Source organism: Hypomesus nipponensis, chromosome 11 (assembly GCF_054491055.1).
Source record: "Hypomesus nipponensis isolate SF chromosome 11, ASM5449105v1, whole genome shotgun sequence".
In the NCBI taxonomy this organism is placed as follows: domain Eukaryota; kingdom Metazoa; phylum Chordata; class Actinopteri; order Osmeriformes; family Osmeridae; genus Hypomesus; species Hypomesus nipponensis.
In genome coordinates this window covers 22,186,737-22,325,390 of record NC_140371.1, presented here as the reverse complement: position 1 = coordinate 22,325,390, position 138,654 = coordinate 22,186,737, and the positions used below count along the sequence as shown (strand labels likewise).

Here is a 138,654-nt window from a genome sequence, read left to right as displayed (position 1 = left end):
TCGGGTGTCTGTTACAGAGGGCCACTCTCCCAGCAGAACCCTTCATCGTCCACAATCCAAAACAAAGAGAGTCTGTTAGTAGTGACACCAAGCACTGTTTTCCTGCCGTCACATTTTCAGCTCACAGGACACATCTTAAAAAAGGCAGAAGCAGAGAAACTAACAAGCGTCTTTGTGCTAAAACAAGATGCCTTTGTGTTTCCTCCCTGGGCTGTTACGTCGACGTCATGGTTCCTACTCTCTCTGACCTCTGAGGTGATCTCTGAGACACAGTTTCTCTTTTACTTTTCTCAGCAATTTCTTTCCTTCTCCCTTTCTCTCCTCTCTCTCTCTCTCTCTCTCTCTCTCTCTCTCTCTCTCTCTCTCTCTCTTTCTCTTTCTCTTTCTCTTTCTCTTTCTCTCTCTTCTTTCTCTTTCTCTCTCTCCTAACTCAGTATCCATGTTCCTGGTGTCCAGGCCAGAGAGCGTGGAGAGGGGCAGGGCTATCCTTGTGTTGTCATGGTGGGTGTGTCGTACAGGGGTCAGGTCATTGTCATGCCGTCCTCTGTTCCTCTCCGGCCAGCAGACAGGCTCAGACCAAACAGCTCTCCTCATAGGAGAGGCTGTGGATACACAACACAAAATGGACACCCTGTTGTGATTTAAAAAAAGTATCTCAGTGGATTCTCTTGTCAGAGCTTAATAATTCAGCATTTCTCTGTAAAAGCCTTAGTGACAGAAGTCCCTCGGCTTTGTTAGACAGGAAATACACCTCTGCTTATCCGTGAACTAGTCAGCATAGTCGTGATGATGACGGTGACCATGTGTCGTGTTTGGCCTGGGCATCCTCTGAGCATGCTACTCCAGAAGGCACCAGGGTACAGTAAATGAGCACAAGTACTCCAGTATAACAGTGACAGTGTTGCCAATTTAGCAACTTTTCACCTTCCCTAGCAACCAAAAATCTTTTCTTGGGACAAATCTGGGAACTTGATGCTACTTTGGCATGTCTGTTTTCGTTGATGAGCAGAACTTCCGTGTTGTTGTAGAATGTTGCATCCGCAAGCATACACATGTGTGGATGAGAGACACAATTGGCTTTGGATTTACATCATCACGTAATCTAGCAATTTTTCAGAGAGCCACTAGCGACTTCTGGTGAGATTTTATTGGCAACACTGCTCACGAACACTGGAGGAACTGTGTCACCACTCACACAGTCATCCGTCTTGGCTGAGTAGCAAACCAGCCTGACATATCAAAATACAAAACTACTTAGCTCATTACTGTAATTGAGGGCAGATGTTAATTTTGCTAAGCTGCTATCGAACTAATCAGCCCGTTTTCTCAGTTTAGATCGACCCACCCCAGCACCCTTACCTTTGATTAAACCCCAGCAGCGTAATGCGATGAAGAAGGAGCCATTAGTTTGCTACCACAAAGGTGTGTTGGAAATCTCTTATTTAAAATGGGTGTTGACTTGAGTTTCAAAATGCAAAGCAATGTGCTCAATGTACCAAGAAAACCCTTGTTAAACAGGCTCCACAATGAAACCTTTTTAATTGAGCCAAGACTGCATACCAAAACTGGCTTGGTTACCAACAGAGCAAATGGAAAAACCCAGTAGGAAAGAACCACCCACAAAAAACTCTACTGTTCTCTTCTGTTCTCTACTGTTCTCTACTGTTCTCTACTGTTCTCTACTGTTCTCCCAGCCTGAGGTCGAGTGGTTGCTAGACCTGTCTGATGGTTCTGGCTAAGCACAGTTATCACAGCAGTGTTGGCAATTTACTGATTCTGTTGCTAGGTTTAATGACTTTTCACCTTCCCTAGCAACATTTTTTTTTTCATCTGGCAACTAGTGACAAATCTGTCGGTTTGTTGTTCAAAACTACCATCAGTTACAAAGCAATCCAATTACATTTATTGCCCAAATTGATACATAGGGTACTACATGTTTGATCACTGTATGTTTTTCACTCAAATAGAGCCAGAGAGTTCTATAATGTCAGATGTTTTTTTAATGAGATATCTTGATGACACATGTTTGCACAAGTAGCATAAAGCAATGTAGCTGTACGTGAACCAAGTGCACATAACATCGCTGCCAAGATGTGACTCAGATAGAATCAAAGTGTCAGAGCAGGTAGAGAGAGAGAGGTAGAGAGAGAGAGAGCAGGGTAGAGAGAGAGAGAGGTAGAGAGAGAGCGGGGTAGAGAGAGAGCAGAGTAGAGGGAGAGAGAGCGGGGTAGAGAGAGAGAGAGGTAAAGAGAGAGAGCGGGGTAGAGAGAGAGAGAGGTAGAGAGGCATAGAGAGAGAGGCTGTTACGGACCCCTAACTTAGGAAAGGTTGACTTGTAAATGAGTGTGTGGTAACATACATTTGACTGCCATAATTACAACAATACAGTGAATGAAGCTGATACCCTGTCGTGACAGGAGCAGCACTGGCACGTTATCCTCACAGTAAAAGGCTCTCCATCATAGGACACAGTGAAGTGTGTGAAGTTCATGTTTTATCATAGATTTTTCTTGAATACGACAGGACCAGACACAGAGACATGCTGATGAAAGCTGTACAGACAGATGTCTTTTAGTGCTTCCATGTTCTCTAAACAGGCACAGCCAGGGGTGTATGGATGGAGGGATAGATGAAGAGATATGGATGGAGGGAGGGATGGCTGTAGGGATGGAGGGAGGGATGGATGGTTGGAGGGATGGATAGAGGTAGAGAGGGATGGAAGGGGGGATGAGGAGGGGAGGGTGAGGAGGGGGTATGAGGAGGGGAGGGTGAGGAGGGGAGGGAGAGGAGGGGGTATGAGAAGGGGAGGGTGAGGAGGGGAGGGTGAGGAGGGGAGGGTGAGGAAGGCGGATGAGGAGGAGAGGGTGAGGAGGGGAGGGTGAGGAAGGTAGATGAGGAGGGGAGGGTGAGGAGGAGAGGGTGAGGAAGGCGGATGAGGAGGAGAGGGTGAGGAGGGGAGGGTGAGGAAGGTATATGAGGAGGGGAGGGTGAGGAGGAGAGGGTGAGGAAGGCGGATGAGGAGGAGAGGGTGAGGAGGGGAGGGTGAGGAAGGTGGAGGGGAGGGTGAGGAGGAGAGGGTGAGGAAGGCGGATGAGGAGGAGAGGGTGAGGAGGGGAGGGTGAGGAAGGCGGATGAGGAGGGGAGGGTGAGGAAGGGAGGGTGAGGAAGGCAGATGAGGAGGGGAGGGTGAGGAGGGGAGGGTGAGGAAGGCGGATGAGGAGGGGAGGGTGAGGAAGGGAGGGTGAGGAAGGCGGATGAGGAGGGGAGGGTGAGGAGGGGAGGGTGAGGAGGGGAGGGTGAGGAAGGCGGATGAGGAGGGGAGGGTGAGGAGGGGAGGGTGAGGAGGGGAGGGTGAGGAGGGTGGTTTCAGGCGTTACCTGAGGCATGGATGTGAACGTCATTATTCACAGCAGCTCTTTGATGTGCTGCTCTGTGTGGATGTTGGGGAGCAGGCCAAGTACGTCTCTAATTAAAACAGCAACAATAGACCCAGCCTTAGTCCCAGCCTTAGTCGCTCTGAAGACACACGGCTTTGAAGAGACACTGAATGCCCCATTTAGAGAGACTGGTTGTAGATTAGGGAACATGACTTGGGCTCTGCCTTTCCATCTCTGAGACATCCTGTCAGTCACCTTTTAAACAGCGGTTATTTAGTCTGTTTTCCCGATAATTCAACTACTGTCACTGTCACTGTGTGAAGGTATTCATTCATGTGCGACAGCACTTGTTTTTCACATGGTGTATCTGCTGTCTGTTTAGCTGTTTAGTCTGATTAGCTGGCCTAGTTTCAGGTGGTGATGCAGTCGACTGTCTGAGTGGGATGTGTTAAATAAAAGAAGAGAGGATCTGGACTGAGACTGGAAATATTACACCACCTTACTATTGAGTTTCATTGAATTTACTGATTGCATATATAATCTTTCAGGAAATGCAAAAGTGATTGGTGTCAAAGGGAGATTCATTATAGCAAGGCTGCTTTTGACAAACTCAGGTTTTTGTGTGAAGAACAAAGACATTTCATGTCTCCATCACGGTCGTCTTTCGGAGAGACAAGCAGCAGGGACGGGAGGACAGGCTGAGTGATATGGTCCAATAGCAGTGTTTAAGAAGTCCGTCTCCACAGAGATGTGGTCTGAAGTCAAGAGACAGAGGAGCTCTTGAAGAAGCTGTTGGCTTGGCTACAACTCAATTATTTATCACCGAGTCTTCAGACGTAAAAAGAAAACTGACATCCCCAGCTTTCTCTATGCTGTTTCATACAGACACACCGCCCACACACACACACACACACACACACACACACACATACACCAAAGCCAACTCCCTTCCCTGTCTACAAATACATACGTTTATTTATTTAATACTTATGTGTCACTGTCAAGAGATGTTTTCTCTGATAAAGATGTCTGTGGCTGGATGAAGATGCTGATGGGATGTGAAGCCATCTTAAAGCATCTTGAGACGCTGGAGCGTTGTGCGGGGTTGCTGAGAGATGCTGGAGCGTTGTGCTGGGTTGCTTAGAGACGCTGGAGCGTTGTACGGGGTTGCTTAGAGACGCTGGAGCGTTGTGCGGGATTGCTTAGAGACGCTGGAGCGTTGTGCGGGGTTGCTTAGAGACGCTGGAGCGTTGTGCTGGGTTGCTTAGAGTCGCTGGAGCGTTGTGCTGGGTTGCTTAGAGACGCTGGAGCGTTGTGCTGGGTTGCTTAGAGACGCTGGAGCGTTGTGCTGGGTTGCTTAGAGACGCTGGAGCGTTGTGCTGGGTTGCTTAGAGACGCTGGAGCGTTGTGCTGGGTTGCTTAGAGACGCTGGAGCGTTGTGCTGGGTTGCTTAGAGACGCTGGAGCGTTGTGCTGGGTTGCTTAGAGACGCTGGAGCGTTGTGCTGGGTTGCTTAGAGACGCTGGAGCGTTGTGCTGGGTTGCTTAGAGACGCTGGAGCGTTGTGCTGGGTTGCTTAGAGACGCTGGAGCGTTGTGCTGGGTTGCTTAGAGACGCTGGAGCGTTGTGCGGGGTTGCGTGGCCATTGTGCTTCTGAATATCAACAAGTTATGATGAAACCACTCAGAGCCCAGAACTCAAGCTTGCTGCCTTTCCCACAAGCTGCTTATTGTCAGAATTTAATGAAAGCCTAATACAAAGCCTTGTTAAAAGTTAACGTTTATCCTACATGCGTGAAACATGCATTTAATTACTGGATGACAGAGTAAAGAGATCCTGATGATTCCTGTCAAGAATATTCTTCCTTGCAAGAAGTATTTTTCCTTGCATTCTTTGGATTGCTAAACGGCCTGTGTTCAACAGGGCTGTGACCAAGGAGGAAGTGGGAAACAAACTCACACTAGCGTTAGTCTGCCCTCCCCCCACCCCCAGGTCAGGGCTCTGTGTCCCTCACCTTATGAGAAGCAGGATGAAGCATGACTAACTCTTTCTATAATGAAGTAATGCAAACCACAGTGTGGCTTCTGCTCCGTGGTGTAGCATGTGACTGCAAATCAAGTGGTTCCAGGTTTAAATCCCCCTCTGCTCTATAGCTTTACCACTAACTTACTTTATTATTACTGAAGTGTGTGCTAAGTAAATATGTTAGCCAGAAAGAACTTGGACGACTGTTTGGCATTACCCATTGGCATTTAAATAAACACAACATCTGCAGACTTTATGACATGCAATGTAGCAGTTTATGTCGGTGGTTTTGTATTCTTCTCAGATAGGAGAGAAAGAAAACCTGTTGAACTACAGAGGTTTAGAATGAACGCCTCGGTCTGGTTCAATACCATTTTATTGAGTTACTACCCCACTAACACATAAATATGATGCTCATGTGTCAGTGAACAACCTTAATGCCGAACTCACAATTACTGTTCCTCAACGTGATTGCACAGGCTCAATAATTACAGCTGTGTTATTGACTGAGTTACAAGCTGTTTCTCAACCTGGTGTTTATCTTTGGTCTCTTCTGACCTGAATCAACGTCAAGACATCCTTCATTGGGAAAAGGGCTAGTCTGTTTCTGACAGGCCCTCGAGTACTGGGACTGGGTGGAGACAGCAAGGTGCCAGGGTCGAGGAGAGGAGCTAGCTTTTGAATTCTGTCTGGTTGCACTGACTAGGAAACACAAACAGAAAGAACTCAACACAGATGAAAGTCTAGCTTGGCTGTGACCACACTTCCTTCTCTAGAGATGTGTGTTGCTCTCACAAAAACACCTTGTGGGTGTCAAAGCCAAGACAATTTCATCAGACACACAGACCAGTCATACTGTAACCCCAAAAAGTACCAGACGATTGTGTTTTCTTGTGGTGGTGCAGTTCTGTCAATGGCGGACGGGGGATTGAATGGAAAGTCTGGAGGCAGGCCCATGGTTGGGTCATGGATAAAGTCCTTCCTGTCTGGCCTTGTCCTCATCATGGAGTCTGGGTAGGATGTTGTTCTCCTCAGTGGGATGTGATAAGTGGTGGGAAGGGTGACAAGGACAGGGCGCCAGGACCCCGAGGCCTCCTGGCAGCATGAAGACATGAGCACACCCTCTCCTCCCAGGACCCCATCTGCTGTGTGTCTGATCTGGTCAGGGTGGGAAAACATCCGTCACTGCATGGCAGGCCTCCCAGCCTCCTCCCACCAAATAATAACCAGTTTTTCTGAGAGGAGATAGACAGCTCACTGACGCTAATGATAAGATTCAACTCTGATGAGATAATGGTGTTTTCTCAGAATTTCACTACGTTACTTTGAGTCGTTCAGGGAGTATCCATAAGTTCAGCTAAAGGTAGGCTCATGTTACTTATTTTTTGCGTGCGGGGGAAGGGGGAGAAGGGGGGCGGAGGGGTGGTTTTGAAATCCTGTGTGACAATTTGGCAACTTCACAGAGGCATGCAACCTCCCTCAACTCAGAAGCCGAGAATGCTCCACAGCTAGCTAGCTACAAGACCCCAGGCTGTGTTGACAAGAAACTTATTTTGGCACAGTGAACACAGAAAACCCGAGATGGCATCAATTATTCAGCGCTCACTGTACGCAGTCTTCCATTTTGCTCATGACTAGCGGTGGTTTGAGGGTATGTTAAGACTGCAGAGTAGGCACGAGAAGAGTTCATGTTCTAATGTTTGCTACTAAGAAACATGGGCTGTAAGCCGCCTGTAGGCCATCCCTAGGAGCAATAATGCTCCTTTTGAAAGAGACGGTAGTTATCATGACCAAAAGGCAGGAGAATGTACAGTAACGACAGCAGTGGAAGTCTTCAACCTGATTGTAGCATGACACAGATGACTGTCATTCCTTGAAGTTTAAGTGGTATATCCAGAGTTAAGAAAATATTCAAGCATTACACATCTGCTCCCACACACACATATACACACATACACACACACACACACACACACGCACACACACGTGTGGCACAGGCATGCACATAGCTGACCTTCATGCAGGTGTGATATTATCCTTCATGACATGTTAAGAGATGAACAGGTTTGCCTTTATCTGTCAGAACAGTTTAGTATTTCTACTAGAACATGTAGCCTTCAACCCTCAGGCAGGATGATTTGAGAAGGTTACCTGGAAGGTAAGTATGTGTCTGTCTTTGTTTGTCAGGGCGGTTTGTGGCCCGCCCAGCACAAATGCACTGCTGTCCTGTTTATACTGGGAACATGCCATCGGACTGCAGTCACATATACAGAAGGCCTCTGTCGTATTGCGTAATGTCGGAAGGTGTGTTGCAACAGCTCTGACACAGCTACAGGCAAACACAGTTAACCCATTCACAGAACACTCTTGCTAACCCACAACACTTCACTGAATGATTCATGCTCTTCAGTCTTCAGAAGAAAATAAATGAAACTCCTGCCAGCCGGCCAGTTGTCCTCACCCAGCCTGCTTAGCTGGCTGGATAGCGTCATGTTCTGAAGGTTGTGTGTAAACAAGCCTACTTCCTGGTTGGTGCCTGGTTTTGACAGCCCTCCAACAGGACTGTCCAGGGCCTTCTGAGAAGGGACGGTTGAGCTGAAGTGTGGGGTGACTTGTCAGGCCGGGAACAGGAAGGAGGGGAACTGTGAGAACTGGCATGTTGACGTGTTCACACCACTGTCATGCTGCTCTCAAGGTGCCCTGCAGGAGTGTCACAACTCATTCTTCTCACTTAGTACGACCGCATGTCCCTGTCACGCTCCGGGTTGCCAGACTCACTGGGCGCCCCCACCGGGTGCTGCCTCTTCGCCTCGTTACATCAGCGTTACCAAGTTACCATCCGTCTACAAGATGTGACCCGGTATGACTATCTACGTGTCTAACATGGCTGAGTACTGTATTATACTAGCTACTGTGGTTTGGTGGAATTCCCCAATTGAAACAGTAGAATTCACACTGTCTGTTTTGAGGGCGTTGCAGCTTGTGAAAACGTGTGAGTCAGATGGGTGAAAGGAGAGTGAATGTTGAATCAAAGCTGTCGTTGGAATGTACTGTACACGTCTTCGTTTCCTCATAGGTCACACGGATCCTTCAAATAACCCTTCTGTTAGAACACACACACATTTCAGTCAGTATTTATTTAAAATATCCTAACATAAAATAAAAAAGATATATGTACACGACTGTAAAATTCTGTGTGTTGACGGCTCCGAGGTCCAGGGAAGTGGGGGCTTGTGGAAGGTCATGCAGGTGTAGATGAGGATGAGAGCATGAATCAGATGTGGAAAAAGACATCAAGCAGGCCAGACGAGATGGACACCCTGTCTACCTCCATTTGGAGTCCAGCCACTCAGGGCAATCTGATCTGAGTGTTTCTCTTTTGAAGGCGTCCATTAGTGGTGTGTGTGTGTGTGTGTGTGTGCGAACTGCTCACAGGCCCATAGAACACAGAGTTCCCCTTTCCATCTGGAAGTTTCCGTGCATTAAGGTCTCAGACAATCACATTAGATTCTAAAGAAAACAAGCCGTATTCCCCCTTCAGTAGCTGGGATGTGCAGTCCACACTTAGCCTGTTGTCTGAAGGACCAGTGAGTCGCCTGGCTCCTCAGAGCTCGTCGGATGACGCAGCCGTCTGGTTAATCCCTCAGCAGAGACCATGAGAAGCGGACCTGAGTGGTTTCAGGAAGGAAAAAAAGACGCAATCATTTTGATGTGTCACCTTGGAGATGGCATTTGACATCTGTTCTGTGCGCAGGCGGGGCTTGATTGGCGAGGAAATTAGGTTGACCTTGACTGTGGCTGCGGATCGCTGTTTGCTGCTTCCTGCCACTTGAAATGACATTGTTATCATTTTGGGCGACAGCGAACAAGCTCCTTTAGCATTAATTATGTGGAGGAATGTGCTTGGTGCAACAGACACACAAACACACACCCGCAAAACAAATACTTATGTAAGCCCTCAGATCTGTCACCATGGCAACCCCCAGCATTCTGGCACATACCTCCCCTCGCCCACCTCTCCTGAATCGGGCTGTTGCCATGGCGACGGGATGGAGTTGGAGTGGCTGCCTTTGATGATGGCTCCTGTGAAGTGACAATTGCTGATAGCAGCTCCTGGGAGAGAGAAAGGCGGGGGCAGAGGGGGGGGGAGCAAGTGTGTGTGTGTGTGTGTGAGAGATAGAATGAGGGGGTTTGTGTGAGACTGAGAAAGACAGGGGGGGGGGAATCTGAATCAGAACATGCTGAAATGTTACCGGTAAGCATGGCACATGCTGCACTCTGGTGCCTGCAGCTGCAGTACAGGACCCCCCCCCAGGTCAAACACAGCTGGCTGCAGTACAGGACCCCCCCCCCAGGTCAAACACAGCTGGCTGCAGCCACTGCCTTGTGTCCCTGTCAGAGCCTCTACTCTGAGAGTGGCAACGTGAACAAACAGTCATCAAGGATCATTCCCTTCACCCTCCCTGAGGCAGTACCCTTCACAAAGCACCACTGCTGTTTCTCTGTCTCAGTCAGCTGCCTGCCTCTCCTGCCTCTGCCTCTGCCTCTCTCCTGCCTTGGTGTTGTGAGGCACAACGTTTTCCTATGCTGTGTGTCTGTGTTGGACTGTTCAAAGAGAGATGAGGACAAATAAAGCAAACTTCTACAACACTTGAGTAATCCAGTTGCAGTTGCATGACCTCAGGACAGTTTGTGGTTATGGTCCACCATTGCCTCAGGACAGTTTGTGGTTATGGTCCACCATTGCCTCAGGACAGTTTGTGGTTATTGTCGACCTTGGCATACAACGGCAGTTTTTCATTACTGTTGTGCAACTTCCGTTAATGGCCGGATGCAGTGGTTTGCGGTCCTAACGGAACCTGCTTGTCAGATGTTGAAAATGTCTATCCTTCAGCAGAACAGTTGAAGTACAATAGATCAAATAGTACAGTACTGAAATACAGCAAGCTGGCTTATGAAGGACCTACTCCTGACACAGTTTGATTCTTGCCACTCGTTTTACCGTGCAATAGAATAATAGAGTGCTTGGGTCCAGTTGTTACCTTGATGATTGGCTCTGTGTTTTTCCCTCATTGATGCGAAGGGAACTTGACAGGCACCGTTGTTGAAGGTCGTTGTTTAAAACAAACGCCCCCGTCTTTGTAAAATGTGTATAACATGAGAACCAGGGTAAAACCATGTGGGATAAACCACATGCTCTCTGGTTCTGTTGGCTGGCTGTGGACCAGCAGTCTGCATATAAAACAGCCCTGGCACCAGTTAGCAGATCAAAGGGAGCAGATATGTAATCCCCCATGAGTCACTAGGCAACCAGCTGGGGGGGAGGAGGGGGGGGGGAATCCAGCTCCTCATTTCATCAGGCTGACTAACTAACTAACCTCATAAGGAGTTTGTGTTTCGGTGTGTGCATGTGTTTGTGCGTGCATGCATGTGTTTATGAGCTTTTGTGAGCGTGTGTGTGCATGTGTTTCTGACGGCGTGCGTGTGTGTGCATACTGTCAGTGATGCATGGCTGTGTCTCCACGCCGTTTCTCTCTTCCTCTGCGGTGGCTTTGAAGTGAAGCGCTGTTTCTGCTCTGACTGAACCAAAAATCACCTTGTTTGAGCTCACTTGGTACTTTCCCCGGGCCTACCGAGTCAAAGGGCAGCTGTGTCACAACATAACCCGCTCTTTGAATATTTAGTTTGTGTGACTCTGCTTTCACACAGGATGCTGGTGGGGTGAAATCTTCTGAAACTGAGACACTTTGCTGCTACTTTCACTAGCCCAATGATACAACCACACAGGGTTAACCCCTTCTGCAAGGCTAGACCTCAGCTGAGCTTCACATGCAGGTGGAGAGAGAGAGAGATAGCAGAAATGTTCTCATTCAGCTCAGCTTAAACGCTCTCAAAGACAGACTTCGCTTCGTAACATGTTTTGACCACCAAGTCCATTAACCTCTCTGTTCTAGCAGGTTTCATCAACAGTAGCACCTTCCACCCACCGTGTGGTCTCTGATGTCATCTCTGATGTCATCCAGCCTCCTCTGCCTCCAATGACATCTCCAAAACCTTTGAACTTAAGCAACCTGACAGAAAAAAAACATGGCAAAATCTCCCTGTGAAAACATTGCACTGGTGTGTGTGTCTGTGTGTGTGTGTGTGTGTGTGTGTGTGTGTGTGTGTGTGTGTGTGTGTGTGTGTGTGTGTGTGTGTGTGTGTGTGTGAGCCCGCAGGACTGAGCAGCCATCGTACAGACAGCCCCCTCACTGTGACGAGTCCCTTCTCGTTCCCACTGCTGCTCAGACCACACTCAGCCTTCTGATTAGGAGGGGTGATTCCTCTTACAGTTTGCTGCTGCTTGGGTACTTTCCTACCCCTGAGCTGTAAATATCATCTTCGACAAACTCGGCAGTCAACTCTTCAAGTGGATCCGGCGTTCAGAGATAGCTTCAGGGATTGGCCACGGTCGTAGAGTCCCTCCTTATCTGACTAGCCTGACTAATGTGAGACCAGAGGTAGGAGTTTAGATCAATTGATTCAGATGTTGTTCATGTGGTAAAAGCACAGTCACAGCCAACACTACATCCTTTCAGCTGGGTATTCATCATCAGTCAGCCTCTTTTGTCAAATCCCTTTTCAGGCTGATGTAATTGAGGCCTTTTTGCCAAAACAGTGCTTATAGAACTGACTCTGCCACTGGGAGTTTAAGTCTTTTGTTGCTGTAGATTCTCTGTACCGAGAGTTCAGATGATTTATTTAGGAAGCCTCAGGCGCTGCATCTAAACCTTCCGTTCCGGCACAAATTCACACAGATTAGAGGCTGCAAAGTCTGTTTCATCCATTTCTCAACAACTCTGAAGGCTCACAACCAGAAGGGCAGGTCCTTGTGGGCTAGCCAGTGAGTAGACTGCTACAGTTATTAGTCCTGAGAATGTTTGAGGAAGTTTTAGTTGATAATGCTGTGTTATCCAGTATATTATCCAATAATTTTGTTCCTTTAGATTAATGTCCATACATCACACAGTAATGGGATCTTTAAGGTACATATGTATGTGTCTCACACACACACACAGCAGAATCTAAGATCACCAAGAAGCATAGATGGTTCTCTTAGGACAGAGTCTCTTACTCTGTTTAAACAGCCCCCCCCCGGTTGTGTGTGTGAGAGCCAGTTGGGGCAGGTGGGCGGTGCCCGGTGGACCAGAGAGACACTAGCCACTGATGGACCAGAGAGACACTACTTTCTGATTACCCTGTTCCCTCATATGCTCCTAACCCTTCCTGCCCCTCCCTGCCCCTTTATGCCCCTCCCTGCCCCTCCCTGCCCCTTCATGCCCCTCCCTGCCCCTCCCTGCCCCTTCATGCCCCTCCCTGCCCCTCCCTGCCCCTCCCTGCCCCTCCCTGCCCCTCCCTGCCCCTTCATGCCCCTCCCTGCCCCTCCCTGCCCCTCCCTGCCCCTCCCTGCCCCTCCCTGCCCCTCCCTGCCCCTTCATGCCCCTCCCTGCCCCTCCCTGCCCCTCCCTGCCCCTCCCTGCCCCTCCCTGTCCCTCCCTGCCCCTTCATGCCCCTCCCTGCCCCTCCCTGCCCCTCCCTGCCCCTTCCTGCCCCTCCCTGCCCCTCCCTGCCCCTTCATGCCCCTCCCTGCCCCTCCCTGCCCCTCCCTGCCCCTTCATGCCCCTCCCTGCCCCTCCCTGCCCCTCCCTGTCCCTTCCTGCCCCTTCATGCCCCTCCCTGCCCCTTTATGCCCCTCCCTGCCCCTCCCTGTCCCTTCATGCCCCTCCCTGCCCCTCCCTGCCCCTCCCTGCCCCTTCCTGCCCCTCCCTGCCCCTTCATGCCCCTCCCTGCCCCTCCCTGCCCCTCCCTGCCCCTTCATGCCCCTCCCTGCCCCTCCCTGCCCCTCCCTGTCCCTTCCTGCCCCTTCATGCTCCTCCCTGCCCCTTCCTGCCCCTCCCTGCCCCTTCCTGCCCCTTCCTGCCCCTCCCTGTCCCTTCCTGCCCCTCCCTGCCCCTCCCTGCCCCTCCCTGTCCCTTCCTGCCCCTTCATGCCCCTCACTGCCCCTCCCTGCCCCTTCCTGCCACTTCATGCCCCTCCCTGCCCCTCCCTGCCCCTTCATGCCCCTTCATGCCCCTCCCTGCCACTTCATGCCCCTTCATGCCCCTCCCTGCCCCTCCCTGCCCCTTCATGCCCCTCCCTGCCCCTCCCTGCCCCTCCCTGCCCCTTCATGCCCCTCCCTGCCCCTCCCTGCCCCTTCCTGCCCCTCCCTGCCCCTCCCTGTCCCTTCCTGCCCCTCCCTTCCCCTCCCTGTCCCTTCCTGCCCCTCCCTGCCCCTCCCTGCCCCTCCCTGCCCCTTCATGCCCCTTCATGCCCCTCCCTGCCCCTCCCTGCCCCTTCATGCCCCTCCCTGCCCCTCCCTGCCCCTCCCTGCCCCTTCATGCCCCTCCCTGCCCCTCCCTGCCCCTTCCTGCCCCTCCCTGCCCCTCCCTGTCCCTTCCTGCCCCTCCCTTCCCCTCCCTGTCCCTTCCTGCCCCTCCCTGCCCCTCCCTGCCCCTCCCTGCCCCTTCCTGCCTCTTCCTGCCACTCCAACACTCCGGCCTGCTTCCCCTTGAATCACTCTTCTACTTTAACAAGCTAACCTTAAACTCTTCTACTTTAACAAGCTAACCTTATGTTCAGATGAAACTCTTCTACTTTAACAAGCTAACCTTAAACTCTTCTACTTTAACAAGCTAACCTTATGTTCAGATGAAACATCTAGACAATTGTTCATACTATTAATAAAGCTTTGTTCCCTAACTTCGGCCCTCTGCCCCTGCAGGCCCTGTGCCCCTGCAGGCCCTCTGCCCCTGCAGGCCCTGTGCCCCTGCAGGCCCTGTGCCCCTGCAGGCCCTGTGCCCCTGCAGGCCCTGTGCCCCTGCAGGCCCTGTGCCCCTGCAGGCCCTCTGCCCCTGCAGGCCCTGTGATGTCGAGTCGATGTAGAGGTTTAGCTCACATACAGAATGACGGCTTGTTAGGAGCGGAGATCTCGTCAAGGCAGTGTGCTAGTGAGCTAGTTAGCCTGCCCTTCGTCCCTGGGAAGCCTGTGATGAGGTTCAGGGAGGCTGTCTGCGTATGTGTTGTGACTCTGGGATCAACATAGCATGGGTGACTGTTAAACTGGGAGACAGAAGATCTAACATTGTTCGGAACAAGAACCCCCCACTTCTCCGGATATTAGTGCGACATCTTCAAGGAAAGGTGTCGCAAAGCCTGCCTAAAGCCTGTCTAAAATGTTAATGTTTGAAATGAAAATGAGTAATGTTGTGATCATTCCCACTCCATTGCTGGCTGAAGTGTGATGTGCAGAGGATGGCATGACGCAACCTTCAATTTAATTTCTGTGCAAGAGAGCGGTTTCAGTTGATTCAGGGGAAAATCCATTTTACAACATAAATAGCAAAGCCAAGATTCCAATTAGGGCTGTAAAAAGTATATATATTTTTTCTTCTCACTCACAGAGACAGAACTGCTGCGAAATACTGAGAATTCTGACATCGTCCTTGCCAAGGTCTGGCGCGAAGGAATCAATGACTTCACTGAAATATCAAACCGTGTCATAAATTATAGTGTTTCATTGGCTGCAACCTTGATCCTGCAGGATGAGACCATCCAGCCTCTTCAGCCCAGACTTGTTTCAACCGTCCTGCTGCAGATATTCAAATAATTGCCATCCCTTTTCTATGAGAGCCTGAATTTGAATAATGCATGGCGGTGAGAGTGAAGCCACAAGGCCTTGCAGGTTGTAAATCCTGCTACTTCATTGGCCCAGCCTGGAGGAGAGGCAGCCTAACAGGGTTATGAAATGCCCTTGGAAAAAACAAGCTTAACCCCCAGCCAGGCCGCATGGAAGGTGCTGGATAACCCACAAGCAGCAGGGTAATGAGAGGAACGAGGGGGAGGGAGGGGGGGGGGAATGCATTAATTTATTGGCTGCACGCTCTGATTGGCCGGGCTGTGTGAGACACAGTGGAGCCTGGGACTGTGAACTTCCTGTGTGATCAGGAGCAGGTCTGCTAGCTTTGCTTCCAGCCCAGACACCTCTCAGGTCTGCTAGCTTCCTGTCTACAGCAGCATCCTGTCTACAGCAGCTTCCTGTCTATTCAGCAGCAGCTTCCTGTCTCCACAGCAGCAGCTTCCTGTCTACTCAGCAGCAGCTTCCTGTCTCCACAGCAGCAGCTTCCTGTCTACATCAGCAGCTTCCTGTCTCCACAGCAGCAGCTTCCTGTCTACAGCAGCAGCTTCCTGTCCACCGTAGCAGCTTCTTGTCTACACAGCAGCAGCTTCCTGTCTACACAGCAGCAGCTTCCTGTCTACAGCAGCAGCTTCCTGTCCACCGCAGCAGCTTCTTGTCTACACAGCAGCAGCTTCCTGTCTACACAGCAGCAGCTTCCTGTCTACACAGCAGCACCTTCCTGTCTACACAGCAGCAGCTTCCTGTCTACAGCAGCAGCTTCCTGTCTACACAGCAGCAGCTTCCTGTCTACAGCAGCAGCTTCCTGTCTACAGCAGCACCTTCCTGTCTACAGCAGCAGCTTCCTGTCTACAGCAGCACCTTCCTGTCTACACAGCAGCAGCTTCCTGTCTACACAGCAGCTTCCTGTCTACAGCAGCAGCTTCCTGTCTACACAGCAGCAGCTTCCTGTCTACAGCAGCACCTTCCTGTCTACACAGCAGCTTCCTGTCTACACAGCAGCACCTTCCTGTCTACAGCAGCAGCTTCCTGTCTACAGCAGCACCTTCCTGTCAACTCAGCAGCAGCTTCCTGTCTCCACAGCAGCAGCTTCCTGTCTACACAGCAGCACCTTCCTGTCTACACAGCAGCAGCTTCCTGTCTACAGCAGCAGCTTCCTGTCTACAGCAGCAGCTTCCTGTCTACAGCAGCAGCTTCCTGTCTACAGCAGCAGCTTCCTGTCTACACAGCAGCAGCTTCCTGTCTACAGCAGCAGCTTCCTGTCTACACAGCAGCAGCTTCCTGTCTACAGCAGCAGCTTCCTGTCTATGCATCAGCAACTTCCTCTACTCTCTTATCCTTCCAAGAGTGATTCATCTCCACACGTGTGGCTGTACGCTCCCTGACAGAGCCCGGCTCCTCCCTCATTAGCAGCAGAGAGGCATGGCTCTGCCCCCCCGCCGGAGCAGGAAAGGGGGCTCGTCCACAGAGCAGGTGAGCCAAGTGGCTGCAGTGTTATTGGCTCCAAAAGGCTTCCTGTAAATGAGGCCTGCTGCCTGTCTTGAGTGTGTGCCCGCCCCAGCCCCCCAGCGCCCCCCCCCCAGCCCCCCAGCGCCCCCCCCCCCCAGCCCATAAACCCTGAGTGACGGAGCGGCTAATAAAGGCTGTGTGAACGCAATGACTCAGCACTTTAGCCTCCATTTAATTTCAGCCGAACGCCATTCCTCCCTCCCCTCCCTACCCCCCCTCCCCTCCGTCTGCTGTGAACTTAACCCTTCCCTCCCTCCTCCTGCAGGGTACAGGCTCTCTCTCTCTCTCTCTCTCTCTCTCTGTCTCTCTCTGTCTCTCTCTCTCTTCACACTAGCTGTCCCCTCGTCTCACAGACTCAGCAGTGTGTACTGTCTCCTCCAGGTCAAACAATCAGCATGAGCTCACTGCCCCTCAGGTCTGAGTCGTCTGTGTGCAGTGTTTAACTTCTCTCTGCTGACAGCTTTGTGTTGGAGGGGGAGAGAGAGAGGGCAGAAAGAGAGAGAGCGGAGAGAGAGCAGAGAGAGAGGGGGGAGAGAGCGGAGAGAGAGCGGAGAGAGAGCAGAGAGAGAGCGGAGAGAGAGGGGGGAGAGAGAGAAAATATATCATTTTGGCCACATTCCTGTCCTAGGAGCAGCTCGGCAAACACTGAGCAATCAGACCCGGATTTCCGGCATTCCACTGAGGGGGCCAGGGTGGGGGCCAGAAGGGGGCCCAGGGTGGGGGCCAGAAGGGGGCCCAGTGTGAGGGCCAGAAGGGGGCCCAGGGTGGGGGCCAGAAGGAGGGCCAGGGTGGGGGCCAGAAGGGGGCCCAGGGTGAGGGCCAGAAGGAGGGCCAGGGTGGGGGCCAGAGTGTCTGGAGCTGTATTGATGCTCGCTGATACAGTAGCTGCCTCCACACCCTCGCTGGAGACTGACCACATCTCCTCCTTCAGCCTGCTGTTCCAGCCCTCCTGTTCCAGCCCTCCTGTTCCAGCCTGGTGCCCCTGCTGTGCTCTCTCTCCTGGGGGGATGTTTACTCTGCTTCCTGGGAAGGGTGGGTGAAACTGTCCAAAACCTTTCTCTCTCTCCTTCTCTTACTCCCTCCCTCTCTCTCTCTCTCTCTCTCTCTCTCTCTCCTTCTCTTACTCCCTCTCTCTCTCTCTCTCTCTCTCTCTCTCTCTCTCTCTCCTTCTCCCTTTATCTCTTCCTCATTCTACCTTTCTCTCTGGCTGTGGGTGTCTCTCTCTCTCTCTCTCTCTTTCCTTCCTTCTCTATTCTTTTTCTCTCTTCCTCTCTTTCCTGACTAGTTTCCCATGCAGCTGCAGTACAATAACAGTGTTTGAGTGTGAGCCTTCAGACAGCCCCGGTTTAAATAAGCACCCCAGGGCCATGTAATAACCCCTCTCCCCCAACCCCTGGTCCTGCTCCTTTCCTTCCAGTCAGCCTGTCAGTTCTGGGGCCCAATCCATAACACATTCCTCTTGCTACTCCCTATCCACTTAGCTAAACAGCCAGAGGAAAAATACAGAGCTTGAAAGTGTGATTCACAGCCCTGATATAGAATACCATCTCCTCCCTCTCCTCTGTCTAACAGCTGGCTTCCTGGAATGAGGGCCCTGTGGTGGAGGAGGGAGGGGGGTGGAGGGAGGGAGGGAAGTGGAGGGAGGGGGGTTGTGGTGGTTGAGAGGGGAAAGGGTTATAGCTTTAGACATCTTCAAAGCTCTTTCTACCGCACATCTGCAACACTTGTGAGTCAGAGGCCAGCAGCTCTGTGTGTTTATGAGAAAGGTGTGTTGGAGGAACGAGCAGGCTCTGATGTCATGGCTTGGAGTGCGCTGAACTCAGAGGTCGTGGTTTTCACAAGCTTAAGGTCACTTCCTGTCAGGGGTGGAGATGTATAGATGAGGAAACATCCTTCCTCTTAACTTGAACTTAGATCACTTCCTGTGCAGAGCATGTGACTGGCCAGTGTGTTTTCAGTTTCAAGTCATGGGCACAATACTGCAGAAACCAAAAGTCCAAAAGCTTTCATCTCTTTTAAAACCAGCTGACAGACGGAACTCAAACCCGTCATGGGTAATCTCTCATTTACGGTAGTTCTTCCGTCGCCGGGCGATCTGCTGCAGGAGACAAGGACCCAGGGGAGCAGTCTTCCTGCTGGGTTCAGAAGCCCCACACGGCCCCAGGGGGACCAGCCAGCCGGGGAGAGCAGCTCTCAACACGCTCAGGACAAAATAGACTGTCCCGACCCCCTACACACTACACACACTACACACACACACACACACAGACTGTCCTGACCCCACTACACACACTACACACACACAGACCGTCCTGACCCCGCTACACACTACACACACAGATACATATAGACAGACACACATACACACACACACACTTGTGCACATACATTCACACAACCCTACTAATGTTCAGAGAGATTAAGAATGGCACTAGGCTAGCACGAGATCCTGCCTGCTGTGGCTCATTAAGTGCCTTTAACATGGCTGCATAAGGCATCTGTTCCCTCTAGCTGGTGCCAGAGAGGATGGGATCCGGGCCGCCATGCTGCTTCCTGTTTACTATTTTAAAGAGTGTTTTCATGAGATGGGTGGGGTGTGTGAAATGTGGAATTTCTCCTTGCAGAGGAGTCTTTGTAAGTGGCAAAAGAAAACTAATAATAACGTTTCCTGTGTCTACCTGCAGAGTAAATTGATTGTGTTTGTAAAAAAAACGTAAAGGACTTACTTACAATGTTTCAGTCAGGGTGTAGAGATATCTGCAGGTGTGCTCTCTCTTTTTCTTCCTGTCTTTCTCTCTTCCTGTCTGTCTCTCTGTCCTCTCTCTCTGTCTCTCTCTGTCCCTCTCTCTCTGTCTCTGTCCCTCTCTGTCTCTCTCTCTGTCTCTCTCTCTGTCCCTCTCTCTCTGTCTCTCTGTCTCTCTCTCTCTCTCTGTCTCTCTCTGTCTCTCTGTCTCTCTGTCTCTGTCTCTGTCTCTCTCTCTGTCCCTCTCTCTCTCTGTCCCTCTCTCTCTCTGTCTCTCTCTCTGTCCCTCTCTCTCTCTCTCTCTCTGTCTCTCTCTCTGTCTCTCTCTCTGTCTCTCTCTCTCTCTCTCTGTCTCTCTCTCTGTCCCTCTCTCTTTCTTTTCTTCCTACCTCAGGCTGAAAGGGCCTTGGGGGATTAACTTTCACTTCTCTGATCCACTTTTCCATCCAGCCAATAGCTGTGCAGCTCTGCATGTTATGTGGTTCACCCAAAAAAAGAAAAGAAAATCAGGTCCATTTCCCAGCTGAATGTTCGACTCCTCTCAAGGATATTTCTGTTGCTTACTTATACATTCCGGTCCCCCCCATCTCGATTAAGCAGTTCACTGTACAAAGAGAGATATTTATAAAATGCCAAAGAAAAGTAGGTTCTAGTAGGTTCTAGCGTTTTTGCTGTTCTGCACGCAGAGGGTCCTTTCTGAGTCTTCTGGCTTCTCACTTGGGTGTTGCGTAATCTTGTTTTTCATTTTTCCTTTTCAGATTTCTGTATTTCCTCTTCTCTCCAGATGACATGGACTGCACAAGAGAGATAATTGCTGGCACTTATGCCTTTTAAGTGATTACAAATAGCAGATGGAAAAGCTCCCACTGTCGCAGTTAGACCAGCACAGCTTGAAAAAACCCTTCTGTGTTATTTCACCTCTAGGACAGTGGGTTTGAAGCACTTTGGTGTGTGTGTGTTCCAAGAATCGCTGTTTGCCGCAAACGTGTGTGTCCTGCTGATAGACAAACAAACGTTTCATCTTCTAAGTTGAATCCACTGCAGCTCTTGCTGCCGTGTGTCTGGGATTCCGGAGGGCGTGAGGAGATTTGGTTTGTAAAAACTGCAGGATCTTTGAAGCAGAATAGTCTTCAGGGGGAGAGGGGCTGAAAGCCTCAATCTGTAGTTTAGTCAGAGACATGCCGGGGGGAGGGAGGGAGAGGGGGGGCAGGAAGGAGGGAGGGAGGGAGGGAGGGTGGGTGGGGCGTGAGGGAGGGAGGCAGAGGCATTCCTTTGAAGTGGGCGGCTCAGATATTAAATAATTGAGTTGTCGGAGATTAAAGTTTCAGGAGCTAATTTGACCCCGACCAAGCCTTGTCACTGCAGGACTGCTGCCGGCAGACGGCGGGTGAATAATGCGTGACTCACTTCCTATGCGGCCAGGCAGGAGAAACCCTATATCTGAGGCAGACTGAGGCAATCTGAGGCAGACTGAGGCAATCTGAGGCAGACTGAAACAGGAAGTTCATCCAGGGCACAGCCTCGTCTCTGACTCACAGTTGGGGTGACGCCATCTTTGATCTGCAAGCTTTCAGGAATCCTGGCTGCCCTGTGCTTAAAGACATACTCACTGCCATGTGCTTAAAGACACACACACACACAGATGACTGTGTTACTGTTTCATTCAGCGTGTAAACCCTGTAGGCGCCTAACTACTTGGAGAGACATGAAGACATGAATTTGCATGCGTGAGGGGAAATTTGTGAGCGTGACTTTGGGGCGGGGGTGGGGTGGGTAGAGTGGGGGGGGTTGAGTTTCAGTCCCAAAACCCTGATGAGGAGCTGAATGATGAGGACAGACTTGTTCTTTCTGTCAGTAGCGTCGAGGGCTCGTTTCAAACCACCTTTGTGGAACGAGTCGTGGAGTCATGGATACGAACGAGGGCACATGCCTGCTCGTCCTATCTGGGGACGGCGTCGGGATGTGGTGGATGACCTATTTCTCTCTCTCTCTCTCTCTCTCTCTCTCTCTCTCTCTCTCTTTCTCTGTCTCTCTCTGTCTCTCTCTCTGTCTCTCTGTCTGTCTCTCTGTCTCTCTCTCTGTCTCTGTGTCTCTCTCTGTCTCTCTCTCTCTCTGTCTCTCTCTCTGTCTCTCTGTCTGTCTGTCTCTCTGTCTCTCTGTCTGTCTCTCTGTCTGTCGCTCTCTGTCTGTCTGTCTCTCTGTCTCTCTGTCCGTCTGTCTGTCTCTCTCTCTGTCTCTCTCTGTCTCTCTCTGTCTCTCTGTCTCTCTCTCTGTCTCTCTGTCTGTCTCTCTCTCTGTCTCTCTCTGTCTCTCTCTGTCTCTCTCTGTCTCTCTCTCTGTCTCTCTCTCTGTCTCTCTCTGTCTCTCTCTGTCTCTCTGTCTCTCTCTCTGTCTCTCTGTCTGTCTGTCTCTCTCTCTGTCTCTCTCTGTCTCTCTCTGTCTCTCTCTCTCTCTCTGTCTCTCTGTCTCTCTCTCTCTCTCTCTCTCTCTCTCTCTCTCTCTGTCTCTCTCTCTGTCTCGCTATCTCTGTCTTGCTCTCTCTCTCTCACTTTCTCTTTCTCGCTTTCTCTCTTGCTTGCTCTCTCTCTTGCTCTCCAAGGGGAAGTTGTTGCTGCGGCGCCATGGTGGGTTAGCGGGCGCCGACAGTGACCAAACCTCCGTGGTCATGTTGTCGTGACAGAAAGCAACGTCTTCCCGGGGCTTTATGGTGAGTCGGGGCGGGGTGTGTTGGGCCGGAGTTTGTCTTTTGACGTCTGTCACCTCACCGGAGTGTGGAGATGAATCAGACGAGACAGACAGCCTGCTCTGAGATCCTGTTGTGCTTGTGGCAGAGATACCAGGTTCAAATGTGTGGCTCCTGTTTCCTTCATGCGCCCCCAAGACACTGCCTCAGCGTCACATGAGAAGCCCCCCCAGGCAGGGGAGGAGATGGGAACACAATCTCCTTTTGAAACTTTGTTCTGCTGAGGCTCATTTGAATGTGTGGCGTGCCTCTCCTGGGGTGTTGACTGGTGCGTTTGTGGAGAAGGTCTCACCTGGGGCTGTTTGTTTGGATTGTTGAGACCCAGGGTTGGCTATGGGTGACTGTTGCTACACTGCAGGAAAAACAGCCCTCCACTCCAAACAGCAGTTGTCATGTGGGCCCGAGAGGAAGGGGAAGAGGGGGAGGAGATCGGGGGAGAGAGAGGGAGATCCTCTGAGGTGGTTCACCTAGGAGGCTCGTGTTGAAGGCCCAGAGCGACCACAGTGTTTACAGCAAGCTGGGACAACAGGAGGGATCACATGACCTTTGACACACCATCACATGACCCCTCGCAACCACTCTGTCGCCTGGAGGAAACAGTGACAACCACCGTGACGAAGTGGAGATGAGTGGCCAATGGTGTGTCAGTCATCCACTGGGGTGGAGATGAGTGGCCAATGGTGTGTCAGTCATCCACTGGGGTGGAGATGAGTGGCCAATGGTGTGTCAGTCATCCACTGGGGTGGAGATGAGTGGCCAATGGTGTGTCAGTCATCCACTGGGGTGGAGATGAGTGGCCAATGGTGTGTCAGTCATCCACTGGGGTGGAGATGAGTGGCCAATGGTGTGTCAGTCATCCACTGGGGTGGAGATGAGTGGCCAATGGTGTGTCAGTCATCCACTGGGGTGGAGATGAGTGGCCAATGGTGTGTCAGTCATCCACTGGGGTGGAGATGCACACCGTGACAACTCAAAGTAAAACTAGAACGTTTGTAACTCTCATGCTTTATTGACAACGTCCATAACATTTACATTTGCCGTATTGACAAAACACTTAAAATGGCACATCACACAAGCATGAAATGGTTCACATGAACAAGGGGAAAGAGAACATCATCTCTAGGTAATCATACAGAAGAACGACCAAGATGACAGTGCAAACGACAAGCGTCTGGCTCCTCAGAGGAGATGTAGGGCTCCTCAGAGGAGATGTAGGGCTCCTTGCGTCTCTCCCTCTCCTGTTTATCATCCCACCTGCTGCGTTTAGTACACTTTACTACCAACCAAAAACAACATCGAAGTACAAACCACTCTCTCTATCTCTCTCTCTCTGGCTCTCTCTCTCTGCTTCTTCAGATAGTCTCTCTCCCGCCTTGGGGAGTGGATGCTAGAAGAAGCCCTGACTGTGAGAGGGAGTGGAGGCAGAGGTGGAGGCAGAGGTGGAGGCAGAGGTGGAGGCAGAGGTGGAGGCAGAGGTGGAAGTAGAGGTGGAAGTAGAGGTGGAAGTAGAGGTGGAAGTAGAGGTGGAAGTAGAGGTGGAAGTAGAGGTGGAGGCAGAGGTGGAGGCAGAGGTGGAGGCAGAGGTGGAGGCAGAGGTGGAGGCAGCGTAGAGGAGCAGCCAGGAGCTGGGAGGAGCAGAGAGTCACCAGCCTGCAGCAGGAAAAGATCAGCTCTGCTACACCGGTGCTGCAGGCTGGTGACGGGGGAGAGGGTGTGTCTGCCTGGGCCAGGTGGGCGGGCTGGGGTGAGGGAGGAGGGAGGAGGGAGGACGGAGGAGGGAGGAGGGAGGAGGGAGCAGGTGGTGTCTGTGACTCACCCCCCTGGGCCTGTTCCCTCAGGCTGTGATGTGGCTGATGCAATCACACAGGCATGAGCACACAGGAGATCACTCCCTCACCTGTTCAGGAGGGAGAGAGAGGGGAGGGAGGGAGGGAGAGAGAGGGGAGGGAGGAGGTAGGGAGGGAGGGAGGGAGGGAGGTAGGGAGGGAGGGAGGGAGGGAGGGAGAGGGGAGGGAGGAGGGAGGGAGGGAGGGAGGAGAGGGGAGGGAGGAGGGAGGGAGGGGAGGGAGAGAGAGGGGAGGGAGGGAGGAGAGGGGAGGAGGGAGGGAGGGAGGGGAGGGAGGGAGAGAGAGGGGAGGGAGGGAGGGAGGGAGGAGAGGGGAGGAGGGAGGGAGGGAGGGGAGGGAGGGAGGACAGGGGAGGGAGGAGGGAGGGAGGGGAGGGAGGGAGGGGAGGGAGGGAGGGAGGGAGAGAGAGGGGAGGGAGGGAGGGAGGGAGGGAGGGAGGGAGGGGAGGGAGGGAGAGAGAGGGGAGGGAGGGAGGGAGGGAGGGGAAGGGAAGGGAAGGGAAGAGAGGGGAAGGGAAGGGAAGAGAGGGGAGGGCAGACAGACGTTTTGTCTTTGTTCCTTTGTTAATGTGTTTTTTGATCAGACACAGGATGAACGAGGGATGAATGGAGGACCAGGAGGGTCCCTCTTCCTTCTACACTTTCAGAATATAATGTGTTTTGTGGCCACGATTCAGACGTTTCATGGTGTGAATGTATGCAGATGGGAACACCAGTGGTAGTAGAGAGGGTCACATCAGATCTCCCCTCAAGGTTGCCCCTTAATCACAACCCAACCTCACCTTTACCTGTCTGTCTACGCCCATACCTCTACTGGGGGAAAACACACCTTCACCTTTACAGCTTCAAGAAACTGCCTGTTCCCGTAGCAACGACAGAGAGTGACGTTCTGAAACGACCCTCATATTTAGGCTAGTTACTCTCCAGAGACTTTCCAGAAACCTCCCTGGCTAAATTCAGGCCCATCTCAATCCGCCAAAAAGAAGCAAAGAAAAGCTTCCTAATGAAGGGGTGGCTGTAGCGTGATACCTCAGTATCTCTAGTCCTATTCCGGGGGGCCGTGTCCTCGTCGCTGACCCCTATGTGCAGTGTCCTCCTGGTCGTTGGGCTCCTTCCTTCCTCCCTGTCCCAGATAGCAGGAGAGAGGGGCGATCTAGGGCAGCTGTCCCTGCAGAGGACAGAACACCAAACTAGTTCATGGTTTCCATGAACTCATTTCACCAGCTATATCACTGTATTCCCATCTCATGTGGACTTTAGAAAGGAAATGATCCAACGAGGGGGTTTATTATTAGCTTGAATGAAAGCCTGGGAAACAGCTTCCTCCAGGTAAACGTGTTCTCAGTCTCTGTAACGTTTTCAATATGAACGCTTTCGTGAGCAAACGTTCGTCCGTTATTTCAATTACGTTTGACTCATTTTTTTCTGAAAAATAAATGGCAGAGAACTGCAGAAGGGTTAGGACAGGCTGGTGAGATCAGGGGGGGGGGTGGTGGTGGGGTGACGCCTGTCAAAAAGCATCATATTCTAATAAGGCGTAACGTTGTCAGAGACGGCGAGGGAAGCCTGGTGTTTTGCTGCTATTTCCATTTATAGACCTCGTCAACGAGCCTCCTGGGAATGAACACCATGAGTCATGTCTCGAGTGCTCCTGTTCCAGACGGCTCTCTCCCCCCCTCTCTCTCTCTCTCTCTCTCTCTCTCCCCCCCCTCTTTCTCTCTCTCTCTATCTCTCTCTCTCTCTCTCTCCCCCCTCTCTCTCTCTCTCTCTCTCTCTCTCTCTCTCTCTCTCTCTCCCCCCCCTCTCTCTCTCTCTCTCTCTCTCTCTCTCTCTCTCTCTCTCTCTCTCTCTCTCCCCCCCTCTCTCTCTCTCTCTCTCTCTCTCTCTCTCTCTCTCTCCCCCCCCCTCTCTCTCTCTCTCTCTCTCTCTCTCTCTCTCTCTCTCTCTCTCTCTCCCCCCCCCCTCTCTCTCTCTCTCTCTCTCTCTCCCCCCTCTTTCTCCCCCCCTCCCCCCTCTCCCTCTCTCCCCCCCCTCTTTCTCCCCCCTCCCCCCGTTTCCCTCTCTCTCCCCCCCCCCTCTCTCTCTCTCTCTCTCTCTCCCCCCCCCTCTTTCTCCCCCCTCCCCCCTCTCTCCCTCTCTCCCCCCTCTCTCCCCCCTCTTTCTCTTTCTCCCTCTCCCCCCTGTCTATCTCTCGCCCCCTCTCTCCCCTTCAGCTCTCCTTCTCTCCCCCTTTATGTTTTCATCACTCATCCTCACCTTGTTTTTACTTCTCTGTTGACACAATGCTTTTTCTCTCTTTCTTTCTGTCTCGCATCGTTTCCCCCTTCAACCTCCACCCTCTCTTTGTGAGGTTTTACACACGGTGAGCTAAAGGTGGCTTTAAAACAGAAACAGAAAGAGAGAGAGAGAGAGAGAGACAGAGAGACAGAGAGAGAGAGAGAGAGAGAGAGAGAGAGAGAGAGGTTAAGAGGGTCACACTTGTTGTGGTTGATGATGAAAGTGATATAACAGGCAGATTCAGTCTCATGTAAATAGTACTGTAGGAACGGCAGCCATTTCCCAGAAATGTTGTTGTGCTAGAGCAGCAACGTCAGTGTGTGTGTGTGTGTGTGTGTGTGTGTGTGTGTGGAGGGCAGGGGGGAGGGGCTGCCTTTCCCAGCACACACGTGTACACACACACACACACACATTCACATGCAGCCTTGAAGCCTGGAGGCTTTTGAACATCACATGGTCACCTCCCCCTCCCTCACTCCCTCCCCCTCTGTTTGGTTTTATTCCAGTCACGGCACTCCCCCTCCTCCCCCTTCTCCCCCTCCTCCCCCTCCTCCCCCTCCTCCCCCAGCCCTTCTGTGCTCTGTCAGGTCACCCTCCTTGTTTGTTCAGATGGAACAGAGGAGGAAATGAAAGCTCTGAGCTCTGCGTTAACCCTTCACAGGAACACCCACCGTCTAGACTCTCCTGGCTGTGCTCTCAACAACCAGGAGAACTGCAGGGGCTGAAACAGGGCTTTGTTTACACAAAACCAGCTGGGCTTTTTCTTCTAATTAAATGGTAGTGGAGGATCACCTCCAGTGCATGTGAACTGTGAGATGTTGTACTGTGAGATAAATACTGGTTGAGCCTGATGTGGAAGTGGTCAGACTTGTTGTTAGCCCCCCAGGCGATGGTGACGGTGGGCCCAGCGTGAAGTGTGTTATACGTGGCTCTGGAACAGGACACGCTGCATGGTGACCTCGGGGGGAAAACATCTGCTGCAGCATTCTGGAGGGCACCACTTCTACACAGTGTGTGTGTGGGTGTGCTCTTCTGTGTATGTGTGTGTGTGTGTGTGTGTGTGGGCGTGTTCTTCTGTGTGTGTGTGTGTGTAGGCGCGGGCGTGTTTGTGTGTGCGTGCTGCAGAATTATTTAAATGTCTTTTGGCTGGTTAGTTACCATTGCAACATGGCTTCAGCAGTAGCAGAATATCCATTTTGGGTAAAAAGCGTTCGCAAAAATAAACAGCTTCTGGTAATGGGCAGATGTTGTTCTGCAGTAGATATTTGATCCCTGCCAAAATGAGGAATTAACTGCACTAGCATATATTCACTGTGGAAAAACATTAGCCTTCCAGACCAGCATACCTTTACAGCACTAGAACAGCCTGTAATATTCTACCAAATAAATGTCTCATATAAACATTCCAGGATCAGTTGTTGCCAAAGCCATGTTATGATTACATGACGATATTGTATTACTTCTAAAATAAACAAATTCCTCTCTTTTTTTCTCCTGAAGACCACATTGTTGTCCTGCGTGGGGCTCTTGTGTTTGCAGGAAGGGCTAAGATGTGAAGGGGCTCCACGAGGACAGTTGGCAGCAACAAGACTGTTCTCACAGACACAGAACAAAAGAAACACCCCGAGGTGTGCTTATTCTGGAGGGCGTCCAAAGGTGTTTCATTCGGCCGAGTTTGAAGAGCCCTCCTCCACTAACTCCCCCCAGAGAACAGGAGCAGGGAAACATCATGATTAGACTTAGACTACCAGAGATGATGGCGTTATCGTGGTATTTGTTTCCATATAAGGCCAGTTCCTCAGTTTGGCCCCTCCAGCCACTACAACTGGCCAAGCCAAGGAGACTCTTACTATGAACATAACCTTGAAATATCATGTGTGTTCGTCCATGCTCACTTCCAGTCTCTGAAAGGTTGCCGCTGTCATGGCTCCAAACCTGGCATCAGCGTGCTTCATGGTCTCCTTGCAGACAAAGACCTGGCATCAGCCCTGTTTACACAAAGCAGCTGGGGAGCTTGTTCTGTAACCGGAGCTCCTGAACAGGATCGGCGGGTTGGAGGAGGGTGTGTGTGACCTTTGACTCCTCTGAACTGGTCGCTCCTCTCTGTTCCCCTGGCTCAGGTCCAGGGGTCGACCGGTCCGTACATGCACGCAGGCTATCAGGTTTGTTTTGGGTCAACAAAACCCTTGCACGCTTCCTGGAAACGACTTCTGAGAAGTCACTGAAGGGAGTGAGACGTGGACCAGTGAGGTAGTGTGGTGCGGTTGGCTGCCAGTGAAACACACAGTCATATTTGCCAGCGTTGTGTCGAGAACAAAAACTGGAAGTTGGTAGTATCTCAAAACGTGCTTGTTCACAGAGACCCGGGAGGAGGTGGAACGCCTGGTGGGGGAGCCAACGCCCGGGGAAGCACTGAAGGTCACCTTTTGTGATTGGTGGATTAAAGATAATGCTATTGTGCCCTGGATATCGGCTACCCTTTCATCTCCAGCCCAAACCCCCCGCTCTGTAATCAGCATGACTGGGCTGTTTTGGCTGGCTGCCCCGGACAGGCAGGCCTGGATGGGGCCCCAGGCTGACAGGGTGCTCCTGTGTCTGGGACGCCTCTCTAGGCCAGGCTGGGGACGACGCCGGCCTACTGAAACACTCAGCTCTGTGGACAGCTCCTCTCCAGCCTCCTGGCACTTCCTGCGTCTGTCAGTCTAGCAGCAAACCTAGTCCCTGATCAAAGAGAGACAGAAAAACAGGGGAAGAGAGGAGGAGGAGGATGAGGGAAGAGGAAAGGAGGGGGGAGAGGAGGAGGAGAGGTGAAAGTGTGAGGGAGAATGATGTGCACGTTGGGCGAAAGGGAAGAAAATAACAAACGGCTCTTTATCTGAGGGGGGAAGAGGGAGGGAGGGAGCGAGGCTGACGAGGGCACCTGTGTGCCTGCTGCCTCTGAGGCAGAAGCCAAGCTCCGCCCCCGCGCTGGCTCACATGAAAGGTTGCCATGGCAATGTCCCCCGGCCCTCGTCTGAAATAAACAATCCACCGCCGGAGACAGCCAGAGCTGACGTTGTGTCTGCGTTGTTCACCAACACACGGAAAACAGGCTGTTTATATTCCAGCTGCCCGTTCTGGAGTGTATGTGGGGGCTGCTGACAAGCGGAAGCCTTGAGGTTATTAAACACTCGCTCTTTTCAGTCCTGCTCTCCTGATCTTAATGAGGTGACAGTTTGGAGTCTGACAAGATCCCCCCCTGATCTTGGAACAGAGACACAGTCTTGGTGTTTCTACAGCAGAACTTCAGGGATTCCTGTTTCAGGGCCATTACCCCGGCCAGATTAGGCCTCAGCCACCCCTGAACACAACCCTCGACTTTTGTAGCTCCGCTGACAGGAGACCTGATTACATCTGTCTGTGCATGTAGAGAACACTGCAGCACCAGCATGTAGAGAACACTGCAGCACTAGCATGAAGAGAACACTGCAGCACCAGCATGTAGAGAACACTGCAGCACTAGCATGTAGAGAACACTGCAGCACTAGCATGTAGAGAACACTGCAGCACTAGCATGTAGAGAACACTGCAGCACCAGCATGTAGAGAACACTGCAGCACCAGCATGTAGAGAACACTGCAGCACTAGCATGTAGAGAACACTGCAGCACTAGCATGTAGAGAACACTGCAGCACTAGCATGTAGAGAACACTGCAGCACTAGCATGTAGAGAACACTGCAGCACCAGCATGTAGAGAACACTGCAGCACTAGCATGTAGAGAACACTGCAGCACTAGCATGTAGAGAACACTGCAGCACTAGCATGTAGAGAACACTGCAGCACTAGCCCTGGATCAGATGTGTCCCACTTAGCGTCTGCACACACACACACACACTCACACACACACACACACACACACACACTCACACACACACACACACACACACTCACACACACACACACACACACACACACACACACACACACACACACTCACACACACACACACACACACACACACACACACTCACACTCTCATCCGCACACAAACGCACGGACTAAAACACATTCCCGCAAGCACATGGCAAACGCTTTAGAGGGCGAGTGGTCTGGATCTAAGCAGAAATGACACCCTGTTCATTAAAACTGGTCAGGGTCTGGTGTGTCCCATGTTCTCCTGATCTCCCAGCGCTGTGAGAGGAAGCAAGCCTGTGTCCAGCACCACAGAGAGAGAACCCGACCTGAGAACAGGACTCGTCAACCAGGCTTTTTTTATCAAAGCAAAATACACAGGGTTAAAACACACACAAAACAAAAATAACATAATCCCATGTGCGATGATGATAGGAATCGTGAAGAGGGATCTGGATGCAGTCACCATGGTGATCACAGGAGGAAGTGTGTCTTGAGTTGTGATAAACTTGCTGCTGCTGAACCTTAATGAACTCTTATTAGAAACAACATGTCTGGAAGGGAATACAAATGAACACCCGCCAGAGGTCTTTAAGAGTAAGTCACACATGCACACACACAGCACATGCACACACACAGCACAAGCACATGCACACACACAGCACATACACACACAGCACATACACACACAGCACATACACACACACAGCACATACACACACAGCACATACACACACACAGCACACACACAGCACACACACACACAGCACATACACACACAGCACACACACACAGCACATACACACACACAGCACATACACACACACAGCACACACACACACAGCACATACACACACACTCCCCCTCACACACAGACTCAGAGGACGGCCATCTTTTGCTCCTTGAATGAAAGACCTTGCGTGTCTGTGGAGAGGACATTCACCAGAGAGACGTGGGAGAGACAACTGAAGGAGATGCCTGGTGTGTGACGACTGAGGAGGAGCCGTACACACAACCCTGAAGAAACTCGCCTCCACCCTTTGTTGACAGGAAGAAAAATGATTTCCTGTGTTTCCACCAGCCGTCCGTGTCTCAGACATGCCGGTGTGTCCTCGTCTGTGTGTCTGCTCTCTGAAGGCTCCTCTCTTTCATCCTCCCCCTCTCCTACCCCCCGGCCCTGTGTCTCTGGCCGGGGCAGGTAGGAGGGAGATGATTGATACAGATTAGGTGATTTTGTTTTGGTGAAACCAAGTGCCAAAGCGCCCGCTCGTCATGGAAGGACAACAAAGGTGGGAGACGATAAACGATTAGTCGATGAAAACACCCTTCAGAGGAGAAACAATTTCTTTTCACCTCAAGGATTCATTATTTACGTTTTGTCCTGTTTCATCACAAAGGGCAAAAACTAGTTTCCCATGGCAACTGGGCCAGTGGAGGAAGAAGATTTGTAGTCCATTGCAGTGTGCATGTGTGGGGCTATTTATGGACACGTTTAGACAGAAACCCTTTTTGAGAAAAATGTTTACTTAAAAAGCCATGTCCTCAAAAGAGTACGAACCACAATATTCACTTCATCTTACAGTACTGACGGAAACAATCTTCCCCGATTCTCAACCTAGCAGATGGAGTGACAAACCAAAGGATTTGAACAGTCACTTTTATTGGGCTTGTTTGTCATTTATCTGGACTTGTCTCTAAGTGGGGTGATCCAACAGCAGTGCACATTTCATCCCTAACCCTTACTTCCTCTGGCTCGTAGCTGCTGAACTGACCTGAGGATCTGGCTCTGTTCAGCACCTTAATATTCCTGTCCTCTCCTGCTTCAGAGGGCGAGAGACAAGCGCCTCTTCATCTACCCAAACAGCAGCTGTGCAGACAAAGGCACGCGCCCACACACACACACACACACATGCCCACACACACAGACACACTCAGATATTCATATGCACAAGCAAACTTGTATAATTGAGGGGTTTCAAGGCGGCAGCATCAATTTTACACAGCACTCATGCATGATTTACCCTGCTTCCCGACTCCTACTGTGGAACTGTTTACCGGAAGCCTTCTTCAGAGTAGGACCCCAGCCCCCTTCCCTCACACACCCTCCACCACCCTTCCTCCACCTACCTACCCTCAATCTCTCTGCTGGTCCCCTCCTCTCTGAAGGGATTAGTCTCTCGGGCGCGGGGTGCATGAGGGGCTGCAGGCCTCAGATAGAGGCTGACACCCTCAAGGACGTGTTTGTGTTTGTTGTTTATGTGGAGGAGTGTGAGAGAGGTGCACCTGTGGGGTTGAGTCAGAGTGACTAACCAAGATGATTACATGTTACATGTTACACGCCATTCAGCCAGGCCTTTCTGTCCCCCCTTCCTTCTCCCTCTCTCCTCCCTCTCTCCCCCTCTCTCCTCCCTCTCTCCCCCTCTCTCCCTCCCTCCCTCCCTCTCTCCCCCTCTCTCCCCCCTCTCTCCCTCCCTCCCTCCCTCCCTCTCTCCCCCTCTCTCCCCCCTCTCTCCCTCCCTCTCTCCCTCCCTCTCTCCCTCCCTCTCTCCCCCTCTCTCCCTCCCTCTCTCCCCCCTCTCTCCCTCCCTCTCTCCACCCTCTCTCCCTCCCTCTCTCCCCCTCTCTCCCCCCTCTCTCCCTCCCTCTCTCCTCCCTCTCCCCCCCCTCTCTCCCTCCCTCTCTCCTCCCCCTCTCTCCCCCTCTCTCCCTCCCTCTCTCTCCCTCCCTCTCTCCCCCTCTCTCCCTCCCTCTCTCCCTCCCTCTCTCCCCCTCTCTCCTCCCTCCCTCTCTCCCCCTCTCTCCTCCCTCCCTCTCTCCTCCCTCCCTCTCTCCCTCCCTCTCTCCCCCCTCTCTCCTCCCTCCCTCCCTCCCTCTCTCTCTCTCCCTCCCTCTCTCCCCCCTCCCTCCCTCTCTCCACCCTCTCCCCCTCCCTCTCTCCCCCTCCCTCTCCCCCTCCCTCTCTCCCTCCCTCTCTCCCCCTCTCTCCCTCCCTCTCTCCTCCCTCTCTCCCTCCCTCTCTCCACCTTTCTTTCCAGTGATTCACCCTTCAGTTCACATGGTCACCATGCTCGCTCTCTCACTCATTGCCCCCACACACACGCTGGGTTAAATCAGTGACTCCAGAATCTGATCTGATCAGTTCAATCACAAATCAGACCTCATTAGTAACTCTCCCAGCCATGAGCATGCATGGAACAAAATACTTAGGTTGCTGAGCGATACCTTGTTACCCCGGAAACAACAAAATCCAAGTTTAAGAGCCTGGAAACCATAGCAACAGGTAACAAATGTTGCACGGCCGGACTGAAGGGTTGTTAATGTGTCATCAGAAGTAAAACAAGTACTGAGTGATGAACCCAACGCAGAACATGGTGGATTTAAACACGAGGCTCTGAGGCAGGAGTCAGAACATGGTGGATTTAAACACGAGGCTCTGAGGCAGGAGTCAGAACATGGTGGATTTAAACACGAGGCTCTGAGGCAGGAGTCAGAACATGGTGGATTTAAACACGATCCTTTGAGGCAGGAGTCAGAACATGGTGGATTTAAACACGAGGCTCTGAGGCAGGAGTCAGAACATGGTGGATTTAAACACGATCCTCTGAGGCAGGAGTCCTCGTGCTTGTTGACATCACTGATGATCACACTGATGAGACGAGCACACTGATGAGAAGGCCAGACCTCATTGTTTGGTGAGACCCACATGATCTTAAGTGGGACACAACATATTTTTCAGTTTTTAGATCCTGAATGTGCTTAAGTGAAGGAGATGAACCAGCACACTGTGACACACTGTTACACACTGTGACACACTGTGACACACTGTAACACACTGTCACACACTGTGACACACTGTTACACACTGTGACACACTGTAACACACTGTGACACACTGTAACACACTGTGACACACTGTTACACACTGTCACACACTGTGACACACTGTTACACACTGTGACACACTGTGACACACTGTTACACACTGTGACACACTGTAACACACTGTGACACACTGTGACACACTGTAACACACTGTGACACACTGTGACACACTGTAACACACTGTAACACACTGTGACACACTGTGATACACTGTAACACACTGTAACACACTGTGACACACTGTGACACACTGTGACACACTGTGACACACTGTAACACACTGTAACACACTGTGACACACTGTAACACACTGTTGCACACTGTCACACACTGTGCTTTGCACTCGCACTTCTGTGGATTCTCACATCAAAGGGCTCCTTCATCCTCCCGGTTGCCATGGCAATGTTCGGTTGGTGATTTGGGGGAGGACCCTGGACCAGAGAAGATTAGAAACCGTGGTTACCATCCAGCATCCTCAAGCGTGATCCTGGTGCCCCCGCAGGCTGCGTTGTTCCGGTGTTGGGCTAATGAGGTCACGTTTCATAAGGGAGCTGATTCACTCCTCCTGGCTCATGTGCTTTCTGCTGCCTGCCTGTTGCCTGGCAGAGGGGGGACAGGCTGTTGTGACTGACTCCACAGAGCTATATTTACCAGCTGGACAGTGGGCTGATGCAATCTTGCGATATAGAATGCGCCGGAGAGATTGGCTCTGAGTGCGGCGAGCCTGCCGTGAAATCGAGTCGATGCTCTACTTGATTGTATCCTCCTTGTGATTGGAATCAAGCCACCCCCTTCACCTCTACACCAGAGGGCTTCTTGTCTTGTGATTGGGCATGAGTGCCGCTCGTAACCATGGTGACGGCTGGCGCACCTTTCCTGGTCGGCAGGGGTGGTGGGCTGGGGGCGGGCACAGGAGGGTGTGTGTGTGTGTCTGTCTGGTGTGTGTGTGAGGGTTGGGTTGGGTTAGGGTTAGTGTGTCTGTCTGGTGTGTGTGTGAGGGTTGGGTTGGGTTAGGGTTAGGGTTAGGGTTAGGGTTAGGGTTAGGGTGTCTGTCTGGTGTGTGTGTGAGGGTTGGGTGTGTGTGTGTGTCTGTCTGGTGTGTGTGTGAGGGTTGGGTTGGGGTGTGTGTCTGTCTGGTGTGTGTGTGAGGGTTGGGTGTGTGTGTGTGTCTGTCTGGTGTGTGTGTGAGGGTTGGGTGTGTGTGTGTGTCTGTCTGGTGTGTGTGTGAGGGTTGGGTTGGGTTGCCAGCGATGACAAGGCTGTGCTGGGGGAGGGCCTTCTCACACAAAGACAGGTCTGTTCCTACTGACTCCCTGATCTAAGCAGAGCGACCGGAGGAGACTACAGCAGGCACACGGATCAGCCTACTGAGGCACCTATTAGCTTCAACCCTCCTACCCTCCACACCCTCCTACCCTCACACACCCTCCTACCCTCTCACACCCTCCTACCCTCCACACCCTCCTACTCTCCACACCCTCCTACCCTCCTACCCTCACACACCCTCCTACCCTCTCACACCCTCCTACTCTCCACACCCTCCTACCCTCCACACCCTCCTACCCTCCACACCCTCCTACCCTCCACACCCTCCTACTCTCCACACCCTCCTACCCTCCTACCCTCACACACCCTCCTACCCTCACACACCCTCCTACCCTCTCACACCCTCCTACTCTCCACACCCTCCTACCCTCCACACCCTCCTACTCTCCACACCCTCCTACCCTCCTACCCTCACACACCCTCCTACCCTCTCACACCCTCCTACCCTCCACACCCTCCTACCCTCACACACCCTCCTACCCTCTCACACCCTCCTACCCTCCTACCCTCCACACCCTCCTACCCTCCACACCTTCCTACCCTCACACACCCTCCTACCCTCCACACCCTCCTACCCTCACACACCCTCCTACCCTCTCACACCCTCCTACCCTCCTACTCTCCACACCCTCCACACCCTCCTACCCTCACACACCCCCCTACCCTACTAGAGAAGAACCATCTCTTACTGTAATAACGAACTCTGGCACAATCTCTCCCCAGCGTACCCCGTGTATAGCTGCCGTTCCTGCTCTACTGGTGTGTGTATTAGAGCACTGTGTTTCTGTTTGAACACAGATGTTATATGGAGCCAGTTGTTTGTCGGTCTCAGCAGGTGCCACCTTGTGATCTGTGGGATTTCAGTCTCCTGATTTACACATGTCATTACTGAACAAGGTTGTTTACACACAGAAGTATTAATGTCCAAGTATGGCTGGGCCTGTTGCTCCCATCTACATGAGTGAAGTTTAGTGTCAATCGATGGAAACGCTGCTAGATTGGTGTTAAATGCTGCAGAAGCTCTGATTAGAGATGTGTGTGGGTGCTTTGCTTCTCCAGCTGAACGTGAGGCCAACACACATGACCTCTTCTTCCACTGGAGAATTAAACACGGTGGAGTGTAAATCGTTTTTAATATTTCATGTCTACATCAGTTGTGTTTACGTGCAAAGAACAACAAAACAGGCACATTTCTGAACAGAAAAAAATACACACATACTGTCTGTTTCAGCGGCTGAATGAGGCCATTATGAATATTTCAGAGGTATGAAAACAGTGTCTGCTGGCAAAGCTCTATAAAGGAACGTTCCACGTTTTCCGTTGGCTTGACTTTCCCCTGGTGAGTGTGGACACAGAGTTAACACAGGAGAACTGTACACGCTCTTAGAGTGGACCAGCTGCACAAATGGCCCAAGGTTTCCAAGGTTTCCCCCAGAAACAAGCCAGCGCATTCCAGGGACGTATCAATGGGATCTGTTGTTGTCATGGAGGCTGCTGGGGGTGGTAGGTCGGCCAGTCCTGTTGCCGTGGCAACCCCTCAGCGATAGAGAGAGGCACGTACCAGCTGCAGACAGTCAGCTGGTGCCCTCGGGGTAAATCCTTTCAAACATTATTTATTTACTTCCCTATTTCTTTATTTATTTTCCTCTCAGTCAAACGAGAAATAGACTCCCAGAGCCTTATCCTCCCTGCTGCTGGCGCCATTTCCTGTCCTGTGAATGTGGAGCAGCCGTAAGACAGGAAAACGTAAACAAACAAAACAGGCTGACGTGGACCATCCCTGGTCGTGTCCCTGGATTATTCCCCCAGCGAGAGTCACATGCTGCCTGTGTCGGCCTGGAGTGAGCCCTGCAACAGACACATCTCTCAGCTGGCCTGAATCGGACCTCATTAAATAATGATAAACCAAAGTTGTCAGGGGAACATTGGGATCTTTCTGGTCCGGAAGGAACCATGTAACTGGATCTGCGATTTGAACAGAAGCAGACAAAGGGCAGGAGTATCTCACTGTATGCTCTGCCAGTGTTCTGTGAAAGGGTGGGTTTGGCATCATCTAGTTTCAGTTTTCTTTTTTTTGTGCAAGTCATGGATGAAATTCCAACCCCAGCTGCCACAGTAAGGAGAACATGGACTTTAACAGGATACACTGATAGTATACTTCAATAACATAGAATCATACTTTCCAACATTAACCACATCACCAACTTTCTATTAGACTAAAATACTTTCAACATTCAAACAGTCTGGAGTAAGGCTTGCCTTGTCACAGTAGAGAGCTATAATGCTGGTCAGGTTTGCCATTAGGAGGGTCAAATGGTACAGATGACCCCAGGTTCAGGGGCCCCCATGTATACAGGGTTACAATGCTCAGCTCACTGATTCCTGCCAGACCCAATTCTGTTAAGCTAAGTTGACCCCTGACCTCTGTTAAGCTAAGTTGACCCCTGCCACAATTGTGACTGAGGGGCCCAATTAGGAAAATGCTGACCCCTTGTCCATAGTTAGTAATGGCTGGCCTGATCCTGGTTTCTGCTCGAGGAGGTCTGGGATGTGCTGGACATGGTTTCAGCAAGTCCTGGGATCATGTTCAGGTAGAGCAGGTTCCTCGTCCAGGGGAACACCTGGGACAGGGAGGGTGTGACGTACTGCTCCTCTATGTTCTTTGTTTACCTGCTCAACAGCCTGGGGCAGGTGTGTGCAAGAGGAAACCTTTGCGTGGGCGTGTTTGTGTGTGTAGGTCTGTGTCTGTTTGTGTTTGCACTGAAAGAAACATGTTTGTAGTGTAACTAGACTCTTGCTTACGTTGCTCAGTCATTAACTGTGGGAAAGAATGCTTTCTCAACAGCGGTTGTTTTGTCTGCCAGGGGTGTGGTGAACAGGGGAGCGTTCGGCTTGACAGGCAGCACACCTTTGTCTCAGCTGGATACCTCCAGGCTGTCTGCTTCACCTGGCCAGGTGAATGTGTTGATCTCATGATGGGAAAGAACTGTTTCTGTTAACGTTCCCATCACCCCACCTGCCTCAGCAGGTTTACAGCGTACAGGCATGGTTTCAGTTTGAAGCACCACAACTGTTGAACTCACTGGCCTGAAAGATTGATGTGAGAGAGAATCTCTCTAATACTTAAAGCTAGTGTAGTTGCAATTTAGACCGATTTGTGCCCATTAATTCCAGTTTAAACCGATTGAAACCAATCACAGTTGTTATGACGAGCCTGTCCAAAGTTAGTCTGTCTCTCTAGCAGCCCGCCCTCTTCTGGCCTGGGGTGCTCACACCGCACCGCTTCCCAAATTCCTGCAGATGCTTTCCATCCAGTAGAGTTTTTTTTCTTGTCCAACCCCCAACCTTCCCCCATCCTCTCCCCCTCATTCTCCCCCCACCATTGTCCTCCTATCCCTCCACCCCTCCATTTTCCCATCCCTCCCTTCTTTATCCAAGTCAAAACTGGCAGGCAAGTTCACACTCAGGGTTTCAAAGCCGCCCTGTTCTCTGTCAAACGTTGCGCGGCAACATCTAACGCTTGGCCGGACAGAGCCCTCCTCGGGATTCCAGCGACGTGGGCGGATAATTGGAGGCAGGCCTCTGCCGATCTGGTGGACGTCTGATGAGTTTTACTGAAGAGGGGGTTTGGAAAAAAAGAAAGAAAGACCCTCTTTGTTGTTGATGCCCGGGTCCCTCCCTAAATCTGGCCACAGGGCTTTTGATTGGTCCAGCAACGAAGTGGTCCCTGGCAGTAAACATCGCAGACAGACACGATATCTAAACCCAACATGTGGAATTTCGTGTCTTTGGTCTGACTCAAGCTTCCAAACATTTCCACATGTCCCGTCCTCACTCTGCCTCGTTAGCCGCTCCTGGCCCAGCTTCTCTGAGACCTTCTCTGGGACCACCCTGCTAATGAGTGTGCACTGTCTGAGCTGCTCTGAGTTTGGACTGGCTAGAGGTCATCAGAGCTGTGGCTCCAGCCAGTGTGATTACAAAGACACAAAGGAATGCCCCTCCTCACCTCCTCTCTTCCCCCTGAACGAGCAAGAATGCTGAACCTGGATTCTTCCCAGTCATCCATCACTGAGCAAGCACAGCCCAGCCCAGACCCAGACCTGCTCTCCCCAGCCGGGCTGGGCTTCCCCCTGAGAGCAAGAGATCAGAGCTCGCTGGTGGGATGTGGAGAAGGGGACCAGACTCAGGAAACTGTTAGACAAGGAGGGAAACGAACAGAGAAAATGATTCGATGTAGACAGTCAGAGAGTGCCAAGTAAAAGAAAAGCATATCAGGCCTCCCATGTTTCAGCGAATACCCAGAGGCTTACACAGGCAGTATGAAGTTCTCAACGTTATGTTGTTCTTTTTTTAAAATCTTTTTTTTTTTACACAGGATGTTTCAGAGAGCAGACCTTCGGTTTCCCTGTTTTCCCTCTGCAAGTTCATTCCCGGCTCTCCGGTGTTGCCAAGGCGCTCCCTCTCACTCCTTCTCTCTGAGCTGTCCTCCTGCAGGAGGGTCATCTCTAGGCCAGCATATCTCTCTCTCTCTCTCTCTCTCTCTCTCTCTCTCTCTCTCTCTCTCTCTCTCTCTCTCTCTCTCTCTCTCTCTCTCTCTCTCTCTCTCTGTCTCTCTCCGTCTCTCTCTCTCTCTCTCTCTCTCTCTCTCTCTCTCTCTCTCTCTCTCTCTCTCTCTCTCCCTCTCTCTTTCTCTCTCAGTTCCAAATGAGAAATATTTGGCTGTGTGCCCTGGTGTCCGCTTAAATACGCCTTTTTGAACAGATGACTGCGCTGCTGCAGCCGCCACCTCCTGTAGGGCGCCTCCTGTAGGGCGCCTCCTGTAGGGCTCCTCCTGTAGGGCGCCTCCTGTAGGGCACCTCCTGTAGGGAGCCTCCTGTAGGGCTCCTCCTGTAGGGAGCCTCTTGTAGGGAGCCTCCTGTAGGGCTCCTCCTGTAGGGCGCCTCCTGTAGGGCTCCTCCTGTAGGGCGCCTCCTGTAGGGAGCCTCCTGTAGGGCACCTCCTGTAGGGAGCCTCCTGTAGGGCGCCTCCTTTAGGGAGCCTCTTGTAGGGCTCCTCCTGTAGGGCTCCTCCTGTAGGGCGCCTCCTGTAGGGAGCCTCTTGTAGGGCTCCTCCTGTAGGGCTCCTCCTGTAGGGAGCCTCCTGTAGGGAGCCTCCTGTAGGGCACCTCCTGTAGGGCTCCTCCTGTAGGGCGCCTCCTGTAGGGCTCCTCCTTTAGGGCTCCTCCTGTAGGGCATGCCAGATCTGCTGAGGGGAGAGGAATGTGCAGGAGGGCCAGGGCGGGGTGTGCGTGTGGCGGAGGTACATTTCATCTGCCCTTTTTTCTGGAAGTTTCCCTCATAATTGTTCTCCTCTCTCTCCTTCTCCTATCCTCTCCTGCTATCCTCCTCCTCCTCCTCTTGGACCAGGAACTGGACCAGGATAACATCTCCCAGGGCTCCTGTGCCCCCCCTGGAGGCCATGTGGCCCAAGTCAGCCTCCTCTCTCCCCTCCCCTCTCCTGGTTCTCTCTCCTTCCTTCCCCTGGTTCGCTTCTCCAGGCTTGGTGTTTCTCAGGGCCCGGTGATGAATGATGGATTGATAGTGTTGAGGCCCACTCTGTCTCAGCCTCAGGCTCTTTCTGCTAAGCTGCTTTACCTGATAGGCTGCTGACTCGGGACTCTCCCAAGCTGGAGTGGTAAGAGCTGATTTGTGAGGAGGCCCAGACGTGTTTATGCCTCCCCGGGCCTGTCACAGTCAACACCACCTCGCCCCGGCCAGGCCTCACCCTCTCCTGTGCACCCCCTTCCACATCAGGCATGGATACCGTTAGCTACAGCTACTAGGAACAATGGAAGACAGTTTTTTGTGTATCTTTCTTTCTTTCATTTTCTCTCTCTCTCGAGCAACTCTCTTTTTTTTAACAGGAGGATCGACTGTTCCACATTACTACAGATGAAGTGAACATAGAGGCATTGTTTGTCTGCAATGGCTCTCAGACTCCTATGTAATCTACCCGCTTCAACATTACATTCTAATTCCTATGATGTAACTTTCCCTACTTTCAGACAGGATTAACCTAGAAAAGAACCACTGAACAATTAAGGGGACATGCAAGGTTTAAGATAAAAAAGTATTGTAAATAAGGATCCTGTTCCCCCTCAATCAGCAGCCACTGTCTACCCTCTGTCTACTCTCTGTCTACCCTCTGTCTACCCTCCGTCTACTCTCTGTCTACCCTCTGTCTACTCTCTGTCTACCCTCTGTCTACCCTCTGTCTACCCTCTGTCTACTCTCTGTCTACTCTCTGTCTACCCTCTGTCTACCCTCTGTCTACTCTCTGTCTACCCTCTGTCTACTCTCTGTCTACCCTCTGTCTACCCTCTGTCTACTCTCTGTCTACCCTCTGTCTACCCTCCGTCTACTCTCCGTCTACCCTCTGTCTACTCTCTGTCTACCCTCTGTCTACCCTCTGTCTACCCTCTGTCTACTCTCTGTCTACTCTCTGTCTACCCTCTGTCTACCCTCTGTCTACTCTCTGTCTACTCTCTGTCTACCCTCTGTCTACCCTCTGTCTACTCTCTGTCTACCCTCTGTCTACTCTCTGTCTACCCTCTGTCTACCCTCTGTCTACTCTCTGTCTACCCTCTGTCTACCCTCTGTCTACTCTCTGTCTACCCTCTGTCTACCCTCTGTCTACCCTCTGTCTACCCTCTGTCTACCCTCTGTCTACTCTCTGTCTACTCTCTGTCTACTCTCTGTCTACCCGTTGCTGCGTAAGTTAAAACTATGACCGTTTCTTGATTGCTAAAAGCATCCTTCATATAAAAGGGAGGCCTGACTTATGGGTGGCTATTATCCAACAGGATGTTTTAATTTTATTTGGTTTGCCAGGACATTACTCTGTAGTGGAGTAAACACTTAGTCCTGACATCACGGCTGGAGGAAATCCCCCCTTCCCCCCTCTGGGATCATTAAGCTGCTGACGGATTTAGAATGATGCCTTCTCCGTGGGTGGTCCTTATCTGAGATCCAGGAAGCAGGGCAGGACCCAGACACACCCACTCACAAGAGAGGAAGTCCCCTTGTGCAGTAACTACACCTCAGATCAATCACACACCACCCAAACCCCGACAACACAATGACGTCTGCCTCATGTCGTTGAGACAGTTAGCCCGCAATCACCCAGCATGCATTTCTGCACGGCCATTTAGAGGAGTGTTTACCAGTAGCACATGTTTTATTATTAGCAGGGTTAAAAAAAATGTCCCAAATGATTCTTTTCATCATGTCTGAACTGTACTCTGACTCCTCTGAGCTATGCCTGCAGTCTTCCAGATTCACACGAAGAGCAAAACCCATTTAAATAGAAACTGAATTTTCTTTGCTGCATCAATGCCACTCTCTGCTTGCTGTGGCGTGCAAGGCAGAAATAGATGTTGTGTTGGAGTGTTAGTGTGCGAGTGTTAGTGTGTGTGTTTGTGTGTGTCGAGGCTGTGGGGCTGGCTGCGTGTGTGTGTGTGTGTGTTCCTGGGTCACATCGTCTGCTTAGTAACACACACACTGGGGAGGACAGGATGCTGCCGTGTGATTGGAGGAGACCAACACCCTCAGGATATCAGGCGCTAATTGCGAGCAGTTTTTCTCTCTCTCTCTTTCTGTTTTTTTTTTTAACAGATACAATATGCCAGCCCCAGAAAGTGGTTGCATAACATGATTTTTCAACAGATAGCTATCCCTCTCCCACATTCACTGCCCCAACTCTATCCTTTTCTCTCTCCCTGTCCCCCCCCTCTCCCGTCAATCCTCCATCCTTCTCTACATCCTCTCATAGCAACGGGAGCACTGCCAGATGGTTCAGCTGACTATTTTAAAGATTACAGAAAGAGAGAGGAGAGGGAGAGAGAGAGAGGAATGAATCATTTTTACTGCACAGAAAGAAAACATGTCCGTCGGTCCGACAGAAATAGCCAGCGTTTGTGGGGGAGGTTCTGCATGGATGAAAAGGGCTGGGGTGGTCTGGAGAGAGGGGGAGAGAGAGGGGGAGAGAGAAAGGAGAGAGAGGGGAGAGAGGGAGAGAGAGGGGGAGAGAGAGGGGAGAGAGAGGGGAGAGAGGGGGAGAGAGAGGGGAGAGAGGGGGAGAGGGGGAGAGAGAGGGAGAGAGAGGGAGAGAGGGAGAGAGAGAGGGAGAGAGAGGGGAGAGAGAGGGGAGAGAGGGGAGAGAGGAACATGGCCTGACTGTGTGTGTGGGCTGAGTAAAGTCGTTGTTGAAGGGATTTAAGGATGGCAGGTCTCACTACTGTTCTTTCCGACAGTCCTTATATGGCCGTTTAGCCGCATTAACAAAGAGGGCAGTGAGCGCTAAGCTAGGGAACAGGAAGACTTTTCCTCCATCTTGGAACAACATGCAGCTGGGACCTCTTGCTCTCCTGAGAACCAGCCTGGCTGAGCGCTACCACAGACCTGGCCATCATGAAACACACATTCATTCATACACCCACCATGTGCACAAGATCATCAACACTCCAGACAGAAATTACAAATGCAAGCATTTTGCCGTCTGAAGGAGGAGGGGCAGACATGGTTTGGAAGCTAAGAGTCTTAGGGGATTCGATACACACACACAGAGGCTGCTGGCAGTCGCACATGGGTCCTGGGGGAACGTGTGAACATGAAGTATTTATTGCTGGCCTGGCTAGGGTGTGTTACATGAGCAGGAGATGAGAGGCTTGGTGGGAAGAGGGGCGTGGCCCCAACACAACACCAATCACATAGCTCCTCATCTATGTGTGTCGTGGTGAAGCAGCACATGATAGCCTTTTTATTGTCGCTCCTCTCAAGACAGCACAAGTAGAACAATGCACAATGATGTTATCATTCAACATCCTTGGTTCCGTACACTGTACTGTACACATGCACACGTGTGACCTGTGTCCATGTCGTGTGTTTACGCCACTCTACACACTGGTGCACGGCTCACATGCTAACATGTTTGTATCTGGGGACAGACAATAACGCTCTACGTGATGTTGAATGTGTGAGATCTGGTGTTTGTGTTCCAGCTCTTCGGGTAAAGGAAGGACAGTCCAGAAATAGTCCGGTGGTTTTAATAAACCATCTCAGAGTAGCGTATCTTATCGCTGTGAAGTTGAGATGGAACGGTAGCCTGGGAGAGACTGAAGCTTGTCTCTTCCATTCCAGACCCTTTTCTCTGCCCTGATTCAGTTCTGCGAGCAGAATGTGTTTACCCCTCTCCCTGCTTTGCCCTCCCTCCTTCCCTCAATCCCTCCCTCCCTCAATCCCTCCCTCCCTCCCTGTCTAATCCTAACCCTGTCTAACCCTGTCTCCTGTACAGACCTTTTATTCCTGTTGGGAAATGTTTGGTACCAAATAGTCAAGTAATTTCTCTGCCTGAGGAATGATGTGACCAGTGGTGATAAGAGTTGTGTAAGCCTGCAACCCTCTCTGTTTTGACCTCCTGGGAGGGTGGTGGGGGTGGGGGGGTAGCATGATGTAGCATTACATAGTATAGTGTAATATTATGTAGCATTACGTAGTATGATGTAGCATTATGTAGCATTATCACATTATTATTGATTTGACCAGATGTGGCGTCAGGCAGGTGCAGGATTAAACACCAGAGATGAATGACTGAGACAGTCTTGAGTCAGAGACGCTCTTAAACACCACCTTCTAGACGGGGCGCACGCTAGGAATTACAAAACTTTACGGTGCATGCTGTGACGAGTCAAGCGCAAAATTGAATCTCATATTTCATAACATGAATGAACGCCAACCTGTTAAGATGAACACAGCATTTCACACACCTCTTAATTATTGTATGGGAAGCCAAAAAAAAAACAGAGGGTTGTCGTAGCAACCTAACATAATAACCTCTTAATCATAAACATATTGGACATGTAAACAAGCCCTTCCCCCACCACATCTGAAACACCTTTACTGAGCTTTAGCTCTTTAGAATCAACGTGTCTACATTGGCAACACAAACACACATACACTCGCACACACAGGCAATCCTCTCTTATTAATGAAATGGAAGATTCTGCATTTCAATGAGGACAGGGGTATCTATTTATCATTGACTTGGCATGTTCAGTCAGAGGGCTTCCTGTGTAGTCCATGTCCAAAACACTCAGCCATTTTCTCACACACACAAAGCGCCCCCCCTCAGCCTTCCCCCCTCAGCCTCCCCCCTCAGCCTCCCCCCTCAGCCTCCCCCCCTCAGCCTCCCCCCCTCAGCCTCCAGAGTGAGTGGAGGGGGATCAATACGTCTAGAGATCAATAAGCTTATTAGAGCTGCAGGAGAACAAAGCCGATTAGCCCAGTCTCTCCAGCCGTCTGGTCCCTCCCTCCCTCCCTCCCTCCCTCCCTCCCTCCCTCCCTCCCTCCCTCCCTCCCTCCCTCCCTCCCTCCCTCCCTCCCTCCCTCCCTCCCTCCCTCCCTCCCTCCCTCCCTCCCTCCCTCCCTCCCCCCCCCCCTTGGGTTGCCAGTACAGACAAGATGGGGGTCACAAAGTCAGACTAACCTTTTAACCTGTCGCAGCTCAGTAGATAGACGGACCTGGAACCCTGACCTCCTCAGGTGATTAATACTGGAGCTACGGGGAGGCATCGATCCACTGCCCCGTGGAGGAAAGATCCCCTCTGCATCTCCCAGCCATGCAGAACTCCCCTGAATCATTGATCTTTCATTATTTTCGCTTCCCATTAAAAAACCCAGAAGGTTTAGCCGTATAGATCAGTTGGATTACGTTGCTGGAACAGAGAATGGCTTTAGGATTACTCTTCTGCTTCGGCACACCAAAAAGCACTTTAGTAAAACATATTGTTTCCTGTGTCAGGGGTTTTAAAGAGACGGTGAGCATGTTAGCGACAGCAGATGGCCCTGGTGGTCAGGTGATGGTGGCGGAGAGCAGAGCTGGGAACTGACGAGGGTGTCTCTGCTAGTCAAAGGGAGCAGTGTTCTCTGGTCAAAAGCCTTGGTATGAATGGAGGGTTGAGGGCTGGGGGGGCAGAGATGGGAGGAGGGTGGGGGGGAGTAGAGATATGGGACTGGCGCAAAGCTGAAGGTCGTTTGGTAACCCTTCTCACCTGAGAGAAAACCAGAGAGACACAAGGGACTTTGTGAATCACGTCTCTTTCACTTGCTACAAGACTGCACACACGGAGGCAGTGAAAGAGGGTTATTCATGAGGGCTTCTTACTTCCTGTCAGACCAGAGCTGCCATGAGCTGTCAATCACTGGCCGGCTTGGCCCGGCAGTCTGGGACACGGAGCCTGACTCAATGGAGTCATTTGATTAGCTCGCATCAAACAAACCCATTGATGAAAGCAACCATGATGCTTTGAAGCATCAGAACCGCACTAATCCCTAAACTGTAGTTTAGTTTACTGTACATGGCGTGTTTACAATATCGTGAGGCTGAGAGAGATGCTGTTGATGGGGCTTGGGCCCGCTAGTCCATCCATCGAAACAATAACATGTAATGTGATCGGGGCCTCTCCTCGCCATGCAGGGAGGAAAACCACCACCCGGTCTCATGTGGAACAGCTGGGAAGCACGAGCGAGCCCCTCTTGTAAGCTAGGCCTTGTGTCTGCCATCCCTGTCCTGTGAATGCAAGGCCCCCCTCTCTGCCCTGTCAGTTTACATCCTGAAACCCAGTAAGGGGTGAGTGAGTGTGTGTGAGCTGTGTGGGTTAGGAGGGGATGGGGGGCTGTCCAGGGAAGCTTTGACCCCACACAAAGACCACCTTTGATGGGGAGCCCTGTGGCGAAGAGGGGGAGAGAGAGGAGCAGAAACCAAGGGAGTATCTGATGACTCTGGAGCTGCCACTGTGCTCCTCAGTCTGTACACCCAGAGCCCTGAGATCACAACCCGCTCTCACACGCCCCCTCCCCACAGAGCTGACCCACACCCTGAGGTACGGACGACCTTGGCGACATTCACTTAAACAGGAACCAAGAAGTTTGTTTTCAAATGTGGGTGGGACATATTTTTGACAGAACTGAAGACACCGTTACATATAATTTTCTTCTTAAAAAGTGTGTGTGTGTGGGGGGGGGATGTTTTCATGAAATAGATGGGACATGTACCTCCCATGTATAATGAAACTTACGCCCCTGACATGAACACTATTTTAAACGTGTAATTTCCAATGATCTCTCTTTAGCGAGTCTATAGTGTTGCAGCCGTGGGGGTGAAGTTGCGTTGTTCCATTGTTTGTGGAGGCTAATTTGAAGCCCAGACTGTGTGTGTTGGCTCAGAGTTGATTTGCAGCTGCTGTTACTGGAATCGGATCCCTGGAGCGATCTGGATTCAGCTGATCCAATTAAACGCTCTGAATAATTGATCTGACAGCGAAACCAAGCCCTGTCACATGGGAGCAGTGACATCACCGTTTAAGGGGGAAACTGAATTCGGCTGCGGCCGGATCGCCCCGGGTCATTTGTCCCACAGTCAGCCCCCGTGTATCTTATGACTGTTGCTAGAGGACACAGAGCAGACAGTGTTGCTAATTTAGCGACTTTGTCGCTAGGCTTAGCGACTTTTCACTTTCACTAGCGAATCGTATCTAGCGGCAAATATGTCAATCATCGTTTTCGTTATTAAAGAGCACTTCTTACTGATTTATGAATGATGTCACGTTTGCCTTTTTCAGTGTTCTAGCGTTCCCAATGTCAGGGTTAGGGTTAGGTTAGCTTAAGGTTAGGGTTAGGCTAGGTTAAGGTTAGGGTTAAGTTAGGGTTAGGCTAGGTTAAGGTTAGGGTTATTGCAAAATGAACCGTCTTAAACTAAACTTGACCTGTTACGAAATGTAAATTCTTGTGTTTTTGCATGTCGACATTCTGACATGGGTCTAGGTTATTTGCAACACTATAAGTCAAACTAAAATGTTTTGAAAGATTTGAAAAAAAAAAGCGTTTTCTGAAAAGTGTTGAAAAAAAGTTTTAAAAGGTTGAAAATATATTTGTGATGTATTTTTTAAAATTGGTTTGCATCATTGATGAGTACTTGATGAAGACTCTAAACTCCACTGTACTCTGCTTGGCTTTAATCTACTCTGTTTTATGCTTCTCTGTTCTCCTTTCACTCTGTGTGAAAAAAAGTTTCAAAAAATTGTTTTGAAAGGTTGAAAACATATTTTCGAAAAGGTTTTGAAAGGTTGAAAAATGTTTTTGAAAAAAAGTTTCTAATATATTCTAATATATTTGCGATTTCTTAAAAAAAAATTGGTTTGTATCATTGATGAAGTTCACAACACACCACTAAGTAGCTTTCTGTATCAGGCACCGTATTTGGAAGCAAACGAAGATGTATTAAAGTCTCTCTCGCTCTTAATCTCTCTCTCTCTTTATCTTGCCCTCCCTTTCTCACAAGCCGTAAATACAATTGCTGGTCCCATAATCTCTTCGTGTTTGTGTAAGGGGAAGCACAAGCGTAGAGGATCGAGGGCTGGGATCGAGGGGGCTGGGTCCTGTGGCTGCGTAGCGTGCCAGAGAAGGAAGACAACCTGATTAAACAAAACCTGCATGTGAACCAGATGGACTCGGCACGGGGCGATTATCTTCCTGGCCGTGAAATAAGGTGTAAATAGAAGCCATCTTTGACCCTGGCTTTGGAGGAAGCTCACACTGCAGCGTCTAACGAATCCCCTCTGGAAAGAGCTTCTCCTGCCCCCTTTTCTCAGCACCTCAAGCAGGTCTGTGGCACCAAGGGAACAGGATGCCAATGAGTGGCCACATCTTGTCCGCGTTAGGCCCAAGCCCCTGGGCCCGGCCTGGGCCACCATGTCTCGGAGGGAGGGAGGGAGGGAGGGAGGGAGGGAGGGAGGGAGGGAGGGAGGGAGGGAGGGAGGGAGGGAGGGAGGGAGGGGTGTGGGGTCCTGCCGTTAGCCCCAATCCTGGTCTTCCAGAGACAACGTCCCAGATGAGCTCACCCCCGATCGCCTCACCGCACACTGTTCCAGCACCAGCATGGTGTTGTGTGTGTCGTGGCCAGGGTTTGTCCTGAGAGTCTGTTGGAGGAGTTCAGGGCCTGAGAGTCTGTTGGAGGAGTTCAGGGCCTGAGAGTCTGTTGGAGGAGTTCAGGGTCCGCAGGGGCTCGTTAGCCTCGGTCCACAGTCTGACCTGAGACGTGACACGTGGCTGCAGGTGTGGAGTCCCAGGTCACTTACACTTTTCCTCTCTCTCTCTGTTTGTGTCTCTGAGTCATTGTCTCTCTCTCCTACTGTCTCTATTTATTAGTGCTGTCAGTTTAACGCGTTATTAACGGCGTTAACGCAAACCCATTTTAACGACATCAATTTTTTTATCGCGCGATAAACGTTCTTTTTGGCTAAGCAAACTTTGTAGTTTTTTCACATGATGTTGCAGCAACTACTGACGTTAGAAAAACTACAACACCATTCCGGATCTAGCTAGACCAGAAACAAAACAACAGACACGCCGCACACACTTATTTGGGCTTGCGAGCCGGCTAAAGTGTAGTAGGCTAATGTTATGTTTTGAGTGGATGGCGAGCGTGAGACACCGAAATGGATGCTAAAAAAATTCTGAATGGAACATTTGCTACATTTAAAAAGTTGCCAAATGGTTCCATTGACAAGACCAAAGTGATCTTTGTGAACTGAGCTATCATCGCAGCACATCCAGTCTGAAATACCACTTGATGGCCAAGCACACAGCTGATGCAAATTCTCCGCCCCCTTGTCAAAGCCAGGCGATTGCTGTTGTTTTCAATTAAAAAAAACATTTGCACTAAGCAATCCGATCCACTTTTTCTATATTATTTACGTTCATCATCACTGTCGGTTATTGAGCCCACGGTTGGTATTAGAATTACTAGTTAATAAAACTTTTTGTAATATAATAATAATAATTAGTAACTCAAGATACAAACGCAATCAAATCATTATACTTCAAGTCTTGTAATTAGAAAATAAATAAACAAGCTGCTTGACATGGTTGTTAATATTGTCCTAGAAATACAGAAAAAACGTTTCATCCATATCCACAGTGTTTGCTTAAACCTCAGCAGTTCACATCAAGAAGAAGAACTTCGATGCATTATACCATGAGAGATCCGGGCAGCAGAATTCAGATATTCAAAGCTCAACAATGCTTTGTTTACTCTATGAAAACACAAGGTGTCCTGTGTGAACAGCTTCCTGTAATGACTGACATCAATCTACCTGAAGTGTGAGGATCAACCTGATTTATCATGTCTTTCAAGGTAACCGTACCGTGTAACCTGATGTGACTGTGTACTCCAGAAGGCTCCGTGAAGGGACGCACTGGAGCTTGATCCAGGGCCTTCAGGAGAGACGTGAGGTAATCGGGGTGAGGGTGGTGACACCTGCATCCATCACCTCATGCTGTTCTTCACCAGAAGGCCAAGCCGAGTTGGAACGTTTTCCCCCTCGTCCGAAACACAAAGGCTTCCAGTGGAAGCCCGGAGCCGGAAGACCCTCCGCTGAAACCGAAACCCGCGAGCGTCGCTCTGACGGCACGCGGACCTCCCGTGGAAAAGGTCAGGCGTTGGCACGGAAACAGCGAGCATCACCAGAATACTAATGGTTGAGAGGCCGTCAGAGGGGACTCCACGGCAACCGGGGCTGAGGAATGTGGGGGTGGGGGCAGGGGGAGGGAGAGAGGGTGAGGGTTGAATACTGAGTAGATTTTATTTGGACATGGACATGACAATGTCATTGGACGAACCAGATGCATTGTTTACAGTGTGTTAGCATAAATGCTAGTTTACAACACCTGTCCACAGGAGGCTTTTTACAAACAACAAAATAAACAAAACAAAACAGAAACAAGATCAAATACTGATGAATACAAATACTAACGTGTTCTTTAAATGAGATCCCAGAAAGCACCACCTTCATTCATTACTCCCTGTCTCATGTCCTTTAAACATTAACAGCTGTTAGAGCTTAGTGCGAACCACAACCTACTCGACTCTCTGGACAGGGATGGTTGCTATGGAAACTTGCTCGTTAACGTGTGCGTTTTAATCAAGGGTCGTCTGTGGGGGGCCAGTGACCTTGCAGGTGGAGACTGATGATGGAGCACTCTGAAACCTGAGGAGAGAATCTGTATCGGGGGGGGGGGACTTGGATGTGAAGGGTCGTTCAACCAGACTTTTAGGACAATGATGTCAGGAAATACCTTGCAGTCAGGCTAAGTTCAAAAAGACCAAACACAAAGCTTCATTCATTAAGTGGCGCTCAAACTTCCTGATTACTGAATGGCTCAACACTGGGATCAATCATTGTTCGTTTCTCAAGCTGAGATCAACATTCCTGTAGTACTTGACTCATAATTCTTATGAGCCATTCAGTTGTTTGCAGACTGGCTGTAATTTATGATCCACGGCAGTATTGATTGAGGGGTTTCTCTCTCTTTGAGAACCATCCAATTATTCCACAAAGATGATGTATACACTCAAGTCCCTGTGTTCCACATTTGCTGTTGTGGTCATACAATTCAATTATAGGATTTTTATTTAATTTGCCAGGGGGGGGGAAGTGCTGTGTGCATTTCTATCATTTCCCCAGGTAAAGGTGAGATCTGAAAATGCCTTAAACTGCCACTGTTTTACAGACCGAACACAAGCAGATAGATGGAAAACAACCCAGCCATGTCCCTCTTCAGTCTCATCCTCCAATCAGGAGCCCGGTACAACAGTGCCCCCTGGAGTACGCTGACGGAATTACACTTCTTGATCTGCAGCGACGTCCTGAAGAGAAAATCTAAGAAGACGGTATGTTAATGTAACAAGTTCAATTTGATCGAGTAAAGCGGTCTTCACTTTGAAAACATAGCACCGTTTGAAACTGTAAACTCTCCGGACTTTAAATTATCTTAGACATGCTAAGTTCACTTATTTGTTGGTCTATCCTGTCAATAATGGGGCCCGAACCTTCAACATTTCGTCTCATCACATCACATTAGGGTGCTGACAAAAAGCACTTGGCTGGATTTTTCCACAATAAAAAAAATATAAAAAAATGGAGGGAGGGAGGGAGGGAGGGAGGGGGGAGGGAGGGAGGGAGGGAGGGAGGGAGGGAGGGAGGGAGGGAGGGAGGGAGGGAGGGAGGGAGGGAGGGAGGGAGGGAGGGAGGGAGGGAGGGAGGGAGGGAGGGAGGGAGGGAGGGAGGGAGGGAGGGGAATTCACTCATTTGCCCGAGCGCTCTTTGCTGCCATGCAATTAGCAGTGGAACAGTGCGTACACTAAATACCCTGGTGCCACCATAGACAGAGGCCAGCTTGGCTTGTTGCTCCCTATGGGTGTGTGTGTGTGTGTCCTGGCTGAACACCAAGCCATCTCCAAATCCAGCACACATTGATTGCCCACCAGCCGGTGTTTCACCTTCGAATGAATCAAAGTGGCCGACCGTTCCTTATCCTCACTGCCCTGCCTGTTAGTGAGGCCCCACTCTTTCCTGTTGTCTCTTTCTCTTTTGTGCATTCCAGGAAACGAAGAAGTAGAGATCGTGACTGATTTGAAGGTTGCCTGAATGTAAAACAAGCAGTGAAACACTGAGATGTGTAGAGGCAATGAAAGAGAGCCTGAATACTCTCTGTTTCATTGCCTCTACACATCTCAGTGTATCACTGCATATCTTTCTTTCCCGTAACTTTTAATCCGTCACGATCCCTCCTTCAACATTTCTCTGTCAGTGTTTTCCCTCTTTCCCTGACTACCATTCTAGGTTTCAGTTCTGGCCACACAGAAAGAGACCATTGCGTAACGACTACTGTATTCGCTTGGATGTATTGTTCATAGTAATAGTCAAGACAATTATTAAAAGTTTCTCATTTTGACACACAATAACGCTCACCTCACCAGTGGCAAGTTCACACACACTGTCACCAACAAGCAACAACCGTGTCTCATAGCAACGTTTGCGTGAGTTGTGGTGCGTTTACAGTAACCGAGTATTGGCCGGCGAGGCTGTGATTGGAATACGGGACTGGAGCTCTCCCCGACGGGACAAATCAAAATCACCCATCATTCGGGATGTCCCAGACAATTTGGTACGGTTGGCAACCCTAGTCCTGGGTGTGGTCGTGTCCTGGGTGTTGAGCCGAGAGTGTTATCACTGAGAGAAACACGTCCAGGAGGTGGCATGCATGGCCTACGTGATCCAGGCAGGGACGAAAGTTTGTTTTAAAATGTGGATGAGATAACGTTTTTTTTTTAAATAGCCTAACTGAATTAAAAAGTAGGGACAATAGAATTGCCGTTTTCAAAAATGAAACATGGATCCAGTCTGCACGAGGATGATTTCCAGGAGAGAAGCATCTTGGGCTGGCTGAAGCACAAACACAGATGGCTTCTTGCAGTGCAGAATCCCTTCCAACGCTTGACGGGCTTCCAGAAAGCCGTTTCTGAGATGGCCCAGTAATGCCGCTAATGTGGGTCCGATGAGCTGCATGACAGCTCTCTCAAAGTCCAGTATGCAAGGCAGTACAGTACAGTGAGTAGGTTCAAGAAAAATTGTGGATGAACACTTCTACATCAAAATGTCTAAATAGTTGATGGAAGTGCATATCAATCCCAGTTTTAGATGTGACTGTTGTTACAACCTCCCCTGGGGTGTGGCCTGTGATTAAACCACATCAATTATTTATGAATGCATCCACTCCACAAACAGAAAATGCCCAAACTTGCTCCGACATTGATCTTCACGTGGTGCCAGACTGACAGACAGCCTTCCTCTCTCTCAGCAACAATGGAGATCAATACTGCTGTCTGGGTCGGCTCTCTCTTCATGAAGACTGAGGGGGGATTCTCTGACCACAGCTGAGGCTGGGGCTAGGGAAAAGGCTGGGGAAGAGGCTAGGGAGGAGGCTGGGGAAGAGGCAGGGGCTGAGGCTGGGGATGAAGCTGGGGATGAGGCTGGGGATGAGGTTGGGGATGAGGCTGGGGCTGGGGATGAGGCTGGGGAAGAGGCAGAGGCTGGGGATGAGGCAGGGGCTGAGGTTGGGGCTGAGGCTGGGGCTGAGCACTGGAGAAGAAGTTTGCGTGCACTAAGCTTGCACGGGCAGTGGAGCAGAGGAGCAGAACCTATCGATCGGATGTGAGTTCATGTGATTGTCTGTCGGATCCTGATTGTTCTTCCCTTTCACCTCCACACCCACGGCTGGGACGACCTGAGAGCAGACAGAGAGCGACATGGACACGGTCGAGGGGATCTGATCAGAGGAGTCTGATTGGCTTGACGGGTAACAGACAGACAGCCCTTGTTGAATGGAATCATGTGCTCAAACAAGAGATACTCTCTCACACAAGGATATATTCTATAAAATCGGTTCTACAACCTTTTGGGTTGAGAGATGCGTTACCTGGAATGAAAACACACATAGGAAATGTGCTTTCACATGGTTGTGAAAGCAACCTGGCGTGGGGCTGATTACAGAGGGAGAGGAGGGGGGTGGGGAACAGGCCATCGCTCCGTGCCAGCCGGCGTTTAGCCAGACTGGACCCGTCTCATTTGGAGCCTGGGAGGGTGCGTGGGGGGGTTGGGGTGAGGGAGGGTGCGTGGGGGGGTTGGGGTGAGGGAGGGTTGGTGGGGGGGTTGGGGTGAGGGAGGGTTGGTGGGGCAGGACAGATAAAACAAATCCTAAAAAGCTCCTGGCAGCTGAATAAAACAACCCAAAGGCTGGCTGTCATGGCACGGTGTTCAAGAGCTGGCCTCGCTCTCTCTTCTGGGTTTGTTCACGTCCTGGTTTCACAGGCCTTTCATCTCCCTCCCCGCCTCGCCCTGAGGAGTCTGGGTAATTACTGTAGACTTTCTGAGACTGACTATACTCCTAACATGTGTAAACACAAAATAAATCCTGTCTGTTCAGCCTGTCTGTCGCATCACCTCGGTATCTGGATGAATGAGGGGTTTTTCTCCTAAAACTCCCTGCTAAATCATTCCAAAGCCTTCACATACTGTACATGTCTATTTATAGACGGAGTACATCAATTGCAATGTGAAGTGGTGTTGAGAAAAAAACGGATTGGCTTCTTCAAAGACCCACAAGCAGCTGTTGGGGGGTTTTCATGTCGAAGGATAAGTGCTCAGAAATTGAAATGCAATCGATTTCAGTCCTTTTTTTCAGGTTTGCAACATCAAGATAAGCTGCATGACCTGGCTATGTAACTTAGTCCAATACCAAAAAAATCTCTTTTTAGGATTCCAAAAAATGCAAAACCCAAATTGTAAACATGTAGTTCCAGTGAACCTCAGTTTGAATAGACAGCAATTTAAGGCTTCAGAGGCAAATACAAAAACAACAAACACAATGACCTCCACACTTGTTTTACACACTCAGCAGACTGTTCATTTGCAGACATTTGTCTCCATAACAGAGCAGCAGGCGATCCCTCCTCGCCTGCCCCCCCCCCACACACACTGAGGGCCAGTTGTGGAGCTTGTGGAAATAATTCATCAGAAGCCACATGGCGATGCACAGCTGACACGCGACCTCGCGGCGTGGGTGTGGTTAATGCTCGCGGTGTGGGTGTGGTTAATGCTCGCGGTGTGGGTGTGGTTAATGCTCGCGGTGTGGGTGTGGTTAATGCTCGCGGTGTGGGTGTGGTTAATGAATCATCTTCTTCACGTGCTGAATCACAGGTCTGTGTCGTCTCTTCTGTTACCTTGGAAACCCCGGATGGCGTCTCGTCTTCTGTCACTGCACACGTGTTTTTTATGGAGGCGTGACGTCACCAGCTCTAACATCGTTATCTCTCAAAACAAAAACAGGACTAAACTGACAGTAGAACCCACCTCTCCTCATCTGTTTCTTGTGAATAAGAACCGTAACGAAAACTGAGAGGGTTATAAAGCTCGTAAAGTATTGCCCACTGTGATTGGTATCTTGCTCTTGGAGGGTTTGAGCATTTTATTTTATTTTTGCAAGGAGGGTGGCTTTTCTCTCCTAATACTGATGTTGATGTTACGGTCAGTTCATAGTAGATGTCCTCCCCCTGAGTCAGCTTAACGGGATTAGAAATCAGAATCAATATTGTCATAAGTAGTGGGGAGGGTTTCTTCTCATCAATGTCAGAGACTCTTCTCAATGTTATGCAATATTATGCAACATAAATCCTAGTACTGAGAGATGTGTGTGATAGAGAGGCTCTATCATATAGTGAAAATGCTGTAGGGAGAAAGGCCTTCACTGTAAAAACAATGGAAACCGAACAGTGTATTATCTAGTATAGAAATAAATGATACCTCTCAATCAACCTGTCAATCAACCTGTCAATCCTACCCTTCACCGGTAGTGATTCTTGGAAGTCAGTTGTCTTTGGTTTATAAAGGGTAAAGAAGTAAACCAATTCTGAGGATTAATTCTCTACCCGCTGTTGAGAACAAACTCTCAAAAAGATAAAACAGTCTGCTGCTACCGCGACCCAATATCCACAAAGTAATCATTAGTTCTGGGACTCTGGGATGACTGGCTCTCTCCACTGTTCTGTTCTTGACTGGTGACTCCATCTTGCCACAGGCCCCATGGTCCAGGACTTTGACTGCTTCACTGCCCACGCTGCTCTCTAAGGAAGTGACCTCAATTCATCCAATAACCTTGTTCACACAAGTGAGACGGAAAAGAAAGACCGAAAAAACACAGAGGGTCTTATCAAATATAGCCCTCTGAGAAAGAAAGAAAAAGGTTCATTAGGCCAAGTTCCTCTTGGCCTAATAAACCCAGAGTGAGGAGGCCCCAGAGTGAGGAGGCCCCAGAGTGAGGAGGCCCCAGGGGGAGGAGGCCCCAGGGGGAGGAGGCCCCAGGGGGAGGAGGCCCCAGGGGGGAGGAGGCCCCAGGGGGAGGAGGCCCCAGGGGGGAGGAGGCCCCAGAGTGAGGAGGCCCCAGGGGGAGGAGGCCCCAGGGGGAGGAGGCCCCAGGGGGAGGAGGCCCCAGGGGGGAGGAGGCCCCAGGGGGAGGAGGCCCCAGAGTGAGGAGGCCCCAGGGGGAGGAGGCCCCAGGGGGAGGAGGCCCCAGGGGGGAGGAGGCCCCAGGGGGGAGGAGGCCCCAGGGGGAGGAGGCCCCAGAGTGAGGAGGCCCCAGGGGGAGGAGGCCCCAGGGGGAGGAGGCCCCAGGGGGGGGAGGCCCCAGGGGGAGGAGGCCCCAGGGGGGAGGAGGCCCCAGGGGGGAGGAGGCCCCAGGGGGAGGAGGCCCCAGGGGGAGGAGGCCCCAGGGGGGAGGAGGCCCCAGGGGGGGGAGGCCCCAGAGTGAGGAGGCCCCAGGAGGAGGAGGCCCAAGGGGGAGGAGGCCCCAGGGGGGAGGAGGCCCCAGGGGGAGGAGGCCCCAGGGGGGAGGAGGCCCCAGGGGGAGGAGGCCCCAGGGGGAGGAGGCCCCAGGGGGGAGGAGGCCCCAGGGGGAGGAGGCCCAAGGGGGAGGAGGCCCCAGGGGGGAGGAGGCCCCAGGGGGAGGAGGCCCCAGGGGGGAGGAGGCCCCAGGGGGGAGGAGGCCCCAGGGGGGAGGAGGCCCCAGGGGGAGGAGGCCCCAGGGGGGAGGAGGCCCCAGGGGGGAGGAGGCCCCAGGGGGGAGGAGGCCCCAGGGGGAGATCATCGAGGAGTTTTCCCAAACAGAATATTTCTCCAATGTTTAACTATTTTATATGTATTTTTAACAGCAGAAACCGCAAGTAGAAATTCTTGCTTTTTGTCTCTAATTTGATATTGAGATAATGGCGGATCATGTCCTGTCCATCCCCAGGCACTGGGATGATGTGCAGGTGGTGTCCCTGTGCACAACATGTAGTGTCCCTGTGCAGTCTGAATATGGTGTTGGACAGCAGACAGCCACAGGGGTGGACCTGGGCTGGTGGACCTGAGAGCTGTGTGTCCGTGCTTCTCAGGTGATTGTGTGGGGATCCTGCATACTGCATCATGATTAAATGTCACACGGTTCCCGTGGTTATAGCCCCCTCTCGGTGAGTAACCCTTTCCCTCTGAGGCAGGGAGGGGCTGGGTACTGTAGTGTGGAGCGTCTGGGAGGGCTGGGTACTGTAGTCTGGGAGGGCTGGGTACTGTAGTCTGGGAGGGCTGGGTACTGTAGTCTGGGAGGGCTGGGTACTGTAGTCTGGAGCGTCTGGGAGGGCTGGGTACTGTAGTCTGGGAGGGCTGGGAGGGCTGGGTACTGTAGTCTAGAGCGTCTGGGAGGGCTGGGAGGGCTGGGTACTGTAGTCTGGAGCGTCTGGGAGGGCTGGGTACTGTAGTCTGGGAGGGCTGGATACTGTAGTCTGGAGCGTCTGGGAGGGCTGGGTACTGTAGTCTGGGAGGGCTGGGTACTGTAGTCTGGAGCGTCTGGGAGGGCTGGGTACTGTAGTCTGGGAGGGCTGGGTACTGTAGTCTGGGAGGGCTGGGTACTGTAGTCTGGAGCGTCTGGGAGGGCTGGGTACTGTAGTCTTGGAGGGCTGGGTACTGTAGTCTGGGAGGGCTGGGTACTGTAGTCTGGGAGGGCTGGGAGGGCTGGATACTGTAGTCTGGAGCGTCTGGGAGGGCTGGGTACTGTAGTCTGGGAGGGCTGGGTACTGTAGTCTGGAGCGTCTGGGTACTGTAGTCTGGGAGGGCTGGGTACTGTAGTCTGGAGCGTCTGGGTACTGTAGTCTGGGAGGGCTGGGTACTGTAGTCTGGAGCGTCTGGGAGGGCTGGGTACTGTCAGAGCCTTCTCTGGTACTGTACATGAGTCTGAGGATGTTTAGCTGCACCAACAGCTCCCCCTGGCTTTGCTGCCATCCACAGAATGAGAGGCAGCTAAATCTTTTTTTGCGTCATGGACGTCCAAAGACTGACGGCGATGGCTTGTGATCTTTGCATGGATTGACGGACGGCGATGCTGTTCAGAGTGCCGTCCATAGAGGGAGCATATATTTTGGACGGCGATGGATTAGCAGGGACGTCCGTCGCTAGGGGGAGCATAGATCCTGGTGCTTATGGATTTAATTCTAAGTGAGATCTGCAAATTGTGTTTTACCATGTGATATGGTTTACAGTATTGACAACAGACAGGCACAATTAGCTACATGAGTTCAGGCAACTGAGAACTTTGTTCAGCCAATGGGTTTTAGTGTTTTAGCAATTGAGAAAAACTGTAAAACATTTTTGTTTAGTCAAAACACAGATACTTAAGACAAGGTAAAACATTATTTATCAGACCGTTATTACAGTAAACATGATTGTATCTTAATAACAATGATCTTTGTTATAATGTACTGTTTTAAAAGTACCTGAAAGTACAGCATTTTGTATAGTGTATGTAAAAGACTAGCTAAAGCTAGTCATCAAGCAGAAGCCTTTATCTAAAAAGACAAACAGAAGAAAGGATTTTAACTTGCAACCATCTGCAGTCGAGTGCTCTAACCACTGAGCTATACCCTAACCCCGTAACCCTCTTTAACACTGCATATCCACATTCAATTTCAATTCATTTCAAATGTATATCATGATTAAAAACAACAATAATTGTCCAATGTGCTGTTCAATGTGTTCGTAGAACCACAAAATACAATAAAACCGAAGGTAAAACATAGATACCCAAAAGACATAACAAACAACAGAGAACATCATTTGTAGCATAGGGAAAATATGCGTTTTTAACATGGATCTAAAAATATGTTGTGTTGGAGCAGTTCTGATAGAGGTCGGTAAGCTGTTCCAAAGTTTAGGTGTCACTATAGCGAACACTCAATACCTTGATTTGAGCTTTGACTTAATGAGATAATCAACATGACAACAATTACTCCATTGGAAACATAATTTAGCCAGTGTCATATCTAGGCATTCCAAGTACAATCTTTTGTTTAAATCCTGCTACACATTTTAATTAATCTGTCAATCGTTTGTTTTCAGACATTAATGACCAACCCACATTTCCTACAGCTGTTCAATATACTTAATATACTGAACAAATGTTTCCAGACTCCTGGGCCTGGCTAGGCGGTAGCAGCTAGCAGTGCTTCAAACAGACTGCTGTTCTAATGCAGTCGAGTTCCTTAGCAGAAAGTCTTCAAGGTACTTTGCAATCTCTACAACATTTGGTCGTTCTGCAGGGGTCTTGGAGAGCATTTTCCTGATGATACGATGCTACAAGAGAGGCACAATTATTTATTTATTTTACAATTTAACATAACAACAGAAGTGCTTACTGAGTTCATAAAGTAAACAGTAAACATTCAGTCCAATGGAACTTCTCACCTCTGTGGCGTACTTGTTTTTGAAGTCTTCAGGAAAGACTTGTCTACGTAGATCTTCGAACAGCTGTGCCACACAGAAGGGTATAAAGATAGTGAGTTGAAATAGAAACGGGATTCAAATGAACATTGAGGCCAACACCGAACACATTTAAATGTGAGACTCATTCAAGACTGACTTAAATCTGGTAAATGTTTACCTTAGATTTCTCTGAATCAGTGGGCATTTCCCACAGAATTTCAAAACATATCAGTCCAAGGGCGAAAATGTCAGTTTTGTCGTCATAATCCGTGTCTGTCTTCTGAAAATGCAGTGAGTGATTTAAATGTCTGTTGCAATTTAACATGGGATGATATAACTGTTACATTTATAACACAATACAGGAATAAACATGATTACCTGCTCAGGGCTCATGTAAATCGGTGTTCCTTTTTCTAAAGTGCGACTAACAAGACTAGACTTGGTAACGTGCCCAAAATCTCCAATCTTCACAGTCTCATCTTCTCCAATAAACACATTTTCAGGCTTTAAATCCAAAATCAAAACACAATGATGTAAATGAACATGAAAATGCTTCATAAGTCATGAGTCATGTCTCATTTTGCTGCTGGAAATGGAAGATAAACCTCCGGTTCTCCAGTACCTTCAGATCTCGGTGAATGTGTCCTTTAGAGTGGATGTATTCTACTCCACTGAGTATTTGGCGAAACATGTGGAGTGCCTCAGCTGTTTTTTTTATTTTTTTTGTTCCTTCATTCCTTTTTTTAATCCAGTCATTGAGGGTTCCCTTTTCACAGAACTCCATTTTAATGAAGAGGCAGGACAAGTCTCTTCCACTGAAGAGAAACACAAACAAAACACTGTGTTTAATGTAAACTGGATTATTACATATTTATATTAATAATTGACTAACTTCCACTGGATGTACAATTTATTGCATACCTTTTTTCAGCTCCATTGGCTGAACTGCAGGAGTCTCTCTGGTCTGAACCAGTTTGGTATTGGGAACTCCTGGGAGATAAAGAGAAATACAAATGTAAACTAGAACACAATATTACCTTCCTAAATATCTAGCCAGGTTAGATGACTTCAAGGGTAAAAAGTTGTCTGAAGGTAAGTTATCAGGGTACGTAGGTGTGCTCACGTTACACTGTCATCATCGTTAAATTCATTAATCCAAAAAGCCTCTTCATCCCAAGACGTGTAGTAACTAACGATGTTCGGATGACTGAACATGGCCAGTGCTTTTACCTCCCTGCTGGCTTTTCTGTAAGACATGAAGATGCATTAGAGACCCATCGACTGACTGAGCAGAGATGCATATCTGATCCTATTAATTAGGCCTGTTCTTTCAGTGTGGTCTAGGAGCATGCTTCACTTTAAATGTAATTGCAGTTAAGGTTATGAGGAACAAATTAGGTGTAATCTATATAACTATATATAAAACACTTTAAGTTGCCTTTGAAACAATGTTGTAATTGTACTGTGCTGTGGTGCAGTGTCCCATACAGTACATGGTATTCTCTTACGGTGTATACTCCAAAATCTTCACTGCATAGATTTTTTCATCCAGCTTGTGTTTGGCTTTGACAACACACCCAAAGCCCCCTGCTCCTAGCACAGACACCAGGTCAAAATCTTGGAAGAACCTACAAATACAGATGGTGAAAACTAGTTCAAATTCAGTTCAAATTCAAACACATCCACAACTCAGTGGCTACCGTTTCATACTCATCTCCTATTAAATAATCAATTTGCAATAGTGTAGACATAAACTGTACCTGGAGTCTTCCTTCAATTGGATGGAACAATCTTGAAAGTACCTTCAGAAAGAATGAACACAACATTAAACATGGTTAAACTGTACAGAATGCTATTATCCCATTTACACATTTGTACATTACCCTTCATATTCTATCAGCCTGCTTCCTCCCTTCGCTCCATCAACCTTCCACAATGACGTCTCCCCCAACCTCTTCACCTCTCCACTTCTACTCAAGCTATAAAGACACTTGTTCACCTCACTTCGGGGCACGTTGAGCTTTTCTGCTAATTGAGATGGTTTCATCCCCTTGTTTTGGCTGTCCGATAACAGCAGCTTTTTTAATTTCCCTGCCAAAGCATCCGTTGGTTGAGTGTTCTTCTTCACAGTGGCGGCTGAAGCCGCCGAGAGCTTCTGACGGGCCCATATGGGTGGCTGGTCGGAATTCCTGAACAGCTGCCCCGTTTGCTCCAGCCGGTATAAGACACTGTTGACATCGCTGGCTTTATTCAGGCCAACACCTTTCGCTATTTGGAGTGCTGTGGCTCCGTCCTCTTTGTCGTTCAGAAAAGTACATATTTGGTTTTCCAAGTAATTGTTTGTGTGCTTCTCAGCCATGGTCATCGTCTGTCATCAATTCAAAGAACAAATACAGGGTTGTGGCACCGACATACAAAATCGATACACGGTTCTTTAAAACTGAGACTATACCACCGCCAATAAATAATCTAATGAGGAGCAAAGTATCGCACTCAGAGTATCACTATAGGTGAGTAGCCACTACAAACACTGACATTACAGTGGTGGTTGTTGGGAGAGTTAGTTAAATCATGAGCTAGCGAGCATAATGAATCATATCACATCTGACCGCTCACTTCACGAATTCTTCCGAAACTCATATATTTTTTTATTCTAAACGTGTCTAATTCAACTCACCGGTTAGTGGTAAACAAAGCAGACTACTCACACTCTGAAACGACTTGCGGAGCGATTTCCAGAATTTATAAATTCAGTTTCATTTCTCATGACTGCACTGCTGAAACGAGCCTGGCTATGCCATACGTACTTCCGCTCAATTTGGATTTTGCTTCTGTACAAATATACGAGGGTCTGGGTTAGGACCAGGCTATGCTGAAACGTGTTTCTGTCGCAGTATCGGTTTCGAAGATAAAATTGTGACATTGTTTCTGGACTGGAAACCTCTGGAATGGTTTATCAAAGAATATGAATCATAATAAAAACACATAGCATCTGCCTGTTTCATGATCAATTTACGATTTATTTAAAACATTAAACCATAGCGAACAATATATTTTAGTTTTAGTTGTAACCCAAACACACACCCACATGTATAGGCTACATGTGTCATATGCCACATATTCCAAAACGTGTCTTCGTTCAGGAACTATCTTGACAAACATTAAGGTAAAATTGGTAAGATTCCACATTATTATTACTCATGTATAACCTCAATCATTCATTATTTAAGTCATAAAGTGTACTTAATATAACCATGTACCTATTTACACATGTAAATATCTTCTCTGATGACTTGGTGGTATCTATAGATTTGTTCAAGCTAACATCAAAGTTATTTCCAGACTATTTCATTTTTTGAACATTTGATCTATCATTATTGCTGTGGTATGGTCATACATACCATTCAGATCCAGAGCAAATTCATACGCTACGCGAAGGATAAAAAGTGATGCTAAAATGTAAATACAATTATTTTGCTGACTTCCTGTGTTTCAAAGAGCTTGGTTGGCTTTAAGGCTGTTTTGATCCTTTGACGGGACAACATAAGATCCAAGTTCAGTGAGCAGCTGTTTGGCCTCTGGCCTGTCTTCGGGGTGTTCCTGTAGCATTGACTCCATCAGCTTGTGCTGCAACACAACAACAGGTGATCAGGAACCAATCACAACAACAGGTGATCAGGAACCAATCACAACAACAGGTGATCAGGAACCAATCACAACAACAGGTGATCAGGAACCAATCACAACAACAGGTGATCAGGAACCAATCACAACAACAGGTGATCAGGAACCAATCACAACAACAGGTGATCAGGAACCAATCAAACGAAGAGTGGAATGGTAGGGCAAAATATGAAGTCCTGCTGGCGTTCTGTGAAGTTGCTAAGCTACGTACCTCAGGGGCGTACGACACAGAGAAGCCCTCGGGGAATATCTTGCTCCTCACGTCACCCCAGACCTGTACACAGAATACACACAATATGGAAGAACAGTCAATTGCTTTGATGCATTCAACAAAATAATCCAAAAACTTATAAAGATGATGGAATGAAAGAAAAGTTATGGTACAGTTTGATAAACTTACTTTGCCTTTTTCCGCAACAGTGCATAATTTCCAAAGTAGTTCGAAGAAGATCAAACCTAAAGCAAAGATATCCACTTTCCTATCGTAGGTGCTTGTGTTGAACTGTCAAACACAAGACAGAACCGAAGCAACAGAATCATGCTAAATGTTTGTTACAATGTGGGTCTAGCTGATTGCAAGCTTGGGAATTCTAAGTCAAATACTATATAACTTAAAACTGTGGTTAAAACTGACATTTGTATTGACCTGGACATTCATGTCTAATGACCTCATATACCTGGTAAAAGATACCTGGTATACTGTTATATAGAAGTTACCTGTTCAGGTGCCATGTAAGACCTGGTTCCAGTGCGCTTGGTTCGCTCAATAAGGCTTTCATCATCGTCGTCATTCTCTGTGGTTGCCAGACCAAAATCCCCAATCTTCACCTTTTCATTACCGGCAAACATGATGTTAGAAGGCTGAAAGAAGACAACCAATCGTGTTAGCAGGCTGAAAGATGACAATCAATGGGAAAACTACACATGCAAAAAAAAAAAAACTAAACATTTTAACAGACACCTCTGTTAAGATGACACTTGACTGACCTTCAGGTCTCTGTGGATGAGTTTATTTGAGTGGATGTACTCGACTCCATCAAGGATCTGCTGGATGATGCCCTGGCTCGTCTCCCTTCGTTTGGGGTCCTGTTTTGCATTTCTTTCATCTATCCAAGCTTTCAGGGTCTTGTCACATAGTTCCATCTGGATGTAAAGGAACTTCGCATACGCATCGCTGCCGGAACTAAACTCATAACAAACATTTACTAATGAGCAAAGCATTTGAATTGGCAGCTGGAATGGTCTTTTATATTCTCTTTGCAACTTTCACTGTTTACACATATTGAACAGTATTGATGTTTACTGTGAAGTGCTGCTACTGTCCGAGGTGTTGGTACATTTGTACTCTATGTCTTCCATCCAGGTTGTGTAGTAACGTACTATGTTACAGTGCTCCAGTCGTGCCAACGCATCGACTTCTCGGATAGATTTTCTGAGAGCAAACAGAATCACATAATCAGGCAGTCGTCACTGATATCTGACCAAAGAAAATGTGTTTTATCAAGTCCAAGGTTTGGCTCTTCCAAAACTACTCACGCTTTACTCCGCACAATCTTCACAGCATAGTATCTTTTCTCTATCTTTAGACGGGCCTTGTACACGTGCCCAAAGCCACCTTTGCCCATCCGTTCAATGGAATCAAAGTCAGTTGAGAACCTTTTTGAAGAAAATAAATATGAATAATATATAAGTATTACTTTTAAGACAGGATTTAGTATCACAGTTTGCACTGAATATCAGTGACTCAAATCGTACCGTGAGACTGGTTGATTATTTGTAGGATTAGCAAACTGGAAATTGGGTGCAAGTCTGAGAGGACAGGAGAGGACAGGAGAGGACAGGAGAGGACAGGAGAGGACAGGAGAGGACAGGAGAGGACAGGAGAGGGGGTCTTTAATAACACAGTAAACCATAACAGTAAAGTACAGTCATAAATAAAACATAATAGAAAAGGGGAGCTCACTTTATCTTAGGCTTTGCATCTTGATGTTTTTTTTGCTACATAAAAAAGAATAGAATAATTATTCATAAAGGGTTTCATCTGTATTTTCGTCTACAGGCAAGTAGTGTACTAATTAATAATAGATTTTGCATCAGGCATAAAAAATGAGTATGATCTGTTTAGAAAACGCAAAGACTTTTAACCTGGCTGGTGTTTGTTGATTCTGCAAACACTACTGAGTGTGTATCACTGGTCGCCATGCTTTGGGGGGGGGTGTCACATGACTCTCTGGTGTCACATGACTCTCTGGTGTCACATGACTCCCTTGGACAACACAAGAGGAAACAGATACTTTCAGACCTTGGTACCAGTCTCTCCACCTGCTGTATCGTCCAGTGCCCAGTCTACTTCACAACATCGCTCCCACACACACGCAAGCAAGCAAACACACACACACAAACATTCCATACCCCGTTCTTGAACTTTGTGAGGGAGAAGCTTCATCTTCGGAAGCGTTCGAGGACACCTGAACAGAATATTATATTCGTAAGTTAGTGATAATGATGTAATGATGTAAACATTTGCCATGATGACAAACAAGAACAACAACAAAACGCAAAACTCGCAGCTGAAATGTGGCATTGTAATGCTTGTCTGTTGTTGCGGTGATGCTATACTGGATTAGCTAGACTAGCTACCTGGCTGTTCCATTCCGGCTGCTCCTGGAGGGTCAGCCATGTCAGTTCAGCAGCCAGCTGCTTGGCGCTCTTGGCTGTCTTCCCCACCCCTTCTGGATACTCCTTGCTGCCCATAACTACCTTGTAAACAAATCTTAACATCCAACAAAAATCAGTTAAACTACAGTTTAATAAACGTCTTCAATATGACACGGTAGAAAGGGGGGAGATGGGAGGATAGTAAACCGCCCAATATTCAAACCCCAACGATGTGACTTTTATTAATGTTGTGTAACTTCATCCACCGCTGTGTTCAAACTAAATCTACACCCTTGTCCTGTGTAGTAAGGAGTATACAGCTACTCACTGAGGATCATGCGATGGACCACGTCTTTCCACTAATATGTAATCGTGAACCAGCTTCGTTTTCTGACAGTAGTGGTTCAGAAGTCCTATGAAGTTGGTCTCTGTACAGTTGGGTTGTTCTGTTGGAGAGTCCTTGCTCAGGTTTAGAACCACAGAACTGAACACAAAACAATCCACACCGAAGGTATATTGTTAGTAATGTTGTAAAGATCATTACATTTAAAAACAATATGTCTGAAATGGCAAGCATTAAGTAAAAAACAACAACTAAAAACAAGTGACATTGTTGTAACTGACCTGGACCGTGTTTCTTGGCTCCAGTCCTCGTCTTGTGCTGATCCGTTAGCCTTGCTGTTTTCTTCTACAGTCTGAATAAAACGTTTTGTCACTTACTAGACCGATGTAGGGCTAGTTGCATTTATACAGATATTAGTGTACAGTATTTGTATATCCTGAAATGTATATAAGGCAGGAAACTATTTGGTGTACTGCTTTGGTGTTTTTCTAATGTTTGGAGGGAAATTAAACCAGGGGCGTATTTAAACATTTTGAAAACCATAAATATTTCACCCCTACTTTTTATTAGAAAATCAAATTTAACGGCTGCATCCTCAGTTCTTAATAAAGCTGTCCCCCCACATTCGAAAACAATACTGAATGAAACGTAGTTTAACACCTTACCCCTGTGGTTTGATTATTGTTTATCATCTCATAGACAAGCTTGGCTGCCTCCTCCTTCGCTTCCTTCTTTGTGTTCCCAAATGCCATTGGGTACTCTTTATCACCAACCACCACGCAGCAACAGCATCTACAGGAAATCACAAAAGGATTGTATTTAGTCATTTTTAACACTGGTTCAACACTGGTTCTACAATCACTGTGACCCATTTGAAGACTTACTGCATGTGATTGTTTTCCGCCACCCTTGCGGATTCAGAGTACTTGACAGAGATCCTGTTTTTCTGTCCATATTCATTGAGCCAGCATGTGAAGTTGGCAGCATTAATCGCTTGGACGAGTGGCGAGGGTGAGCCCCTAAGTGAAACGTTCTAGGGAAGACACGTTTTTTTGTTACGCTATATGAAAGTCGAGGCCTGGTTTATAATATAAGCCAGGGTCAGACAGAGGCCCTCGAGGACAGCGGCCTTGCATGTTTTAGATGTTTCCCTGCTCCAGCACACCTGATTCAAATGAGTGGGTCTAGCTCTGTGGAAGCTGAGTAATGACCATTCATTTGAATGAGGTTTGCTGGAGCAGGGAAACATCTAAAACATGCAGGACAGCGGCCATCGAGGACCAGAATTGGAGAACCCTAATATAAGCATTGGGCAATGCCCATGACATACAGTCTACCATCTATGATGGCACTGAGCATCTTACTGTATCGTTCGACTCAGTGTCCAGCCCATCCAATGCGTTTTTTGCAGCATTCTGTTTTGCTTCCTTTTTGTTTCTCCCAGTTCCATTGAGATAGATTTTCCTGTCTACAATTGCCCTGACGGTGAACCTGATGAAAGAATAGATAAAGCGATTATCAATAGATATCACATACAGCTTGAAGATATCCGGTAGTTCTACAGTATAGGCTACGTCTTACGTACAGTTCAACATTAGAACAGAATCAACATACCTTTTAATATGATCCGGACCCTCTGCACCCACGTCTTCATACTTAAGTTCTGAACGTGTGCGCTGTGCATACTCATTCAGTTGGGCAATGTAATTCTTAGACGCCATAATTTAACAACCGGTGAATCTGTTTTAGCGTCGCGTTCTGATAACGCTCCTTACAACAGCTGTCAGTGTGTCCATTCTTTAATTTCGTTTTGGATTACTTCAAATTAACGCAACGAAAGTTCATCCTCTCGTGTCTCCTCCCTGGCAAAACATTGATATGACTGGCTAGGTTTGAATACGGAAATAGCAGGTCCATTCCATGTTTTAACTGTAAGACCAGTAGGCCTATGCGAAGTTTTTTCTTCCCGAAACTGAAGGCGCTTTAACTTTCGATTTCCCCAAATGTGAACATGCCATGGCGGCCCCACGGCTCATCAGCGCCAGTAGGCAGTAGCGGTTGATGCGGCGTCTGCTCTTTATTATGTCTATGATGTCAGCTGTAACCATACATCCTATGGCTCTGCATAGACTCATCTAACTAGACCAAGCAGAGGAGCTTTTTAAAGATGGCGCCCCCGTTAATTTCTATGGAAAGTGGTCAGTGGCGCAAGACAGATTATTATTATATGATTTATGATTCATATTTATTATTCAGTCTTAAATGTGTTTTTTTCTGTAGGCCTAAACCTCTGACTTTTATAACAGTGTGATAAGCAGCTAACAACAGTCTGCATATCTGGATGTATTCATGTAAGTTGAATTCCTCTTCAAGTCAAGCCTCAATAGTACTTCCCTCTGCCCCTTTCCTTCATCACATCCTCCCTGCAAAATGTTTCAAGAAGACTACAAATTTAAGAGCCCTTCATCAAACACACTACAAATATGGTGCAGCCCCACAGGAAGTAGAGAATCACAGGAAGAGGTCAGCAATGCCATGCGAGGGAGATGGCCCCACCAGTCTGTTCACAGCTATATTCAAGCAGGTTGCTATGAGATGTAATCTCACTTTAATACTTGTTTTAAAAATGTTCTTACAACGGAAGAGGCTTATATACAACAAAACATAGAAAAACTGAAGTTGTTACAGTATTATCAAAAATGAGGGTTCCTCAAAAACAACTTTGATCAGTATACAGTCACACAGTCAAACTTTCTCCAATGTACAAGTTCAGAAAGAGATGGACGTCAGTCATGGTCCGCTGCTGTGTCCCCTGGGCAGTTTGAACACAGATCGTCTTCATCTGTAAAGCACAATAGTAACATTAAATTAGGGTCAAAAGCAACGATGAGGACAAAGATCCATGGAGCTACATGTGTTTATCGTGCTTACCATTATAGGTGGTCCCACACCATATGCAGTAAAAATGTACCCCCCTCAGATAGGACGTCAGAATCTGTAGCTTGTCCATGGACTAGACAAAGACAATATACTGTATTAATATGACATTGTAGTGTTGTATCCATTCTAGGGGTGATACTACACCTGATTTAAGTCCTAAATAATAGTATAATCAGTTAGGCTCTTATCCAGTGGGGTGTTTCAAAGGGCTGTTTAAGGTGAAACAGATGGGCTGTTTGTATTTAACATGAATTAAAACCTGCACACAATGATTTAAGTGTTTACCGTCAACTCCACTGCATCTTCCACTTCCTCCTCCTCCTCCTTCTCCTCTTCCTCCTCCTCTTCTTCCCCTTCGTTTTTCTCCTCTTCAAGGTCCACTTTAGGCCAATACCAGTCTTCTCTTGGAACAGTGACACTCTAAAAAATTAAATGAGACACAATCTTGCAGGATGCTTGTGGAAAGCGCATTCAATCTTATACAGTGACTCTCGGGCATCTGGTAGTTTGATTTGATTAGCACACTTCTGTGATTTAATGAGTTGAGGGGGTCAGATGGCTGAGCGGTTAGGGAGTCAGGCTAGTTGTGTCCTGGGCAAGGCACTTCACCCTACTTGCCTCGGAGGGAATGTCCCTGTACTTACTGTAAGTCGATCTGGATAAGAGCGTCTGCTAAATGACTAAATGTAAATGTATTATGGTGTTACCACACTTCTCTGACTGAATGTGTCGAACCTTCTGATTGTCAAGTTGCTCGCACGCCCGCTGACTCCTCCTGAGGTCTGCTTCAATCTTCCTCTCTTCTCTCTCTGACCTCACCCTTACCCTGGAAACAGATCACAACGTTAGCATTCACATATACACTATGCTGTATACAATTCAAATGACTTGCCTTTTAATAGTAATAATAATAAAGTATTCATTTATTTATATAGGTATTGATTCATTTAGGTATTCATTATATCCTAGGTGACAGACTGAAAGGAGGGGTAGATTTGAAACTGCAACCTTGTGATCTGCAGTCGAATGATCTAACCATCCCCCCTTTCAAAAGATTTCCTGTATAAGACATGATGCATCCTTCGTACTAAATGAAAAGCATCACTGTAGTGTTTACCTATAGTCTTCCATGGATTGTTTCTCATTTTCTTGTTTGGCCCTCACTTTCTGATGATAGTGCTGAAGTTCCTCTTCAGCTTTCCTCTTCTTGACCTCCTCCATCCCAATGCCTTCTCTACCTAGGGGGTGTGAAAGAAAGATACTGTAATAAAGAAGCTAGTCTTGCTCTCTGCAGTTCCACACAAGGTTTTGTAGGCTCTCCTACAATCCGCTTCCTGTCTGATTTGAACAGGAAATCTTATTGACAGAGGAAACATTTGAGCATTAGCACAAAATTAGCCAAACTATTTTATTACTCACCCATTTTTATGTTCAGTGGGATGGGTTCAACTCTCCCCGCCCCTGCAAAAGAAATTAAATTAAAGACCTAGCAAAAATACAAGGTGGATTTGAATCTAACGGTAGAACAGGGGAACCATTTAGAACTGACCCTGCTTTCCGAGACCCTGTCCAGCTTTGTAGCCCATCTTCTGCAGAAGAGTAAATCCCTTGTTTTCATTGCCGAGGGTGTTTTGAAGTACTGATTCTCGACTCTCCTGTTCCAGCTGCTTGATTGTCTTCTGGCGGTTCTCAACGTTCTTTTTCGTGTGCTGTATCTCTTTCTTCATGGCCTCTTTCAATCTTTTAGCCATCGGGATTCCAGGCTTCACATCTTGTCTGTAGGATAGGCAACAACAAATATATGAAAATGTTTTGTACGTACAAATCTGTTACGTTATTATGCAGAAAAAATATACGTCTGAATCAACCTTCCACTCAATTTTAGCTAACATGATCTGTCGAGACTGAAATACTCACATTTTACTAAGAAACGCATCTGACATATAATCCTCTTCTTCATCAGACATGACGGACCTTGCTTATGTGTCAGACAACAAATATATAATCGAAAATAAACTCAAATTATTATCAGAGATTGTCTCTGTTATCATGTCGTGCCGGTTATGACGGCTGTTTGGTACGTTCAAACGTGAATCTGGGTACAAACTTGACTAATTTAGTTAGTACCTGACTTATTTCCTTGGGATAATAAATACTGCTTTTGTAGCGAAAAAAGAACAATAAATAAATAATTAAGCCTTTTTAGTATGAACATGTATATTTACATTCGACAATTTGTCTAAGATGTTGTAAATCTTATCAAATACTGTTTTCAGTAGAATTCTCATCGGAAGACTTTTCTTGCTACACCCCAATTCCGGAAGTGTTGTCATTTTCGTCATTCATACAGGTTGGAGAGACAGCTACAATATGACATTTCCTTTTTTTATTGTTTGCCTGTTTTCCTTAAAGTGTTTGTAATATGTTTTAGATGGTTGACTGTATTAGTTTCGGACAACATTTGCGTATTTGCTGCTAGCAGTGCTAACCAACAAAGTTGGACAGCTATCAAAACAGAGCTATCCTAGCAAGCTAGTACAGTAGTATCTGCTTTCTCTTGACTGTCTGCAGTTGTTCTGTGTCACTGTCACTTGGTTACTCTGCATTGTCATTGGTGCTACTGGTAGGCAGTTAAAAGTATATAATGGTTGATTGCTTGCTGATACATTCTTAATGTTCGCCTATTTTACTTAGTCAAGCTGTTTTGTTGCCTCGTTTGCTAGCTAGCTATATCCAGTTGACTCAGGCAGCTAACGTTAGCAACATTAGCTAGCTTTGTTAGCTACAATATGTACTATAGAAGGATGTGGTTGTAAAACAATACAGATCCCCAGATATGCCACGGGTTCTTTTCAGAGGTGCGGCTGTGACGCTAGAGGAACCGTGACCCTATTTCTGGAGTTCTTGCCATGGAGTTAGCCCACAGTCTCCTGCTCAATGAAGATGCCCTTGCTCAAATCACAGAGGCGAAACGCCCCGTTTTCATCTTTGAATGGCTCCGCTTCCTGGATAAGGTTCTTGTTGCAGCAAATAAGGTAATTTTACAATCTCCGTTCGCATACAAAATGCTGTAGTTGTTTGTTGATGCTGTTCTTTAAACACTTTAGATCAACAGTAGTCTTGAAATGCGTTGGACGATTTGTTTCTGGTAGGTTGACGTGAAAGAGAAACAGAAAAAGCTTGTGGAACAGCTGACAGGATTGATCAGCAGCGCGCCTGGACCCCCAACGAGGAAACTGCTGGCCAAAAACCTAGCAACCCTCTACAGCATCGGTGACACCTTCACTGTCTTCCAAACACTGGACAAATGTAATGACATCATCAAAAGCAAGGATGACACTCCTGCCTACTTGCCCACTAAACTGTGAGTTACTGACCATCGCAAGTCCTTAGTTTCATTTCACAATTTCACTACCTGTCATCCACTGCTTATGTGCAGTTCTATGTGATGATCTTCTTGTCGCATCTACCAGCACCATTTGTCGTGAAATGTTCTTGAGTTCACATGCTAGGGATGAAGTCTTTCTAAAATTGAACTTGTTTGTTGGAAGTCTGACATGTATTTGTTCTTTCCCTCCCCCCTGTGGTGACTCTCGCTCTGCAGGGCTGCAGTGGCCTGCGTCGGGGCCTTTTATGAGAAGATGGGTCGAATGCTGGGAAGCTCCTTTCCAGACACCATTAACAATCTCCTGAAGGCGTTAAAGAGTGCCGAGGTATGGGCCCTTCTCAGGTTGAAATTCCACATCATTAGCTCATGTCATGGTCAACAATAGAAGTTCGGAATCTGTGTGGAATGACACATGTTGTCTTGTTGAGGAGAGAAGATGCCATGAGAAAGAATGTGCCTTCTCAATTACTGGTCTCCTTTCACTCTCCTTCACTCTCTCTCTCTTCACCCCCCCCCCCCTCTCTCTCTGTCTCTGTCTCTGTCTTTCGCTCTCTCGCTCTCTCGCTCGCTCGCTCTCTCTCTCTCTCGCTCTCTCTCTCTCTCTCTCTCTCTCTCTCTGTAGTCTCAGGGCAGGGGTGAAATCCTCATTAGCCTTCAGAAGGTCCTGAATGGACTGGGAGGGGCTGCGGCCTCCTGCCACAGAGACATCTACAAGAACGCTCGCTCCCTCCTCACAGACAGGTCCATGGCTGTGCGCTGTGCTGTCGCTAAGGTACGTGACAGGGTGGGACTAGCTGCATCAGTTACGGTTGCTACAGTCCCTACAGAAATACTTGGCGTTGTACAGCGCTGTTGCGATTCTTTGCCTGATTTGAGATGCTAGTTGATAATAGTAACTTTACCTAAATGATGGGACCATGTAGGCTGAGGCTTTACCACAGTGGCCTGGGGTTGATTCTGACTTGGTCCCTTTGGTGCATGTCTTCCCCCCGCCCCCCCCCCCCCCCTCTCTGTCTGTCTCTCTTTCTGTCTGTCTCTCTTTGTCTCTCTCTCTGTCTCTTGATGAAAAAAACCCAACAACCTTGAAACCAAAATACTGCACGATGACTGTTGTTATTTCTGGGGTCCGTATGTGTCCGTCTCTCAGTGTCTGCTGGAGCTGCAGAATGAGGCCGTGTTCATGCGCACCACTGAGCTAGAGAACGTAGCCACGCTCTGCTTCAAGGCCCTGGAGGGCTCCAACTACGGAGTGCGCGTGGCCGTGTCCAAGCTGCTGGGCTCTGTGATGGCCACAGCCCTGATGCCCAAGCAAGCAGCAGGTGAGAGGTGTCTGGTGATACTACTACCTGTTTTAGTGTCACGCTGGTAACTGGACCTCACATCGTGTTAATACATGAATACAAAAAGATACCCAGCACATTCACCAGGAATACTATAATTGCAACCTTTCAAAACCTTTTTTTTTTTTTTTTTTTTTTTACTTTTACTTTACTTTCTGGGGAAAATATTTTTTAAACCTTTAGAAACTTTTTTTCAGAAACTTTTTTCAGAATTTAGAACCTTTAGAACTTATTTTGTGAGTTTCAACCATGTGTTGTTTATTTGAAGGCTCATTCAGCCAGGTATAAGTGTGCCAGAGTCAAGCGGTCCAGTGGTTGAGGTTGTGAGTGTGGTTCCTGCAGTGATGCGTCAGAACGTGAAGAGAGCCTCTCTGGAGGAGGTGCTGGAGCTGCTGGCCACCGGCTTCCTGCGCGGGGGCTCTGGCTTCCTGAAGAGCGGAGGAGAGATGCTGAAGGGGGGCGGCTCTGTCAGCAGGGAGGTGCGGGTGGGAGTCACTCAGGTGAGAGATCCTCCCCTCCCTCTCCCCCTCCTCCGAGCAGTGATGAGTCAGTTAACCTCACAGATGTCCCTTCCCTCTCCCCTCTCTCTCCCCCCAGGCCTACGTGGTGTTTGTGACCTCGCTGGGCGGGCAGTGGCTGGAGCGTAACTTTGCCACCTTCCTGTCCCACGTCCTGGACCTGGTGTCCCACCCGCGGGCCACGCAGACGCACGTGGAGGCGGTGTACTCCCGGCGCTGCGTCTCCTTCATGCTGCGCGCCACGCTGGGCGGACTCATGGGGGAGAAGGCCCAGATTGCTGCCGGCAAGGAGATCTGCCAGGCTATCAGCAAACAGATGAGGGCTGTGGGTAAGGAGCTAGATGGGGGGGAAGTATCACGGTTCAGAGCATTACAGAGTAAGTACTCGTCCTCCATTCGTTACTTTTATTCAGTTTTAAATCTCGTTTTTCTTTACCTCTTGATTTACACTTTTTTTTAAATAATCTTTAAATCATGTGGTTTGCTTCTGTCGTGTGAACTGGGTTCCCCTGGCTTGTTCTCCAGAGCTTCTTGTTTTTCACCTAGATCTGTTTTCTTCCTATTTTTGGCGGAGTAGTCGTGCATCACAGTGCACTTCAAATAGTATCTACAGACACGCCATGCTTAAGCTACTGCATCCTGACTTACTGCCAGTTGATGTCATGTTGTGCGTGCTTTGGACGCCTACCCTGCCTTTAACTGAGCTTCCTCACACTCAGAAGAAGCAAGCCATTTTTATGAAGTTATTAAAATATATTCCGGCATATTCCTCAAGTCTACCTCAATTTCATTTTCAAAATCTTTAAAACATTTTTATTTTTGTTTCTGATGATTCTTACTCTGTGATTTGCTTTGAAACCTCTGAACTGCAGGATGTGGGTCTATGCTACCTTTTATGTCTCTCTATCTCTCTATCTCTCCTGTAAAACAAGCAGCTGAGCTCTCAGGATTCAGTCTGGATGGTGACTGACCATCACAGCCCCTGGAAGGGTCTCAAACTGAGAACACTGGTTCAACTTTGATCGATTAAAATCTGAGATGCATGTTAAAGTTCGGTTCAGATGCAGACGTGTTTTCACGTCCAGGGGGGAGGGACTCCTCAAAGCTCAGCTGCTAGGCTGGGCAGTGTGTGGTTCACTAGGCTGGGCAGTGTGTGGTTCACTAGGCTGGGCAGTGTGGGGTTCACTAGACTGGGCAGTGTGTTGTTCACTAGGCTGTGCAGTGTGTGGTTCACTAGGCTCAGAGATGACGGGGGCCTCGTGAACGCATCACTGCTGCGTCAGCACGATGGGATGGCACATTGGGGTCAGATTTATTCGGTCATTCTTTAACAGGGATTTGAAAACATTCAAACAAGGTTGGGTTCAAAAATTTAAGCTGATATTGTTCTTGCTCAACCCTAAAACTTTGGCCTTAGAGCTCCTAATTACAATGTTTTAAATAGGCATTTGCCAATAAAAACTTGAACCCCAATGTGCTATAGTTTTTTTTCTTCTGGATCTTTAAAATGTATTATAGACTTTAGTTGACTGATGATTAGTCATACTAAGCCTCCTTCCCTCCCTGCCTCCTTGCCTCCCTCCCTGCCTCCCTCCCTCAGAGGCAGTAGTGAGTGACACCAGTGGAGAGAGCAAGGCTGGGGCAGCTGATGTTTCGGCCAGTCAGCACGTCATGGTCTGTGCCCTTAAAGAGCTGGGCAGCCTCGTCCAGAGCCTCAGCGCAACGGCCTCACCCCTGATCCAGGAGCCCTCTGTCGGTAAGACACACACCACACACACACCCCTGATCCAGGAGCCCTCTGTCGGTAAGACACACACCACACACACACACACACACACACAAACACACACACACAGGAGCCCTGGATCAGTAGGACACACACACACAGACCCCCCCTAGCATCATAATCCCACATGTGTCCTGGCCTGCAGGCCTGTTGGAGACGGTGACGTCGGTGCTGCTGCATCCCAGCATGGCAGCCCGGCTGGCGGCCGCCTGGTGTCTGCGCTGCGTTGCCGTGGCGCTGCCCTATCAGCTGACCCCGCTGCTGGAGTGCTGCGCCGAGCGCATCAACACCCTGAGGAGCTCCCCCGAGGCCGTGAGCGGGTACAGCTTGGCCCTGGCCGCCCTGCTGGGGGGGGTGCACCAGTGCCCCCTGGGCATCCCACACTCCAAGGGCAAGGTGGGTGATCCTGGACGGCCACCGTGCTCTGGGCGTGTCCTGGGTCAGCTGTTGTGCTTTGCTTTGTACCGTCCTGATTCCCCTGGGAAATCGTCAGATATTCCTGTTTGTAAACGTTATTTATTCAACAGTTTCATCTTCCCCCTGTCGTACCGTCATCCTACTTGACAGCTTCGTCTTACAGCCTGTTTGAGTTTGAATAAAGTTGTTGTGAGCTGTTCTGTGTTTCCTGTAGCTGGTGGTGAGCATAGCTGAGGATCTGCTGCGCACTGCCGCCCAGAACAGCCGTCTGTCCCTGCAGCGCACCCAGGCTGGCTGGCTGCTGCTAGGAGCCCTGATGACCCTGGGTGAGTCCTGTGATGGGGGTGTTGTGATGGGGGTGTCCTGATGGGGGTGTCGTGATGGGGGTGTCGTGATGGAGGTGTCGTGATGGGGGTGTTGTGATGGAGGTGTCGTGATGGGGGTGTCGTGATGGAGGTGTCGTGATGGAGGTGTCGTGATGGAGGTGTCGTGATGGGGGTGTCGTGATGGGGGTGTCGTGATGGGGGTGTCGTGATGGGGGTGTCGTGATGCTGCAGGGCCCTCTCTGGTGCGCTACCACCTGCCCAAGATGCTGCTGCTGTGGAGGAATGTGTTCCCGCGCTCCCAGAAGGAGCTGGAGGCAGAGAAGGCCAGAGGAGACTCCTTCTCCTGGCAGGTCACCCTGGAGGGCCGGGCTGGAGCCCTCTGTGGTGAGGACACAAACTCTCTCCCACACACACAGTCTCCCTCACACACACACACAAACACACACTGTTACACTCACACCCACATCAAACACACTATTCCACATACACACAGACACATACACACTGGTGTTGTGCTAGTGCTAATGGTACCCCCCCCCCAGCCATGCGGAGCTTTGTGGCCCACTGTCCAGAGCTGCTGACTGAGGACGTGATCCGCCGGCTGATGACCCCTGTAGAGTGTGCCATGACCATGATGTCACAGTGAGTAGCCATGACCATGATGTCACAGTGAGTAGCCATGACCATGATGTCACAGTGAGTAGCCATGACCATGATGTCACAGTGAGTAGCCATGACCATGATGTCACAGTGAGTAGCCATGACCATGATGTCACAGTGAGTAGCCATGACCATGATGTCACAGTGAGTAGCCATGACCATGATGTCACAGTGAGTAGCCATGACCATGATGTCACAGTGAGTAGCCATGACCATGATGTCACAGTGAGTAGCCATGACCATGATGTCACAGTGAGTAGCCATGACCATGATGTCACAGTGAGTAGCCATGACCATGATGTCACAGTGAGTAGCCATGACCATGATGTCACAGTGAGTAGCCATGACCATGATGTCACAGTGAGTAGCCATGACCATGATGTCACAGTGAGTAGCCATGACCATGATGTCACAGTGAGTAGCCATGACCATGATGTCACAGTGAGTAGCCATGACCATGATGTCACAGTGAGTAGCCATGACCATGATGTCACAGTGAGTAGCCATGACCATGATGTCACAGTGAGTAGCCATGACCATGATGTCACAGTGAGTAGCCATGACCATGATGTCACAGTGAGTAGCCATGACCATGATGTCACAGTGAGTAGCCATGACCATGATGTCACAGTGAGTAGCCATGACCATGATGTCACAGTGAGTAGCCATGACCATGATGTCACAGTGAGTAGCCATGACCATGATGTCACAGTGAGTAGCCATGACCATGATGTCACAGTGAGTTGCCATGACCACGCCCGTCAGGTGCACCAGAGCTGCTGGTGCTGGAGGATGTGGAGGGAAGTGAGGGTGTCTGAGGCTGCTCTGTCTCCCCCAGTGAGGGTGTCTGAGGCTGCTCTGTCTCCCCCAGTGTCCCTGCTGTCATCAAGGTCCATGGAGCCCACCTGAAGGCCAGCGCTGCCATGGTCAGACTGAGGCTGTACGACGTCCTGGCTCTCCTGCCCCCCAAGACATACGAAGGTCCAGTATGAGCCAGGACACCTTGTCAGTACTGGCGCTCCGCCAGGCTGCCCCACCAGGCTGCCCCACCAGGCTGGGGTGGAAGGTGGTGTGTGGTGTTGAAGTGTCTGAGTGCTGCTGTTGTCTCTCCTGCTGTGCAGGCAGCTTCAACGCTCTCCTGAGGGAGCTGGTGGCTGAGTTCACCCTGACAGACAACTCTGCCAACACCACCACCTCCCTGCTGCGCTCACTCTGTCACTACGACGACAGCGTCCTCATGGGCTCCTGGCTGCAGGAGACCGATCACAAGTGCATCGAGGATCAGGTAGAGGAGGGAGGGAGGGAGACGGGAGGGAGGAGAGGGAGAGGGAGAGGGGGAGAGGAGGAGACGGGGAGGGAGGGAGACGGGGAGGGAGGGAGACGGGGAGGGGGGAGAGGGGGAGGGGGAGGGGGAGGGGGAGGGAGGGAGGGCGGAGGAGGAGAAGGTAGCTTCTGCCTCACAGCCTCTGCCAGACAAACACTGTCCCGAGTCAGTCTTTCAGACCTTGACATCCACACAGCCAGGGCACAGCTAACCCTAACCCTTGGCATCCACACAGCCAGAGGTAGAATCCAAGTTTATCAAGTCTCCAGGAGTCACTGTTGTTAGCGTCCTCCGCACGGTGTAGAAAGAACACACAGCTGTTTTCCACAGTGTCCTCACGGGAGGCGTTGGTGTCATTTGTGTTGCCATGGTTCCTGTGTAGCTCCAGCCCAACAGCGCGTCTGGCAGTGGGGCCCTGGAGCACGACCCCTCCTCCATCTACCTGAGAGTGCCCGTGGGCGAGGCTATCCCCGGGCCCCTCCCCCTGGGCGTGTCCGTCATCGACGCCTCTGTGGCCCTGTTCGGCGTGGTGTTCCCTCATGTCTCCTTCAAGCACAGGTGATGCTGCTGGGGGGGGGGGGGGGGAGGTCACACCTGGCTGTTAGCGGGGGAGGAGAGGGATGATCTGGCCTGCTGTGATTCATCTGGTGTGTGTGTGTGTGTCAGGCTGCAGATGCTGGACCACTTTGCAGAGTGTATAAAGCAGGCCAAGGGGGTTCGCCAGCAGGCGGTCCAGCTGAACATCTTCACTGCGGTTCTGAGTGCTCTGAAGGTGAGGAACTTCCTGTTCTGAGTGCTCTGAAGGTGAGGAACTTCCTGTTCTGAGTGTTCTGAAGGTGAGGAACTTCCTGTTCTGAGTGTTCTGAAGGTGAGGAACTTCCTGTTCTGAGTGCTCTGAAGGTGAGGAACTTCCTGTTCTGAGTGTTCTGAAGGTGAGGAACTTCCTGTTCTGAGTGTTCTGAAGGTGAGGAACTTCCTGTTCTGCATCTCAGTGCCAAGCAGCCTCCTTCCCTTGACCCTTGACCTGACTGTTCACAAGCCCTGCTTGTACATCGCTTCCACAAAACCAATACAACTTTTAAGATGTTTTGAGATTAATAGATCCAATCGCTTGGTGGCTGTGAAGCCCACTGTTGATGGGAGAGAACCTGGGGCTCACAGACAGAAAGGGGGTTCTGTGGATGAGTCATTCTGTGGATGAGTCATTCTGTGGATGAGTCATACTGTGGATGAGTCATACTGTGGATGAGTCATTCTGTGGATGAGTCATTCTGTGGATGAGTCATTCTGTGGATGAGTCATACTGTGGATGAGTCATACTGTGGATGAGTCATACTGTGGATGAGTCATACTGTGGATGAGTCATTCTGTGGATGAGTAACATGTGGCTTCCCTGTGTGCAGGGTCTGGCAGAGAACAAGAGCACGCTGGGTCCTGAGGAGGTGAGGAAGTCTGCGCTGGCCCTGGTGATGGGGGCTCTGGACAACCCTAACCCCATCCTGCGCTGTGCGGCTGGGGAGGCCCTGGGCAGGATGGCCCAGGTGGTGGGAGAGGCCACCTTCATCGCCAGGATGGCTCAGTACAGCTTCGACAAGTACGCACCACGCCCCTGCTCCCTGCTCCCTGCTGCTGGGGCGTAGTGTACTGTGGTCATCTAACGGCGGGGGGATCTGAACCTGAGGCCTCTTGATCTGTGGTCGAGTGCTCTAACCACTGAGCTATTCTCACACTATCCTCTGAACTGGGATGAAAGGGTGTTTGGTGTTTTCTTAGGAGATGGATAAGAGTGTTCTGGAGTGTGTTCTCCATCTTAATCCCGTGTGTGTGTGTGTGTGTGTGTGTGTGTGTGTGTGTGTGTGTGTGCGTGTGTCTGTGTTTGTGTGTGTGTGCAGGCTGAAGTCAGCCCGTGACGTGGTCTCCAGGACAGGTCACTCCCTGGCTCTGGGCTGCCTGCATCGCTACGTGGGCGGGATTGGCTCAGGGCAGCACCTGAAGACCAGCGTGAGCATCCTGCTGGCCCTGGCCCAGGACGGCAGCTCCCATGAGGTCCAGGTGAGGACCACACACTGTCTCTGTCTCTTGCTCTCTTTATATCTCTCTCTCTCTTTGTATCTCTTTATATCTCTCACTCTCTCTCTCTGTCTCTCTGTCTGTTTCTTTATATCTCTTCCTCCCTCTCTCTCTTTATCTCTCTCTCTCTCTGTCTGTCTCTTTATCTCTATCTCTCTCTACATATATCCCCACTCAGAACTGTTTCAGAGTTCACAGCTGTGTTTCACGGTCGACCAAACCCGTCCGTAGTGTCCAGCCCGTGACCCTCCCCCTCCCTGTGTCTGCAGACCTGGGCGCTGCACTCGCTGGCTCTGATCGTGGACTCCAGCGGGCCCATGTACCGGGGCTACGTGGAGCCCACCCTGTCCCTGGTGCTCACCCTGCTCCTCAGCGTGCCCCCCTCCCACACCGAGGTGCACCAGTGCCTGGGCCGCTGCCTGGGGGCCCTCATCACCACCGTGGGCCCCGAGCTGCAGGGTAACTCTACCTGCTGTTCCTCTGTCCGGCCAGAAGGGGGCGGTGGACGGTTCCTGCTTGTTCTGAGACGAGATCTGGGCCGTTTGTGACCGACTGAGCAGAAAGCTCTATCGTCTGTGTGTGTGTCTGTGTGTGTGTGACCAGGTAACGGAGCCACCATCTCTACCATCCGCTCGTCGTGTCTGGTGGGCTGTGCCATCATGCAGGATCACTCGGACTCCCTGGTGCAGGCGGCTGCCATCTCCTGTCTGCAGCAGCTGCACATGTTTGCCCCTCGCCACGTCAACCTGTCCAGCCTGGTGCCATGCCTCTGTGTAAGGCTGTCTGTGTGGGTGTGTGTGTGTGTTGTGGAAGAAGGTGTGTGTGTGTGTGTTGTGTAAGGCTGTGTGTGTGTGTGTGTTTGTGTGTGAGCTTGTTTAACTAGCTGTGTTCCATAACTTAATGTTTTTTCAGAGGGTTTGAGGGGTTTATAGTGAGGGCAAGTGATGTGTGTGTGTGTGTGTCAGGTGCACCTGTGCAGCTCTCACCTGCTCCTGCGGCGTGCCGCCGTGGCCTGCCTGAGGCAGCTGGCCCAGAGGGAGGCTGCAGAGGTGTGTGAGTACGCCATGAGTCTGGCCAGGAAGGCCGGGGACCCCAAGAGCAGCAGCCCCCTCAGTGAGTAGCCCACCTGGGTCTGGTACTGTCCTGACTGTGTCTAACCCTGACCTGGGTCTGGTACTGTCCTGACTGTGTCTAACCCTGACCTGGGTCTGGTACTGTCCTGACTGTGTCTAACCCTGACCTGGGTCTGGTACTGTCCTGACTGTGTCTAACCCTGACCTGGGTCTGGTACTGTCCTGACTGTGTCTAACCCTGACCTGGGTCTGGTGCTGTCCTGACTGTGTCTAACCCTGACCTGGGTCTGGTACTGTCCTGACTGTGTCTAACCCTGACCTGGGTCTGGTACTGTCCTGACTGTGTCTAACCCTGACCTGGGTCTGGTACTGTCCTGACTGTGTCTAACCCTGACCTGGGTCTGGTACTGTCCTGACTGTGTCTAACCCTGACCTGGGTCTGGTGCTGTCCTGACTGTGTCTAACCCTGACCTGGGTCTGGTACTGTCCTGACTGTGTCTAACCCTGACCTGGGTCTGGTACTGTCCTGACTGTGTCTAACCCTGACCTGGGTCTGGTACTGTCCTGACTGTGTCTAACCCTGACCTGGGTCTGGTACTGTCCTGACTGTGTCTAACCCCAACATGTAAAAACATTACAAGTTGTCACCACAGCAAATTCACGACTACGTCTGAATGATCTGAGGTGCTGTGCTTGTTGTGACGCTGCTTGTGTCCTGTGCTCGCTGCTGCAGAGCTGAACATCACAGAGACGGGTCTGGAGGGCGTTCTGTTCGGCATGCTGGACCGAGAGACCGACAGGAAGCTGTGCTCCGACATCCACGACACCCTGGGTCACATGCTGTCCTCCTTGGCGGTGGAGAAGCTCTCCCATTGGCTGAAGCTCTGTAAGGACGTCCTGGCTGCCACCACGGGTGAGTTGTGTGACCAGTCATGTGACCAGTCATGTGACCCTGACCAGCGACATCGCTGGCATCGCCAACGTTTTAATCCGATCAGATGTATTTTGTTTAGCCGTGTTCTCTGAATCAGAGTCTGGTTTATTGCTAAGTAAGTTTACACATACGGGGAATTTGCTTTCGGTGGAGTTGGTGCATAGTGTGAGTCCCAGGTGTTTACTGTGTGTCGCTGTGCCCCCCCTGTGTAGAAGTAGGGGGCGCTGTGGTCCCTCTGGACCGCGGGAAGGACGAGGAGGACTCTGAGAAGAAGGATGAGATGGACGATGACATCATGTTCACGTCCCTGGGCGAGGAGGACAAGGCCAAGCCGTCAGTGGCGCCCCGCTGGGTGACGCGGGTGTTTGCAGCCGACTGTCTGTGTCGCATCATCCTGCTGTGTGAACACGACCCCAAGAACCACTTTGACCTGGCTGCTGCCCGCGCTGCCAAGGCCAAGGACCCCAAAGGTAGAGAGGCCTCTCAGACTGCTGGAGCTGGAGGGTTGGAAGTCTTCTGTCTTTTCAGCCGTTTGGCTCTCTCCCTCTCTCTCTCTCCCTCCCTCTCTCTCTCTCTCTCCCTCCCTCCCTCCCTCTTGCTCTCTCTCTCTCTCTCTCTCCTTCTTTCTCTCTCTCCCCAACTCTCTCTCTCCCTCCCTCTTGCTCTCTCTCTCTTTCTCTCTCTCTTTCTTTCTCCTTCTTTCTCTCTCTCTCTCTCTCTCTCTCTCCCCACCTCTCTCTCTCCCCACCTCTCTCTCTCCCCACCTCTCTCTCTCCCCACCTCTGTCTCTCCTGGTATTGAGACAGACTCTGATGTGTGAACAGTGAGTAGTAGTGAAGAAGCTTCGTTTGAAGGAGCTGTATTTAAACCAGGGGAACAGGCTATAGATAAGTAAGCTGAGCGTCAAGGTTTCATCCTCCTGGCAGTGGAGAGAGCCTGGTGTTTATATAAGGTTCTCTGAGAACACAACCGTTTAGCAGGCCTGCTATGTGAGTCAGGTTATGATCTTGAACTCATTGTCCAGATTTAGCAAACAACGCCTCCCCATGATGAGGCTTCAACTCTCACTTCAGTTGCAAGTTTAAACTCAACTAAACGCATTCCCTCCGAACCTCCAGTTACAGTTTGCTAAAACAAATGAATGTAAATGGAATGTGAAGCCTTCCCCCTCCCACAGGTGACCTGTTGGTGCTGCACCTGTCTGATCTGATCCGCATGTCCTTCATGGCTGCCACTGACCACAGCAGCCAGCTCCGCACGGCCGGCCTGCAGGCTCTGGAGGACATCATCAAGAAGTTTGCGTCCGTGCCGGAGCCCGAGTTCCCGGGACACGTGATCCTGGAGCAGTACCAGGCCAACGTGAGTTCATCACAGCTCACACGTGACTTCATCACAGCTCACACGTGACTTCATCACAGCTCACACGTGACTTCATCACAGCTCACACGTGACTTCATCACAGCTCACACGTGACTTCATCACAGCTCACACGTGACTTCATCACAGCTCACACGTGACTTCATCACAGCTCACATGTGACTTCATCACAGCTCACACGGGACTTTGATGGCCGTCAAATGAATCACTAACAGGAGACGAACGTTCTCTCTCACTGACCCCCCCCCCCCCCCCATCTTCCACACTCACAGGTGGGCGCGGCTCTGAGACCGGCGTTTTCCCCGGACACACCGTCTGACATCACCGCCAAGGCCTGCCAGGTACGAGTTTCTGTACGCCCCTGTCCCACACACCCTCACACACACCCACACACACACACACACCCACACACACACACAACCTCACCCACACCCACACACCCTCACACACCCTCACCCACACAGCAGCACCAGCCCTGGGCGTAGGTGTGGTGTGAGGCTGGATAGGGCTGTCCGCCCTGCCCTGCTCGCAGCAGCAGCAGAAGCAGCAGCTAACCCTCCTGGCTCCGCAGGGTGAGTCATCCTGCTGAAGAGCCGTCAGGCTCGCTGTGTTCCTGCTGCTCTGCTGCTCTGTGAGTCGTGTAGAGGATGAGAGGCCGTGGGCGGCGGTGAATATACCTGTCTGGAACACAATCACTCCTCACTGTAACCCCTCTCTCTTTTTAGCACTCTGTCTATGTCTCTCGGCCGCTCGCTCTCCCTCCCTCTCTGTCTTCCTCCCTCTCTATGAGCCGTTTCCTTCTGTCTCTCTGGTTACGAGTTCATTGCGTTCCTTCCAGGAGAAAACACAGGATTCCGTCCTTGAAGGTTTTTCTGAACGAAGCTCCTATGGTTTCTCTGGCTTTCAAGAGACAGGTTTATATTTATAAACTGTAGAAACAGGGCACATGTTTGCTACTGGAGAAGGTCATCTCATAAACGATTGACAGACCTGTCACCTTGACGTGCACGTGTGTTTGTATGCGTGTGTGTGTGTGCCTGTGTGTGTGTGTGTGTGTGTGTGTGCAGGTGTGCAGCACGTGGATCGGCAGTGGTGTGGTCAGTGACCTGAATGACCTGCGCCGTGTCCACAACCTGCTGGTGTCGTCTCTGGACAAGGTGCAGGCTGGGAAGGGCTCCAGCCAGCTGTACAGCGAGAGCGCCACCACCATGGAGAAGCTGGCAGTGCTGAAAGCCTGGGCCGAGGTCAGATGGGAGATGTAGTCTTTTCTACCTTTTTACTGTTGATTGTAGTCCTCTTATTTGTGTTTTTGTAGGACATTAAATTACTTTCATGTTTATGAAGAACTAGCGCATGCACAGCACGACTGAGCATGACTGAACACGTTTCTCCCTCAGGTGTATGTATGGGAGATGTAGTCTTTTCAACCCTTTTGCTCTAAACTGTAGTCCTCTAGCCTGATCCCCTGCCTCCCCCAGGTGTATGTGGTGGCCATGAAGATAAAGAAGGAGGCAGAGAGCATGCCGGCACGCCGGGCACGGGGGGAGGAGGACGAGGACGAGGACGAGGGGGCAGGGGTGCTCCCCCCAGACAGCCTGGTCACCCTGGTGCAGCCTGAGCTGGCTGCCCTCAGCAGGCTGTGGTTGGCCATGCTGCAGGACCACGCCCTGCTCACCCTGCCCGCTGAGTTCTCCTCTCAGCTGCCGCCCGACGGTGGGCACTCACACACACACACTGATACACACACACAGATACTCACACACACACTCACACAGATACACACACACAGATACACACATACTCACGCAACAGTCATTGTTTATCTTAAAAACCGGTCTGTGTGTGTGTGTGTGTATCTCTGTGTGTGTGTCTGTGTGTGTGTGTCCAGGTGGGGCGTTCTACACCCCAGAGACCATTGACACAGCTCGGCTCCATTACCGCAGCTCCTGGGCCCCGGTGCTCCATGCTGCAGCCCTCTGGCTCCTCACCACCGGGTTTGGGGCCAGCGAGGAACCCGGGGGGTCCCCCCTACCCCCCAGGGCCCCCGGAACCCCAGCCCTCCCTCAGTCCAGGGCCCCCAGCACCCCAGCCCTCCCCCACCACGAACCCCCCAGTCCCTCCAAGAGCTTTGATGAGCTGGTCGAGGACCGGATGCATCTCATGCTAGGTGAGAGCTCCATATTTAATGATTCTATTAGTTAGTTGCGATCCCTGCAATAGAGTACAGTAGAGTCCTCATCAAGTACTCATCAATGAGGCTAACCTGTTTTTTTAAATCAATCGCAAATATATTTTCACCCTTAAATTTTTTTTACATTACCTTACATTACATGCTTTTTTCAACCCTTTCAAAACTTTTTATATAAAATATTTTTCAACCCTTCTGAAAGTTTTGTAGATTAAAGATGAGCAGAGTACAACAGAGTTTAGTAGAGTCTTCATCAAGTACTCATCAATGATGCTAACCCTTTTTTTATTGCAAATATATTTCAACCTTTTGAAACGTTTTTTTCAAAACATTTTTACAACCTTTAGAATTTTTTTTTCTAAACAATTCTTTGAAAACCTTTTTTTTACTACAGCCTCACCAAGAATTGCATTAACCCACCATGAAACAAGCAAGACAATTGTGAATTGTATTGTGTATGTTGAAATTCAGACATTGATTTGAGCCCCACGACTGTCTCTCAGGCGTCAGTATCGAGTTCCTGTGTTTCCCCCGGCCGGAGGAGCCTCTGGAGCACGTGATGTCCTGCCTGCTGGCCCTGTGCACGCTGCTGGACTCACCCCTCGCCAAGACACACATAGCACAGGACCAGGTATGGAGAGAGAGAGGGAGGGCAGGAGCTCCAAATAATTCTAGTTTTTTATAATTATGATATCATCATTGCTCCTAAAGGCTTGTGTGTGTTTGTGTGTGTGTGTGTGTTGTAGCTGCTGGCTGTGGAGCTGCTGAACGTGCTACACAGGCTGCTGCTGACCAGGGACCCTCCTGCGGTCCAGCTGCAGGTGACCGCTGTGGTCCAGGAGACCATCAGAGCTGCTCTGGACCACCTGCTGCAGCGCCGGCACAGCCAGGGTCAGACACCTGACACACACACACCTGACACACACACCTGACACACATACACAGACACACACACACCTCACACACACACACACACCTCACACACACCTCATACACCTGACACACACCTGATAAACACACTCCTGATTCACAGACACCTGCTGCACTCACACCACACACCTGATTCACTTGTGACTTGAACCCTCCAGGTAAGGAGGAGGGGGAGAAGGACTCCTCGACCCTGGGGGAGGGAGGCGACACTGGGGAGCTGATCCCGGGGAAGTCCCTGGTGTTTGCTGCTATGGAGTTGCTGGTGTTCATCCTGGTGCGCCACCTGCCCCAGCTCAACACCCGGGTCAGCGAGTCCCCCAACCGCGCGCCCCCGCAGACCCAACGCCTGCCACCGGAGGGCGCTCGTCTGGTGGCCCACACTGTCTCCATCCTGGCTGAGCTGCCCTCGCTCTGCTCCCCCGCAGGTGGGACACACACACACACAGGGATACACACACACACACACACAGGGATACACTTGCCTCACCTGGGAGAAAGTTAGACTCCAAACCATGTTTTTCCTTGGACCCCTCATCCAATAAAACTTCTGATGAGGTTTGATGTTCCGGGCTGTCTGTTAGCTGATCCGTTACGAATGACCGGGTCTATACCACAATAGGCTGGGTCTATACCACAACAGGCTGGGTCTATAACACAACAGGCTGGGTCTATAACACAACAGGCTGAGTCTATAACACAACAGGCTGGGTCTATACCACAACAGGCTGGGTCTATAACACAACAGGCTGGGTTTATACCACAACAGTCTGGGTCTATACCACAACAGGCTGGGTCTATAACACAACAGGCTGAGTCTATAACACAACAGGCTGAGTCTATAACACAACAGGCTGAGTCTATAACACAACAGGCTGGGTCTATACCACAACAGGCTGAGTCTATAACACAACAGGCTGGGTCTATACCACAACAGGCTGGGTCTATACCACAACAGGCTGAGTCTATAACACAACAGGCTGGGTCTATACCACAACAGGCTGAGTCTATAACACAACAGGCTGGGTCTATACCACAACAGGCTGAGTCTATACCACAACAGTCTGGGTCTATAACACAACAGGCTGGGTCTATACCACAACAGGCTGAGTCTATAACACAACAGGCTGGGTCTATACCACAACAGGCTGGGTCTATACCACAACAGGCTGAGTCTATAACACAACAGGCTGGGTCTATACCACAACAGGCTGAGTCTATAACACAACAGGCTGGGTCTATACCACAACAGGCTGAGTCTATACCACAACAGGCTGGGTCTATAACACAACAGGCTGAGTCTATAACACAACAGGCTGGGTCTATACCACAACAGGCTGAGTCTATAACACAACAGGCTGGGTCTATACCACAACAGGCTGGGTCTATACCACAACAGGCTGAGTCTATAACACAACAGGCTGGGTCTATACCACAACAGGCTGAGTCTATAACACAACAGGCTGGGTCTATACCACAACAGGCTGAGTCTATACCACAACAGTCTGGGTCTATAACACAACAGCCACAAGAAGGGAGATTATGGAAATGTGTTGGTGTGTTAGGAGAGCAGGAAACCAGGTACACAGATGTTTCCTCCCCGTGTGTCCAGGCAGCATGACCATCCTCCCCACAGTGATGTTCCTGATCACGGGCGTGCTGAGGGAGACAGCTGTACGCACGGCCGACGGCTCCGTGCCTCCGCCCGTGTCTGCCTCCCTGCAGGCCATCAAGAGCATCCTCACCTCCCCACAGGCACGCGGAGACGCCACACACACCCAGTGGACCGGCCTGGTCAGGAGCAGCCTGGCCTCTGTGTTGGAGTACGCCCAGCCAGGTAACGCATTCTCACACACACACACACACACACACATACATATACTCACTCTCACACACACACACACACACACACACACACATACATATACTCACTCTCATACACACACACTCTCATACTCTCACACACACACACACACACACTCACTCTCTGCTGCTCCTGCCTGTGTGTCTCCAGATGAGAGCCGGCCCAACATGGACCAGGTGAGCATGCTGACAGCCACCACCCTGTTCCTGCTGTCCTCCAGCTCTGAGCTGGCTGGAGTCTCCGTCCTGCAGAAGGGCTGCATGGACCTGTTCCACAACGCTCTCAACTCCAGCGACCCCTGGGTAGGACTCGCTGCACACACAAGGATCACTGCTGACTCACAGCTCACATGAATGACCCCCACACTCCTAATTGGTGTGGGTGGAGGTGTCTGGGTCAGTTCAGTTTCAGTTCCCGCCTGTCCATTCCAACACACTAGTCCAGGAGCTTCTCTCTCCCGCCTCACTAACTTACACAACGTTTCTGCCCTCAGAGACACAGTTTGTGGTACAGCACAGAGCATATAGACACACATTTAAAACCACTTCAAAGTAACAAAACGACAACAATCTCCAGATCATCTTTCCCCAAGGCTAGCGATGGTCTGACTGGCTGGTTTGCTGTTGCAGGTCCAAGCCCGGTGCTACCAGCTGCTGCTGTCCGTGTTCCAGCAATCGAGCAGGGCCGTGTCCACGCCCTACATCCACGCCCTGGCCCCCGTGGTGGTGGAGAAGCTGAGGGCGGTGGAGCGCTGCCGGCCCGCCAGCCCAGCTGAGCTGCAGGGTGTCCAGGAGGGCGTCAGGGCCCTGGAAGGCCTGGTGGCCATGGGAGATGAACACAACCGTGAGTGGACTTAACCTGCCTCAGGCGAGCAGCACAGAGGAAGAGAAGGTGTGGCTCGGTGGTTAGAGCAATTGGACTGCACACCAAGAGGTCAAAGGTTCAAATATCCTCCTAATAAAATATGAGATATCCTAAAAGCATCTGCTGAATGAAGGATGACATTAGATTAAATCGGAGAGATGTTTATTCGTGCCAGAAGGGAGATTCAGAAGTGCATGTCTCTCTCCTCCGGCCTACAGTGGTAAGACTGGCCTATTAAAACACCTTATCTTAGGATTAGTTTTCTTGTTTGGAGTGCTCACAAGCCCAGTCCAGCAGAGAGGGCTTGTCTCTGGGTCCTGCAGCCCAGCAGAGAGGGCTTGTCTCTAGGTCCTGCAGCCCAGCAGAGAGGGCTTGTCTCTGGGCTCTGCCCTGCAGTCCAGTTGGTGTCGCTGCAGTAGCTCTCTGCCCAGCCAGCCTGTTTGTCAAAGGTGGAGGCGTGTGCTGTGATAACTGGTCTGCTAAACTGCCTGCTGCGTCTGCAGGTGTCTGATTACCCTCTGACAGCGTTTCCTCATACCTGCTCTGAAGCGTTCACCTCTGGTGACTCTCCTTGTGACCGCGCCTGGCTGGCCTCTCAGCAGCCTCCACTCTAACCCTAGCCCATGTGAGCCTGTTCCTACTGTGGTAGGGTTAGCTGGGTTCGCCCACAACAAACTGCCCCCTGGTTTCTCAAGCCTAAAAAACACAAAGTCCCATTGTCACCTTCACACAAGGCTGCTACTAACCTTAGAGAATCCTATACTGGATCCCTTGGCTTAGGGTGTTTTAATAGCATCCTGTTCATTGCTGGTGTCCCTGTTTTCTGTTTATGTTTATCCACCCTTGTCTTGCAATCTCTCCTCATCATCCGTGTGTCTGTGTGTGTCTCTGACATGTCAACAGGAGAGCAGCTCCTGGCTCTGCTTGTTCCCACCCTGATCTCTTACCTGCTGGACGAGAGCGACTTCACCTCAGCTCCCCAGACCTCCAAAGGGCTGCATGACTTTGCCCTGCAGAACCTGATGCGGATCGGACCCCTCTACCCCGCCGCCTTCAAGACTGTGATTGGAGCAGCCCCTGGGCTGAAGACCCGCCTCGAGGCGGCCGTCCGGGCCAATCAGGCGAGCAGCAAGGCCAAGGCTGCTGCTAGGCAAGCCCCGCCCACTGTGCCAGCTGCTCCCACAATCAAGCTGAAGACCAGCTTCTTCTGACCCCAAATTCTCTCTGACTCTCTTCCTGTTTGGTGATGCTGTAGTTTATTTTTTATTTTTTATCTGCTGTTGGTTTTGTCAGTCTCCTGTACTTATTTATTCTAGAACAACATGTATTTCTCTCTGGAGACGAAAGGCATCTACACTGAAATATAATTTGAAGGCTCTTTTAATGTTTGTAGAGTCATTTGAATGTATGGTCATGGCATTTGAATGTGCTGTTTTGGTTTGAGATGTGGAATATGTAAAGGGGCATGTCATCTCGTTAGATTCTCGTTATTTGCATTCCTTCTCGTTATTCCTAAGCCTAGTTGTTTGGGGCCGGGTTAAAAATGTTATGAGGTCGTGCTTCAACATGAACATGCTCTAGTTGTTGACTGTAATTATTTTCCATGCTAGTATGCAATCATGCGTGTACCTCTTGTTGTTTGTTTAAGAATGTTTTTATTATCTCGTGAGATGATTCACTGCATCTAGGTAGCGTACAAACTTCATGTCTGTTAACCCTCAAGAATGTTACGTTTTATCCATTCCACTACAGCATGGGATGTCTCAATCCCATTCTGAAAAATTAGATTTTCTAATCAAGAGGTTAATAAAGAAATTCTAATTTTGTCCTCATGGTTTGTAAATATTGTTAAGGAAGGATTATTGTTGGGGACCAATAGTAGAGGAATCAAGTCGTGAGAAATACGTTGTTTTGCCGATGTTATTAAAAGATTAAAAAACTTATTTTGCTTTGTTGAGTTTATGTAAATCTTGCACACCTTCCAGATTACTTAAATTACCTGTATTCCGCTGATATGATTAATTCGGGACCATCTAATACATCTTGCAAAGAGACATTTGAAAAGATCAATAAAGTAATCAGGGCATTTTCTTTGTTGTTTATGTTGTGAAGTGTCATGCAATTTTTTTTAGGCATAAGTGAGACAACGCTTTAGCAGTCTGCGAGCAGTGTGTTCCTTGATGTAGCCTACCGGGGCCCGCGAGCAGAAGAGCTCGGGGACTTCAGTATTTTCTCCGGTACTACAGCACGCTGGGGGCGTGACCTATTCCGCCTGACGTCATCCTGTGACTAGCTGTCAGAAAGTGAGTTCATTCCCGTAGCCGACAGAGGCGAGCTAGGTCGATACTTTTTGTCCTTCCGCTAGCTAGTTGTAGTCAAAGACCTCACGAATAACCACAAACGGCTGCTCCTTCTTTAAACCGAGCCCGGCCATGGACGAACAGGCAGGGCCCGGTGTTTTCTTCAATAATAACAACAATTCTATTTTACCCGGTGGAGGCAAAGGACCGTTGCCCGACGGGGACGCTGGGGAGGCGGCTCGAGCCCAGTATAGCATCCCGGGGATTTTGCACTTCCTGCAGCACGAATGGGCCCGATTCGAAGTGGAGAGGGCACAATGGGAGGTGGAGCGGGCTGAATTACAGGTAAACACAATGCATGAATCATTCACTGGAGCATGTGTATTTGCAGTGTTTTCAGGATAGGACCTTAGCTATGTATTACAGTAAGAGGGGAATGCGTTGCACAAATTGATTGTTTCCGTTAGCATCAGCTAGCTTGCTAGCTAAATAATGTTGCCACATAGCGCCCCCTGCCCTTAGCGTAGTCGGCAGCACATGCTACAATACAATCCAGAAAATAGTAATTTAAAATGACTTGGGCTGTCCCGCAGTGTTCCGTTTTGTTACATTTTTTCAGTTATATTGTCAAAAATCAACGACTTAAAAGAACTTAAGTGTGTGATAAACGTTTTGCATTTCTAAGTAGTAAAATTCGATTACATTAGTGTATAGTCTAATATAGCTTGTAACTCATAAGGTGGTTATAGATTACTCTGCCCCATTATCTAAGGGAGTCCTATATGTAAACGATTGAGACGTACACTTTGAGCAATGCACTATTCCATTATACTTCTATATTTACTAGTTTATGAAGAGTAATGTTCGGCAATATCCGTTCTGCCTTGTACGTGTTCGACCTGCTTGTAGGGAAACGAAGTGATCCACTGTCTGAGCTACGAGAGCGCGCAACTAGGAGATCGTATTCCGCCCTTCTTGTAAGAAGATCGCTAAAGGTCGTAGCTAGGTAATGCAAATTACGTCAGAGTAGACTTTTATCGTAACCCTTCAACAATCATTTGTGATCATTGATTAGTTTCCTGAAAAAATAGTCAGTTAATAATATACATCCCTGCAGCGGTCAAGACAGTACAGTACTCAAGTACTACAATTATCTGTCTGTTGTCTCTTCAGTCACCACATCCGACCGTCATTACAGGGTGTTATACAAACTCACACAAACCACAATCAATCTGAAGTCTTTAAGGGATCGTTTGATATTTAGAACAGCACTCGCTCTCGTGCTCGCTTCTTTAATCCGCTTACGGAGGTATCATTGCAGTAATGTATCATGGCAAGTAAATCATATGCTACTATTTTAGACAAAGCTTGTTCAGGAGTTGCTTTGGAATGTGGTGTATCCAGCTTGTCAGCGCAGCATCACGGGAAGAGCCACTCCCCTCATTGATTCAGCAGACTGTCGATCTACCGTTTTTATTTTATTTATATTTGTTTACTTCCTCAAATTCCAATCAAACATAGTCTGACTTCGAGCCCACCTGATCCCGTTATATCACTTCTCTGCGTTCCGCTATCAGACCTCTCCCAGGCTGTGGCTGACATGAGTTTGACGGCTATAGGGAGTCAATTAATTGACTGACCTATGTCCTGTTTGTCAGATGAGAAAAGGACTGAGCTTTCATTCACAACCCTGCGAGAGGACAGGGTTTGAACTTGGTTGTGACAGGAGGTGTTTGTGCGGTGGAAGATGTGTTGACTGTGAGTCAGATTAACAAGGATGCACTGGATAAGTGTGTTTATTTTTAATTAGTGGACTACACACTGTGGGCTGTTGACTCTGATTAGCACAGATCCCCCCAGGGCTTGATTGATGAGGCTGGGTTTAGTTAGGTTCCAGAATGCTTCCTCAGCCCTCTAGTCAATCTCTTTCTCTCTCTCTCTCTCTCTCTCTCTCTCTCTCTCTCTCGCTCTCTCTCTCTCTCTCTCTCTCTCTCTCTCTCTCGCGCTCTCTCGCTTGCTCGCTCGGGGAAATCCCTCCACTAAGGAGTATCTCATTGCCAAAGCTGATCTGTCGGCAGCCCAAGTGTGACACCCGGAGAAGATCAAAGGTGACTCAGGGTGTCAGGTAGCTCCATTCAGGATGAGGGGCTGAATTTCAAGTTTCCATTCTTTCAGGACTTTAGGTCTTATTCATAGGACAGAAAACTGGTTGTGGTTTACTTCCTGGATTACGACCTGATAGTTAATGGTCTGAAGTAGGGCCAGGACACTGGTGTTGGTGTGATTGGCAGTGAGGTGACTGTGTCTGGCCCTCAAGCTTAGGGAAGCGGTGGGGAAGGGAGCGCTCACGCGTGAGTTAGAGGAAGTTAAGACATCAGTAGGCCTGAAGCCTGAGGTACGATGACAGCTACAGTTCTGCCTCTGTCCGCTTACATCACACACACACACACACACACACACACACACACACACACACACACACACACACACACACACACACACTCTCACCACCCACATGTAAGGTGGCTCAGTGTGTTAGCTCCAGCCCCAGGCTGTGGTTAGTTCTGCATGCTCACGGTGGGAGAGCATGAAGAACACACTGAAAGCCAGTAAGAGCAAACACATTTCAACTGGGGCACGTTTTGAATCTTTCGGTAAAAATCAACCCAGGGAGACTGTCACGACAGCAGGTGGTCTCAAAACAGGCTAACTGCTTTCCCTTTGAGATAAAGAGTTTTATTCCTCTGTGCTCTGGTCCACTGGCCTTTTGGAGTCAGACCAGATAGCCTCCATCCTCAGTCTTTCTGAAAAAAGTCTGGTTGTCAGGGTTAGTCCTTCCCTCCTTCCTCACCATTCACACGTACAGCCCTGGCTGTGTGTGTGTGGAAGTGAGACAGCTGGCCCCTCGGGAGGCAGAGCTGCCTTCCTCTCAAGTCTTCAGTCATAGAACGCCAATCTGGCAGAGCTGGAAATGTGTCCACCAGCACAAGCTGGTGGCTTGATCTTGTGTGTGCTCCCAGGTTGGGCTTTATCCATTTGGGTTGTTTTCAAGATGTTTTCTTTGTTGGGTGGAGGGGGGTTTTCTGGTTTTCAGTTGTTTGGGGGTAGATTGTGATGAAATATTGGGTGAAAAATATGCTTCTCTGGCTGTCCAGGAAGGGCTTGCTGGTCCGACAGCAGAGCCGAAGGCTGGTTAGCATCGACAGCAGAGCCGAAGGCTGGTTAGCATTGCATTAACGGTGACACTGACTAGAGGGAGCTTGAAGAGCAAACTGCTTTTCTTCCGTACCTGAGCTTGACAGACTTGACAGGCGGGCGGGCGGGCGTGCGTGCGTGTGTGTGTTCTGTGTTGCAGTAAACACCTTCTACAGAAGCTGCCAAGCTGTCTTTTTCCTTGATAAGGACAACTCCTTTATTTCAACAGCCCAGCCTCTCCTGGTATTGTCCTAAAAGTGTTTCCACCGAAGAGCTCAATCGGTGTGGGTTAATAATTGATCGCGCAATCAATGCGTTTAACCAAGAGGCTAAGAGGCCAGGAAGCCTTCCCAGCTGCTAGTGCAGGGCTGGTTGTGAAGTGTTTTTAGGAGCATGCTGCTCCTGAGTTGTGCTGGCGTCAGGGCTATTCTCCCTGGCGCACTCTGCTCTCCTGTCTCCTCTCTTGTTTTGCTGCCCTTGTCTGTCTGTGCTAGAGTAATGGAATGCGTGGAATGTACTTGGCTAGCTATCGGGTCGGCCATCTTTGCCCCCCCTGGGGTTGTATCTGACACAGAGTGAACCCTCTATAAGGCCTGCATGGCTATTTTCCTTGAAAGTTAGCGGCCTGTTGTTGAGTTCCTAGATGTGTTGTTTTTGTTTGTGATACAGCCAGCATATTCAGAGCTGGGTTCTGTGTTCAGCTCTGTAGGGGTGTGATCAGCGTGGGGATGGAGTGAGATCAGCGTGGGGATGGAGTGAGATCAGCGTGGGGGATGGAGTGAGATCAGTCTATCTGTCCAGTCGGTCTGATATCCCTGAGCCACTAACAGAGTTAGCTCTGTCTCTGCTAAATGCCCTTATTGTGTTTTAGCCTCCGTTGGCCGTGATGCAAAACCAGTCTGGGCAAAAACACTTCTGGAATGCTCGAAACCTCCACCCAGGATCCCGTCTGGTTGAGGACAGAAAGGAGGGTTTTTTCCTGTGCGTTTGTCGAGGGGATTTTTCCGATGGCATGTTGCAAAGCGGTGTGACGCTTGCCCCGTCAGCTTGGCGTCCCCTCACCAACGATGCGCAGAATGTGACGGCGTAGCTCGACTAACGATTCGATTTCCTTGCTCCAAGTTGTTTCCTTTAGCTGTCTCTGATGTCTCCACCTCCATATCTCAGTCTCTCTGATATCTCCACCTCCAGATCTGTCTCTCTGATGTCTCCACCTCTAGATCTTTGTCCCCATCCAGCGTCTCCTGGGTGGTCTGGTCCCCTCCCTGAAGGCCTGACCCCCACCAAGCTCTGCTCCTAGTCTTAACCCTGAGGAGAACAGCAGGAAACACAGTGGTAGGCTAGGCTAACTTGACCCTTGGTACTGTTGGTGGTTAGGGCTGGGCGATATATAATTATTGCGATATTATTGCTAATATTCGATATATCGCCCAGCCCCAGTAATGGTAGACTAGGTTGGAGGGAGTTGTGTGTGAAGGAGCTCACATTGTTGAGATGATGCAGTGAGGGGCTGAGTCATGCCTGCAGACAGTATCAGAGCTTCCTTCAACACCTCCATCATCCTCCCACACCAAGAGGGAGTCATTCAGCTTCTCATTGTCCTTTTGCTTGACGTCTCACTTGCCCCAGTTTCTGCAGTGATTTAAGCAAGCTATTGTTGTCATGACAAGTGACAAGGACAGTAAGTACCGACATGCTAATCCCTAAACCCTGGAGCCCTGGGAGGACTCAGTACTGCAGTCTGGATTATCAACCTGCCAGGGGGGGAAACTAACTTTTTTGTCCACCAGCAAGTGAATGTTCATATTCCCGCCTGGGGAGGGTGACTGAGCTGGAGGGTGCTGGTGTCTCAGGGGAGACCTGCTGAGCTGGAGGGTGCTGGTGTCTCAGGGGAGACCTGCTGAGCTGGAGGGTGCTGGTGTCTCAGGGGAGACCTGCTGAGCTGGAGGGTGCTGGTGTCTCAGGGGAGACCTGCTGAGCTGGAGGGTGCTGGTGTCTCAGGGGAGACCTGCTGAGCTGGAGGGTGCTGGTGTCTCAGGGGAGACCTGCTGAGCTGGAGGGTGCTGGTGTCTCAGGGGAGACCTGCTGAGCTGGAGGGTGCTGGTGTCTCAGGGGAGACCTGCTGAGCTGGAGGGTGCTGGTGTCTCAGGGGAGACCTGCTGAGCTGGAGGGTGCTGGTGTCTCAGGGGAGAACTGCTGAGCTGGAGGGTGCTGGTGTCTCAGGGGAGACCTGCTGAGCTGGAGGGTGCTGGTGTCTCAGGGGAGACCTGCTGAGCTGGAGGGTGCTGGTGTCTCAGGGGAGACCTGCTGAGCTGGAGGGTGCTGGTGTCTCAGGGGAGACCTGCTGAGCTGGAGGGTGCTGGTGTCTCAGGGGAGACCTGCTGAGCTGGAGGGTGCTGGTGTCTCAGGGGAGACCTGCTGAGCTGGAGGGTGCTGGTGTCTCAGGGGAGACCTGCTGAGCTGGAGGGTGCTGGTGTCTCAGGGGAGACCTGCTGAGCTGGAGGGTGCTGGTGTCTCAGGGGAGACCTGCTGAGCTGGAGGGTGCTGGTGTCTCAGGGGAGACCTGCTGAGCTGGAGGGTGCTGGTGTCTCAGGGGAGACCTGCTGAGCTGGAGGGTGCTGGTGTCTCAGGGGAGACCTGCTGAGCTGGAGGGTGCTGGTGTCTCAGGGGAGAACTGCTGAGCTGGAGGGTGCTGGTGTCTCAGGGGAGACCTGCTGAGCTGGAGGGTGCTGGTGTCTCAGGGGAGACCTGCTGAGCTGGAGGGTGCTGGTGTCTCAGGGGAGACCTGCTGAGCTGGAGGGTGCTGGTGTCTCAGGGGAGACCTGCTGAGCTGGAGGGTGCTGGTGTCTCAGGGGAGACCTGCTGAGCTGGAGGGTGCTGGTGTCTCAGGGGAGACCTGCTGAGCTGGAGGGTGCTGGTGTCTCAGGGGAGACCTGCTGAGCTGGAGGGTGCTGGTGTCTCAGGGGAGACCTGCTGAGCTGGAGGGTGCTGGTGTCTCAGGGGAGACCTGCTGAGCTGGAGGGTGCTGGTGTCTCAGGGGAGACCTGCTGAGCTGGAGGGTGCTGGTGTCTCAGGGGAGAACTGCTGAGCTGGAGGGTGCTGGTGTCTCAGGGGAGACCTGCTGAGCTGGAGGGTGCTGGTGTCTCAGGGGAGACCTGCTGAGCTGGAGGGTGCTGGTGTCTCAGGGGAGACCTGCTGAGCTGGAGGGTGCTGGTGTCTCAGGGGAGACCTGCTGAGCTGGAGGGTGCTGGTGTCTCAGGGGAGACCTGCTGAGCTGGAGGGTGCTGGTGTCTCAGGGGAGACCTGCTGAGCTGGAGGGTGCTGGTGTCTCAGGGGAGACCTGCTGAGCTGGAGGGTGCTGGTGTCTCAGGGGAGACCTGCTGAGCTGGAGGGTGCTGGTGTCTCAGGGGAGACCTCGATGTTGGGCTGTTTAGTCTGGCGAACACAGGTTGTTGCTGCCAGGGTGTTGGTGATGTCATTCTGTCTGTGAGGGGCTGGACTCTGGTCAGAGTCTGAGAAGCCTGTGGGGGGTGTGTGTGTGTGTGTGTGTGTGTGTGTGTGTGTGTGTGTGTGTGTGTGTGTGTGTGTGTGTGTGTGTGTGTGTGTGTGTGTGTGTGTGTGTGTGTGTGTGTGTGTGTGTGTGTGTGTGTGTGTGTGTGTGTGTGTGTGTGTGTGTGTGTGTGTGTGTGTGTGTGTGTGTGTGTGTGTGTGTGTGTGTGTGTGTGTGTGTGTGTGTTTGAGAGAGTGGGTGTGTGTTTGTGTGTGTCGGTGTCAGGAGTATGTCTGTCAGTGTGAGTGTGTGTATGTGAGAATGTGTTTGTCAGTGTGTGTGAGTGTGTGGGATCAAGTGATGTAATTCTGAGTCAGACTGCATGAACAGCTGCTGCGTATTACTGTAGGAGGACACTGGCGTGGAGGAGGCAGGCAGGCAGAGATGGAGAACAAGCACATTCAAATACAACTTCACTGGCTTTTTTCCTCTTTTCATTTGGCAACATGGCTGCATATTGATTTGATGTAGACCTATTTTTGTCTCTGTGGAGGCAAGGTCTTTGTAACATTTGTTACAAGCCTCCCATGCAGTTTCTGTGCCGTAGTCTACAATCAAAGCCAAACTGACAATTGCACTGTTCTGGGCTGAAATGTTATTACTGTCTGTGTCTCAGACCTATCCTAATCTACTGCATATCATCTGGATTGTCAACATAACATGAATCTTAATCCCTCACTCGGGCATTCACTGCATTCCATCGCTTCGGAACAAATTCTTCCAGGAAAACATGTTTGCAGACATGCAGGCCCTTGAGGTACAATTTTAGGAATCCACATGCGTAAGCCACGACAGAACGTGATGCTTTTCAGGGGTTCTGAAGAGGTGTTGAATGTTTCTCAGTTTGGGTTTGTTTGTTTTGCAGGCCCAAGTCGCCTTTCTGCAGGGGGAGAGGAAGGGGCAAGAGAACCTGAAGAAGGATTTGGTCAGAAGAATCAAGATGCTGGAGTATGCCCTCAAACAGGAGAGGTTAGACCCTGCCGTCTGCATTCACACACGTAACACACCTCAACACCTGTGTGGGGTCTCCAGAGAAGGGCAGGATGGTCCTGGTCGGTGCCTGATACTCATGACCCAGCAGTGTCCCCTGGAAGGACCTGAGCTGTCGGGGTCTGTGAGCCTGACAAGGTCACCAGAAAACCTGAAGAATTATTTTGACTCCTCCTCTCTTTCTCTCCCCTCCCCTCCCCCTCCTCCCCTCCCCTCCCCCTCCTCCTCTCCCCTCCTCCTCTCCCCTCCTCCTCTCCCCTCCTCCTCTCCCCTCTCTTTCTCTCCCCTCCCCTCCTCCTCTCCCCTCCTCTCTTTCTCTCCCCTCCCCTCCTCCTGTCCCCCCTCCTCCTCCCCTCCTCCACCCCCTGGAGCACCACGGTGTCAGGCCGCTGCTGCATGTCTCCATGGTAACATCAGTGACACACATTGCATTTCCCCGTCAGTGTTCCGGATGGCTGCACGCTGAAACTGGGATATGATGTCACCCTCCCTCCCTTTCTCCTTCTTCTCATCTCCCTCATCTCTCCCCAGCCTCCCCCTTCTTATCACTCACACAAATCGAAATACTTTGTTCAGTTTTGGTCCTCTGAAGAGAGCCTTATTTGTTATTGTGTGTCATTGTTGAATTTGTTTATTTATTTAAGGGAACTAACCGATATGTCTTTGAATACCCAGATTTAGATAACTTATTTGGTTAATAATAGTTTGATTTTTTTTTTCTCCCCCTCATAGCTCATTTCTTTGCCTCTTTTGAACGTGATATTAGCCTAGGCCTCACCCTCCTTAGGACTGGTATGTTATCCCTGGTTGCTTAGCAACATGTCCTGTCTGTAAAGACCTCAGGAGAAACGGTGCTGAAGAAGGCAGGATGTTCCCAATTTACCAGGAATTTGATAGCTGGAGTGTTCCCTGATCCTCATGGGAGCTGTGTGGAGGGAGGTACTGGGTCGGGCATTTAGCCCCTACAGTACACACACACACACACACACACACCTGGGCAGTGCATGTTATCCTCCTGATAAAGGACGTGTGCGTTCATGCAGACAGAACCACATCCCTTTTTTATGAGAAGAACCAAGTGGACAGCATGTGTCACTCTCAGAAACCTGCCACGCCAGTAGAATCATGTGTCCAAATCAAACGGCTCAGTCAAGTTCTTAAGAGCGAAAGGCTGCTTCTGAAATTGTTCTGAAAATTATAGTGATCATAATCTTTTGTCCTGATTCCTTTCTCCTCGTCAGGGCAAAGTACCACAAGTTGAAATACGGAACAGAGTTGAACCAAGGTGACATGAAGCCCCCGAGCTATGACTCTGGTAAGTAGCCCGTTGCTGCACCACACCTGTCCTCTTGGTGATGAATCATATTCAGCATTATTAAAACACCTTTTGTCACAACATTCCTGTGTTGATTTGTGAAAGAGCTGTCTAGGTTTCCCTCATGTCGGGTCTTGTCTAAACCAACGGGTTTATCCCAGTGTTTTTTCCATGTGAACCGATCCACTAAAGAATGAGGCTTCCTTGTCAACAGCGTTGGAACTGTCACTGCTGAATCCCCTCCAGTTGGAGCTCTCGTCTGTGTCAGCGCTATAGCACAGGAAGCACCTTCTCCCAGCACTAGTTTGTATTCTCAGCCCGTCTCTGTTCACAGGGGCTTCTAGGCACCAGCGCTTTGAAGTGTGGACAGAGAAGGAGAGGGAGGAAGGAATGAAAGAGAGGGAGAAAATTACGGAGAGTGTGAGGTAGAGATAGAGAGAGGCAGAGGGGGAGAGAGAGAGGCAGAGGGGGAGAGAGAGAGGGGCAGAGGGGGAGAGAGAGAGGCAGAGGGGGAGAGAGAGAGGCAGAGGGGGAGAGAGAGAGAGGCAGAGGGGGAGAGAGAGAGGCAGAGGGGGAGAGAGAGAGGCAGAGGGGGAGAGAGAGAGGCAGAGGGGGAGAGAGAGAGGCAGAGGGGGAGAGAGAGAGGCAGAGGGGGAGAGAGAGAGGCAGAGGGGGAGAGAGAGAGAGAGGCAGAGGGGGAGAGAGAGAGAGAGGCAGAGGGGGAGAGAGAGAGAGGCAGAGGGGGAGAGAGAGAGAGGCAGAGGGGGAGAGAGAGAGGCAGAGGGGGAGAGAGAGAGGCAGAGGGGGAGAGAGAGAGGCAGAGGGGGAGAGAGAGAGAGAGGCAGAGGGGGAGAGAGAGAGAGAGAGAGGCAGAGGGGGAGAGAGAGAGAGAGAGGCAGAGGGGGAGAGAGAGAGGCAGAGGGGGAGAGAGAGGCAGAGGGGGAGAGAGAGAGGCAGAGGGGGAGAGAGAGAGGCAGAGGGGGAGAGAGAGAGGCAGAGGGGGAGAGAGAGAGGCAGAGGGGGAGAGAGAGAGGCAGAGGGGGAGAGAGAGAGGCAGAGGGGGAGAGAGAGAGGCAGAGGGGGAGAGAGAGAGAGGCAGAGGGGGAGAGAGAGAGGCAGAGGGGGAGAGAGAGAGGCAGAGGGGGAGAGAGAGAGGCAGAGGGGGAGAGAGAAAGAGGCAGAGGGGGAGAGAGAAAGAGGCAGAGAGAGGCAGAGGGAGAGTGAGGCAGAGGGAGAGTGAGGCAGATGGAGAGTGAGGCAGATGGAGAGTGAGGCAGATGGAGAGTGAGGCAGGTGGAGGGTGAGGCAGAGAGAGGTGTTGGGTTAAGAGGTGACGGGGTGTGTGGGGTAGCTGTGTGTGTCAGGGTGCACCTGCTTGCCCCCCTCCAGACAGAGCCTCATTTACACCCCATTAGCACACGTCTGCTCTTACTCTACTGGATGAATGAACAAGACATCATCCCCCAGGCCCCTCACCCTCCAGGCCCCTCACCCCCCAGGGTCCTCATCCCCAAGGACAGGGCTGAGCTAGCAAGCTGACCAGCACCAAGCTCCTGAGGGTTTGACAGTTGATATTCCACAGCGGGGTGCTGGCCTGGGGGGCTGGCCTGGGGGGCTGGCCTGGGGTGCTGGCCTGGGGTGCTGGCCTGGGGTGCTGGCCTGGGGGGCTGGCCTGGGGTGCTGGCCTGGGGGGCTGGCCTGGGGTGCTGGCCTGGGGGTCTTCCAGGCTCTGCAGACTGGAATGGTTTGAGCAGCAGGTTTTTGTTAGCACAGCAAATACGTCATGTCGTTGTGAGACCGGTTTGAAGCAGCACAGGAATTTGGATGAATAGGAAGCGCCATGAAATATTGAGCTTCTCTACAGCGACTGTTTTGCTGTTTCAGTTTGAGCAGAGAGGATGAGCCCCCTGATGAGCTGGGTATCTGATGTGGGTTCTTGGTCGTGTTGAAGCTTTCAGATGGTTCTCTGGTGTTGAATCACGTCTTGTTTATCCCCCCTGTCCTACTGATGTCGGTAACACATTCAGAATTTGACTCAAAAAAAAACTAAACATAATGAAGCCTTACTCAGCTGGATAACTGGGCTGCGTTTGACTTCACTTGACTGACATTGATGGGGGCTGAAGGTTATACTTGCATGGCAAATCTGAAGTTAAAAGTCAATTAAGTTTCCCAACGGTAATTGTATGTCGATATTTCCGTTGCAGCCAGGCTAACGAGGACCTAGAATAAGTACTAGTGTAGCTAGTTTCAACAGAGGAAACCCTCACTTTGTAGAGCAGATGAGCGTCGGACATGTTCCACTGCCCCCGGGAGCTCAGCATGTTTTGACTCGGTAAAACAATCCAGAGATGTTTTGCAGAGTTGCTGCTGCAGTATGACATCTCTGTGGTCTCTGCTGTGTGGTCACTGTGGTCTCTGCTGTGTGGTCATCACTGTGGTCTCTGCTGTGTGGTCACTGTGGTCTCTGCTGTGTGGTCATCTCTGTGTTCTGTGCTGTGTGGTCATCACTGTGTTCTCAGAGGAAGCCAACGAGAACGAGACCACAGGTTCTCTCAACAACCAGCTGTCCTGGAGACAGGGTCGACAGCTCCTCAGACAGTAAGTAGAGTCACACACACATACATACACACACACACACACACACACATACAGACGCACACACACATACACACACACTCACCTGTACCTGTACTTATAGACAACGCTGCTTCCACCCAGATTCAGAGACGCATCTAACCCTGCCACAGAGACGCATCTAACCCTGCCACAGAGACGCATCTAACCCTGCTACAGAGACGCATCTAACCCTGCCACAGAGACACATCTAACCCTGCTATAGAGACACATCTAACCCTGCTATAGAGACACATCTAACCCTGCCACAGAGACACATCTAACCCTGCTATAGAGACACATCTAACCCTGCTATAGAGACACATCTAACCCTGCCACAGAGACACATCTAACCCTGCTATAGAGACACATCTAACCCTGCTATAGAGACACATCTAACCCTGCTATAGAGACACATCTAACCCTGCTATAGAGACACATCTAACCCTGCTATAGAGACACATCTCACCCTGCTATAGAGACACAACTAACCCTGCTATAGAGACACAACTAACCCTGCTATAGAGACACATCTCACCCTGCTATAGAGACACATCTCACCCTGCTATAGAGACACATCTCACCCTGCTATAGAGACACATCTAACCCTGCTATAGAGACACATCTCACCCTGCTATAGAGACACATCTCACCCTGCTATAGAGACACATCTCACCCTGCTATAGAGACACATCTAACCCTGCTATAGAGACACATCTAACCCTGCTACAGAGACACATCTAACCCTGCTATAGAGACACATCTAACCCTGCTACAGAGACACATCTAACCCTGCTATAGAGACACATCTCACCCTGCTATAGAGACACATCTAACCCTGCTATAGAGACACATCTCACCCTGCTATAGAGAGACACATCTAACCCTGCTACAGAGACACATCTAACCCTGCTATAGAGACACATCTCACCCTGCTATAGAGACACATCTAACCCTGCTATAGAGACACATCTCACCCTGCTATAGAGAGACACATCTAACCCTGCTACAGAGACACATCTAACCCTGCTACAGAGACACATCTAACCCTGCTACAGAGAGACATCTAACCCACATCTAACCCTGCTATAGAGACACATCTAACCCTGCTATAGAGACACATCTAACCCTGCTATAGAGACACATCTAACCCTGCTATAGAGAGACACATCTAACCCTGCTATAGAGACACATCTAACCCTGCTATAGAGACACATCTAACCCTGCTATAGAGACACATCTAACCCTGCTACAGAGACACATCTAACCCTGCTATAGAGACACATCTAACCCTGCTACAGAGACACATCTAACCCTGCTACAGAGACACATCTAACCCTGCTATAGAGACACATCTAACCCACATCTAACCCTGCTATAGAGACACATCTAACCCTGCTATAGAGACACATCTAACCCTGCTACAGAGACACATCTAACCCTGCTACAGAGAGACATCTAACCCACATCTAACCCTGCTATAGAGACACATCTAACCCTGCTATAGAGACACATCTAACCCTGCTATAGAGACACATCTAACCCTGCTATAGAGAGACACATCTAACCCTGCTATAGAGACACATCTAACCCTGCTATAGAGACACATCTAACCCTGCTATAGAGACACATCTAACCCTGCTACAGAGACACATCTAACCCTGCTATAGAGAGACACATCTAACCCTGCTATAGAGACACATCTAACCCTGCTATAGAGAGACACATCTCACCCTGCCACAGAGAGACATCTAATCCTGCTCCAGACGTCCTGTACAGTACAGGAGATCCCAGACACGTCACCTACACAGCCTCTCTCCTATTGGCCGTTCAGCTAGTAGGGTCTAGCTGCAGAGAGGTGCCAGACAGGGCTGGGAGGACCAGCACGGCTGTGTGTCTGGCAAAAGAGCATGGAGAGCAGCGCCCTCACCTGGACAACACTGTCATTACAGCCTCTCCTCCACCTCCTGCTCTCCACCTCCTGCTCTCCTCCTCCTGCTCTCCTCCTCCTGCTCTCCTCCTCCTGCTCCCCTCCTCCTGCTCCTCCTCTCCCAGACCAGTCACCCCCTGGCAGAGCCAAGCGAGACACCCTGATCACAATCACCCTGGTGGGTCTCCCCCTCGCCCCCCCCCCCCCCACACGTCCTCACACGTCGCCTGGACAATTTATTCATGAGCGTGTCAAGTGACAGCTCAGTACCAGCCCCCCCGCATCCGCCCCCCCTCCCTCCCTCCCCCCTCCCATAGCACATATCCAGGTCACACCAGTTAGGGCTTCCTGTGTGGGTGTCGCTGGAGGCGTGTCATGGAGGATGACTGGCTGGCTGGAACATCTGACATCTGATCCGTAGCTAAGTTAGAATTACCCCCCCCCCTCCAAAAACATGTCTTTCCAAAACATCTCCCTCCAGTGTTCCCTGGTGGTGCTCCCCAGACTGACCAGGTGTGTGGTTGCAGGTACCTGCAGGAGGTGGGCTACACAGACACCATCCTGGATGTGAAGTCCCAGAGGGTACGCTCCCTGCTCAACCTGGCCGGGGACAGAGCAGGCCGCTCGGGGGACAGGCCCGGGGCGGAGCCCCTGGTCAACGGCACTGACACAGCCCCCAGGGGCCCAGGGCCGGCAGGGTGAGGAAGCACATCTCCTTATGGGGGACCTGTTTCAAAACCTTGATTCTCTCACTTAACCTTGTGTGTGTGTGTGTGTGAGCAGGACAGCAGAGCTGTCTGACTCCAGTGCTGTGTTGGAGGCCTTCAGGTTCATTGAAAGTGCCGCAGCAGATTTCAGCGACGAAGATGAAGACGAGGAGAACGAGGGGAGAGACCGGACCATCATGGAGTCAAGGACGGTGAGAAGCTTGACACACACACACACACACATACTTGCACACACACACACCTGCACACACACACCACAGTATTAAGTTAACCATGTGTGCGTGTGCTGCAGATCCTTAGGAAGAAGCCTTCGTCATCTCCAGCCGTGTCTACCAGCATGGACACCACTGTCCCCCCCAGTATGGACACCACTGTCCCCCCCAGCATGGACACCAGCGAGGACCCGGACACAGACGAGGTTATGAAGGGCTTCGACTTCCTGTCCAGCCCCGACGACATGGACACCTCCCCAGAGTCCAGGAGCGCTGGGGAGGGGACTGACTGGGGTGAGACAGGGGGGCAGGGGGATGGAGGGGTGGGTGAGACAGGGGGGCAGGGGGATGGAGGGGTGGGGTGAGACAGGGGGCAGGGGGATTGAGGGGTGGGGTGAGACAGGGGGGCAGGGGGATGGAGGGGTGGGGTGAGACAGGGGGGCAGGGGGATGGAGGGGTGGGGTGAGACAGGGGGCAGGGGGATTGAGGGGTGGGGTGAGACAGGGGGGCAGGGGGATGGAGGGGTGGGGTGAGACAGGGGGGCAGGGGGATGGAGGGGTGGGGAACTCTGGTAGAACTGGAGGTTGAGAAAGTGAACAATATTTGTAGACATTATTAAGTCATTCATCACTCAAATATTTTAAACTGAACAAAAAAGGAGACACTTATCTTTAGGTAGTTTCATCTTGCCCAAGAACTCAGCCTGTTTGGAGGAGATCCAAGTTTAGTTTGAATTCATCTTTCCTCCTACTGTAGCTGTTTGAGAGAAGCTTCTTTTGGTTCCCAGTCTTCACAGCACTGTTGTTCATCCTCCATGTGTCCCTCCATGCTCCATCATGAGTCACGACTCTTCAGTTTGTCTGGATTAACCTTCTTCCATTGTTGGTCCTCAGCCCTCCAAATCCTGCTGTGGCACGACCCTGTCTGTTCCACCCCTGTGTTTGTGTTTGAGAATCAACTGATCCACCTGATTCTCTTTTGTGACTGTGTATGTTAAGGCAGAGGTCCCACCAAGCCCTTTTGATATCCTTAGTGGTCTGTCGGCCTGGTCCTGTTTGAAGGTCCTGCCATGCTCTAAAAACGAGTGTACATTTGAATTGACAAGGACGCCAGGATGTTTGAACGTGCTGAAGTGACACCCCAGCCCTCGTTCTAGACACCTTAACGGGCGTTGGAAGCAGAGAGCCGGTGGCAGAGGGCACATCTTCAGTCGGTGACATCTGTCTGCCATGGTGACGGCCTCTCTGCCCCTTAAACAGAGATGGCCTCATCCTCCCTGCAGGGCCCTCTCTCCTCAAGGCCTCCACCTGGTTTACAACCCTGGTCTCCAGCTGCTCTTAGGATCGTGTGTCCTGACTGGTCCCGGAGGCTAGAGGCTAGAGGCTAGCCCCAGAGGGAGGGAAGGCTACACCCCCAGGAGAATGGCAGTGTGGGGCTGCCCTCGCCCCTAGTGGGCCCCAGCAGGGCAGCAGCTGAACTGCCTCTCGGTCTGGTTTTGTCCCCCTGTGTAGAGAAGGACGAGCAAGGTCCCATGTCTGAGGCCTGGGACGTGGACCAGGGCCTGATTACCAAACTCAAGGAGCAGTACAGGAAGGAGCGCAAGGGGAAAAAGGGGGTGAAGAGTAAGTTCTCTCTGGCGTCCCTGCCTCCCTCCTCTCTCTCTAAAGCCTGAGTTTGACAAGATTCATATCAAAGAAAAAAGAAAAACTCGAATCAGAAACAGGCATCTTCGCCCTCTCCTCATCTTCTATTCAGGCTGCTCATTCTCCTGCCTTCCACTTGGCACAGCTCTGGCCACAGCCGTCTGTGTATGTGTGTGTACATGTGTGTGTACGTGTGTGTGTGTGTGACGTTTGTACCCCTGGTGTCTTTCATCTGTGTTCTGTTTTGGCGCTGTACTTTCCCTGCATGTCCCCTGTCCTGTCCTGTTAAAACAACCCATTACATCCACTTCCTGAAGGCTAAAACTCAGACACCACCATCTGTATAGTGTTCCCTAGTACCCAGAACCTGCTTATGTCATCATCATCATCATCACTGTTTTTATTATCTTTCAAATCAATTCCTGTAAAAGCCTTCTCCTTTGTGGGATGAAGTGAACCCAGTGCAGTCAGCAGAACGTCCCTGTACTGATGTGTGGAGACCAAACTCAGCTTCCCTTCTCTCTGCTGCAGTGCTGTAACCACAGGTGGAAGTCCCTGGTAGGATGGGGGGAAAACGACCCCCCCCAATCCTGGGAAAAATATGATCCCCCCCCCCCCAATATATCACTGTAAACATGACTACGTAGTTTTGAATATTAATAATATGCATTGAAGGCATTATAGAAACAAGCTTTTTAAAGTTTAACATAGGCTGTGTTACAACACCACAACCGCCCCCCTTCCCCCCCCAAAGTTGCCATCAGATTTTCTCCCCTGGCTGCAGCAGCTACACAGCAGCTACACAGCAGCTACACAGCCGCTCCACAGCAGCTACACAGCAGCTACACAGCAGCTACACAGCAGCTACACAGCAGCTACACAGCCGCTCCACAGCAGCTACACAGCAGCTACACAGCAGCTACACAGCAGCTACAGATCAGCTACACAGCAGCTACACAGCAGCTACACAGCAGCTACACAGCAGCTACACAGCCGCTCCACAGCAGCTACACAGCAGCTACACAGCAGCTACACAGCAGCTACACAGCCGCTACACAGCAGCTACACAGCAGCTACACAGCAGCTACAGATCAGCTACACAGCAGCTACACAGCAGCTACACAGCCGCTACACAGCAGCTACACAGCAGCTACACAGCAGCTACAGATCAGCTACACAGCAGCTACACAGCAGCTACACAGCAGCTACACAGCCGCTCCACAGCAGCTACACAGCAGCTACACAGCCGCTCCACAGCAGCTACACAGCAGCTACACAGCAGCTACACAGCAGCTACACAGCAGCTACACAGCCGCTACACAGCAGCTACACAGCAGCTACACAGCAGCTACAGATCAGCTACACAGCAGCTACACAGCAGCTACACAGACGCTACACAGCAGCTACACAGCAGCTACACAGCAGCTACAGATCAGCTACACAGCAGCTACACAGCAGCTACACAGCAGCTACACAGCCGCTCCACAGCAGCTACACAGCAGCTACACAGCCGCTCCACAGCAGCTACACAGCAGCTACACAGCAGCTCCACAGCAGCTACACAGCAGCTACACAGCAGCTACACAGCAGCTACACAGCAGCTACACAGCCGCTACACAGCAGCTACACAGCAGCTACACAGCAGCTACAGATCAGCTACACAGCAGCTACACAGCAGCTACACAGCCGCTACACAGCAGCTACACAGCAGCTACACAGCAGCTACAGATCAGCTACACAGCAGCTACACAGCAGCTACACAGCAGCTACACAGCCGCTCCACAGCAGCTACACAGCAGCTACACAGCCGCTCCACAGCAGCTACACAGCAGCTACACAGCAGCTCCACAGCAGCTACACAGCAGCTACACAGCCGCTCCACAGCAGCTACACAGCAGCTACACAGCCGCTACACAGCAGCTACACAGCAGCTACACAGCAGCTACACAGCAGCTCCACAGCAGCTCCACAGCAGCTACACAGCAGCTACACAGCAGCTACACAGCAGCTACACAGCCGCTACACAGCAGCTACACAGCAGCTACACAGCAGCTACAGATCAGCTACACAGCAGCTACACAGCAGCTACACAGCCGCTACACAGCAGCTACACAGCAGCTACACAGCAGCTACAGATCAGCTACACAGCAGCTACACAGCAGCTACACAGCCGCTCCACAGCAGCTACACAGCAGCTACACAGCCGCTCCACAGCAGCTACACAGCAGCTACACAGCAGCTCCACAGCAGCTACACAGCAGCTACACAGCAGCTACACAGCAGCTACACAGCCGCTACACAGCAGCTACACAGCAGCTACACAGCAGCTACAGATCAGCTACACAGCAGCTACACAGCAGCTACACAGCCGCTACACAGCAGCTACACAGCAGCTACACAGCAGCTACAGATCAGCTACACAGCAGCTACACAGCAGCTACACAGCAGCTACACAGCAGCTACACAGCAGCTACACAGCAGCTACACAGCAGCTCCACAGCAGCTACACAGCAGCTACACAGCCGCTCCACAGCAGCTACACAGCAGCTACACAGCAGCTACACACTGGTGTCCACCTGCTCTCTCCCTCACCTCCTTCTGGCTCTTCATTTTCAGCAGATTTGATCATCTGAGCTTTTTCCCCACCGATGCTTTACCTTCACCTCTCCAGGGATCTGGATCTACCTTGCTTGCTGGGTCCCTGCTGTGCATGTGTGGGGGGGCAGGGGTTGTTTATCAGGGACATCAACTCAGCACTGCTTAAGTGCTGCACTTAGCTGTGCCCCCTCTACCTCACCAACAGACCTGGTGACTAATCTGCCCCTTCCTGCATCCTACATCACTTCTCCTCCCTTTTGTTTTCAGTTCAGTTCAATGAGCCTCTGGACTGTCTGCCTCACACCTCCCTCTTCTGTATCTTCATTAGCTTTTAACATCCAAATAAATCCTTTCTTACCGCACACAGCTCTCAGTTAAGAATTTAGTGCGCTTTCTCTCTCCTCTCTGTATGTCTCTCTCTCCTCTGTATGTCTCTCTCTCCTCTGTATGTCTCTCTCTCTCCTCTGTATGTCTCTCTCTCTCCTCTGTATGTCTCTCTCTCCTCTCTGTATGTCTCTCTCTCTCCTCTGTATGTCTCTCTCTCCTCTGTATGTCTGTCTCTCCTCTGTATGTCTCTCTCTCTCCTCTGTATGTCTCTCTCTCTCCTCTGTATGTCTCTCTCTCCTCTGTATGTCTCTCTCTCCTCTGTATGTCTCTCTCTCTCCTCTGTATGTCTCTCTCTCTCCTCTGTATGTCTCTCTCTCTCCTCTGTATGTCTCTCTCTCCTCTGTATGTCTCTCTCTCCTCTGTATGTCTCTCTCTCCTCTGTATGTCTCTCTCTCTCCTCTGTATGTCTCTCTCTCTCCTCTGTATGTCTCTCTCTCCTCTCTGTATGTCTCTCTCCTCTCTGTATGTCTCTCTCTCCTCTGTATGTCTGTCTCTCCTCTGTATGTCTCTCTCTCTCCTCTGTATGTCTCTCTCTCTTCTGTATGTCTGTCTCTCCTCTGTATGGCTCTCTCTCTCTCCTCTGTATGTCTGTCTCTCCTCTGTATGTCTCTCTCTCCTCTGTATGTCTCTCTCTCCTCTGTATGTCTCTCTCTCTCCTCTGTATGTCTCTCTCTCCTCTGTATGTCTCTCTCTCCTCTGTATGTCTCTCTCTCCTCTGTATGTCTCTCTCTCTCCTCTGTATGTCTCTCTCTCCTCTGTATGTCTCTCTCTCCTCTGTATGTCTCTCTCTCCTCTGTATGTCTCTCTCTCTCCTCTGTATGTCTCTCTCTCTCCTCTGTATGTCTCTGTCTCCTCTCTGTATGTCTCTGTCTCCTCTCTGTATGTCTCTGTCTCCTCTCACACTCTCTCCTCTTCCTCCAGCTCTGTGTTTGCTGGTCTGGTTTTCCCTGCTGTTTCTAACAGCAGAACAGTAACCCTGGCCCTGTAACCCTAACAGGGCCAAACCGCTCCAAGCTGCAGGACATGCTGGCCAACCTGAGAGACACGGAGGACCCGTCCCCCATGCAGCCCTCCGCCTCGCCCCCCGCCCGGCCCAGCGCACCCAGGACCTCCGAGCTGGACGCCAACCGGACGGACGAAGGTATTGTGCCCCCCCCCCCCCCCCCAAGAGGGGTGCACACACACACATCCCACATGGACACCTGCATAATGACAACTCTGCCCTTCTGTCAAGCTCATCGTTCCTCTTGAAACCCACTATGAAACTTGCACACACACTTACACTTGTTTGTCTGTTCCCCAGTGGAGGCTCTGACATTCCCCCCGACCTCGGGCAAGTCGTTCATCATGGGGGCGGACGAGCCCCTGGAGAGTGAGCTGGGGCTGGGGGAGCTGGCCGGCCTCACCGTGGCCAACGAGGCCGACAGCCTCGCCTACGATGTGAGTAACTGACGCTGAAATCCCGTCACTACGACAACGTTCCTCTCTCCCTCCTGCCCCTCCTCTCTCCCTCCTGCCCCTCCTCTCTCCCTCCTGCCCCTCCTCTCTCCCTCCTGCCCCTCCTCTCTCCCTCCTGCCCCTCCTCTCTCCCTCCTGCCCCTCCTCTCTCCCTCCTGCCCCTCCTCTCTCCCTCCTGCCCCTCCTCTCTCCCTCCTGCCCCTCCTCTCTCCCTCCAGCCCCTCCTCTCTCCCTCCTGCCCCTCCTCCTAAATGCCTTGTGTGTCTCGTCAGATCGGCAACAGCAAGGACGCCCTGAGGAAGACATGGAACCCCAAGTTCACGCTGCGGAGCCACTTTGACGGGGTTCGAGGCCTGGCCTTCCACCCCCGGGAGCCGCTGCTGGTGACGGCCTCTGAGGACCACACCCTGAAGCTGTGGAACCTGCAGAAGACTGCTCCTGCCAAGAAGTAAGAGCCCTGTCCTGATAGGCTGTCATGAGGGCACCAGCACACTGACAGGGGCTTCTCTGATAGGCTGTCAGGAGGGCACCAGCACACTGACAGGGGCTTCTCTGATAGGCTGTCAGGAGGGCACCAGCACACTGACTGGGGCTTCTCTGATAGGCTGTCAGGAGGGCACCAGCACACCTCTGATAGGCTGTCAGGAGGGCACCAGCACACTGACTGGGGCTTCTCTGATAGGCTGTCAGGAGGGCACCAGCACACCTCTGATAGGCTGTCAGGAGGACAGGGCACCAGCACACTGACTGGGGCTTCTCTGAGTCATCTCTCTGCTTTTATCCAAAACGACGTACAAGTAATGGAATCAGATTTGTTTGTGTAGCCCTTTTTAGAAGTGCTGTCAGAAAGGGCTCACATACAGCCCTAGAAGTGCACCTCAACCATCCTGAACCCTGAAGCATGGAGCATGCTGAAGTATGTCAGCTGAGATGTGGCTTGAGGGTTTGGGACAAACCAGACTGATTCTCTCTGTGTGTGTCTCTCTCTCTCTCTCAACAGGAGTACATCTTTAGATGTGGAGCCCATCTACACATTCAGAGCTCACAGGTCCAAGATTGAAACGTTTTAAATCGTTTTTTAAAGCGCTCAGTTCTGAGAGAGTGAGAGTGTGAGTGACGTCCTGTATGCTTGCTGCCTGCAGGGGGGCGGTGCTGTGCGTGGTGATGAGCAGCTCAGGGGAGCAGTGCTTCAGTGGAGGGGTGGATGGAACCATCCAGAGCTGGAACACCCCCAACCCCAACATCGACCCCTACGACTCCTACGGTAACCACAACCTCCCACCAGCCCTCCCTCCCTTCAGCCCTCCTTCCAGCCTTCCCTCCCTCCAGCCCTCATTCCAGCCCTCCCTCCCTCCAGCCCTCCTTCCAGCCTTCCCTCCCTCCAGCCCTCCTTCCAGCCCTCCCTCCCTCCAGCCCTCCCTCCAGCCTTCCCTCCCTCCAGCCCTCCTTCCAGCCCTCCCTCCAGCCCTCCCTCCAGCCCTCCCTCCCTCCAGCCCTCCTTCCAGCCTTCCCTCCCTCCAGCCCTCCTTCCAGCCCTCCCTCCCTCCAGCCCTCCCTCCCTCCGGCCCTCCTTCCAGCCTTCCCTCCCTCCAGCCCTCCTTCCAGCCCTCCCTCCCTCCAGCCCTCCTTCCAGCCCTCCCTCCCTCCAGCCCTCCTTCCAGCCCTCCCTCCCTCCAGCCCTCCTTCCAGCCCTCCCTCCCTCCAGCCCTCCCTCCCTCCCTCCAGCCCTCCTTCCAGCCTTCCCTCCCTCCCTCCTTCCAGCCCTCCAGCCCCCTGAGAAACATGGCTGCCCAGTCATCTCTCAGTTTGAGATTGATTAATTATTCAACGCCAGGCATAAGAAGTAACATGGTCTCTTTGTCTGTGTGTGTGTGTGTGTCTCTCTGTCTGTCTCTCTGTGTATGTGTGTGTGTCTCTCTCTCTCTCTCTCTCTCTCTCTGTGTTTTTGTGTGTAACAGAGCCGTCGGTCCTGCGGGGGGCACTGTGTGGTCACTGTGACTCTGTGTGGGGCCTGGTGTACAGCGCGGCTCACCAGCGCCTGCTGTCCTGCTCTGGGGACGGCTCCCTCATGCTGTGGGATGCCAGCAGCACAGGCCCCGCCCTCACCACCTTCAACCACAGCAGAGGTGGGCTGAGCGCCGGGGGGGTCGTCTGTGGGAAGCTGTAACCTGTTAAGCTTGTGGTGCCCCCTAGAGGTGGAAGGGAGGGACTGTAGCAGGCTCGTCTATGAGAGGCTGTGTGATTGAGGTGCTGTTTTGGTTCTTTCTCCTCTCGCACTCCCTCTTTCCCTCCCTTTCCCGATCTCCCTCTCGATCTCCCTCTCGATCTCCCTCTCGATCTCCCTCTCGATCTCCCTCTCGATCTCCCTCTCGATCTCCCTCTCGATCTCCCTCTCGATCTCCCTCTCGATCTCCCTCTTTCTCTCTCTCCCTATCACCCTCTCTCTATCTCTCTCTCTCCCTATCTCCCTCTCTCTCCCCCTATCTCCCTCTCTCTCTCTCTCTAGAGCTGGGTATTCCCTCCTCGGTGGACCTGGTGAGCACTGACTCGGCCCACATGGTCACCTCCTTCACCAGTGGGCAGGTGGGGCTGTTCAACATGGAGACCCAGCAGCTGGTGCTGAAGCTGGAGTCCACCCTGGAGCCAGGTACCACACACACACACACACCACACCACACACACACACACACCCCCACACACACAGCTGTAAAGCTATACGAAATACTTAATAAGCCCCTCAGTACAGACTGCTGCTGTGTGTTTGGGTGGACTGGGACTGTTCAGGCAGGGCAGGTTAGGATGGAGGTAAGTGTGACCTCTCTCTCTCCAGGTACGCCCTGCCAGATCAACAAGGTCCTGAGCCACCCCACCCTCCCCATCACCATCACCGCCCAGGAGGACCGACACATCAAGTTCTTCGACAACAACACAGGTACAGGAGGCAGCAGAGATACAACACCAGCCCTGACTCTGTAGAGATACAACACCAGCCCTGACTCTGTAGAGATACAACACCAGCCCTGTCTCTGTAGAGATACAACACCAGCCCCTGAATCTGTAGAGATACAACACCAGCCCTGTCTCTGTAGAGATACAACACCAGCCCTGTCTCTGTAGAGATACAACACCAGCCCTGTCTCTGTAGAGATACAACACCAGCCCTGACTCTGTAGAGATACAACACCAGCCCCTGAATCTGTAGAGATACAACACCAGCCCTGTCTCTGTAGAGATACCGTCTCTGTAGAGATGGCGTCTGAGGTGAACAGCTGGTTCATTGTCCTGTTTGTGTTTGACTCCAGGGAAGCTGACCCACTCCATGGTGGCTCACCTGGACGCTGTCACAAGCCTCGCCGTCGACCCCAACGGCCTGTACCTGATGTCTGGCAGTGAGTGCTACTGTTACATACTTACACCCAGCTCCAACTGGAAGAGGCTTCTCTAGGATAATAGTCTATGTGAAGCAGCTTGATCACTTCTGATCCTTGATCTTCTGCTTTGTTGTCTGTCACTTTGGGTGAAAGGCTTTGCTGAACGAGAAGAATGTAAATGTAACGTGCTTCTACTTTCAGTTTAATAGCCACCTGGTATGGCTTTCCTTCTGTTTTAACCCTCTCTCTCTTCCCCTCTTCTCCCTTCTTCTCCTCTCCTCCCTCCTCCTCCCTTCTTCTCCTCTCCTCCCTCCTCCCCCCTCTCCTCCCCCTCTCCTCTCCTCCATCCCTCTTCCTCCCCCTCTCCTCTCCTCCCTCCTCCCCCCTCTCTTCCCTCCTCCTCCCCCTCTCCTCTCCTCCCCCCTCTCCCAGGTCACGACTGCTCCATACGTCTATGGAACCTGGAGACCAAGACCTGCATCCAGGAGTTCACCGCCCACAGGAAGAAGTTTGAGGAGTCTATCCACGACGTGGCGTTCCACCCGTCCCGGTGCTACATCGCCAGCGCCGGCGCCGACGCCCTCGCCAAGGTGTTCGTATGACGAGGAGCTTCCTCCTCAAGCCCCGCCCTCAGCCCTAACACAGGGACCAATAGAGACAGAGGAGGGGCGGGATGTTCAGGCAAGGGGCGGGACGTTCAGGCGTGGGGCCTATCCCCACCACGTCCTGATTGAACTTGTGTACCGTGTAGCCAATCGCCTCAGACGAGCCCTGCCTCAGTGAGGGGGGCCAGGGGGCGGCTCTCTGGGAGGCAGAGAAGGAGAGCCGCTCTAAAGTCCCTGCTGCCATGCTACCATCCAGGCAGGCCTGGGTGTGACCACAGACCTCCCCCCTCTCCCCCTGCCTCCACTCCTCTCCCCTCTTGGGTCCAGCTCATCACCCTTCCTGCCTCCACCTCCACGGCCCCCCCTGCCTCACCCCCTTCTGCCTCTTTTTCCTCACCCTCCAGCTCCACAGCCCCCTGCCTCACAGCCCTCCTGCCCCCCCTCCTGGCACCGGGCTTTCTGTCAGACTAAGGAAGGCTGCCCTCTCCTCCAGGTCAGGGTCAGGGTTGTGTGTACGTGGAAATGTGGGGTACTACAAGCTTGCTGCCTCACGCTGTTCTCCGTCTCCACGGAAACTGCCCCTGTCCGCCTGCTCTTGCTTTCCTTTTTAAACACAAATGTCAACAATGTGCCTTTTGCTTTAGAAAGGTCTTGATGTTATTTTACCAGGCATCGTTTTCAGGGGGGGGGGGGGGGGGGGGGGTGGACGGACGGACCGAAAATTGTAGGGGGAAAGATCGTCACAATGGTGTCCATTTTAACAAAATATTGGATGTAAAATTACAAATACTTATAATAAACAAAATATATATTCAGTCTTAAAACCTTATTGTGCTGCGTGAGTTTGACTCTGGATAGTGTGGTGGGGAAAGCTCTGCAATGCTGGCAGAGGAAACAGAGCCGTTGCGTATGTTGCCTGTTTGTTAGAAAGTTCAAGAGAATTGTACACTTTGTAAAATGACAAAGCCATGTCTCCAAATAAACCATTGTGTTCCATGATTGTGTGTATGTGGGAAGATTTGGGCAGTTTTGGTTTGAATTAAGAGGAGAGGGCTGGCCAGGTATGTGGATTTTGTTCCTTATCGTTTTAGACAGAACAATTCGAGTGTATGTTTGCACAGAACTTAAGAGGTATTTGAAATCATATTAGATTATATTACAAGCTAAGAGAGGAGAGCCCAGAGAGTTTTAAGATCAGTATTTCTCTTAGAGGAGGGACCCATTACTAGTAATGAGAATCAATCAAGGTATCCATGTACATCTTCAAAAGAGCCATTTTCTCAGTCACTGGTTTGTATATGAAAATATGTCCAAATAAAACTGCTGTAAAGTATTGCCTGTGTCCAATGTCATTTGTATCTACCTTTGTTTAAGATAGATAAAAACAAATAAACCTATAGACTGATGTAAAAAATGTAAGGAGTGACAGTAAAAAGTTGTGGCGAGTCATGGAACGTTTTCATACATCAATAAGACATGCAGCGCCATCCTCCAGGAATCCTCCAGATCCTCGACTATTTCAAACATCTCATGTATGTCCATGGGTGATCAGAAATATCTCTTTAATCTCAGTCCTGTCGACATCGAGAACTCCCTCTCTCATGCAGCGGCAGAACCAGACAGAGTAAACATTTGGTGTTCAGCCCCAACTTGGGACCTAGTCAAGGTTTGATGTGAGCTTTGATCGGAACTTCCACAGTTATTGCTCATGGAGTATTAACACTTCCCATCTCTGACAGTATTGCTCGGTGAAAGCAGGCAGACTAAATAACCTTCAGTGCAATAATTTTTCGTAATTATTTTATTAAAAATTGCATTAAAATATTGATCAAATGGTTTATTTAAAAATTACAAGCAAAAAAGGCTTTTTTAATATGCATATGTACAAACAAAACAAACATTACAGGGAGAATATCATAAATACTCTTTCAACAACACCAAATATCTGCCACGGGAACAAGTGACCACACTGTTGGTTAACGGAGAGTGATTGGTATCATGTGACCACACTGTAGGTTAACGGAGTGACTCAGGATTTTCCTTGACGTCCACTTAAACATTGCAACTAACATGCTCCTTAATAACTCCAATCATAACTTCAAATTTGTGCCAACATGTGGTTGATTAGATTGTTATGGCTTATACACACACAAATGGCTTCCTGTTATCATGCATAGCTGAATACTGTAAGTCCACCCGGACCGGAAGATGACAACATGAGAGCTGAATCTGAGTCCCTCATCCCTGGACGCCCACACGCTGTCTGGTCCCATTCAGATAACACAACCTCTGGACAGAGAGCTGTATGAAGTCGTACATCAAAACTCCCCCTTAAAAAAACACCATATTCTGTTTATTATGCTACGTTAAACCAGAAGAAGAAATGCTAGTCATGCTTCATGTCTATGTTTCTCTGCAAGCACCGCGTCCCAATGGGGTAGTTGACTGTCGTTCGTGTTACATGATTAAAAAGACAGACGCCCTCTCCTCCTCATGGCATTGACGGCTCTTGAGCCAGACAGTCACACCATATTCTGAAATGAAGGTCAAGGTGGTCATGTGACCCACAACATCCACCCTTCACTGTGAGCCCACACTTTATAATCTCTGTCCAACAATGACTTCCAATGATATTTTGTGTTTACGTATGTATTTATTGTTCATGCCCATTATCTTCTGTAATGTCCTTGTTCCGATGCTCAGGACTGCTGACAGCCTGTAACAACAGACAACTGAACCAGGTGGTCTGGGTCCATTCAGACACGAAGATGGTAAGCTATGCCAACACTAGTTCAGCTAACGTTGCTACTGTGCTGTATTGGTGGCTACATCCACCCCTTCAGAAGAGAATATTGTTCTAATCCTAGCTTGGATAAATGTGTATGTCAACAAGCATGCTGTTTTCTGAGCTGGATCTACACAGCCATGTTGAAAGGCCTCCTGCCCTGTTTGTTGAGGTGACAGTGTCGACCTCTCTAAACACCCTCGCCCTACCTCCCCCCTCCCCTCCCCCCTCGTCCAGCCCCCTCCCCCCTCCCCACCCCCCTCGTCCAGCCCCCTCCCCCCTCCCCACCCCCCTCGTCCAGCCCCCTCTCCCCTCCCCCAGGTCAGTCCATGCTCTCTGCTCAGTTCCGGGGCTGGGAGTTGAACTCCTGGCAGATGTTGTGGATGATCTTGGGCACAAACTTGTAGAGGCTGTCGAACTCGTCTACGAAGAAGGAGTGCTCCTTGTCGGGGTCAGTGGCGATGTACTCCAGTTCATCCTGGGCTGCCCAGGCGATGCCGATGGAGTATGCGATCACACCTGGGTCAGGGGAGAGAGCAGTCATCATACACAGGCCTCACCTGCACCTGGCAACACAATGTGAAAACACACGCACACACAGGAAGCTGACCCAACACAGGCGTGAGGAAGTCAGAGGGAGGCTGTTGTGTGAATAAACCCGGAGTGTTTACCTACGGTGTGACAGGAGACCTCTTTCAATCAGGGCCTGACCTCTCACCCTAACCCTGACCTCTCACCCTAACCCTGACCTCTCACCTTGGCGATGGACAGCCAGTGCTGGCACTCTGACGTCATCGTAGGAGCGGCCATCAGTGATGACGATCATGATCTTGCGCTTGTTGGGTTTGGACTTGCTGAAGAGCTGGTCAGCTGCGTAGGTGATGGCAGCGCCGGTGCTGGTTCCTCCGCTCCAGTAGTTGATGCGCTTGATGGCGTTCAGCAGTTCGGCCTTGTGGTTGTGCTGACCGAAGGCAAATTCCAGCCTCTGCTCGTAGGTGTACTGTACGGCCCCCACCCGCGTGTCCGTGTCGGAGATCTCAAACTCCCGTGTGACGTTAGCCACGAACTGCAGCACCGTGCGGAAGTTTCCGGTGCCCACGCTGCTGGAGCCGTCGATGACGAAGGCGATGTCGTTGGCGTTGAGGCAGGTCTTACTGCACATCAGCCGGTCGGTGTCACACACGCGCTTCACCAGGGGCTGCACCGCCTTCCGCAGGGTGAACCAGCTGGACACTGGCAAGGAGTAGAAGCCGTTGGTCCGACACACAGCCTGGGGAATCCGATGACACAAAATAACATTTAAAGACTGAACGTTTATTGTCACTACAACATTATTGTAAAGTGGTGTGACCAAAAACCGTACGTCAGACTAACTAACCTACTTCAGCACTCGCGAGTTGACAGTAATCGTCCATTCCCTACCTTGTCCACAAAGTTAGCCTCCACCACGTTCTGCTTCTCGTTCTCATCTGGACCCTCGATGGTGACGAAGAATATGTTGATGCCAGATTCTCTGGCCAGGCGGGAAGCCTCCTCCACCTTGTCAGTGGGCCAACCATCCACCAGAACCACGGCCACGTTGGGCGCTCCGCCACGGTTACCGTTAGCATCGCTGTAGTAGTGCTTGTTGACGTAGGAAAGGGCCTTCCCTAGAGAGGCACAAGGGCGCAGCAGAGAGGCGTGTTTACACCACACACTGGCAGCAAAGACACCATCCCCTAACCTCTGGGTATGTCTATCGTGCCAGTTCCCTGTCAAGCTCGTATAAAATGGTGCTTTAGGCTGTATGTCCGTTTGTTAAGGGAGTATAATTTAACTTGTTATAACAATGATGCTGGTTCAAGGCAAAGCTTTTGGGAGAAAACAGGAGGTTCTGGTTGCTGTGAACAAGCAGGGAGGCCTTGTTGATTGAGGGAAGTTCAGGGTAAACACACAAACACTATTTGTATCAGGATGCAAAATTTAGCATGTCACAGAGTTACGACTGCATTCTGACGCACTAACAAAAACAGAAGACCAGTACTTATAGTATGAGGCTGACCTTCTGTGCTGGTAAAACCAAATATTCTGGTCAAACTGGGGGAAAAAACACCATTGCTCAGTGGAGCAGGACTATAATTTAGTTAACACTGTCTATGCTCAAATTTAGATTTAATTCTAGCCTCTTACGTGAAAATACGGGTAAACGGCGACTGAACCACGCGATAATTGTGCCCTTCTGGCCGACACTGAAGTGTGTGGCATCCCGTGTCCTGGTAAAGCAGCAGGTCACTCACCCACGTTGGAGAGACCCCCCTTCTGGACGATCTTCTCAATGGCAGACTTCACATCTCTGGAGTTGGAACAGGTCTTCAGACTCATTTCAGTGACTGGGTCATCCCTGCAGAAGGACACACACACACACACACACACAGATACAGATCTCTCTCCTCATCAGCACCAGAAGCACTGTCCCCACACACACACACACACACACACACACAGATACAGATCTCTCTCCTCATCAGCACAAGAAGCACTGTCCCCACACACACACACATACACACATAAAGCTGTCCAACCCACATCGGAAAACAAACCTACGGCCCTTGTTAGCGTGTATGTCTGTTGCCATGGGAACGCTGGACGAGGGTTCTTACCCAAACTGAATGATGCCCATCATGGGTCCAGCTATGCCCACATTCAACACCTGCGACACCTCAGCAAGGAAGTCCTTCTGGATCTTGAATCGACGCTTCCCAATGCTCCAGCTGCCGTCCATCAGGAAGGCAATGTCCACTTTACAATCTGCACACACCACCACACGGTCACACCGTGAGAACTGGGTCACAAACAGTCAGAGCCAGGGTCATGTGTGTGAAACGGGAGGAGGAGGAGGAGGAGGAGGGGGAGGAGGGACGTACTTGGGTCTCCCTGAGATGCCGGCTCTGGGGTTCTGGGGATAGAGTCCTGCTCTCGGACGCTGAACCCTGGAAGACACACAGAGACATGTGGTTACAGGGCTTCTTCTAGGGCTGAAACACCCAAACCTAGCCCAGGGCAGAGTGGCTGGTCCAGACCCTGTAGTGGACGGAGACTACGCCAAACGGAAATAGGATTAGTTCCTGGACCAGTCCAGAGAACTGCAACGAAAGGCTGAGCATTAAAGTGGAAACTGTTTACTCTGTGCGTATCTTTCCCTCCTACAGAGGTCCTGAACACGCTGGTCTCAACAGCACGGCAAGTCTCGCAGTGCAAGGGCTGATGGTTGATGAATGAAAGTGTCCATGGTTGTGTGCTGTGGTCCAAACAGACACTGCGAGGCGGAACAGAAGCTTCTTACCTGGGGTATCATACGGAGTGACTTCTGGCTTCCAGGCGTCTCCAGCCTCCACTGTGTAGCAGAGCAGATGCAACAAGCTGAGCATTAGCACAGCAACCCCACTAAGCAACGGGCTGAGCACTCACCATCAACATACACAGTGATATTTGAGCATTCGGACAGTTCAGCCAATGCTGCATTGAGCTCAAGCAAACCTTTTGTTAAATTGGAAAGGCATGGCAAAGGTTTTCTGAACAAAATGGCAACGTGAGGACCAAACTGAAGCGGCACATTTTTCCCATCAGTAGGATCCTCTCGACCGAAGGCAAGACGAAGCCCGGCAGTACGACTTGTTAGACGACAGGAAGGTACAGTCTGTGTTTGAACGACAGACTCCCTGGGGGGTACCCACCTCTGGTGACGGTGGTCTCTGAGGCTGCTTTACCGCGGCTGCTGTCTGGGTCTGTGGACCAGGGGAGACACACAGCAGTCATGGCTCCGCACACATCAGAGATTTACAACACCTGAGATACACTTTAAAACAATTTTCCCTGAAGTCAGGTCAAAGGTTTATATTTATTTATGCTTGTTTATGTGTTTTTTTTTTGTTTTATTTCTGTGGCTTGGCCAGTTGGTCTCCCAAAACCATTTCTCTTCAATTTTACATTTCGCCGGCTCAACCATGCCACCAAAAGCCGGAGGGAACCAAGGTCTATAATTCCCAGATGTTGGCCAAGTGGAAGTCATTTTTTGTCTTGTCATTTGTCCATGCAGTGGGTTTATCTTAAGTCGGTGATTTTAGGCATTTTGGTGTGTTCTTTCTTGGTGCTGAACATAAATACACTTGGAAAGAGCAAATGAAAGCCACTTACTGTATTGTCCAAAGTTATAAAACCATCTGTCATACTCTGAGATATCAGGCCTGGGGTCACGAGCTAGAGAAGGACGTGGTAAGATCTGTTAGTGTTCTCACAGTGGGCATCGAGTGAAGATGCACACGTTTCCATGGCTGGGATGGGTTAGGGGAATGGCTGACTCCATTTCCAACCATCCCTAAACCATTTAAGAGAATGTCCTTTCAAGGACCGTTTCCTTCTTGTAGCTCTGTCTGTCTGGTTCTCTCTTGCCCCACAGTAAACCTGCCCATACATACAGCACCAGACCAGGGTCATATATCAGAGAAAGCTCTGAGTCATATGGCAGGCACATGGCATGGATCAACACATCTTGAGAGATATTGGCACGGTTTATACTGACGATGGGGCAAAATTGAACACATACTTGAACAGTAGATACCTGTATATATCAGTCATACAAGCCATAGTATGATTTGTACATGCATAGCTGGTATAAACAGATGTAGGTATGAGGTACTGTCCAGCCAAGTGCGAGGCAGCACAGCAGGTGATCCAGGTGACAGGGGCCAGACCTACCTGGCTCAGACGCATCTCCTTCGGCCCAGGTGTAGCCCGAGTCAGGTGAACCAGGCCTAGAGTCTGAGTCTGAGCTGGAGAACACTGTGGCGTCCGCTACTACAGAGAGCACATTTGAATGGAGGACCGTTATGTTTGAGAAAGTATGATTTGATTATGATTGTTTTGTTTTTAAATCAAAGTTTAGACGTTGGTTTATGAGGTTGGGTTAAGAGATTTAGGGTTTGTTGTGTCGTGTTTTTCTTTTGAGTCGTTTTCAATGGCTGCGTTCGATACCTGCCGGCCGCCTGGGCCCAGGGTACCAGTCGGGACGAGCGAAGGAGGTCGGAGGCCAGTCTCTCCGAGCAAAAGCTGCGAGTGGGAAGATGACACAGGAGTGGTCATGGATCAAGCACTGGCACCACTAGAAGCAGCACACACCTGAGGTCTCGATAGGTACTCGCTCTCCAACATCAGTCAAACCCCATGTGAAGGGTGCTTTGTTGCTTCGGAGCACTGACCAAAACACCTTCAAGATTTGTTATGTTAATTTGATGATGATTTCTCAGGTTCTATGGTAAATGTTTTTAATACAGCACAACCCTGAAGCAATAAATACTATTTAAGGTGTTCTTACAATTGGGAAGGTATATTTCACTTTAGTCTCAGCATTATTTTTTATTTTAGGGGTTTGATGGCTTTACAGTGTACCTATTTACAGGTTGTGACTGAAGTTTTTTTCTGACTGTGTGGCACCGAGGCACTCCTTTGTACGTCTGTTTCTATCTGAAGGGGAAAGAAGCTAACGTACGGTGAAAGCACAGGGTCACAGAAAAATGTGTTTCTAGTTCCTCAGAGTGATACTTAATCCCGATGCTGTTGGCTTCGTTTCTCCTCACAGTTTCAAAGGCATACTTTCCCCTCACATAGTGACGGATATTCCTAACCAGAGCTTAAGCGGACGAATAACAAATTATTACTAACACAGAAACAGCCAACAAAGAATCTATGTTCCCATCATGCGAGAACTGTGATAAACTGACAGTCAAAAACAACCCAGAAAGCCCAACAGCCGCGAGAGCCTGTCCAGAGGACCACAACATCGTTCCATGTTCCCGCCGTTAGCTGAGGAACATCCAGACACACAGGGGGCTTACAACAACTCCCAGCCTGGTCTCTGAGTTCCCATCAGCAGCAGGACGGAGCGGCAGCCGGGGCCAGTTGGCTGGGTAAGAACAGCTAGCATGGCTCTGGAGCGTGGGAGTATTGTTATAGTGACAGTGTCAAATTCGGGACAGTATATATTGTAAATCAACGGAGATTAGGGCAGCTCATAACCAGACAAAGCCCTAACCCTATTCCCCAGACAATTGGATGAAGATGGTGCTTGAACGGGATTTAGATAAACTCTCAGATCTGATATTCAGCCTCGGTGTGTCCAAGTTAAGGTTTAAAGGAGATTTAAGGATATCTTCACGTGTGGTTAATGCAAGCCAGTTCATTGAGGGTTTACATTTAGGCCAAACTTCTTGTATTCACAATCAGAGATGGGAAGCCACCAGGTACAAATACTTTGTTGTTTTACTTGTGTATTTTTCTGGTATCAGTACTTTACTTCACTATCTATTTTTCTGACAACTTTTTACTTTCACTCCTTACATGCTTTAAACAAATATTTGTACTTTCTTCTTCTTGCTTTTTCAAGCCGGGCTTGTTACTTTAGTTTTAATCTGTAATCGGTGACATGATCAAAAATATTTTCAAAAAAAAGTTTTGAAAGATATTTTAGATTCATTTTCATAAAAGGTTTCCCCCCCTTTCACTGTTTGAATTATCTTCTTTTTTTTTTGAAAGGTAAAAAAAAAAAATTCAAAAAAAAAAAAAAAAAAAAAGTTTTAAATAGTATTAATATTTTCTACAAAAAATGTTCTAAAGGGTTAAAAAATTATTTTCGAAAAATGATTCTAAAGGTTTAAAAAAAATATTTTCACTAATATTTGATCTCTCTGCATATCTTTTTGGCTTGTCTTACCTGCTGTCATTATTCCACCATGTTCTCTTTTGGGTCCTTCAAGTGAGCATAAGTCTGCTAACTGCCCTGCCCCTCTACCACAGCCTATACCACAGCCTCTACCTCAGCCTCTACCACAGCCTCTACCTAATAATAATAATAATTCATTTAATTTGTAACACACTCTACATTTTGAATCTCAGAGTACCTCTACCCCTCAGCCTCTACCTCTATCTCAGCCTCTGCCTCAGCCTCTCCCACAGCCTCTACCTCTCTCAACCTCTACCACAGCATCTACCTCTACCACAGCCTCTACCACAGCCTCTACCTCTATCTCAGCCTCTACCACAGCCTCTACATCTACCACAGCCTCTGCCAAAGCCTCTACCTCAGCCTCTACCTCTGCCCTGTGGTTATATGGCTTAGCAGCTCTCCAGTAGACTGCAGCCTCATGCAGAGGGTTAACATTAGTGTTGCTTTATAAAACATCTCAACCAGGGGGGTTTATTGCTTTGGTTGGTTCCCTGTTTGATCAGATGTCCCTGCCTCTCTGCCTCTCTGCCTCTCTGCCTCTCTGCCTCTCTGCCTCTCTGCCTCTCTGCCTCTCTGCCTCTCTGCCTCCGCTGGGCAGGCGTGTTTAGAGGTGCAGATGAACGGTACCACCTGGTCAGACCAGGGGCCAGGGGACACTTACTGGGGTTAGACTGGCCCTGGCCCTGGCCCTGGCCCTGGCCCTGGCCCTGGCCCTGGCCCTGGCCCTGGCCCTGGCCCTGGCCCTGGCTCTGGCCCTGGCCCTGGCCCCTCTCAGGTGAGGCCTGCTGAACCCTGTTGAAAGCTGGTTAGCGTTAAGAAACAGAAGAAGAGAAGGAGAGAAGGAGAGAGGGACGGACAGGAGTCAGGACTGCAGCTCTGTCCACAAACTCAGCCCAGCTGTTTTGACTGGGGAGGAGGGGGAGCCTGGCCCCAGAGGGATTTAAGAGCAGAAGGCCAGATGCTGGCTGTATTTACAGGCCTCAGCTTGGTTTCAGCGTGTTCATTTGATCTTTCGTCTTGGAAAATAACATTAGGAGGGAGGACAGCTGATAGCTACTGAGTGCAGTTCAGTATCTAACAGTGGGGATCTTGAGGGGAATGATGTGGAGGATTAGTGGGGGGGGGGTGGGGCTGACCTGAACCAGAAGGAGAGGTGGGCAGTCTCCTGGTGATAGACCCTGATTCTGGCCTTCGAACACCTGGGATTGAGAAGGCAAGAGTAACATCAGACACCGACACAAATGCCCTCAAAGCGATGAAGACTTAGTTACCATATATATTAACAGACTGAACTGTTTACATGAAGTATGTTGAACATCTCCAATCTGGGACTGTTTTTCCATACAAAACTATTTTAAAATGAACAAAACCTGTCTGCACTTGCCAGTACTATCACAGAGCGTAACATTGCTTTCCTGCCAAAATCCATTCACCAGATTTAGACCAAGAAGTGGAGTTCTAACCATTCATAGCTTTGTCCACATGTTTGGCAGTGGTGAGGTGTGTTGGATAGGTGTCAATGTTTCACGAGTGTAAGAGTTTGCAGGTAGAGCAGAGGTGTTAGATGGCTTAGTCAGGACAGGGCTAGCATGGCCTGGCTCAAAGACAACAGATCTGTGCTGGTCCAGAACGTTCCCGTATACCCCTGAGCGTACCGTCTTGACGACAGCTGTGCACACAGACAGCACTGCTGCCATCCAGGTTCTAGGGATTTCACCCCAGTGAAGAGGAAGGAATGAAACAGAGAACATAAAAAGAAAAGTGCAGATGTGAAAGAGAGAGAAGCATGCAGGGAGCGGAGGGCCAAAGGAAACAGAGGGAGGAGGGAACATCAGGACGATCAAAGCTCTGGTTACCTGTGTTGACGCGCGGAGAAAACCTATTCGGATAGGAACCGCCTCTGAATGCTTAGAAGGGATTGAGTGGTTTGGGATTAGATTCTGGATTATACGATATCTCAGGGTGAGCCCTCCTAAAACTGGTGATTCAGAACAGATCGTGAAGGTCGGTCAACATACCTTGGCTTGGGCCCTTTCCCTGGCCATTCTGCCCTACAGCCAATGTTGAGAATGACACAGTAGGGTTTAGGAAAACTGTACCACAACATTAAAAAGCTCTTTACTTATATACAATCTTTAAATGTTTTTAATACTTGAATTTAATCAGTGAGCCGGGGAGGTAGTATTACCTTATAGAGAGTAGCTGTTAAAGATTTTAGTTGCTTAAAACTTTAAAATAAATAGGGTATACTTGGCTCAAGTTATGCCATACATAAGGTGACATTTGACACACTAAATTACTGAATCAGGCTTGCATCAAGAAGGAAAAATGATCAAGTTTCAGATCAGATTCACAACATCTACAGAAGCCTAAAAGCCAATGCAGGTTGCATCTGCAAGTTGCATTTCATTAATTCATTAGCCATTTATATTCAATAGATTTAAATTCAAGCATTCAGAGGCTTTTAATCCTGATGAGATAGGGAAGAAAACACCAAAACGATGAGAAGTGCACGGACACACACAGACCCTGTCAGTTCCCCGGTGAGCACACCCTCACCCTGTCACTCTCCTGCCAAGCGGGAGGAACTTACTTGGGCTGGATGCTGCGGCCACAGAGGCAAAGTATGGATGACTGCTCCCTGGATCAGAGAGACAAGGGCACACAAGGTCACCCCAGAGAGACACACAGAGAGAGACACAGAGAGAGAGCGAGGGAGAGAGAGAGAGAGAGAGCGAGAGAGAGAGAGATAAGCCGTCTAGGACACCACTACACTGCAAATTGTCAAAGAGTTAATTCAACCACCAGGAGTGTTTATAAGGATCCATCTCATGAGAGTGACCCCATTCAACCCCTCCTGGTATTTAACACTTTGAAATGTTGCTGTGTAGGTTCCTAGCATACTCTCAGATACAGAACCTTGGTACCTTGGTCTAATGACAGCTGGGATCGTCTCACAACACTTTCATCTGATATGACTGATGAGGTGTCAGACTAATGAAAGCTTGTCCGAGTCATGGTGATGTTGCCTTAAAGTGGATCTCCAGCTGGGATCGGTGTTACCAGATCAATTCTTACTGTCATTAATCAGAGGATGCAGCGTTGCCCCACGTCAGTACACACACGATCCCAGACATGACATACATGGATCCGAACATTTCAGAAGAGAAAGCTTCATAAATGTACATGTATGTATGTATGTATGTATGTATGTGTGTGTGTGTGTGTTTGACATCTACATACACGCCTGCACCTTTGCTCCATGTTTGTGGGTGTGTACGTGTGTGTTGATGTGTGAATCACCTGCATCTCTGACTTTGTGGACGGCAGCGCGTGCCTTGGTGGTGGTGGTGCTGGTGGGCGGGGGGGTGGTGGTGGGTGGAGGCGTGGTGGTGGATGGGGGTTCGGGGGGGGCGGTCGTGGTGGTGGAGGGGGGCTCCGGAGCCACCGTGGCAGGCAGGACGGTGGTGACCAGGGGGGGTTTAGCCTCCTTCTGACCTGCAGCCGTCGACAGAGGAAGGAGGTGAAGGATGGAGGGATGGATGAGAAGAGCTGCCACAGTAACTCCAGTGTTGTGATGCATTCTTGACATTCCTGTGAGGATGGGAGCGGCCGTGTCCTCTCTGTTCCCTCCAGGTCAGCCGCACAAGACACCGCTTCTGTGCCCCGGGATTCTCCTTCGACGTACCAAAATACTACTAAACTACTACTCATGGACCAACTGCAGTTTATTCCCATCGCAGGGACTGTTCTGACGGGGGCTGCGCCTTCCACTAAAATAGGCTGAGCTCTCACCTGTTTTCACTGTGGATGGTCGTGAGGGGGTGTAGTCCAGGGTGGAGGGGTAAATCACTCCTTTCTTCGGCTTCCCCACTATACAAACATCAAGAATAGACATGATGATCAGGTGGTTTTAAACGACTGTGGAGAAATATGAATGACAGGTGAACTGCACTGTGGCCTGAGGGCAGACGCACTGGGGAAGACGTCACTTTAAATAAGTCAAATAAAAAACAATCAATACAATTATTATTTTGTTTGTAATAAGTAAATTAATCTGCTAATGGAACAAGTTGAAGTTCATGTTACGTAAGATTTCTTGATGTGATATTTAGACCTTTCAAGATATAAACATTTCCTTAAAGCAGATTCATTTTCTTTAATCTAGTAAGTCTTTCTAGAAACAACACGATCCATCCTTAACAACTTACACAGCAAATTAAAAACCTTATGACTTCAAAAAAACTGAGAATCCTCTTTCACCAAGACATTCAAGATACCTTGTCTAACAGGTGCCTGCATCTTACTGAAATGTTACTTGTCAGGTGATTGTGGCTTATGTTAAGCATTATGACATATTTTGACTAGAAACTAGACAAATATACTTTTCTATTTAGATGTTTTTCATCTACCTGAGACCGTAAAAGATTCCCGCCACTTGGGCAGGGAGAGAGAGCGGACCCCGTTGGAGAGACTTCCCTTGTAGATATTCTGTCCTGCCATCTTCCTCACGATCACCTTCCCTCCAGAGTTGGTTATGACTCCACTGTGAAGACAGAACGTGAGTCAGGCTTCAAGAAACTGTCCAACTAACATTGTGAAGCTTCTAGTACGAGTTGTGTTCAGTCCCACGCCACAACACAGAGTGTATGAGTTTCCTTTCATCAATTTCCGGACACAGTTCTGTGTGGTTCTGTCCCAGGTCTTGAATTACTATAATCCAAGAGCTAAAACACAGCAAACATTGTGGACCTCTTAAAAGCAGAACAAATAAACGGACTATGCTCCTGCACGTCCCCAGCAGACCTGGTAACAGAGCCCAGAGACTCAGACCTGGTAACAGAGCCCAGAGACTCACCTGTGGATGGCAGCGTTACAGAGCCCAGAGACTCACCTGTGGATGGCAGCGTTACAGAGCCCAGAGACTCACCTGTGGATGGCAGCGTTACAGATGCTGGAGATGGAAGCAAACACTCCTGTCCCGTACACTTGCTGTTTGGCCTCCTTACAGCTGGCGGGACATTTAGCTATGAATTCTGGGAGGTTGATTTTCCCTGCCCGGACATCACACTCAATGGCAGGGATCACTGGGGTGGGAACAGGGTACCAGGTTAACAGGGTACCAGGATAATAGGGTACCAGGTTAACAGGGTACCAGGATAACAGGGTACCAGGTTAACAGGGTACCAGGATAACAGGATACCAGGTTAACAGGGTACCAGGTTAACAGGGTACCAGGATAACAGGATACCAGGTTAACAGGGTACCAGGTTGACAGGGTACCAGGATAACAGGATACCAGGTTAACAGGGTACCAGGATAACAGGGTACCAGGTTAACAGGGTACCAGGTTAACAGGGTACCAGGATAACAGGATACCAGGTTAACAGGGTACCAGGATAACAGGGTACCAGGTTAACAGGGTACCAGGATAACAGGGTACCAGGTTAACAGGGTACCAGGATAACAGGGTACCAGGATAACAGGGTACCAGGTTAACAGGGTACCAGGATAACAGGGTACCAGGTTAACAGGGTACCAGGATAACAGGGTACCAGGTTAACAGGGTACCAGGTTAACAGGGTACCAGGATAACAGGGTACCAGGTTAACAGGGTACCAGGTTAACAGGGTACCAGGATAACAGGATACCAGGTTAACAGGGTTCAGGTGTTGTGTGTCAAACATTGTGTCTTGTTTGTTTCTACCTTGTTTTGGCTTTTTGGTCTTGGATCCGTTGGGTTTGGCTCCACAGCTGCAGAAGACCAGGACAGCTATAGGAAGGACACAGCACACCACACACAGGCAGCATCACCGGATCACTTGTGGGGTAACCGACTGGTTACTGGGCTCACAGCATTTGCATTTACAGTAAAAGAGAGAGAGAGTGAAAGTGTGTAAAAAATGTAGGTGTGTGTGTGTGCGCAGGCGTTTGTGGTCGTGTTGGTTGCAGATGTACAGTAACCACAGGTGATGAGAGATTGAAGCCTGTGGTATTTTGGAAACATGCTCATCAGTTCAGTGTGGTCTGGTCTACATGCTCTCTTTAGGCAAACTGGGTGTATTTGTCTGCGCTTGTTTGTTTGTGTGGGTGCGTTAGTGTGTGTGTGTGTGTGTGTGTGTGTGAATGAGTTCCATCCTACCAAGACAGATGGCAGTGAGCGCTGCTCTGGTCATCTTGAGGAGGGCTGGTTTGGCAAGTCTGTCAGACGTCCTTGTACTACCTCCTGAGAGAGAGAGAGAGAGAGAGAGAGAGAGAGAGAGAGAGAGAGAGAGAGAGAGAGAGAGAGAGAGAGAGAGAGGGGGGGAAGAGAGAGAGAGAGGGGAAGAGAGAGAGGGAGAGAAAGAGAGAGAGCAACACAGAGAGAGGGAGAGAGAAACAAGGAGAAACAGAGATAAACAGAGAAACAGAGAGAGAGAGAGAGCGAGAGAAAGAAAGAGAGAGAGAGAGAGAGAGAGAGAGAGAGAGAGAGAGAGAGAGAGAGAGAGAGAGAGAGAGAGAGAGAGAGAGGGAGAGAGAGAGAGAGAGAAAGAAAGAGAGAGAGAGAGAGACAGACAGACAGAGTACTACATAAGGTCATGGATTGAGTCAATAAGGAGAGCAATAGGCTTCATGATATCAGTATAAGTATTTTCCAGGACACCCAACAGTATGTTTACAGTAAAAATGCAAGTCTCGTGTATTTGCTCTGTATTCTAGAAGTTGGCTCCAAGTGAAAGGTTTCAAGTTCTATCATGACCCTTTTGTTTATGACTGTTTACTGTACACGTAGGAAAAATGTCTCTCTGTGATTTTGATTCAAAGGGGACGCTGGTAGATGGAGAAAAAAAAACAATGTCAGAGCCTGTGTCAACAAGAATATGAAATGGTCTCCAAGGCTCGATCCCAGGCAGTGCTGTTCTCCTGCAGTAATAATAGGACAGGTGCTGCTGCTGGAGATTACTTGTTTTTTCCGGGCCTGTGCAGATTCATGTATAGTGAGGAGACTGTGTAATCACAGGGACAGACAAGGAGAGAGTTTCCAGCAAGGAGTCTCTCCTGAACACCTGTGATGCAGCCCAGGACCTCTGGAGGGGACAGGGTTGGAGAACTCGGACTACAGGGTTGATGTGATCATGTTGGAATCAGGAGATCATTCACTTGTGGGGTTAGACCAACAGACTGATAATAAGAATGAATTTATAACTGTAAGCAGACGCTTTTATCCAAAGTGACCTAGGCAGGGGGATTTGAACCTGCAAACTCATGATGTACAGTCAAAAGCTTAACCCACAGCTAATGCTATCCCCTACAACCTGCAAGAGTACAACCAAGAGCATTATATTTGGCTTTGGTTCAGTGCTGACCAACACTGTAATGTGCTAAACTGTAAACCTCAGGGGTTTATAATCCAGTGCTGAGGAATTATAGATATAAAATCAACAAGCTGTTTATCTGGGAAATATGTCAGAACCAGTACTGTTCACAGAGACAGTAACAGAGCATTAGACTCATTTAGTCAAAACATCTGTCTTTTTTATATCTACATTGTTTTTATGGTGAATAATCCCCAATGCTGTGGTCCTCTGGGAGTCAGGGTAACAGTCGTTTGGGCTCTCTGCTAACCTGCACCCTGACAGGCTGGTACTGGACGCTCCAACAGGCCTTTCCCCTGTGTTGTGTTTTGACAGGCAGTTGCAGCCATGCTGCACATCTTTCCAGTCTACCCTAGTCAAACCTCCAGGAAGGACAAGCTGAGACAGAAACCTGCACGAGAGAGAGAGAGAGAGAAAGAGAGAGAGAGAGAGAGACAGAGAGAGAGAGAGAGAGAGAAAGAGAGAGAGAGAGACAGAGAGAGAGAGAGAGAGAGCAAGAAAGAGAGAGAGAGAGAGAGAGAGAGAGAGAGAGAGAGAGAGAGAGAGAGAGAGAGAGAGAGAGAGAGAGAGAGAGAGAGAGAGAGAGAGAGAGAGAGAGAGAGAGAGAGAGAGCAAGAAAGAGAGAGAGAGAGACCAGCTGTACAGGAGAGGACAGTCAGCATGTTCAACTGGAGAGTGGAAACTCCTGAAGCTTCCTGCCAAACACCTGTCACTAGTGAACACTACTGTAGAGTCATACTAGTGAACACTACTGTAGAGTCATACTAGTGAACACTACTGTAGAGTTATACTAGTGAACACTACTGTAGAGTCATACTAGTGAACACTACTGTAGAGTCATACTAGTGAACACTACTGTAGTCATAGATCTCACTGCCATCTGGGGTCTACCTGTTGCATGCCACCTTCCAGGTTCCAGGTTCTAGACCAATTTAACTGGGAGGCCAGGCTGGGGCCAGTTCCACTGTGAAATGGAACAGTTACATTAAACATTATTCTTATTAAACTTCAGACCCTGTCTGTAGGAACAGTACACTTCAGACCCTGTCTGTAGGAACAGTACACTTAAGATCCTGTCTGTAGGAACAGTACACTTCAGACCCTGTCTGTAGGAACAGAACACTTCAGATCCTGTCTGTAGGAACAGTACACTTCAGACAGGTATCAGATGTTTAGCTTAGCGTGCACCTGGACTTGACGTTCAGTGATATTTTTTATGTTTTTAAGATTAGCATATTTTCCTCAACTTTCAGGAGGGCTGAATAGGACAGGCAGCAAAACTTCTCTGCATACAAGATGCATAGCAGTGTAGGAAGGAAGGCAATAGTAAGCGTAACCTATTAACATTCTCTGGCTGTTTGATGAAGGCATGAGGGTTACTCGCTTGGGTCCGGCTGCCCCAAGCTCAACATCTCTCACCGGTCACATGTTCAGCAGATTTAAACCACAATACATCCCCTTTGGATAATACCCTCCACACACAATCACCTCGATGGATTAAAAGTCACAAAATAACAACTTGACGATTAGCCAAAGCCGACTGCTTCTGCAGAAAACCCCTCAGCAGGTCCTTCATGAACAGTATGATCGTGTTCCCTGCTCCTCTCATAAACAGCTGAAACCTGAGAGGTGATTACAGGTGACTCCTCCTGTTCTGTAAGCAGAACCCTAGTGTTTCCAGGTGATGCCTATACGCTAAGGTGTGCAGTGAGAGGACAAGGAGGGGGCGAGGGGAAAAGGAGAGCATGTGTTAAATCTGAATCAGCACAATCCACATTTGTCACAAAATATCAAAATGCATCACTGATCAGGGAACAGTAAAGCCTGCTAACCTGCGTGTCGCGTATATCTCACACGAAACAGAACATCACTACCGGTTCTACTGCCATCAAGAAGGATCCCAGGTCTCCTACCGTGAGCTTTATTCCCACAGACAGCAACCTCATAGTTCAATCACTAAACTGCAAAGTTCACATTCTTTTGAAGAGGTAACCATGGAGACATGGTGAGGAACACAAGAGTCAAAGCTGACATGTGCTCTGACAGACCTGGGGGCTTGTGGTGCTGGGCTATAAACTACCACAAAGGTTAAACGTTTGATAACGAACTGGAATACATAGCGTTCAATTACAACACCCACATCCACAATTGTCAGACCTGTAATCCTATACGGGCAAATAAGCAGTCCCTTGAATAATCTTAAGGGAAAACACATTCTTCCAGTGGATGGAGGCTGAGTATCTGAAACTCTTGGCAAACACATTCAGGGATCATGTGCCAAGTGCTCTCTGAGCCGAGTGAGACCGTGTGGACCAGGGAGGGTTCTGACACTCATCTAACAAGTCTCTACAAGGTCACTTCCATGCAGGCAGACTCCAGCTGACTTCATAACATTTCATCTTTCTCGTTTGTTTGTTCAGCACACCATTTCTTTAAATCTAGGAAGTTTGTTTAGCGCAAGTTAGATCATGTAATGCGCTGCTAGTCATAAGAGCCACCTGTGTTTAATCAAAATGCAACAAAAAACCCTAAAGCAAAAAAAAAAAGAATAATTGCGTTCCAAATGAAAACGATAACGATAATGAAACCGGGTAGATGAAAGCGTGGAAGCATCAAAGCTGAACAGACAACTGGCATAGATTACTTTCTGAGATTGTCAGCATCTCAAATGCGGCGCGGGGCCACAGCTTCGTCTCGAGCAAGGATGGAACTGTACAAGGGGAGGGATCGCTTGATAGAAAAAAGCTGGAAAAACCCGCAAATGACTTTCAGTGAACACTGTATAGCTTTGGGCCAACGGTTCAAGTCCGAACTAGTTATTCGCACAGAGACTGTAAGAGTCGGATCCATAAATAAAAAAGCGTTTTTCTGTCTGAGCTCAAGAATGCTAACTATTGAAAAACTGTATGAAGTTGAAGCAGTAGTAAAATAGTAAAATGTTAATCTCACCCCCATGAGGATAGTAGAAAATCAAGTTACTAAAATGACTAATGCACAAAAACCGCATAAATAGGAAATTACAAACAGGTTGGCAGAATGCGAACCTGGTCAAACGTTGGCTAATTGATCATGACAGTCAAAATGTTTTCAGAGCTAAATAAAATGCGCCACATCGTCAGAAATCACATAACTTAACACAACAAGCTTACCTGAAACGTCTTAAAATATTCCTAAGAAGTGGCAGGTTTTTCTTGGTTTTCAAATGGTTGCGGCGCTCATTTAGGGACTATCCAGGTCTTCATGCATGTGTGTTACTCGTAGTTATGCGCGATGAGCTGGTCCACCTTCACTCTGTCTGCATGGTCCGGTTTGTGCGGCGGCGCTCATTAAAAGTGGAGAACGGGACGGAGCCGAGGCAAGCTTTTCCCCATCGCCCGTCCCACTTAGGAGCGCAGAATGCTTTCAGACAACACTCCACAGCGGAACCCTGAGGCTATAATAAGAGGATGCTAGCTTACGGCAATTTCTGGAATTCCAACAGAATTGAACTTCTTGTCAGTATCATTCTAAATCACAGTTGTTAAGTCATAGCAGTGGCATCTTCCTAGTATGCGATAAAAAATGTGAAATACACAAAACGTATTTTGGGGTATAAACTACACGCCATATTATCTGATCAGTTCCCTAT

General features: G+C 50.0%; 6 protein-coding genes and 2 long non-coding RNA genes across 21 annotated transcripts; 2 read left to right on the top strand and 6 right to left on the bottom strand.

Annotated features, from left to right (window-relative positions):
- Positions 1-5,758: 5,758 nt before the first annotated feature.
- Positions 5,759-7,477, bottom strand: LOC146268650 (uncharacterized). The gene is made up of 2 exons (XR_014768791.1): positions 7,415-7,477; positions 5,759-6,558 (listed from the first exon to the last, which is right to left on the bottom strand). It is a non-coding gene; the product is annotated as an uncharacterized LOC146268650 (long non-coding RNA).
- Positions 7,478-8,518: 1,041 nt separating this feature from the next.
- On the bottom strand, positions 8,519-20,496 carry LOC146268649 (uncharacterized). Of its 4 annotated transcripts, XR_014768790.1 has the most exons (4): positions 12,515-12,591; positions 11,388-11,471; positions 9,402-9,513; positions 8,519-9,068 (listed from the first exon to the last, which is right to left on the bottom strand). It is a non-coding gene; the product is annotated as an uncharacterized LOC146268649 (long non-coding RNA). The 4 variants fall into 4 exon arrangements; XR_014768788.1 differs by lacking the exons at positions 11,388-11,471; positions 12,515-12,591 and adding an exon at positions 19,352-20,496 and having other exon boundaries at positions 9,402-9,601; XR_014768789.1 differs by having other exon boundaries at positions 11,388-12,594.
- A 31,457-nt stretch (positions 20,497-51,953) lies between these two features.
- Positions 51,954-93,174, top strand: heatr5b (HEAT repeat containing 5B). 4 transcript variants are annotated; one of them, XM_084708903.1, is made up of 36 exons: positions 51,954-52,095; positions 73,032-73,210; positions 73,328-73,539; positions 73,780-73,888; positions 74,186-74,335; positions 74,711-74,882; positions 75,246-75,403; positions 75,501-75,798; positions 77,022-77,177; positions 77,353-77,603; positions 77,839-77,950; positions 78,182-78,334; positions 78,493-78,592; positions 79,482-79,591; positions 79,732-79,895; positions 80,317-80,492; positions 80,601-80,706; positions 81,338-81,528; positions 81,827-81,986; positions 82,274-82,463; positions 82,608-82,777; positions 82,970-83,117; positions 83,811-83,990; positions 84,224-84,481; positions 85,189-85,370; positions 85,661-85,729; positions 86,456-86,632; positions 86,867-87,101; positions 87,277-87,555; positions 88,080-88,207; positions 88,323-88,467; positions 88,665-88,931; positions 90,116-90,340; positions 90,518-90,669; positions 90,997-91,210; positions 92,135-93,174. In XM_084708903.1, exons 2-36 carry the CDS (start codon positions 73,085-73,087, stop codon positions 92,440-92,442), a joined length of 6,231 nt encoding a protein of 2,076 aa, XP_084565029.1. In that variant the 5' UTR covers positions 51,954-52,095; positions 73,032-73,084; the 3' UTR covers positions 92,443-93,174. The 4 variants fall into 4 exon arrangements, with proteins under 4 accessions (XP_084565029.1, XP_084565034.1, XP_084565031.1 ...); XM_084708908.1 differs by having other exon boundaries at positions 51,955-52,095; positions 75,501-75,750; XM_084708905.1 differs by lacking the exon at positions 51,954-52,095 and adding an exon at positions 72,509-72,525.
- Positions 59,470-63,472, bottom strand: pkz (protein kinase containing Z-DNA binding domains). Of its 4 annotated transcripts, none has more exons than XM_084709237.1 (11): positions 63,228-63,472; positions 62,434-62,918; positions 62,311-62,352; positions 62,059-62,178; positions 61,674-61,796; positions 61,472-61,540; positions 61,173-61,389; positions 60,929-61,054; positions 60,729-60,827; positions 60,533-60,595; positions 59,470-60,421 (listed from the first exon to the last, which is right to left on the bottom strand). In XM_084709237.1, exons 2-11 carry the CDS (start codon positions 62,913-62,915, stop codon positions 60,296-60,298), a joined length of 1,467 nt encoding a protein of 488 aa, XP_084565363.1. In that variant the 5' UTR covers positions 62,916-62,918; positions 63,228-63,472; the 3' UTR covers positions 59,470-60,295. The 4 variants fall into 4 exon arrangements, with proteins under 4 accessions (XP_084565363.1, XP_084565361.1, XP_084565362.1 ...); XM_084709235.1 differs by having other exon boundaries at positions 60,729-60,830; positions 63,228-63,467; XM_084709236.1 differs by having other exon boundaries at positions 60,729-60,830; positions 63,259-63,467.
- eif2ak2 (eukaryotic translation initiation factor 2-alpha kinase 2) lies at positions 63,550-69,257 on the bottom strand. Of its 3 annotated transcripts, XM_084709232.1 has the most exons (18): positions 68,850-69,257; positions 68,600-68,726; positions 68,120-68,268; positions 67,901-68,027; positions 67,517-67,587; positions 67,221-67,376; positions 66,875-67,007; positions 66,647-66,702; positions 66,380-66,500; positions 66,198-66,232; positions 65,990-66,043; positions 65,771-65,890; positions 65,538-65,666; positions 65,222-65,417; positions 64,952-65,095; positions 64,635-64,736; positions 64,446-64,508; positions 63,550-64,177 (listed from the first exon to the last, which is right to left on the bottom strand). In XM_084709232.1, exons 1-18 carry the CDS (start codon positions 68,954-68,956, stop codon positions 64,043-64,045), a joined length of 2,025 nt encoding a protein of 674 aa, XP_084565358.1. In that variant the 5' UTR covers positions 68,957-69,257; the 3' UTR covers positions 63,550-64,042. The 3 variants fall into 3 exon arrangements, with proteins under 3 accessions (XP_084565358.1, XP_084565359.1, XP_084565360.1); XM_084709233.1 differs by lacking the exon at positions 65,990-66,043; XM_084709234.1 differs by lacking the exons at positions 66,198-66,232; positions 66,380-66,500 and having other exon boundaries at positions 68,850-69,256.
- On the bottom strand, positions 69,827-72,268 carry gpatch11 (G patch domain containing 11). Its single transcript, XM_084708909.1, has 8 exons — positions 72,093-72,268; positions 71,725-71,951; positions 71,595-71,636; positions 71,293-71,413; positions 70,911-71,001; positions 70,461-70,595; positions 70,167-70,248; positions 69,827-70,077 (listed from the first exon to the last, which is right to left on the bottom strand). The coding sequence occupies exons 1-8, from the start codon at positions 72,140-72,142 to the stop codon at positions 70,022-70,024; spliced, it is 804 nt and encodes a 267-aa protein (XP_084565035.1). The 5' UTR covers positions 72,143-72,268; the 3' UTR covers positions 69,827-70,021.
- A 348-nt stretch (positions 93,175-93,522) lies between the features above and the next one.
- LOC146268644 (striatin-like) lies at positions 93,523-118,811 on the top strand. Of its 3 annotated transcripts, none has more exons than XM_084709485.1 (18): positions 93,523-93,876; positions 101,142-101,245; positions 102,508-102,581; positions 105,104-105,182; positions 107,655-107,825; positions 107,956-108,046; positions 108,148-108,361; positions 109,579-109,689; positions 113,693-113,836; positions 113,999-114,135; positions 114,426-114,601; positions 115,154-115,201; positions 115,296-115,417; positions 116,112-116,279; positions 116,660-116,800; positions 116,984-117,085; positions 117,456-117,542; positions 117,957-118,811. In XM_084709485.1, the coding sequence occupies exons 1-18, from the start codon at positions 93,664-93,666 to the stop codon at positions 118,124-118,126; spliced, it is 2,352 nt and encodes a 783-aa protein (XP_084565611.1). In that variant the 5' UTR covers positions 93,523-93,663; the 3' UTR covers positions 118,127-118,811. The 3 variants fall into 3 exon arrangements, with proteins under 3 accessions (XP_084565611.1, XP_084565610.1, XP_084565612.1); XM_084709484.1 differs by having other exon boundaries at positions 107,911-108,046; XM_084709486.1 differs by lacking the exon at positions 109,579-109,689 and having other exon boundaries at positions 107,911-108,046.
- A 2,416-nt stretch (positions 118,812-121,227) lies between these two features.
- Positions 121,228-138,321, bottom strand: vit (vitrin). The gene is made up of 23 exons (XM_084667294.1): positions 138,176-138,321; positions 133,814-133,897; positions 133,379-133,444; positions 132,602-132,758; positions 132,084-132,217; positions 131,467-131,544; positions 130,975-131,169; positions 130,265-130,312; positions 129,690-129,764; positions 129,528-129,578; positions 128,808-128,870; positions 128,333-128,473; positions 125,925-125,999; positions 125,649-125,747; positions 125,088-125,150; positions 124,628-124,678; positions 124,237-124,287; positions 123,818-123,883; positions 123,554-123,701; positions 123,191-123,294; positions 122,337-122,563; positions 121,671-122,184; positions 121,228-121,433 (listed from the first exon to the last, which is right to left on the bottom strand). Exons 2-23 carry the CDS (start codon positions 133,845-133,847, stop codon positions 121,255-121,257), a joined length of 2,619 nt encoding a protein of 872 aa, XP_084523420.1. The 5' UTR covers positions 133,848-133,897; positions 138,176-138,321; the 3' UTR covers positions 121,228-121,254.
- Between the last annotated feature and the right edge of the window lie 333 nt (positions 138,322-138,654).

Coding starts and splice junctions, on each gene's coding strand:
- pkz (XM_084709235.1), bottom strand. CDS start 62,915: ATGACCATGGCTGAGAAGCACACAAACAATTACTTGGAAAACCAAATA. Junction 62,353..62,433: donor AGGCTGATAGAATATGAAGG/GTAATGTACAAA, acceptor TTCTTTCTGAAG/GTACTTTCAAGATTGTTCCA. Junction 60,422..60,532: donor AAAACAAGTACGCCACAGAG/GTGAGAAGTTCC, acceptor CCTCTCTTGTAG/CATCGTATCATCAGGAAAAT.
- eif2ak2 (XM_084709232.1), bottom strand. CDS start 68,956: ATGGCGTCTAAGAATTACATTGCCCAACTGAATGAGTATGCACAGCGC. Junction 66,044..66,197: donor GATGCAAAGCCTAAGATAAA/GTGAGCTCCCCT, acceptor CTGTCCTCTCAG/ACTTGCACCCAATTTCCAGT. Junction 65,667..65,770: donor AAGATTGTGCGGAGTAAAGC/GTGAGTAGTTTT, acceptor GTTTGCTCTCAG/AAAATCTATCCGAGAAGTCG.
- gpatch11 (XM_084708909.1), bottom strand. CDS start 72,142: ATGTCTGATGAAGAAGAGGATTATATGTCAGATGCGTTTCTTAGTAAA. Junction 71,002..71,292: donor CAATCCATGGAAGACTATAG/GTAAACACTACA, acceptor ATCTGTTTCCAG/GGTAAGGGTGAGGTCAGAGA. Junction 70,078..70,166: donor GTGTGGGACCACCTATAATG/GTAAGCACGATA, acceptor TGTGCTTTACAG/ATGAAGACGATCTGTGTTCA.
- heatr5b (XM_084708903.1), top strand. CDS start 73,085: ATGGAGTTAGCCCACAGTCTCCTGCTCAATGAAGATGCCCTTGCTCAA. Junction 75,799..77,021: donor ACGGTTCAGAGCATTACAGA/GTAAGTACTCGT, acceptor TCCCTCCCTCAG/AGGCAGTAGTGAGTGACACC. Junction 86,633..86,866: donor TGCTGAAAGCCTGGGCCGAG/GTCAGATGGGAG, acceptor TGCCTCCCCCAG/GTGTATGTGGTGGCCATGAA.
- LOC146268644 (XM_084709484.1), top strand. CDS start 93,664: ATGGACGAACAGGCAGGGCCCGGTGTTTTCTTCAATAATAACAACAAT. Junction 108,047..108,147: donor CCATCATGGAGTCAAGGACG/GTGAGAAGCTTG, acceptor CGTGTGCTGCAG/ATCCTTAGGAAGAAGCCTTC. Junction 114,136..114,425: donor CCGACAGCCTCGCCTACGAT/GTGAGTAACTGA, acceptor GTGTCTCGTCAG/ATCGGCAACAGCAAGGACGC.
- vit (XM_084667294.1), bottom strand. CDS start 133,847: ATGACCAGAGCAGCGCTCACTGCCATCTGTCTTG. Junction 126,000..128,332: donor CCAGGGCCAGTCTAACCCCA/GTAAGTGTCCCC, acceptor TCCCACTCGCAG/CTTTTGCTCGGAGAGACTGG. Junction 125,151..125,648: donor AGGAGATGCGTCTGAGCCAG/GTAGGTCTGGCC, acceptor GTCCTTCTCTAG/CTCGTGACCCCAGGCCTGAT.